Source organism: Panthera tigris, chromosome D1 (genome assembly GCF_018350195.1).
Source record: "Panthera tigris isolate Pti1 chromosome D1, P.tigris_Pti1_mat1.1, whole genome shotgun sequence".
NCBI classification, from domain to species: domain Eukaryota; kingdom Metazoa; phylum Chordata; class Mammalia; order Carnivora; family Felidae; genus Panthera; species Panthera tigris.
In genome coordinates, this window is record NC_056669.1 from 9601155 (window position 1) to 9745029 (window position 143875).

The following is a 143875-nucleotide window of genomic DNA, read 5'->3' on the forward strand; positions in this document are numbered from 1 at the left end:
ACCGTTACCCAGATGGAAGGGGAGGAAATTGAAGGAATGGAGTTCTTCGTGTACACCTCCTCACCTTTCTCCGGTCTCTCATCATCATCATCGGTGATTACTCTAAAGGAAGATCTCCCCCAAACCAGCCCTCAGCATTTCTTCACACCCCACCATGTGGTTCCTGAAGCCTTCCCTTGCATCCCTGTCCCGTGAGCCTACACCGCCTCTGCCAACCTACAGAATGTTCCAGAGCCTCCGACCGGAGGTCCAGCTCCTCTCCCCAGAAGGAGCTGGGGACTGCACGCTTGGGCTCCACAGTCACCACACGGAGGGCAACAGACCAGAGAGGAGACCTGGGGAGAGTAGTCGGGCAAAATTAACCTTCGGTTCAGGGGCCCAGAGCCCTGGGACACAAAGTCTAATGTTACCTCCTTGCTTTGCGGCGGTTGCGGCCTCTTCGGCTACTCCTAGCCCCCCGCCATCAGCTGTCTGGAGAGATTCGGGAGAAGCAGGAGTGCAGGCATTCACTCCACTGCCTGAGAAGCCAGTGAGAGAGAGCCAGCCCGAGACACAGACAGCTCCGAGGCGGCTAGACTCTGACACCCAAGAAGAGGGTGCCAGGGTCCAAGGAAGAGTAGGTCCGGCGACAGACCGCTAAACAACTAAGCAAAACTAGTCACTGTACCAGACCAGTCACCACGTTCCAAGGACTGTTCTCAACCCTTCCTACCACAGATTTGTCCTGTCTTCACAGAGACCTACTTATTTTTATTGAGGTGAAAGTCACACAACATAAAACCCGCCATTTTAACCACGTTCAAGTGTGCGATTATGGGACTGCCAGTGCATCCACATCTCGCTGTTTAATCCGGAACATGTTTATCACCCCAAAAGAAACCCGGGACCCTTCAAGCCATCACTCACGAGACCATACTTCTGAGGTAGCACCCTCTAACATCGTGCTCTCAGGAGCGAGACCTGCTTACAGTCCGGCCAGCATTGCAGAGCAGGTACCAGAAGGGGAACTGGTTGCTAAGAGGCACATTACTCCAAGTTTACACGTGAGGAAATAGAGCACGGGAGGTTGAGTAACTTGCTCCGGGCCACGCAGTAGCCCGTGAAGTCCAGCTCTGTGACTCCAAAACGAGGCAGACGCTCTTGTCTGGAGGGTAAAGCCTGGGAAGAAAGGTGCTTCATAGCTTCTCGATGATAAATAGTACAGATAAGTTTCCTCGGAATTTGCCGAACAAGACCTGAATAGGAAAAAGGGACGTTTATGGGGCTTTGAACCAGGAAATGGAATGGAAGCACTCAAGAAGGTAATCAGCCTATGAAGTGCATTAGGCAGAAGAGACACACGCCCACCTACTTAGACCAAGAATTTCAGTAGCAAATAATAAGCATTTGCTGAACCGGGTGCCGTGAGAGGCATAATGGAGGGCACAAGGAAGCAACTGTCCAACTCCAACTGTCCTTTGGCTGGTCCCGCTTACTGTGTCATACAGATCACTCTCCTCTGTTCCAATCCTGATGTACATCCCACTGCCCTTAGACATTCCTGAGTCTTTCCTGGCTCTATGCCGTTGTTGTTCTGTGAGTTTTTGTCATTTGTTGTTTGTTTTCCAACTACAGAGCATTCTCCCCTCCCTCTAATTATCTGAGCCTCACCCCTTCTGATTAGCAGAGGCATCGGTGAGCTCTTTTCTCCCAAAGCAGAAAGCACCTACTAACAACAGTAGCACTTAGGGAGCGATGCTGGGCTATGCTGAGCACTCCTCAGTGCATGCCCTCACTTAATCCTCACCAGAGAACCCAGATGAGGAAACTGAGGTCCAGAGAAGTCAAGTAACTGAGTCCCACAAGCACACAAGCACAAAGTGCCACAAGCACAAGTCCCACAAGCAAAAAGTGACAGACTCAAGATTAGAGGGCCGGTCTTTGTGATTCCAGAACCTAATCTCTTAACCACCCTATTAATGGGCCACTCAACTGGGTGTGCCCATCACAATGCAGCCTTTCGTCATAAGAAGCCAACTTCGTCTCCTACTCACTCCACACATCCTGGCCTTTCCTTCCTACCAGACTGCAAGCATCTTGAGGGCAGGCACTGTGACGTAGCTCCGCACAGTGCCTGAACTAAACGTATAGATTAGTTTCCTTCTTCTCTGTGTTTCCATAGTGTCTGTGTCAGCACTGAAATGGTTCCATATTCAGAAGCAGAAATTAATGGACTTGTCTGAAAGGGGAACCCATCCTTGTACCTTCACCCAGAGAACAGAGGATTATGGGTTTCAGTATTGTATTCAGAGGTGAGGAGGGGTTGGAGAAGTACGGGGCAAGAGCTATATACATATTGCTTAGAGGCTGACCTAGAGCCCAAGTTGAGTGTTAATGTCAGCCAACTGGTAATAACAACTTCCATTTTGGGGGCCTCCCAATACTTGTCAGTCCCTGCACTGAACCCTGAATTTACAGTATCTCACGAGTCCACATTCCAAGCCTGCAAGGTAGTTACTGCTAGTATCACTGCCTTATCGATGAAGAAATCAAGACTCAGAGAAGGAACTTTCCTAAAGGTTCATAGATGCTAAATGGTAGACTTGGAATTTGAACCCAGGCCTTTCTTATTCCAAAACCGGAACGGAGGGGAGACGCCCCACACCTAGGGAACAGCACCTCTCACCTAACTTCAAACATTCCAACTTTTCATATTCTCAAATATACACTTTTTATAAACAAATGTCAATTGATTTGCATAAGATACGGCCCCTGCTGTCCAGAAGCTAACAATTTAGACAAGATGACAGATGAAGGGAAAGAAGTGGCATGGGGGACAATCACCAGGGCTGGACGACGACGAAATGGACTGCCTCATGACAGGAGTAGAGAAGAATCATGCGGAGTTAGGTGAGCATGACTGCCAAGGCTCCTTCCAGCACTCATACTCCATGATCCTGTTCATCAGCCCACCCGTCAGCTGGAGATGTAAGAACCTAGCTCCAGCCAAGTTCAGAGCTGAGGACACATACTTGATAGCCATCGGCATGAAAGTACTACATGCTGCCACAAAGAATGCCTGGGATTCCCAATGGAGGACACATAGAGGGATCAGAACAGAAAGCCAGAGAACTGAGCAAAAAGGAACCCAGAGTTAGAGCCAAGGAGACTCTGTCAAAGAGGTACCAAGGAAAACGTACCACCAAGTTAGTAAAAGGGATGCGGCGAGACAAAGGATGGCTCAGGGCGAACCAGTAAGCGCTTACGAGTACCCACTATTCATCTGATGTTCTATTCGTTCAACAAATATTCATTGAGTATGACTGGTGCCAGGCACTGTTCCCAGAGTGAGGGAGTGGGCAGTGATCACACAGGTAAATCCTGGCTCTCGGGGCACTGACGCTCTTGGAGAATGCTCATGAGTAAGACACTTCATTGTGTGGTGGCATGAAAGAATGTAAATCATGGCTTCCCTGCCCAAATCACTCATAGCTGGGCTATGGATACTAAACAAACACATGGCAATCTACCTTGCGATCCAATATTTGAGAGTAAGGAAAATAAAAGACATGAGAGAAACTAGCAAGTCAAGTAAAGTTTCGTTCCACCAGGTAGAAGAGAGATGAACACGTTGGGGGCAGGGGAACGTCTTAGCCAAATTTAATTATATATTGCTTCATGCTGTTTAGAAACTTAAACTGGGAGACTCGGTCGGGTGAGCATCTGACTTCGGCTCAGATCGTGATCTCATGGTTTGTGAGTTAGAGCCCCCACGTCGTGCTCTGTGCTGACAAGCTCAGAGCCTGGAGCCTGCTTCGGATTCTGTGTCTCCCTCTCTCTCTCTGCACCCCCAGCTGCTCGTGCTCTCTCCCTTTCAAAAATAAACATTAAAAAAACTTATAAATAAATAAATAAATAAATAAACAAACAAACAAATAAATAAATAAATACAAATGTAAACTTTCATATTCCTCAGAAATAGAACCTGATTGCTTCTGCTTCTCAAGTAATACGCCTGTCTCTCCCAGAAGTAGTGGTAGAAGCCCTGTCATCGCATCTGGGCCAAACCAGGCAGACTCTGCCCAGGAGGGGAGACAGGAAGGAGATGATACCTAGAATTCATTCATAAACCAGCATTTATTGTTGGCAATGGGCCACAGGATATAAAATGGTCATAAAAATGCACATCAAAGACAGAAGGGATTTTAAAGATCATCCAGTCTGAGTTTCTTACTCTACTAGCGAAAAAATTGAGGCATGAGGACATGAAACGGTTCATCTGTGGTGAAAAGTAGCATTGGCACACTCAAATCCAAGCTCTCTAGATCCCTCTTCCTCCAGATCAAAAAGGACCATGCAATCAGGCGGCATGAGGAGGCAGGGAATCTCCGAGGCCCTCCTCAGCCCAAGCCCTGCACACTATCTGTATCCAACCCCCCTCACCTGTCGCTCTCCCTGCCTCGCATTCCAGGGAGAATTCCCTGGAAAGCATTCCATCAGGCATTCCAGCTCTGGCTGCAAAATGAGAGAACCTCACCTGGCAGAGCTGTACAGTTCAGACCTCACCTGCTCCTGGGACTCTCCAGGGAGATGCAACTCAGAAAGACTGGTGCACATTTGCCCAGGACTGTCTGGTTCTGACCAGAGCTCAGGACGATAGCAGCACAAGCCTTGGAGGATCCAAAACCCATCTCAGGTCCTCAAAGCACAGACGAGGACACCAGGACACAGACAATGGCAAAAGACCTCTTTGGTTGTTCTCTTTGCTGGAACGTACCAGCACCAGCACCACCCGGTGCCGCGACAGAAACCCTTCAACCCAGCAGCCCAGCCCCAGCAGCCTTCACTGGGATAAGGAAAGCGTTGAGCCCTACTCTGCTCTCAAGAGCTCAGACCTGGGATGAGAAAAACATTCAAGGGTCATGTTGGAGAACACAGGGCCTCCTTAGGGGTAGGCGGGACAGGGTGATGGGACTGGACCACCACCGGTGGGATGGGGAAGAAGGGCTCTTATTTCCCTGGAGGCTGCACCCTGCCCTGGGGAGGGCAGCTCCCCAGAAATGACACTTGAGGACCTGGCTTGGGGCCACAAGGGTATACAGCTTGGGGTTTTATTTCCCCTTTATAATGGAGGCAGGCAAGGAAAGGATTTCTTTGGCTGAGTAACATAATACTTCTGGGTCCAGCCCACCAGGCTTGGCCCTGGGAAGAACAAACAAGCTGCCCGCCCTGTCCCAACAGGTTTGTGGACACCGGCCTCAGCTGCCACTCACTGTGCTGAGGTGTGGATGCCGGGGAAAGGGAGGGAACCGATGCCCAGGATAGCAAGGATGTTGGGGAAGCTCTGTAGTCCGGTCTCAACCCCTGGCAAGGCCAGGGCCCAACGCTTAATGCCACCAAGCCATCAGATGTGACTCTGTACCCCACCCCCAGCTCACTTCCCACTTTCCTCACTGACCCAGGTCCCCGAACCCAGCCAGTCCACGGCTTCTTCCCCGTGAGCAGAGGGACATCCCAAATACCACCTGCCCCGGGCTAGAGGTCTCCCCCACCGATGTGCATGTGTGCTGTGTGTCACGAGCCAGCAGCCATCACCTGTGGTGCAAATGGTCAGCCAAAGAGGTAACATATGAATAACAATCCATATTCCTTCATATTCAGTACTTTATAAAGTTGCTTTTCACAGATATGATGCCCATTCTCCCAGCAACTTGCTAAGTTAGGTATTTTTATCATCTCCCCATTTTACAGGTAGGAAAGCAAGAGGCTCAGAGACGTATTCATTCAGCAGAGGCAAAGTCGGGCCATGAACCCCCAGGTACTTAATTCTGCATCTCCTGCTGCGAACCTCCAGCCCCCTTCCCCACCCCCACCCCCCTCCACCGGGGCAGGTTATATCTAACTCTAGCTTTGCAACACCGCTCTTCGAACCCTGAATGAAGGAGAGAGGCTCTCACCTGGCTGCCTGCTGCCTGCACCGCTGGGCAGAGTCCCCGGCCCGCCCCCCTGCAGGTGCCCTCTCGCCTCTCCCGCCCGCCCTCCCTGCCACCCTCCAGGCAGGCGCCCTCCTCGCGCTGTTTGTTTTGCTGAGCATTTCCGTTGGCGCGAATGTGGGTGTTTGTTGTATTTCTCCCGCAGATGGCAGACAGCGCGCCCTCCCCACCGTCACCCCACCCCAAGGGCTGTGTGGACAGCAGTCCCAGCAGAGCAGAACAAAAGCCTAGCAGGTGAACAGCCCCGTCTGCCGGTGTCTTTTATCCAACCCAAGTCCAGACAATATCTTTACAAAATTCTTTTCAACTCCTCCTTCATCTGGGGGCTCTTCCTGCCTGGCTTCCTGCCTGGCTCCTGCCTGGAGCCCCCCAGTAGTTCCCCCACCCTCGCAGAAACATCTGCTCCTCTGATGGGGCAGAGGACGCACAGTTCCAAAGAGCAATTTGGTTTGAGTTTGGTTCTTTTTGGTGGGGGGGCAAAAGGACAGGGGTCTTACATCCTTTACAATCCCTCAGAACCCAAGAACCCCATGCTCTCAGAAACCTCCAACAAAAGGAGAAGACTGTACTTTGTGGAAGGTAGAAGATAATTCTCATCCTCCAGAGCTCAGATCTCCTCTCAGCAGAAGGGCCCAGTGACTCTCAGCTTCTGACTGCTCCTGAGAGGTCCCCCGAGAGGCCGGTGCTCGGATGGGACTGGAGTGGAGGGTGCTGGAAAGGGTTGGGCATCTCTCTTCCCAAAGCTAATATTTCTCATTCCCAAATCTCAGTGCTCCCATCTGGCCCCAAAAGTTGTGCTCCACTGAGGACTGGTTCCTGTCCCTCCAGAAATACCGTAGAGAGAGGCCGGCAAGCCTCTGAATGTCCTCGCTGCCCATAACGAGATTACAGCTCCAATGGTGTGTGCCTGCGGCCATGCCTTGCACCCCTATCCCCACTCAGCAATTCAGAAAAGCAGGCTAGGGGGCACCTGGGTGGCTCAGTCAATGAAGCATCCCACTTCAGCCCAGATCATGATCTCATGGTTAATGACTTCAGGTCCTGCATCGGACTCTCTGCTGTGAGCACAGAGCCCACTTCAGATCCTCTGTCTCCCCTCTCTCTCTCTCCCCCTCCCCTGCTGTCTGTCTCTCTAAAACAAATAAACATTTAAAAAGAGAAAGACAAGAAAAGCAGGCTAGGTGCCCCAGCTTTCATCCTGTGGTCTCCTACCTGCTTCTACCATGCTATTCAGTTTCTCGATTGACGGCTTGACCACCCAGGCTTCCGGGGTTTGCTTTTCAGCCTCGGTCTTGTTCCTGGGTGACCTCTATCAGCAATGCATCTTGCACGATAAGCCAAGAGCTTACCTCGCTATATCCTCATGCTCAGCTCAGACCTGCAGGACCCCAGCCAGGCCCACAGCCTCTCAGGAGGAGGGTACTGATGACTGTCACCCCTGGCCTCTGCTGGGCAGCATTGTATGCCCACCTGGAATAGACCCTTGGAGACTCCAAGCTGACTGTGCTCTCACGGACCCAGAAGCAGCTGAAGACTTTGCTCAGGAAAAAAGTTAAGGGGGTGCTGCTGTGCCCACAGAGCCATCAGCAGGTAGGGCTCAGAAGTCTCTGGGGCCACCCCCTGGTGGTTCCGCAGTTCCACAGATGCTGGCCCAGGGTCCCAGGCTCCCTAGATCTGTCTGTGGGTTAGACTGCTGACTCCAATTTGTGCAGGCCAAATTTTAACACAAAAAGGAACTTGGGCCCAGTGTGCAGAAGCTGGTTTGGCCAGTTCCTAGGGACAAAATGTGACCCCGTGCACATCGCCACGCTGTACCCTATGCTTTCCTACGTGGATCCCTTGGCCCGCACAGCCCCCTGCCCCTTGCCTGCCTGGCCTCCAGACCTTCAAGGGCTGGCTCGTGGAATCCCTCCCTGATTCCTTCCTAATTGAGGCCTTTTTTTTTCCAGCACTTTCCAAATTCCCGCAGGTATTTTAGTTATCTGGGTACACATCTTATCTGTAAACTCCTGAACAACACAGCTATCTTACTCATCTCTGTTCTCACCAACCACTACCCTCTCCCCAACCCCAGCACCCAGTCTTGTAACTGGCACAGAGCAAACACGAAACATTTTCTGGATCAATGAATCCAGGATAATCCCAAGTTCTTCCAATTGACCACTAGGGATCCTGGCTAGTGGTTGACACAGGAACACAACGATAGAAGAAAGAAAGAAAGAAAGAAAGAAAGAAAGAAAGAAAGAAAGAAAGAAAGAAAGAAAGAAAGAAAGAAAGAAAGAAAGAAAGAAAAAAAAGAAACCCAAAATATTTCCCCATCTTCTTGGTAATCATATATATATATATATATATATATATATATATATATATATTACTCTGAGTTTCAAAAGAGAAAATACCCAGGTATTATGGTCAGAGGGACCCTGGATATAAGGACATCCCTCATCCAAGGTGCACCTGGTTGGCTCAGTTGGTTGAGCATTTGACTCCTGCTCAGGTCACAATCTCATGGCTCATGAGTTCGAGCCCCATGTCAGACTCTGTGCTGACAGCTCAGAGCCTGGAGTCTGCTTTGGATTCTGTGTCTCCCTCTCTCTGCCCCTCCTCCACTCACTCTCTGTCTGTCTCTGTCTCTCAAAAAAAAAAAAACCATACCCCATTCTCACTGGATATTGCCCTGAATTTCTAGCATACTTTCCTAGTAGCACTTGTGTTCCTACATGTCTATCCAACCATCAGAAACCCCCGAATGACATAGCAAACACTTGTTCAAAACCCCAAGTTCCTGAACTTGAGGGAGAATGGGCTTCCCCTGCCTGCAGTGCTGGCTGGGCGCTGTCTGGTCAGCACGTGTGATCGCCCCCTCTCCCACCCGCTCCTGCCCTGGGAGGGCAGCTAAGCCTCTGTGGTCAGGACCCCAGTGAGGCCTCCGGTGATTTGCATAGAATCACACACAATGCCGGGCACAACAAAGCCACTCCACACAGCAGAGCCCGCTCAGCTGAGTTTAAGGTTTAATCTCCTTAATACAAAAGTTTCTGCTTTGCTTCGGACCAGTTCTGGGATTCTTGCTCATGATGCTAAACAAATAATCACCCTTTATGCCCCTCTGGAGGCTCTGCCCTGTGCATTGTGGCCGCACAGACCCCGGTTGTTGTGGTTTACGGGCTAGGCCTGCACCTGCACTGTTGGTGTGAGATCACCAGGCTCCTAGTGGTGCTCTTTAAAGGGAGCCGAGCACAACAGCAGGAGGCAGAGCCAGGGAGAGGGCACCAGCCCGGGGGCTGCTTGAACCCCTGGGCCAGACACCGGCTCTAGGCTTCCCATACTGCATGGTCCCCTTTTCTTCCCCTCCCAAGCCAGTTTTCCAACCTACTTCAACACTTCAGCACTAGGGGTATCATACGGCTAGCCCAAGCAGAGAGCCTCCAGGATACCATTTTTCGAAAAGATGCTCAGGACCTTTAGTCTCGGCCATGTCATTTTGAGAATGAACCATGACCCCTGTCTCTTATATTGATGCAGGATTTGGAAGCTGATCATCAGAGAGGTGGCCTAGATGGGGGCACCCTTGGCTGTCTCGGTTCCCTGTTGCTGTGTAACAACCCCAAAGCTGGAAGCATAAAACAACGATCATTTTTATTACGTCTCACAGCGCTGGAGTCTAGAAATTTGCTTCGGGCTCAACTAGGTGATTCTTCTGCCCTATGTGGCATCGGTGGGGGTTATTCTGCAGTATTCAGCTGGAGAATAGGCTGATGGGAGTCAAATGATTCTTCATGTTCAGGTCTTAAGCCTTAGTAGGTGCAGCTGGAAGGCTTGGCTTGGCTGGGACTGGTGACCAAAGGGCCTACTCGTGGCCTCTCCAGCATGGCTGTCTCAACATAGTAAGACTCCTTACATAGCAGAACAAGCCTCCCAGATAGAATGTTCCAAAAGAACTACATGGGAGCTGCAAGGCTTCAAAGGGCTTGGGCTCAGAAATCCCAGCATCTCATTCCTGCCACATCTTATTGGTCGAGCAAATTCAAGAGGAGGGATGATGCAGACATCTTTAACGTCTCCTTGTCAGGAGCTGCCAACCCCACCAGGAACACTGTCCCGGGCACGAAGGCTGCACAGCTTCACCTTGCAAATAGAACTTTACAGTTACCAGGCTGCGCACCCCAGCTGCTGGCATCATTCTCACTCTTTCTCCCAGAGACTCAGACAAACATCCCACCCCTGGCCCCAGTACAGCGTCCCCAGCTGCCCCGCTGCTTAGTCTGTCCTCCACCTGTCTTTTTTTATTTTTAATTTTTTTTAACGTTTATTTATTTTTGAGATGGAGAGAGACAGAGCATGAACAGGGGAGGGGCAGAGAGAGAGGGAGACACAGAATCTGAAACAGGCTCCAGGCTCTGAGCTGTCAGCACAGAGCCTGACGCGGGGCTCGAACTCACGGAGTGTGAGATCATGACCTGAGCTGAAGTCAGACGCTTAACCGACCAAGCCACCCAGGCGCCCCTGTCCTCAACCTGTCTTGGCTGCTGGTGGGACCTCTGGGGTTTTTTGGCTGCTGCCAGACTTGGAGCTTTTTCCGGTTTTTGTTCGCAGACGGCTTCAGATGGGAGATACGGAAGTGTGAGTCCATGTTTGCTGAGGCAAACATGCTACCACAAGATGGGATGGCAGGGAGGGGGGGTAATGCTCCAGACCTGAAGTCCTGCCTGGCCCTTGAAGAATAGCTCCAGCAGCAAGTCCCTGCTGAGGGAACAGCTTGTCTCTGTGTCACTGCTCTAAGGCTCTCTGGGAGTCGGAGGCGGGCCCCAGGGGTGTGGGGGGCAAGGAGAATGGGGGAAGGGGCAATTTTCTATCTGCCGCACCACCTAGGCACTGAGTCACATCAACACCAAGCAACACCTGGTCAGACAGGCTCCAGCAGACCCATCTGGCCGGAACCAGATGCCCTTTACCCGGCTCCCGGCTGGGAACGGCAGGTGTCTCTGGCAGGTCAGTCTTTGCTCCAGGAGCAAGGGTGTAGGTCACTTAGACTAACACCACACACAGGTCTTTTTCATTTTCCTCATTAATGTGTTGCAAATGCAATTTTGAAACACTGAAGCCACACAAAAAAGAACAAGGAATGCAAAAACAGTCGCGCAAGTGCCCCCAACTTAAGAAATAAAATGTTACCAACACTGTTGAAGTTCTCCACGCCACAGATATTTTCAGGGGGAGAGGAGGGTCCGTGGGCTTAGGGAAACAACCATGGGCACCGCCCACCCCCCCATCCCCCACTCCTGACAGAGTTTATTAAAACATCTGGATGGGTTTTAAAGAGAATGAGTGTGTAACAGTGGACCAACATATTCTTCCTTCTTTGAAACCTGGCAATAAAGAAAAAAAAAACAAAAATAACTTCCCCCACCCCCAAAAAAGGGAAGGGGGAGAAGCATTGATGGAGAAGAAGGAAGGTTGGCATCAGCAATCGCTGCTCTATCCAAACGAGGACCACTCTTTGGAGCCCCAGTCATGGTAGATTTGATAAGAATCTGCAAATAAATTATAGAGAATGTAGACCCTTCCTTCAACCCTGAGCTCAGAGACTTCCCAGATCCCATAGTCCAAATTAGGAACTAGTTCCTTAGGGGTTCCTCAGAAATTGGCTATATGTCTCTATGTCCATCTAGCTCCCACACTTGACCATAAACTCCATGACTGTACATTAACATTTTTCATCTCCCATGAAGTTCTTGTGCAGAGTCAGGACTCTGTTATTGGCTTGAATGTATAATTAATTCTTAGGAACCCTCTGTGGTTGATGGGCAGGGGAAAGGAGACCTAACAGAAAAGGGAAGGAAAAGTGGCTGAAAAATAAGAGACTAGAGCGCACCAGGCCTTGGTTTCTATTCTCATTCCTTCCTAAAAGGAACCAGGGCTCCTGGGAGAAATGGCTGATTCTGAGACTGGGGAAGGAAATGTACAAGATGAGCCCCAGGCATCTAATAGTGCCGGAAAATAAGGAAATGCTTTAAAAAAACAAAACCCACAATGATGGATTATGTCAAAGGACTCAGGAGCCAGCTGAAAGAACTCCCAATGGCTAACACTGGGTCGTTTGGAGGAAAAAAAAAAAAAGCTTTCAATACCCACGAGTCCATTCTGACCTAAGTGAACAATTGAATAAATAAGTAGGGGAGAATAGGCACATCTCCCAGGAAGAAGAATTCCGTATACTTTGTGTAGATGCTCTACCATCAAGGAAGTGGAACATGGTTCTCCGATCCCCTCCAAGGAACATACTAAGGAAAGAAGAAAAATAAGAACAACTTTCCAGTGGAGAAAACCTGACAAACCTGCCCTCAGCCAGGTGGCCAAGGTCAACATCAACTGTGATACGTCATGGCCATGGTATGCACTCTTGATGTGAAGTGAAGTACACATCACTCCACCCCTGTGAGCGTCCTCCCTCAAATCCATAATTCCAGCCTAATTATTAGAAAAACATCTGACAAATCCCAATGGAGGGACAATCCACAACGTACCTGATGAGTCCTCAAAACCACCAGGGTCATCAAAAAGCAAGAAAAGTCTGAGAAACAGTCACAACCGAGAGGATCCTAAGGAGACCTGACAAATATAATATGGGACGCTGGAACAGAAAGGGACATTTGGCTACAAACAAACAAACAAACAAAGGAAATCTGAACAAAGTATGGACTTTAGTTAACAATAATGTATTGGTGTATTTGTTCCAACAAATACATCATATTAATGCAAGATGTTAATAATAGGGGAGACTAGGTGTGGGGTATATGAGAACTCTCTACATGTCTTTGCCATTTTCCTCTAAGTCTCAAACTGTTCTAAAAATTTCAGGAAAAATCATCATCTTCCAGGAAACAAACAAACAAACTTGAGTAAAACTGTAAAAACAGAGGGGAAAAAAATAAGAGATAGAAAGGACTTCAGAATCATGAAAGTGAAGAAGTCCCCAACCTGTCAGAACCAGTGAGGAATCAGGTAAAATCTAACTCCAGCTAGATCTAGAGAGATCTAGACCAGCTGAGGGACACTGTGGGGGGGCCTCAGAGAAGGTAGCTTTAGGAGACAGTGAACAGGGAAGTCGGAGAGTTCAGGGACACAGTACAGGAACCTGAGAGCAACAAATACAGACCAACTATCAAAGAGTGTGGTCTTTAGAGATAGACAAAAACCACAAGATTTGTCATGAGTACCAAGAAGAATGGTGCATATCAAAGCTTCTTACAAACTTTGCTACTTAAAGCGTGGTGACCACCGCCGTATCTTAGCTTATGGGAAATGCAGAATCCTGGGCCACACCCCAGATCACCTATAGTACTGAATCAATCATTCAATACCAAGAAAACACATCACCCAATTTAAGAATGGGCAAAGAACCTGAATGAACATTTCTCAAAAAGAAGACCGGTATGTGAAAGGATGCTCTACATCACTAATCATCAGGGAAATGCAAATCAAAACCACAGTGAGACATCACCTCATACCTGTTACAATGGCTGTCATCAAGAAGACAAAAGATAAGTGTTGGTGAGGATGTGGAGAAAAGCGAACCCTTGTACACTGTTGGTGAAAATGTAAATTGATACGGACATTATGGAAAACAATATGGAGTTTCCTCAAAAAATTAAAAATAGAACTACCATAGGACCCAGCAATCCTACTTCTGGGTATTCACCCAAAGGAAATGAAGTCAGTACGTTGAAGAGACATCTACACTCCCGTGTTCATTGTAGCTTCATTCACAACAGTCAAGACCTGGAAACAACCCAAGCATCCTTCAGTGGATGATGAATGGATAAAGAAGATGTGGTAAGTACGTATGATGGAAGATTATTCAGTCGTGAGAAAGAAGGAAATCCTCACAACTGTAACGACATGGGTGAATCTGGAAGACATTTAGCTAAGTGAAAGGAGCTAGAGAGAGGAAGATAAATAGCGTATTATCCCACTTATATATGGAATCTAAAAAAAAAAAAAAAGTTTAACCCATGGAAGCAGAGAGTAGAAGTGTGGTTACGGGAGCAGGAAGGTGGGGGAAATAGGAGGTTTGGGCAAAATGGTAGAAAGTTGCAGTTACATAAGACGAATGAGTCTACAGAGCTAACATACAACATGACGACTATAGCTAACAATACTGTATTAACTACTGCGCATATGCTGAGAGAGTTGACTCCAGGTGCTCTCCTCACACACACAAAAAGGAAATTATAACTATGTGAGAAGTGATATGTTAGTTAGCTTGACGGTAGTAATCATGTCACAATACATATGTATATCAAATCGTCATGTTTTACGCTGTGAATATATACAATTTCCATGTTTTAAATGCATATATAAAAGAGAAAACATGAATGCAAATTAAATTAAAATTAAAAGAATTCCAAGCGACTGGCAGAAACAGCAAAATGTTAGGAGAATGATAACATTACACAGATGTTAATATTAATTTCCGCCAGAATACCTAAGGTACCGATGCTAATTTACACACACGTACACACACGTACACACACACATCCTCCATCGCAGCTACGTTTCCTCTTCTCGCTCCGTTCAACCCACCACTGCCAACACCACCATTTCCTGCAAGGTCAGAGTGCCACCTTCTGGAAAGACTAGAGAGGGATGACGGAGCCGCTCAGGAGAACAGGAGCCGATGACAGAGGTGATGTGCAGGGCAGGGGGTTCTCGAGGACCTCGAGGACCTCGCAGGGAAGGGGCTTCGCCACAAGATGCCACCCCGGGCCGTCCACCATGGCAATCACTGGCCGCGTAGGGCCACTGAGCACTTGAAATGGGGCTAGTCCTAGCTGAGATATGCTGTAAGTATAAAGTGGTTCCAAAGACTTACTATTGAAAAAAAGAATGTAAAATTTCATATTAGGAATTTTTATACTGATTCGGTGTTGAGGTTATATTTTAATACGTTAGGTTAAATAAAATGCGTTATTAAAACTAACTTCACTTGTTTCTTCTCAGTTTTATAATGTGGCTACTGGAAAACTTGAGATGACATATGTGACTTGCTTTCTATCTTTATTGGACAGTACGGCTGTAAGCTGTGTTTTACAGAATATAGATTCCCAGGGATCTTCATGTCCTCTGCCTCAGGTACGTCTCTGAGGAGCCTCTGACCCTGCAGCTCGGTAATTCTTCGGACCTCAGCTCCGCAAACGGCATCCGGTTCATGTAGGTATCAGCAGCCCCAGGAAAGAGCCTGGTACAGAGTAAGCGCGCACGAAATCCCTGCAGAACGAGCGAATAAATGCAGAAGTGAGTGAAGTGCCGTCGAGGAGAGGGACAGCTTGTCTTGAATGGGTGCATCTCTTTTTAGAGGCAACCAAGTCACAAAGTCATTCAGAGTAAAATTTGGTGAATTAGGTGCAACAAATCAAACCAGATACATATGTATTATTTTCAAAGCCAAAGCCTGATTACAAAGTCATGCGACAAATTTTCTTAAGGCTCTCCCAACCCAGTACTCCTCAAACTTGGAGGCAGAGGTCTTACTTACGAGCTGGGTGGCCTAGGAAGTTCCAGAGTCCCAGGTCCCTTTCTTTTGCAGCCACACCTTAGCCATTAGAATGTGCTTCTGTTACACTTTATAGCTCTCCAAGCACTTCCTCACCTGTTAGCTTGATCGATTTTCAAAGCCAAGCAGTATTATTTATTATCACTTTTTTCCAAGTGATAAGTTAACTGACTATCTAATTTCCGAAGGTAATTAACAACGAGGCCAGGCCTACACCTGGTTCACGGTTGTTCTCAGGGCTCGCTGCCTGTTTTACACTTTCCAGGTATTTTGCATTTGCATATTCTTTTCTTTTAAGTTGATTTAAGTTTATTTATTTATTTTGAGAGAGACAGAGAGAGCATGAGTGGGGGAGGGGTACAGAGAGAGGGGAGAGGGAGCACAGTTAGTGCGTAGAGCCCGTTGCAGGGCTCGAACCCTCAAAACCGTGAGATCATGACCTGAGCCGAAATCAAGTCAGATGTTTAACCAACTGAGCCGCCCAGGCTCCCCACTGGATGCATATTCTTTAAGAGCTTTTGATGGGATGTGTGAATCTGTTAAAACTTTGCATCTTATTGGCCCCAGTCTTCTTATCTGTAAAGTGAGAGGATAAAATTAAATAATCTCTAAGGTCCTTTCTAACACTAAAATCATGTGGATCTCTGAAACTTGGCTGTACGTGCACCAAAGACAGAAGCCCGTGTCTCATTCGTCTTGCATTTTTCCTGCAGGATTTTACACAGGGAGAGTGCTTAAGTGAGGCTGACTGGCTTTGCCTTGCCCAAGGAGGAAGCTGGAACATCCTTTGCTCTCACTGAGCCCACTTCTTTTTTTCTTAATTTTTTTCACATTCATTTATTTAAAGAGACAGAGACAGAGCATGAGCAGGGGTGGAGCATAGAGAGAAGGAGAGAGAATCCCAGCAGGCTCCGTGCTGTCAGCGCAGAGCCCAACACTGGGCTTGATCTCACAAACTGTGAGATGATGACCTGAGCCAAAATCAAGAGCTGGATGCTTCAACGACTGAGCTACCCATGTGCCCCTGAGCCCCGTTCTACGCGCGCGCGCGCACACACACACACATACACACACACACACACACACACACACACACACACACACCACCAGTTGCCCTAGGAAGGAAAAGGCCTATGGAGAAACAGATAAGAGGATATCTTATATCTGAGCTGTCTGGGCCAAAGGCGCCCAGAGGATCCGTATCTCAGATTTCATCTTCATGAAGTATTTAGCGAGTGCTCCCTGGAGCCTCTGTGAGCGGGGTTTCTCTCTGCAGGCAGATCCCTGTGCCCAGATCTCTCTGTACCTCTCCCATCCCTATCTCGTCCTCTCCCAGTGTTGCTGTCACTGGGTCTTTGCTGTGTCCCACCCAGCACTGGGTCTTCGTCGGTGTCTTTCTCTGTGTGCATCTTCCTCCAACCTGCATGTCTGCCTCTCTCCCTGCCACCATCGCCCCTGCCCAGGAGGTGGGGGTCCTACCCTTTGGCATCCCAGGGACATGGGCCCACGTGGCTCTCTTCTGCTTTACCTTCCAGAGCGCCATGTGCCTCGGCAGGGACAATCCTCAGGATTGTGGGAACCAGACGTCCAGTGCAGAAGAGGCGCACCAACCAGGGTGCCCAGAGGGTAGGGTGTGGGGCTGAATTTGCACCGAAAGACTTGGGGATATAGTTAAGGAGTGGGGAAAGAAAAACAGCTATGAGGGGAGATGTTGGCTTACAAAACACCTGGGCGGGGGGGGGGGGGCAGAAGCCCCGAGTGGGGAAAGAGAATAGTCGGGTGTTTACCTGGAGCCTCTGGGGGGAGTCACCTGAGGACGGGCAGCACCTGGAAGGTAAGTCTTAGCGCTGACTGCCGTGCACCCATCCCCCTACAGGTAGGCTCTGCCCTGGCCCACCACCTGCCCCCTGTCCCCCTGGAACTTTCCTCTCCAGAGAAGGTCCCCACAACACCCCCCTCTGCCACCTCTGCCCTCGAGGATTCTTCAACCCCTGGCCCAGCCAAGATGCCTGTTTTCCCTGTGGTTCGGAGGCCACCCAGCCAGAGGAGGGCAAGGATACGTGTGTCTGCCTGGGGCCTGGCCGAGTGTTCCAGGTATGTTTTCTGGTGGTGGGACCCAAGGACGAGCTGCATTTCCAGGACTGTTTTGGTCAAGTTCAGCTCCGGTGTAACCTGACCAGGGTTAGCTCACATTTCCAAGTGACGTGGGGTAAGATGTTCAGGCAAAATACAGGCTGCCCACTTACACCTGAATTTCAGATAAATTAGATAATTGCTTAGCATAACGTGTCTCAAAAATTGAATGACACATATTTATACTAAAAATGTATTTCTTGTTTATTCGAAATTCAAATTCAATGGGGTGTGCTATATTTTTACTCACTAAATCTGGTAACCCTACTTGGAGGAAAGGGTAGAGTTGTCCTCCATCATGACCACTCCCAAATTACACACCCTGACCCAGATCATTCCCCTCGAACTCTCCCTGTAAGCCAACAAATAACACACGTGAATCCTTCCTTTCCTGAAATTCCCAAATCTTTTTGACCGAAGTGTTAGCACCATCTGGACCCTAACCAGCATGAGCCGGTAGCCTTCCCTGTCACCTGACGCCTCTCCAGCCCTGGTGAACCTTTAATTCCCCTCCCCCGCCTTTATCTTCTGGCCCATCTCAGGCAGTGTCATGGCCAAAGGGGTGGTTCACCACAACCAGGTAGCAACCAGCCATCCCTCCCTCCGCAACCCACAGCCCAGCGATGGGCAGTGCCCCTGCCCTCCAGGCTACCAAGATGTTGGAGAGCCAAGGGGCTGTGTCCAGCAGGAGCATAAGAACTGCAAAGATGGGGCTACCTGGAACCAGGAGGGGTTGTGTTTGACCAAGGACCAGTGGAGCCACCACTGTGCCCACGAGGTAGGAGGGGTCTATATATAGCACACCCCCAGCTCTCCTGGCCCTTCAGCCAACAGTTCACATGCCCAGTCCCCTAGCTTCTGGGCTCATTCCACTCCCCCATCTATGGAAACATGGACACCTGTGCTCTATGCTCTAAAGCTGGAGAGTTGGGGGGACCCTCCCCCAGAGAGGTGTCCCTAAGAAGGTTGAGTCTCTGTGCAGGTGTGTGCCACACCAGGAGATGCCCACGGCTATGACGCAGGCCTGGGGCTCTGTCGGTGCTGGGGACAACGCTCAAGTGGAATGTGTGGTGCCCTGTGCCTAGAGGGACAGAAACACGCCCTGCAGCTCAGTTGCTCTGATGGCATCCCGCAGGTCTCCATCACTGAAGGCGCCGGGAGCCAGGTACAGTGCCCGAGGCCCAGCCCCACGCTGAGCAGAGACTCAAGGAGCCAGCGCTCGTGGCCTCTGCTTCCTAAGAAGGGGCGTGTGTGACACGCCTGTGCACGGGGTCCTGGCACCTACTCACTGAACCCCATCATAGGCACAATGTCTAGTGCCAGAGCAAAGGCCCCAGCGTTGATTTAATTTCATCCTGCAAAGCTCCTTGAAAAAGTGATTTGTTCATGAAGGAGGGGGAAACTATCTTGGGAATCTTCCCACGTGGGTGAAGGATAGCATCCAGATGAGACCTTCTCAGATCACTGGCACCGCGTCCTCCCTCCATCCCTATCGGGACGCGGACAGGGCTCTGGGAAGGCCCTGTGCTTGCCCCACCTCCCCGTGGGGCTGCTGTGTCACTCACCAGGTCTTACGGGAAGACCTGACATTAGGTCTCCTCATTCCCAGGAAGTTTACCTCCTGGACAGGCCTTCCCCACCTCGTGCTGTGGGCCATCCCTGCAACTTGGACGAAAGGCAGAAGCCCGTCCCTCTGTATGTGGTCAGGATGGACGGTAAGACCACTGCACAGGGGAGGCCACAGGCTCAGGACCGCACATGGGCAATCCTCGCCCTTTTCCGTGGCTCCCCCTGGCAGAAGCTGGAGGGTGACACCCCCCAAGGTGATCCCTCGACTTTTAGAAAGTTGAACCCAACCACATTCGAAGCAGGAATGGACAGTTTCTGTTGTATCCATGTGCTAGGCCCTGCGCGTTGAGGGAGATCCCTGCCTTGTTCTAGGGACTGGGTTCCTGGGCCTGATCAGACCAGGTCATGCGCTCCTGCGTTCCCTCGGCCTGCTCGTCAGGGATCCCAGGCCCCCAGGACACGATGCAGGTGAGCAGCACACCTGACACTTATTGCGTCTCCTCTCCCGTCTCCACTGGCAAGAATCTGCCTAAACCTGACTGTTATTCTTCACGTTCTGTACCTTGCTTGCCCAGGAAATTCTAGGGAAGGACATCTGACCTCCTCTTGGTCAATGAGCCTCAACTCCACACGCCGTGGGGATCTGCCGCCCCCAGAGCCAGGCATCCGAAACCCCACCGTCTGCCTCCAGATCAATGATACGCTTGCCTTCCTGGTGACCCGTGAGCATTACCCTGAGTATGACCTGTGAGTGTCCAGAGGACACAGCCCTGCCACCATCGGAGTATTGGAGATGAGACGCTCCTATGCCCGTAGCCGCCTCCAAGAGACAACATACCGCCTCCTTTCTCTGTCCCCAGGGGCCACTTCTACAACACACTGGGGGGATTTGACTGGGGGCGCCTCCGGGCCCTCGCTGAGGAGTCCCAGCTCCAAGATCAAGAACCCTACCTCTTTCTACAGCAGTTCCAGGAGCCTGGGGTCTATGTCTTTCGTCTGAGCAGCAACAGGCATCGGAAGATGGTTTGTCTGTGATGGTTTGCCTCATTTAAGACCCTAGCCCATCATTTCCCCCTTGCCTTAAAAAATACTGCTTCATAACCATCGCAGACAGATCCCCAAGGAAGGAGATGCCCAGGTTGTCCCTATCAAAGCTTCAGGCTCCCACAGTGCTAACAGATAATTCTGGGGGTACCAAGCGTTCACTCCAACATGTGACATATAAGGAGGGGAAGATCGTGAGGATGAAAATAGCCCAGGTGTCCAGACATCTCTCCCAGCCCCCTGCTTCATTTCCCCTCCTCCACTACTCGCTCTTTCATCCTGAAGGCACATACCCCGAGCCCATCTACATAAGCTTGTACCCGTGTGACCTGCATATGAGGCCACCACTGATCCAGGTGCACTGACTTGGTCACACACAGAATTTAGCATCTCATCCTGTCTGCGCAGCTCCTAAGAGGCTGTGCTGACCTTGCCCCAGGACGTGCAGACAGCTGCTCAGTTGCTTCCTGTGGATTCGTGTCCTGGGAAAAACTCAGATTCTGCTCCCCTGAGGTATGCACAAAGATCTGGACTATTTGGTTCGTGCTGACAGGCCCGGGGTCCCACTCCGTCCCCTTGCCAGTCTCTGGCAGACAGTAGGACAAAGGCTGAACAGATTTCTTTCTGCCCAGTACGTCCGCACCCTCCCGCCAGGGGGCCGGTGCTTTGGAGAAGGGCCCTTCGCCTCCACGACTCCTGGGTATCTCATCCAAACTGGCATTGCCAAGATCCCCAGGCCCCCAAAGAGGTCTGACTGGCCGGAAGTCCTGGGGGAGATTGTCCTGCTCCTCGGGTTCTGCCTGCTTCTGTCGGTGAGTAAAATGGACAAGTGAGCTCTGAGCCAGTGGGCAAGACTGCCTCTCCAATTCCACAGAAGTGGGTCTTCAGGTGCCCCTTTTGCGGTAGGCATTATAATAGTTGCTAAGATGCAGAAGTGACAAAGGCACAGCCTCAGGCCTCTAGTGATCAAAGTTCCATCAGGAGAACATAGACAAGGAAACAAGTGAATGTCAGGAAACATTAGGGCACTATAATGAAAGCGTGTCCAGGGTGCCCGGCTGCACGAAGGAAGGAGGTGACTGTCCTCCCGTGGGTCAGGATAGACTTGTCAAGAGGTGATTCCTGAAAGAGGCTTGAAACATGAGACGTGGAAGAATGCGGTCCCTGTAGGAGAAAAGGGGTTGGTGAGCTGAGGGCTGGGAGAGTAATGGGCTAGGGAGGAGGGGTAGGGATGAGGGCGGGAGTATTATGTGTGAAGGCGCAGGGGCATGAAACAACATCCACCTGCTCAGGGAGCCAAACACGGGGGTGCAAGCACAGAGATGAGGCTGAAGCTGGGAGAGACCAGAGAGACCGCATGGTCCCATGGGCCCTGCTGGGCAGTGGGGACTCATTAAACCTTTTGAGCAAGAGAAAAACTCTGGCAAGACTTTTATTTTTAGTCTAGCGATGGGGTGAAAGATAGAGATGGATTAGGGAGGAAAACCACAAAGAGAGAGACTGTTGGAACAGTCCAAACAAGAGAAGATGAGGCACTCCCTAAGTGTGGCTGAGCAGGGACCTCGCTCCTCCCAGTCGTCAAAGAACATGCTTCCCCCCTTCCTTCGCATGACCACATTATATACCGTGTAGATTCAGTGTCACCGCCTGAGCTGGGCCAGGAAGGCCACTCCCAGCCCCACCTTCAGGAAGCATCAGCAAGGATACAACCTGGATGCCTACGTTTCCCCAAGACCTGGGATGACATTGGTGAGGAGGGGCCCATCACACCAAGACTCTGATACCCCCAGGGTTGGCGGAGATCACGGTGAGTGACGGAAGTGCCAGAATCCCAGAAGTGTCCCCAAACCCAATTGGCCAGATCCTGCTTCCTTTTTTCATGTTCCTAGGTTACTCAGTGTTCCCTTCTCCTCCATTCATTTATTCATTTGCTCCGTAAATATCTATCGAACACCTATCGTATGCCAGACACCGCCTGATTCTAGAAGTGCACAGTGTGAAGGGGGGGTAAGGACATCCAAATAAAAGCTTTCCAAAAGAAAAGTAACATAACCACGTACAAAGTGCCCAAGTTAGAAAATTCTACCTAGAGGAGCAAGTTTCTACCTAGAGGCATGGATGCGTCACGCTGAGGTGGTTCACCTTCTACCCTTGCTACTCAAAGTATGGTCCTCAGATAGCAGCCCTGGAATTTGTTCCTCTCCAACTTAAATGTGGTTATGAATTACCTGGGGATCTTCTCCTGCAACGGGTCAGAGATGGAACCTACAATTCTGCTTTGCAGTGTTTTAATTTATTTTGAGAGAGACCGAGAGAGCGCTAGTGGGGGTGGGGCAGAGAGAGAGGGAGAATCTCAAGCCTGCTCCGCGCTGACGCTGTGGGGCTCGAACTCAGCAAACTGTGAGATCATGACCTGAGCCAAAATCAAGAGTCGAATGCTTAACCAACGGAGCCACCCAGGCACCCCTAGAATTCTGCATATTTAACAGGGTCCTCAGTAGAGCTGGAGCTACTGGTACAAGGACCACACTTTTAGCGGCAAGACTATGTCTAGACCATTGACGGTCGGTCGGCAGGAAGAAGACACAGTGGAGATCTGCAGGGAGCCTCATCTTTGCCTTTCAGGATAATCTTGTTTCCCTTCCCCTGACAGGGGGGCGCTGGGAGGCTGAGGAGCAGGTAGACCTGGAGTGGTTTGACCCAGAACGTTTCTTTGCGATCCTGCTCAGGCAGTCTGTGTCCGTGACAACCAAACTGGGCCAGACCAAGGAAGAGGTAAGTGGGAGCAGCTGGAGAAGTGAGTGGGGATGGAAACACATCTCAGAAGGGAGCTAGTTGCAGGGTGTAGAACCTGAAGAAATCCTCCATCTACCCATAAGGAATCAGGAAAAAGAGGAAAGTATAAGGGAAGGGAGGCAGAAGACTTCAGATTGAATTTAGGGCTGATTTTACGAGATCTGGGGGGCCTCAGATCAGTGATAGGGAATCTATCAGGGCCACTTCTGGAGCCTCTCCGATCCCCATCCCAGGTCCTCGGTTGCCCAACTGGCATGAACAAATTCAGGCCGGTGGGTGACGGGCGTTGGGAGCAAAACAGAGCACACTGGTAGTCCAAGCGTCTTAACTGGGCCAGCGGTCTGTGCGTGCCCGGACCTGCCTGGGCCGGTCTTCACCATTCCTTCTGAGGGTCTCCGGGCCGTGGCGCCCCTCCACCAACGGGCAGCAGAGGGCGCTGTGATCAAAGCAATGAAAGCGATCGCGTGGCTTCTGGAGCAAGTTCACAGGTGAACTCCGCCCTCTCGCACAGCTCAAACTCCTGTGCCTCAGACTCCTGAGTGAAGCCCGTTCTCTCCGGCAGCTGTGGGGTGCTGAGCGTCGCATCCCAGCCTCTACTGGCCGGCTTCTGGGGAGCCCCTCGAGCGAGCTGCAGCAGGTTGGGATGCGTTCACACCTTCCCGTCCGGTCCCTGTGCCCAAATGTGACTCCTGGGTCTGCCTGAGCCCCGATCCCCCCTCCCCCCCACACCGCCCCCCCACGCCCCCTCCAGCCTACCTTCTCCCCGCCCCGTGACCCCTCTCCAACTGCCCCAGGGCTCTCAGCCCCACCCCACCCCCCACCCCTGGGGCTTTGTCACCCCTTTGCCACTGCTGCAGGGCCTGCCCAGAATGTTCTGGAGCAAGCTGGGTGTCCGACCCCTGGGCTGCTGTCCCTGGCGTCTGCAGCCCTGCGGGCAAGCAGGCAGTGTTGTCTCTGACCCCAGGCTGCTGAGGCTGCCGCCAGGGCCGCGGAGGAGGAGGCGGGGCGCAGGGGGCGCCTAGCGGGCCCGTACGCAGCAAGCCTTAGTCACCAGCTGAGGCTCCTCCGCCAAGACCTCCGTGCCAGGCGGGAGCAGTGGGCCTCCTTCTGCTCGGCGCTGATGGCAGCTCGGCGACTGCTGAAGGCACAGGCGGGCTCCAGGCCCGCCAAGTCCTCCCAGGCTGGGCCCAACCCCGAAGGGTGTGTATCCACTGAGGCTGAGGCAGGCGTGATGAGATCTGGCTTAGGGGAGAAGCGAGGATGGCTTCGCGGTGCCTCGAGCCGGCCACGCCGCCGACGTGTCCTTTCTCCATCCCAAACTGCGCTTCCCCTGATAGGCCTCCCCCTGTGCCCCTGCAGGGAAACCCCCCAGCTGGATGCCGTGCTGAGCCGCCTGTCCCAGGCTGTGCTGCAGGAGAGCCACCGCCTGAAGGCCTGGGGCGTCCTGGGCACCGGCACTGGGGCAGAGCTGCTGCGGCCAGGTACGTCCCGCTCGGCCTCTGGCAGGGCCCCCCAGGAAACGTGGCGCTGCGTTCAGGGCGGCAGGCCCTGCAGAAACGTGGTCCCTCCCCTAAGACACCCGGCAAGGGAGGAGGGGAGGAGAAGGGCATAGCAAAGTGGAAACCCCCAAAGTTGGGAGGGACTTCCTGTGCGGTGCCCCGGGCAAACGGCTGTGCTGCAGAAAGAGCCTCAGAAATGGGAAGGACAGAGGAGGAAAACAGCAAAACTACCACAAAGCGTAGCTTTACATCTAAGGGAGCACTTCTTGAGAGCACAAGCCTGACACATGGGTGCAAGAGGCCACATTTGGAAAATGCTGGACTTCTGGAAGTGAAGGGTGGGAAAAGGATCCTCTTGGGCTCTCTGTGGGCACTCCGAGTTCAGGGAGTCCCCAGCCCCATCAGGTCACCCCACAGGCTGTCAAGACCATTTTCCCAGGGTCCTCCCGGGCACTGCCAGCCTGCAACACGATGCTATCACAATGTCACGTCTTCAGTGGGAGAGCATGCCCCGCACTCAGCAAAAGACAAGATCCCCTGCCCTCTGGGAGCACTTGCTGTTGGGCTGTGCATGGGGTTCTTACCAACTCCTTCCAGGCACCAGCCCAGGGAGCCCCCGACCCGCCCCCTTGGCCTCACACCCAGGGCTGAGCGGTTGTTTGACTTCCCGCAGCCTCAGCAGGCCCTCAAGGGGGCGCCGATGACATCCGTGTGAATCCTGTCACCAAGCTGATGGTCCCCAGCCCCAACTGTGCAATGCTTCCGGCCAGTGGCCATGCAGGGTCCATACCTCCTGGCTACTTCGTCCACCCTGACACCGGGAGGGTGCTGCCTGAAGCTGGAAACCTGGGGTACGATCTGCAGGGAGCTACCCTGGTGCCCACCACTGACTTCGGTTCTGGTGAGACCCTGACCATTAAGTAGCACCCGCCCGCCCAGCCCAGGTCTGCTGGTGCCCTCTGGAATGAACCCCCAGGGGGCACGGGGCAGGGAGCAGGGCTCTGTCCTTGCACGGTGGGGTGTGATGACGAGCAGAGCAGTAAACGCCTCCTCCCCCTCCTCATTTGAGCATTGTGGCTGCAGAGGGTGCCGGTTGGAGAGGGCAGCTCGGTGAAAGAAGGCTCTGCAGGGCTGGGGCAGGGAGGCCGACATGTCAAGAGGACCAACACCTCCCTGTCTCCCTGTCCAGGTGGCGTCCGAACATCAGAAGCTGCCATCCTCCCCTATGTGCCCTACCCGACCTGCCCCGCCACAGGCTCCCCTCCAACCGCCTGCCTGCCTGTCCTGCAGCCACGAAGGACGTCACAGATGGGGGCTGTCATGACAGACCCTGCAACTGGCATCGAGGTGCCCGTGCTGGCTGTGACCCTGCACCCTCAGACGAGGCAGTGGCTCGCTCTTGGGGGCACATACTGCAACCCTCTCACCAAGACCTTGGCCCCTCTAGAGCTGGGGGGCCCCATGGAGGATCCAGTCACTGGAGGCATCTCGCCAATCCTGGGAGTCGGGTTGGATGAAGACACAGGTGTCCTGTCAGCCTCAGTGCTGTGCTCCCAGCCTCTCCTGTCCGCCCTTGGCCTCCCGTTCCCCCTGCACCCTCCGTGCTCCGGTCCAGGCTGCAAACTCCACCCCAAACCCCTCTTTCCACCCTTCCTCCTCACTCTGCTCTTACCCCACCTTCGTTCTGCATCCCGGCTTCGCTGGCCCTTCCCCATCTCCAGCACGGTGTCCAGGGGGGAAAGAGAACCGAGCTGGCTCTACAGTGAAAGTAAGGGGAGGTTTTCAACCAAGAAGGGGCATTTGCTCCTCCCACCACCCCTCTACCCCTCGGCCCTCTCCCCTTCCCCCATCGTCTAGTCCCCCACGCCTGTCGCTTACTGTGTGCAGGCCCTAGCTCTCCTTCATTCCTCATATCCCTGCATCTCTGCTCAGACCCCCTTCTACCTCACCCTCTGGGGTTCCAGGTCAAGTGCTTGCCCTGGGCGGGCTGCGAGACGCCTCGGGGAACCTTATGCTGCCTGGCGACAGCTTCGAGGAGCCACTGAGCAGGAAGACAGTCCGTCTCCAGGGAGCTGCACGACAGGAGGGCCGGACAGTGCCCCACACGGGAGGATCACAGGCCCTGCTGGATGCCAATGTGCTGGTGGCCCAGAGGCGAGTGCTTGCTGTGCTGCGCAGCTACCAGGAGAGGCCAGGGTCGAGGATGCAGGGGCTTCTAGAGGCTGCCATCAAGGACATGAGACAGGCACTGGCCTTGAGTCTGCACCATGTCCTGCAGCAGGCTCGGAGACTGGAGCGGCAGCTGGAGACAGCAGGTGGCATCGCAGCCAGCGGAGGAAGGCTAGGTACCTGTTCACCTAGACCTAGCTCTCAGGCCCTGAAATCCCAGGCCCAGGCTGACCGGGTGCTTGGATACTCTCATCTCATTAGCTCAGGGACAGGACTGCAGCCTCACAGGTCAGGTACACACGGGACCAAGGGAAGAGAGAAGGGATGTGATGACTTCATGTCTGACCCCATGAGCGCTCGGCTTGAAATCTGCCCTCTCTCGCCAACCCTGCTGGGTCTTACGTTATGTTTGTAAAGTGTATATTCTCTTGTTATTTCACAGGGCTCCCAACACCATAATGTGTTATAACACGCACTTTGCACTGAGGAGTCTGGACGGTTCAGGGAGTTTAGTGACTTGACCAACCAGGGTCCTACAGCTAGTGAGCTTCACAGCCAGGCCTGGGTCCTTGCCTCCCCTCTCTCCCTTATTCAACCATAACCTCCAGCTTCCCATTCATCAACTCAGGAAAGGAGTCACCCCTGCCTCCACCTCCCCTCTACCTCTCCTAATACGAGGACGAGGATGGGCAAGGAAAGGAAGTAGGAGGAACATCTTCCTGGAAATTATCTCACTCATTCTTTCTAGAAGCTTCTGCCCATGATGTGACAAAAAAGAACCAGGGTGTGGGGACAGAACTGACTTGAGTTTGAAGCTCTGCCCCACCATTTATTAACTCTCTGATTTAGTTTGGGCAAGTTACTAAACCTCACTCTGCTTCTGTTTTAACATCTTTAAAATGAAAATAAAAATAGTATATACTTCAGAGTTAGTTGTACACCCAAACAAAATGTAATATATGTGGACTTCCTAGCTCAGATTTCTGGTATATAGAGAGTGCTCACGAATATTTGTTTTCTTCTTTTATCTTTTTAGTGTGGCCTGGAAATTGTTCTCAGCTTCTCAAAAGTCCTGTCGTCACTCACTTTCTTCATTCTAAATTCAAAATGCTAAGCTGGGCCCCAAAGGAATGCAGTCTTTGTAGGGAAGCCTCTATGGTCAGCGTCAGGGATATAGCTCTTTGAGCCTGGAACTTGACCCTCCACTCCCCTTCTCTGCCCCCTCCCCTTGTCTTAGGAATGATGTGCTATCCAGGGACAGAGCTGTGGGTCCCAGCCCTCTATGGGATGGAGATCCCAGACCCTGAGGGCTCGGGGCTCATGGTGCCCATCCTGGGCATGGAGACTGATAGGAATTCTGGTGACCCCACACCCCTGGCGGGTTCTATGGAAGATGCGGATGGCAAAGGTAGGGGGGAACTGGGGAGGCTGCGAAAGCCCCAGGGGGATCTGGAATGTGACTTAGCCCCGGGAAAGAAAACCCTGGAAAGCTCGGGAGGGGTACCCCCAACCCACTTGCTCAGGAACCACAGAATAGGGCCATTCCAATGCCTCCACTAGGGCTACTGGGACCCAAAATAAAGTGCTCAGAGATTCCAGAACCCCAGGACCACAGGTCATTTATCCCCCACTGAGAAAACTGGGTCCTTTCCAAAACCAGCACTTCAAAAACCTCACCCTCAGGGTCTGTGGTCTCCAGGAAGCTCTCCAGTCCAGATCAGAACCTCTCAAAGGGCAAAAAGGGTTCTAAGGGCTCCTTTGGCTCCATTCCAGCCTTGTCTACCTCTTTCAATGACCACCCCTCCCTTCTTTCCCTCTTTCCCACAGGTCTTGTCCCAATCTCGATTGGGGCTCAAGCCATAGACCCCTTGACTGGGGAACCTGGTCCTGTCATTGGTGCTCAGACAGATCCCTGTTCCGGAGTGGTGGTGCCAATTGTCCAGATGCTGGAGGCCCTACCTCGGGGAGTGAGTGACCCCAGGCTGGTATGTAGGAGCAGTTTATGCTGTAATATGCAGCTGCGTATTAAATACCCTCTATGTTCCAGGCACAGTGTTGGGTGTTGAGATACAAAAATACTAGACAGGGCTCCTACCCTCAGGAAACTGGCCGGCCATGGCTTCCGACCATGATCATGGTTTGTAAGGGTGTTAAGGGAGCATTTAGTAGGGGGCATCTAAATCACATGGAGGGGAGCTCAAGGAAAGCTTCCCTAAAAGGCAACACTTGGGCTGAAACCATGAGTCAGAAATGGCCCCAGCGGCCGGCAAGCCCAAGGGTGGCCAGTGTGAGACCACGACATTTCCAGGAGAGTAAGGGAGGTGTTGGGGCCAAGGCAGCAGGGGAGGCCAGTGAGGAAGGGAGGAAACAAATCACAAATAACCCTGGGTGCCTGGCTGAGGCCCAGAGATACGACTTTATCGTGAAAGCCATGGGGAGCCACTGAAGGATTCTAAGTAGACATGTGATATGATCAGATACGAATATTCTTAAGACTCTTAAATTTGGAAAACTTGGCACGACACAAAAAGAAAATAAATTACTCGTAATCCTACATTTTTTAATGTATGTAAATGAAGAAGCACGAGATCCCTCTTCCTCATTCCTGTTATCCCATCTGCCATCAGTAGCCCCCCACCCAGACACTACTCCCCTCACCCCCGTCTCCCACAAAATGCAGCCACTATTAACAGGTTGGCATACCTCCTTCCAGACATCTTTATGTGTGAGTGTGTGTACATATAGTCAGCATTCTAGAAAGTTCCCTCTGGCAGCAGTGCAGAGGATGGATGGGAACAGGGCCAGGCTAGGGCAGGAACCCCACCGGGAGGTTATTGCAATAATTCAGCCCTTGGCAGGCCTCCACGAAAATGGAAATAACTTAGGGTCCTCCTGTTATGTTCTCAGCCTAGTGCATTTAAGGAACAGAGATGGATATGCTGTAAAAGATTCTCGCTAGAAGCCAAGACATTTTAATTGTAGCCCCGACTCACAGTTTCCCAGATGAGTATGAAGGGGTGATAGGAGGGGATGAGAATTTCCTGCTGTCATGCACCCACCTGCCCTGGCCTCCCAAGAGGAAGGTGGGAACAGGGGACCAGGTGGCTCCAGAGAATCCAGGCATTAGAAGGAGCGAGAAGGAGACTGGGAACTTGAAGAAGGCACTTGGTTATGATTTTTCCATCCACAACCAAGTCGACCGCCTCGCTAAGCTCAGTCATGGACACCCAGGGGTGAGGGAGGCCCGTGTCTGGAGAAGCTCGGGATCATCAGCCAGACCCCAGGCCACGAGGAGAAAACATGTGCGAACCTAAAACAAGCTGGATGTTGCAGCTGGACGCCCTGGAGAAGGAGCTGAGAGCCCGGGAGCAGTACTGGCACCGCCGGGAGCAAGAAGAGGTGCGTCTAGCGGACCACCTGGGGCTCCTGAGCCAGGAGCTCCTCTCCGTTCCGGGCAAAGATGCCCAGCGACAGGTGAGGCCCAGAGGTGCCACTTCATGGTCCCCACACAGACCTTTACCCAGACGACACAGGTTTCTTTTGTAAGTGTGGAGCCTTTGTCACGCCTGCTGACGGAAAACATGGAACCCATCGCAGGGCAGACAGAGTCCTGGGATCCTTGGCTCCAGGCCCTAGACTCTGGTCACCCCCAAGTGTCTCAGGACAGAGGAGGAGGAGGAGAAGGAAGAAGAAGAGGAGGAGGAAGGGCCAGCATGAGGGGGCCCAGCCCAGAGCTCCTGCCTTCCTCTCCGAGGCCCCTTTCTTTGTGCTTCCTGCCCTGTGTAGCTGAGGGCTGCCGAGGAGGCCTGTGCTGCGCTGGAGTCCTGCCACCTGCAGGAGACTCAGAGGAGAGCCAGAGCCCTGAGCATGCAGAGTGGCCCAGAGAGGGGCCTGCTCTCTCGAGGTGGGACAGCATCCCCTGGGCCCAGATCCCCAGAGCAGAAATCTCGGGAGTGGGGAGCTCCTCCTGCCCTCTGAATGTGCTCACCTCCCAGGCTCCCAGCCAGGCCCTGGCTCGGACCTGGCAGGTGCAGTAAACCACTGTGTCTTTTCTTCTCCCTGTCCCCAGACATGGCTGCCGTTACATGGCTCTTCTCTCTGCCCCTTGCAGCAGACAGAGAGGAGGGGGAGCAGGAGGCACAGGTGGCGCTAGGCATGCAGAGAGTCCTGCAGAGTTTAGGACATGCAGCAGAGAAGCTGGGACAAACGGTGGGCCGGCTGCGGGGCCAGGAGGAGGAGACGTGGCTACAGCAGAGTAGGGGTCAGAGCCCCCAGATCTGGAACCGTCTCAGGAAGGTGAGGCTCGGAGGCTGATGAGGGGACCCATGTACAATGCGCGCATCCTCCTATGTCGTGAGATGTGTTCTTCAGGGTGATGTAATACTCAGGGATGGGGGTGCCCTGAGGAGAAGTGGACGGGCTGGGAGGGGAACAAGAAGAGAGAGAAAAGCTCTATTTTCATTCGGGCATTTCATTTCCTGTGCTCTAGGTGGTTCAGCATCTCTCTGATGAGTTTCAGGAGGTGGTAAGGGAGAGACAGAGCTTTCTCGATCGAGCCCTCGGTCACTTACAGTACCAACGGGAGCTTAGCCGCCTCCACCTCTTGCACACCCAGGTACGGACTCTGGACTCGGCCAAGGAGATCTGCATGTCCAATTTGGTGGGGGCTTCAGCGAGAAGCTCCCAAAGCAGCCACATGGGACAGGTGGGAACCATGCATGGAACCAGGTGCTGACTATTTTGTCCTAGATTGTTGCCTCAGGAGCCCCTGCGTGTTTGGAGAATTACCCTGGAGACAGATTCTATGGAACAGTCACAGCTTCTCTAAGGGACCAGGCTGCTGCCTGCCCACTCTTGATCCCCTTCCTGAAGAGCCTCACTGCAGTGCTAGTGGGAGCTCAAGGTTATGGTCCAGGACCAGAGGATCAGGGGCCAGGAACAGGTAAGGCTGGTCACTGGCCCAGCATTCATTTCTGCTGCCAATGTTGGCCATGTTTTGATAAGTTCTAATGAACCATTAGGGCTTCTGGCACTGTAAGGGTGTGGTCACAGTACCTTCTTCGGGAGGAATATAGAGAAACCCAATGTATTAGTTATATATTGCTGTTACCACAGACTCCCAGAAAATTCTGTGGCTCAAAACCACAAACATTTTTTATTTCACAGTTACTGTGGGTCACGAATCTGGGTGCAGTTTAGCTGGGGGCCAGTGCCTCAGGGTCTCATACAGGCTACATCAAGGTGTTGGGCCAGAGATGCGGTCATCTCAAGGTTCACCTGGGGAATCAATTCCCTGCCACCTGGACTTCACAGGACAGCTCACAACATGGCAGCTGGCCTCCTTCAGAGCAAGCAAGTGGGAAGGGGCAAAAAAAAAAAAAAAAAAAAAAAAAAAAAAAAAAAATGGAAGCCACAGCCTTTCTGTGTCCTGATCTCATTACTTGAGCCATATTCCATTCATTAGAAATGAATCACTAGGTCCAACCCACACTCAACCAGAGGGGATAACACAAGGGCATGGATACACATAGGGGAATCGTGGGGGCCATCTTACAGGCCACCTGTCACTTGTAACACTACATCTGGCTCTTTCTTATTTAGCCCCAATCCTGTGCTCTTACTGCAACAACTACCCCCCGTCTCTGTGCAGATACAGATAAAGTTGACATCGCGTGGACCTCACCAGTCTTTTCTACCCTGAAGAAAGTAGACATCTGGTCCCAAGCCCGCAAGGAGGAAGCTGAACTACAAGCACAACTGCATCACCAACAAGGTAACCTCCTTTCCCGGTAGCCCCTGCTTGGAACTTTCATGGTGCACTGAATGTGTTCGATGGTGTGACCCCAGGGACTGGGAATGTCAGAATCTTGCGTCACCAATTATCCCTTTCCCCTCACCCCCAACCTAAGATTCCTAAGAGATTTTTCTGTATAAGGAATAACAAATAGGAGTCAAAGTTCCACTGTAATACTAATATGGTCAGTTTCAAAAGGGAATTCCTAAAGGCCTTCTATCTTTCCACTAAACACTGAATCTAAATCTTGGGATTTTACCCCATACTGGCCAGCCACATGTTACAAGGAGTTAATGGAAAGTGTGAGACGCAGGGAGATAGGCAGAAGACAAAGAAAAGGAAGACCTTGCACCAAAAAGGGACTCCAGATCACTTTACCAATACCACCCCTTGACATTCGCAGTGAAAAGACAATGGCTGGCCTTGCCCTGAAGAATTAGATCTGTTTCAATCCACTCAGTGCCCAAGTGGAAGAGGATTAAGAGGAGATACCGTATGCCTTTCAGTTGACCACAATGCAAGCCATTAGTCAACGCAGTTCCATAAACATCCTTGAATTTGACCAGGGATCTGCAAACTATGGCCGGCAGGCCAATTCCAGCCAGCTCTCTGTTTTTGTGTGACCCACAAGCTAAAAATAATTTTACATTTGCGAATGATTGGGGTGGGGGAAGTCAAAAGAAGAATAACATGTGTACGGAGGGCTTTGCAATTTGTCGTGCGCTCTCCTCACTCTTTGGATACGTTAGCTCCTTTAATCTCTACACCAACCCAGTAAAGTAGGTACTTTTACTCATTTCATAGAGAGGGAAGCTGAGGCATCCCAATAGGTCCAGTGAGTTGTCAAAACTCAAGGAGTTCAGCTGGAATTCAGTCCCGCAGCCTGTGCTCTTAACCTCCCTACCCATGTGGACAATTATCCAACGCTACAAAGGCACTGCCAAAAGGGGGTGCAGGCGGTATATGGTGGTGAGCTCCCAGGAGGACACATCACTGCGTTTCAGAGAAGGAAGGGAAAGCGCCGTGGGAGAGGGAGGCCACACTTCCAGCACAACGATGGGAACGCTGAATTTGAACCCCAGGTTTGCCTCTTGGCCAGCAATGCCTAAAATACTTATTTTTTGGACCCTTTACAGAAAATGTTTGCTGACCCAGAGCTCAACTAATTAATTAATTCCCCCTCCTTTGGGGGGAAAACTAAGAAGAGTGTGAACAGAGAAGTGGCTTCTCACCCACACTTCAACCTCCATTGTCTTACGATGGTATTGACTTTACGATGTTGAAAGCAATTTTTCATGCATTGTCTTATTTACACCTGGTAACCCAAACTCTAATTCTGTAAGATGGCGAAAGATTATTAACGTACGTTTTATAGATGAAAGAGCTGATGTTCAAAGAAGTTTAGTGTCTTTCCCAGGGTCTTCCAAAACCTGGACCAGAACTCAGGTCTTCTAGCTACTAGCCCAGGATTCTTTGCTATGCCATGCTACCCAAGCTTTTTTCATTGTCTTCTCAAAAATAAAAAGATCATACAAAATGCTTAAATACCCGGGGCCCATTAGAGACAATCTGTGAGGAAGTAAGATTATTTTGTTAATAGAGCTAGCATTTACTGAGTGCTTACTATGTACCAGTCCCAGTTCTGAGTACATTACATTTAGTGCTCCAAACAACCCTATGAAACACGTAGTAGAAAATTGGTTGCCATCCTCTCCAGACCCTCATCTTTTTGTTGTTGTTCTGGGCACCTCTGTTCCTATTGACTGAGGCTCACTTGCTTTTCCATGAAAATGGGCAGGAGGATCCAAGGCACAGTGTACATATCTGGCATGGGTGGATGGACCGATCGATGCAAATACACCTTTTCCTAAGCTGAATTGTGTTGCTGTTGCCCTTACTAAAATCATCACTGTACAGAAAAATCAGTGGAATCGTTACTGTGTTCTCTTTATCTCTGTAGCCCCAGAAAACTGTTTGCAGGATGTCCCGAAACCTCAGATAATGCTGAAGGAAGAGCTTATCGCTGTGCAAGCCACAGACCTTTCTGCCAGGGAGTTTGTGGTTTACCAGTATGGCCTCTCCATCCTGGACCTCCTCACCCCCCAGCTTCAGGTAAATCTGGTTTCCTGCCTGTCTATGGAGCAATCATCATGCAGCCAAGAAGGTCAAGGTGACCAGGAAGGAGGCTTTCAGGTGGTAGATATACCTTAGGATTAAGCAGCTGGAATAGATTACTTAGTAATCTCTCTTTTAAGGGGACTGATAGAAGTCATTTTACCAATCTACAGTCTAATGTCTCAAATGATGGTGAGTAGAATCAATTAAGTACTTTGTACATGCCAGAAAATGTTCTAATAACTTGCGTGAAATAACTCATTCAATCACGAAAACCCTATGCCATACTATTATTTTTTTCTCATGTTTTTGTTCAAGTATAATTAACATACAGTGTTATATTAGTTTCAGGTACACAATGTAGTGATTCAACAATTCTCTACATGACTCAGTGCTCATCATGCTAAGTGTACTCTTAATCCCCTTCACCAATTTTCCCCATCCCCACCACCACCTCCCCTCTGGCAACTACCAGTTTGTTCACTATATTTAAGAATTTGGTTTCTGGGGCGTCTGGGTGGCTCAGTCGGTTAAGCTTCTGACTTCAGGTGATGTCATGATCTCGCAGTTGGATTCAAGCTCAGAGCCTGGAGCCTGCTTCAGATTCTGTGTCTCCCTCTCTCTCTGCCCTCCCCTGCTTGCACTTTGTCTCTCTCTCAAAAATAAATAAACATTAGAAAAGTTTAAAAAAAAGAATTTGGTTTTTTTGTCTCCTCATTGTTCATTGTTTTGTTTCTTAAATTCCACATATGAGTTAAATCATATGGTGTTTGTCTGCCTGACTTACTTCACTTAGCATAATGCTCTCTAGGTCCTTCTATGTTGTCACAGCAAGATTTCATTCTTTTTTATGGCTAAGTAATATTCCATGATATAGATATATAGATATAGATATAGATATAGATATAGATATAGATATAGATATAGATATAAATAGATACAGACATAAATATAGGCATCTATCTATATCTATGTCTATATCTACCACATCTCTTTTATCTAGTCATCTATTGATGGACACTTGGGTTGCTTCAGTATCTTGGCTTATTATAAATAATGTTGCAATAAACATAGGGGTGCGTATATTTTCTCAAATCACTGTTTTCATTTTCTTTGTGTAAAAATCCAGCAGTGGAATTACTGGGTCATATGGTAATTGTATTTTTTTAATGTTTGTTTATTTATTTTGAGAGAGAGCAAGAGAGTGTGTGATCAGGGGAGGGACAGAGAGAGAGGGAGAGGCAGAGAGAATCCCAAGCAGGCACCACACTCAGTGCAGAGCCTGATGCAGAACCCGATCCCACGCCGCTGTGATCATGACCTGAGCTAAAAGCAAAAGTCAGACGCTTAACCAACTGAGCCACACGGGCACCCTGGTAATTGTATTTTTAATTTTTTGAGGAACCTCCATATTGTTTTCCACAGTGGATGCACCTGTTTGCATTCCCACCAGTGGTGCACAAGGATTCTTTTCTCTGTGTCCTTGTCAACATTTGTTATTTATGTTTTTTTTTATTTTAGCCATTCTTACAGGTATGAGGTGGTATCTCATTGTGGTTTTGATTTGCATTTTCTGGAGGATGAATGATGTTGAGCATCTTTTCATGTGCCTCTTTGGCATCTGTATGTCTTCCTTGGAGAAAATGTCTATTCATGTCCTCTACCCATTTTTAATCAGATTGTGTGTGTGTGTGTGTGTGTGTGTGTGTGTGTGTGTGTGTGTGTTTGGTGTTGAGTTGTAATGAGTTCTTTATATATTTTGGATATTAACCCCTTATCAGATATATCATTTGCAAATATCTTGTCCCATTCAGTAGGTTGCCTTTTTGTTTTGTTGATGGCTTCCTTCACTGTGCAAAAGCTTTTTATTTTGGTGTAATCCCAATAGTTTCATTTTACTTTTGTTTCCCTTGCCCTAGGAGACATATGTAGAAAAAGGTTTCTATGGCCAACATCAAGGAAATTACTGCCTATGTTTTCTTCTAGGAGTTTTGTGGTTTCAGGTCTCACATTTCGATCTTTAGCCCATTTTGAGTTTATTTTTGTGTATGGTATAAGAAAGTGGTCCATTTTCATTCTTCAACATAAGTTGTCCAGTTTTCCAAACACCATTTGTTAAAGAAGCTTTTTCCAATTTTATATTCTTACCTCCTTTGTCATAGATTAATTGACCATAAAAGTATGGGTTTATTTCTGGACTCTCTATTCCATTCCATTGATCTATGTGTCTCTTTTTGTGCCAGTACTGTACTGTTTTGATTACTACAGTTTTGTAGTACGCCTTGAAATCTGGAACTGTGATACTTCCAGCAATGTTTTTCTTTTTCAAAATTGCTTTGGCTATTTGAGGTCTCTTGTGGCTCCATAGACATTTTAGGATTATTCATGCTAGCTCTGTGAAAAATACTATTGGCATTTTGATAGGGGTTGCATTAAGTCTGTAGATTGCTTTGGGTAATATGGACATTATAGCAATATTAGTTCTTCTAATCCATAAGCATGGAATATCTTTCCATTTGTTTGTGTCATCTCCAATTTCCTTCATCAGTGTTCTATAGTTATCAGAGTACAGATCTTTCACCTCCTTGGTTAAGTTCATTCCTAAGTATTTTACTGTTTTCAGTGTAATTGTAAATGGGATTGTTTTCTTAATTTCTCTTTACACTACTTCATTATTAGTTATAGAAATGGAACACATTTCTGTATATTAATTTTGTATCCTGTGACTTTACTGAATTCATGCATCAGTTTTAATGGTTTTTTGGTGGAGTGTTTCGGGTTTTCCATATATAGTATCATGTCACCTGCAAATAGTGAAAGTTTTCCTTCTTCCTTGCCAATTGGGATACATTTATTGCTTTTTCTGGTCTGATTGCTGTGGCTAGGATTTTCAGTGCTATGTGGAATAAAAGTGGTGGGAGTGTATATCCTTGTCTTGTTCCTGATCGTAGAGGAAAAGCTCCCAGTTTTTCACCACTGAGTATGCCATTCGCTGTGAGCTTTTTATATACAGCCTTTATTAAGTTGAGGTATGTTTCCTCTAACCTACTTTGTTGAGGATTTTTATCATGAATGGATGTTGTACTTTGCCAAATGCTTTTTCTGCATCTATTGAGATGATCATATGGTTTTTATCCTTTTTTTGTTCATGTGATATATCACGTTGATTGATTTGTGAATATTGAACCACACTTGGCACCCCTGGAATAAATCTCACTTGGTTGTAGTGAGTGATTTTTTTTTTAATGTATTGTTGGATTCAGTTTGATAATATTTTCATGAGGATTTTTGCATCTATGTTCATCAGAGATATTGGCATATAGTTTTTTGGGGGGAAGGGTTGTAGAAATTTTTTCTGATATTGGTATCAGGATAAGGCTGGCCTCATAGAATGAATTTGGAAGTTTTCCTTCCTCTTATATCTTTTGGAATAGTATGAGAATAGGTATTTCCTCTTCTTTAAATGGTAGAATCCATGTGTGAAGCCATCTGGTCTTGGACTTTTGTTTGTTGGAAGTTTGGTTTTTGTTTTTTTTTTTCATTATTACTGATTCAATTTGATTGCTAGTAATCAGTCTGTTAAAATTTTCTATTTTTCCTGTTGAAGTTTTGGAAGGTTATATGTTTTTAGGAATTTATCCATTTCTTCTAGGTTGTCCAATTTGTGGGCATGTAATTTTTCATAATATTCTCTTATAATCATTTGTATTTCTGTGGTGTAGGTTGTTGTTTCTCCTCCTTTATTTATTTGAGTCATTTCTCCCTCCTTCCCTCCCTCTCCATCTCTGTATATTTTTATGAGCCTGGCTAAAGGTTTATCAATTTTATTGATCTTTTCAAAGAACCAGATCCTTGGTTCATTGATCTGTTCTAATTTTTTAGTCTCTGTTTCATTTATTTCTACTCTAACATTTATTATTTCCTTACTTCCACTGGCTTTGGGCTTTGTTTGTTCTTCTTTATAAAGCTCCTTTATTTGTACGGTTAGGTTGTTTGAGATTTTTCTTGGTTCTTGAGTGAGGCCTGTATTTCTATAGTCCTTCCTTTTACAACAGCTTTTGCTGCATTCCAAAGATTTGGGACCATTGTGTTTTCATTTTCATTTGTCTCCGTATTTTTTTAAATTTCTTCTTTTATGTGCTGGTTGACTCATTTATTGTTTAGCAGCATGTTATTTCGCCTCCATATAGTTGTGTTCTTTCTAGATTTTTTCTTGTGATTGACTTCTAGTTTCATACCATCGTGGTCAGAAAATATTCATGCTATGATTTCAGTCTTTTTTAATTTTTTGAGACTTGTTTTGTGGCTTTAACATGTGATCTGTTGGGAAAAATGTTCCATTTGCTCTTGAAAAGAATATTGTGTTGGGATGAAATATTCTGAATGTGTCTGTTAGATCCATCTGGTCCAATGTGTCATGCAAAGCCACTGTATCCTTGTTGATTCTCTGTTTAGGTGATCTATCCATTGATGTGAGTGGGGTAGTAAAGTCCTCTACTACTATTGTATTACTTACTACTGATTTTTTTCCTTTATGTCTGTTAATAGTTGCTTTATGTATTTTGGTGCTTTCATATTGGGTGCATAAATATTTACAGTTGTTATATATCCTTGTTGGATTATTCCTTTTATCATTAGGTAGTATTCTTCTTTGTCTCATGTTTTAGTTTTTGTTTTAACATCTATTGTGTCCAATAGAAGTATTACTACCTTAGTTTTCTTTTTGCTTCCATTTGCATGATAAATGTTTTTCCATACCTTCACTTTCAATCTATGTCTTTAGGTCAAAGTGAGTCTCTTGTAAGCAGCATATAGATGGGTCTTGCTTTTTATCCATTCAGTCACCCCATGTCTTTTGATTGGTGCAGTTGGTCCATTTACATTCAAACTAATTATTGAGGGTATACAAGTAGCTGTGTTCCCTGCCAGAACGTCCAAAGTAATTATTGATAAGTAGGTACTTTTGCCATTTTGTTACTTGTTTCATGATTGTTGTGTAGTTCTTCTCTGTTCCTTTCTTCTCTTACTCTCTTCCTTTGTGCTTTGATGGCTTTCTTTAGTGATGTGCTTAGACTCCTTCCTCTTCATTTTTTGCCTATCTATTATAAGTTTTTGATTTGTGAATACTATTAGGTTGATATATAGCATCCTATGTATATAGAAGTCCATATTACGTTGATGATCACTTAAGTTTGAACCTATTCTAAAGGCACTAACATTTTACCTCCCTCCTTTACATCTTATCTATATGATGCCATACTTTACATCCTTTTACTTTGTGAATACTGTGACTGATTTTTATAGATATAATTGATTTTACTGCTCTTGTGCTTTAACCTCCATACCAGTTTTATAAGTGATTAGCCTATTTTTATTATGTTTGTATTTACCTGTGTCATGTTTTCTTTGCTAATTTTTTTACTCCTGATTGTGGCCTTTTCTTTCCACTCAAAGAATTCCTTTTAATGTTTGTTGTAAGGCTCATTTAGTGGTGATGAACTCCCTTTACTTTTGTCTTTCTGGGAAACTGTTTATCTGTCCTTCTTTATGAATTATAGCATAGCTGGATAGAATATTCTTTGTTGCAGGCTTTTCCTTTTTAGCCCTTTGAATATATCCTGCCACTCCCTTCTGGCCTGCAAAGCTTCTGCTGAAAGATCCACTCATAGCCTTATGGGGTTACCCTTGCTAGGTAATGGTTTTATTTTCTCTTGCTGCTTTTATTTTCTCTTGCTGTTTTCCATCTTAATTAGGATGTGTCTTGGTGTAGACTTCCTTGGACTGATTTCACTGGGGGCTTTCTTTGCCCCCTGGATCTGGATATCTGTGTCCTTTCCCATCTCAGGGACATTTTCAGCTATTATTTCTTCTAATAAGTTTTCTGTCCTCTGCTCTCTGTCTAGTCCTGCATCCTCTGATCTGTTCTTGATTTCTTCTGGTGTATTATTAATTTCAGTTATTGAGTTATTTTTCTATTATTGGTTCTTTTTTTAATTATCTATTTGTTGAAGGTCTCACTGAGATCCTCCACTGTTTTCTCATGTCCAGTAAGTAAGTATCTTTACGACCATTCCTTTGAATTCTCTATCAGGCACATTGCTTATTTTCATTTCATTGGGCTCTTTGCTGTGGTTTTTGTCCTGTTCTTTCATTTGGAATATACTCCTCTGTCTCTTCATTTCGTCTAACTTTGTGTTTTGTTCCTATGTATTAGGAAAGTCAGCTAAGTCTCCTGCTCTTAAAAGTAGGGGCCACATGAAGAAGAGGTCCTCTAGTGCCCTAAAATAAAATGCCCCCTGTTTAGCAGACCAGATGCTTCAGCGGTATCTCCTGTGTATGCGGTGTGCACCCTACTCTTGTGACTGAGATGTGTTTGCCTTCAGTCCATTCAGCTGCAATGACCCACTTTGCCTGTTGTGGACAGGGTTTGGTCCCTGTACTCTTAAGGGGCTAGTCTGGGGCCGCTTTGGGCTTATAGTTGCATCAGACCAGATGCCTGCCCTCAGCTCATTTGCCAAGGCTTTAGTCACACTTAACTGTAGGGTGCGTTCCCTGTGTCGTCCTTGAGAGGCTTTTGTTGGTGAGGCCTGCAGTCAGACCAGGTGTCTGCCCCCCGTCCCTCTGTTAGGGTTGCAGTGACTCTGAACTACAGGGCTCTCTCCTCGTACTGCCCACTGTGAGATTTTTGTTGGTAGGTGGGATTAGCAGTCATTTGAGACGTCTGCTCCCAACCCTTGCTGGGGCTGCAGTTGAACTGGTGTGTGGTTTTCTCCCCGTTTCACTGGGGGTTTCGTTCCCAACCATGTCCCCACCCCTCCTACCGTTTTTGATGTGGCCTCCTCTCTATGACTAACTGTGAAGAGTCTGTTCTACCAGTCTTCATGTCATTTCCTGGGTCAGTTGCATTGATATGGCTATTATCTAAGTGTATCAGTGGGATGAGGTAAGCTTAGGATCCTCCTACTCTGTCATCTTCCCAGGCTCCTATATCTATTTTTTTTTTTTCTCATTTTAAAAATAAGGTGGGAAAATACAAAGTGGTTGAGTTAACTTACCCAACATCACACAACCAAAAGGGTAGAGCCAGGTGAGGACTCAAGCATCATGCTTCACAGCCCCGATGCCTGACTGCCACCCTCGAGTTAGAAAAGTAGTAAGTTAATGCTTATAATTAGCATAAATATCGAACACAGAAATACTCTTTCCACTTTCCTTTAGTGTATACTGAAGCTCCTTATCCTGTTACACTTTAAATTGATGTTCCAATGCATTTACTTCCCATTAATTTGGTTGGTGCTACGGAGCTGAGCTACATGAGAATTTCTTAGCAAGAGGATGGGTTTGGGTTTGGGTTTTATTTGTTTCTTATTCTTTTCAGGCTCCTGAAATCACCCTGCAGATTGCTTCTCATCTGCCTGCCATGGAAGCCTCAGACAATGCCTTCGAAGGCTCCTTCTTCTTTCAGGTGCTGCAAATTCAGCCCCAGAGGCGGGTTTGTAAAATTCCAGGGTCTAAAGAGATAGACAGAAGCAAAAAGAACAAACACTATAAAACATTTTTCTCTCTCGAGTCCTGACATACTTTATCCCTCTTGGTAATAAGTCATTTAGTAAGACATAATAAATGTCACCATGTAAAAGCTTTCTCTTAATTAGTGAAATGAGTATGTCCCGGCTTGTGTCCAGAGAGAGAATCATAATGGCTTTGTGCCTGTTGATGAATCTCTGTCATCAAAGTCGGTGGTTCCAGACTGGTGTTTCCCGTCAGGGTCATGGTTCCAGCCTCTGCAAATCCTGCACAATCAGCATCTTTCCGCAGAAAGGGATCGAAATTGTTCTTGTGCTTGCAGTTCCTCGAATATGTAGGATTGGCAGTGCCTTGGTGGTAGCCCTAAGCCAGTATACACAGACCTGAAACACTGATAACGGTTCATTGGTAAACAGTGATTGTGAGAGGGGGCACTGCTAACCAATGCTAGAGGACTAGGATGCGGTTCACACTTGACCACTCGGTTGTTGGGAAAGTTAATTAAGACCAAAAATAACTCCCACACTGCACCCTCCAGGCATCATTTCACTTGATCCTCAAAGCTATCTATGAAGTAGGCAAGAATTTAATCCCATTTTACTGATGGGGAAACAAACTCGGGATTCACCGACTACTGGAGTACTGTGTGTCCAGCATTTGGCCACGTGCCTTACGTGCATTATCTCATTTACAGCTTACAACAGCCCAACCCTATTGGGCGACTAGTCTTGTGACCTCCATTTTATGAGTTAAGATATTGAGACCCATTGAGGCCAAGTGATTTTCCCAAGCTCACAGTGTTATCAAGAGTTTAAACTCGAGTCCACGTGTATTAGAACACCAAACTCGTTGTTTAACCACTATTCTGAGCTGTCCCCAGAGCTCATTCCAGAACCAGATCTCAAGACTATCTGACTCCAAATTACTTAATGCTTTTTCCAAGCCAACCTATTGCCTGAACAAGGGAGTTATTTCAAGTCAATTAGACAAGAGAGGATATTTGAGAACCTGATTACAATAAAGGCATGAAAGACAAAGTCAGAGAGCCCTGTCAGGCACTGATTCTCAGACTGAGGTCCTTGGACCTCGTGCATCAACCACCTGGGGAGCTGGGTAAAAATGGAGATGCCAAGGTTTTTCCTAAACCAACCAATAGAACCAGACATTCTGGGGTGGGCCCCCAGAATAGTATCACTCCCTTGCGATTCGAACATGATTTATTCCGGGAGTTGAACTAAAGCAATAGTTTTTACCTCATCATCAGTAAATTTCCATTAAGCCTGGGGAGTCTCTGACTTTATGATTCCAGAAGTGAATTTAGACCACATGAAAGTAGGAAAAGAAAGAGGTAGTGGAGATGTTCCCTGAGGTTGATATCTCCGTATTTGGGTATCTCCTCTACTAAGAGCGCTGAAAACATACTGTTTGTTGGGAGAGAGTCTTTGGCATCTGTGGGAAGCTTCATTCTGCTGCTGATCCACTGCCTGGCCCACATCGCTGCCAAGGACTTCCGCCAGGACTCAGACCCTGCCTTTCTGAGGTCATTTTACAAGGTATTTCTAAAATGCACAGGATTCTTTGCTTCTCTCCCAGAATGACGGATTTGTTAAGCTGTGCGACATTTCAAAGCTACTTAGGTCCCATTGTTGGCCTCTGGTTCCTACTGCCTGGCCAGGAGGAAGGTTTTCCTGATCTAATTTCCTGTGGCAGCCTATAACAAAATGCATGTACCACTCTGTAAAAACTCAAAAAGAAGTGGCCTCCCTATGAGAATGGCATCACAGCTTTCTTGGCTATTTCCTTGCCAACACATAAGCCGCACCAGAATTGCAAATGACAATAATAACCCGCGGTAAGGGCAAGTGAAGATGATGGATATCAAACCCCATCTTTCTTTCAGCTATTATTTTGAAGCTGTATAATAGCAATTATCTAGAATGGAACTGATTTGGCCCCCCTCACCTTTTCCTTGACCAGGGCTTGCAGGCTTATTTCAGGGAAGCATTCTCTATGGCGCTGCAAATGTCAGCGGTTTCCTGGGACGGTAAGCTTGACCGAAGCGTGAGTGCTCTTCTGCTGGAAGAGCAGCCCGTCTCTGCGAGAGGAAGAGGTCTTCTCTCGAAACTCATTGAAAGGAAGTGTGAGTCTCACTTGGAGCCAGAGTCATCAGAAGAGGTAACTAACTTCAACTGGTGTAGCACATGTTGGTTGAAGATTGACTTCTTCATGGACTAAAGGCCTCGGTGTCCGACGTGTTCAGATATTTCTGGCCTCCCCTGGTGGTACACTGCCTTGACACCCAGGCCGCTCCTCAAACCACATACCACAATATATTTTTTAATCCTGTGCCCTGCCAGGCGGACAGTAGGTATCTGGCTGTTTGAGTTCGGGGATTGCCAATGTGGCCCCATAGTTACTTAACCCATATCCCACTAACCTATTTATCAATTTGCAGGATTCCATCTTTAAAACTACGGTGACTCAGTGACTAAATTTAGATGCCCAGGTGATAGCTTTTTTACCCAACTTGCAGTGTGCTCTTTTCTATGCAAGCCTGATAATGGTATTCTTAATACTGTGTTATTTAAAGTGCTTTTATGAGAATACCATCATATTTAACTATTAAAAATATCACAAAGTTTAAATCTGGGATCTTGAAATTGTTATCCTTCATGAAAGATCAGTTCACTCTTGAGTTGCATCTTTTTTCACATTATTTATATAAACCTTTAGAAATTCCGAAGAATTTTTATGTATATGTTCTCTCATATATTCTCTCTCAGCCAGCAATCCTGCAGAATAGGGAGCAGACATATTTTTAGTCACATTTTGAATTTAGGGAGAGATTAAGCAATTTGCCCCAAATCATGAAGCTGTTAGTAGTGGCAGATCTGAGATCAGATGCTAGATCTCCTGACTCCTAGTAAATGTTCCATATACACCTATCTATGATCAGATCCCCATTAGTTACCAATCAGAGATTTATTTTGTGCTCGTTGATGGTGATGGTGACAGTGGTCATCCAGACTCCAGAATCAATCACATCCTAGCCCCCAGAGACCCCAGAGAATGCTCAGTTCTCTCTCTGCATTCAGCAGCAGCAGCATCTGACCCATCTGATTACTTCCTTGTCCCCAGTACAATCTTGGCTTGGCTCCAAGGACCCCAGAGTCCTCTGGTTTGCCCCTACCTGTGTGGCTGCTCCTTCTCAGTCTCCTTTGCTCGTCCTGCCTCTTCTCCCTAGGCTGTTCATGTTGGAGGGCCAGGATTTATTCCTGTCCTCTTCTCTTCTCTGTCTATATTTGCTCCCCTTAGGGATCTCAGCCCATCTTCAAGCTTCAAATCCCAACCATATGTCAAGGAATCTCAAATTTTTATCTCCAGCCCCGCCCAACTCACTAACTCAACTCAACTGCTTATGGGCCGTCTCCACTTCCGGGTCTAAGAAACATCTCAAATTCATTATGCCCCCAATCTGTCTTCTGTCCAAACCTCCCCTACTAGAAACCTTCCCGATCGCAGTTGGTGGCAACTGTATTCTTCTGGTTTCTTAGGCCAAAGTCTTCCTTGAAACCTCTCTGTTACAAACACCCTGTAACTAATCCATCAGGAAATCCTGTCACTCTACCTTCAGAGTATATTCATAATAAGACCACATCTCATTGCCTACAGTGCTACCAGCGTGGTGCAAGCCCACGTCATCTCACCTGGATTACTGTAGTACTTACTAACTGGTCCCCCGATTCGGGCCTTGCCTCTCCTCAGTCTACTCTCAGCACATTGGTCAGAGTGATCCTTTTCAAATGAAAATGGATCTGTCTAAAATCCTGCTGTGGCTCCCCATCTCACTTAGAGTCAAAGCCAAGGAAACCAAGTCCCCTTCTCTCTCACGGCCTCACCTGCTACTCTTCCCCTTGGTCACTCACCTCCAAACTACACTTTCCTCCTTGCTGTTCTTTACTCACACCAGGTGCACTGCCCTCTGCCTGCAGCGGCACTGGTTCTCAACCAGGAGCGGTTTTATACCCCACAGGACATTTGGCAACGTCTGGAGACATTTCTGATTATCATGCTCCAGGAAGGGGGCTACTGCAGTTAACTAGTGGAGAGAGGCCAGGGATGCCACTGAACAGCCTACAATACATAGGACAGTCCCCACCACAAAGTATTATCCATCCCCAAATGTCAGTAGTGCTGAGGTTGAGAGACACTGGTCTAAGGAGTTAGAGCATGCCCAACTCCCTCACCTCTTCCAGGACTTTGTTCAAATGTCACCTTCTCAATGAGTCCCGCTCTGACCAGCCCATCTTCATTTGCAACCCTCTTTTCTCCTGTTCATCACTTTCTCCCTACTCGGCTCTAATTTCCTTTCTCCTGTATCACTTCCTAAACCTACTGTGTAATTTACGTACTTAACCTTGTTTAATACATTTCTTCCCCTAATAGAACATAAGCTCCATGAGGGCAGAGATGTTTGTCTGTTTTGTTTCCTGATATAGCCCACATTCCAGGCTTAGAAGTAGGCTTTTAATATATTTACTATATTAATGAAGGGGTTTGTGTAACCCCTGATGCTGTCTACTGAAACATTCCAGTCTCACCAACCTCACCCTGGTAACTCCAGGGCAGGGAATAGCAGACGTTTATTACATACTTGTCACGTGCCAGCTGTTCTGCTGAGAGTTTTACACGCATCTCATCTATGCCCTTATAAGGTAGATGCTACTTTTGTTCCTAACTTACAGGTGAGAAAACTGAGGGTTAGGAGTGGTAAAAACTTGCCCACAACAGAGGTCATTGTGGAGCTGGAATGCTAGTCTTCTGTCAGCCACCATTTAGGGAGAGGTCTTGCTTTTATTTTAAAAGCAGAATTGTATGTACTATGCTCAGATCCAGAGTCTGGCTAAGAATATCCACGAGTACATGGGGCGCCTGGGTGGCGCAGTCGGTCAAGCGTCCGACTTCAGCCAGGTCACAATCTCGTGGTCCGTGAGTTCGAGCCCCGCGTCAGGCTCTGGGCTGATGGCTCGGAGCCTGGAGCCTGTTTCCGATTCTGTGTCTCCCTCTCTCTCTGCCCCTCCCCCGTTCATGCTCTGTCTCTCTCTGTCCCAAAAATATATTAAAAAAAAAAAAAAAAGAATATCCACGAGTACTTAAAGGAAATGGGTGCAAAGGCATTAACTCTCTCCTCCACACTCTCCACAGTATATTAAGAAAAACAAGGATCTTCTCCTCTTCACCAATATGGAACATCTTCTAAAAAGCGTCATTGCTGCTGAAAAACAGATACCAAGAAAACGGAGAGATCAGAGTGAGGAAGAAGATGAGGTGAGATGGCCTTATGATCTACAGCATTAAGACTGCTTTGCTCTACATCTTGAAACACTTCATCATGTGTTTGGAGCCATATTTGTAAGTGAAAAAGTCAGCAGAATGAAGGATTGGAAATTAATGGTGGTATGAAAGGCTACCTGATCAATCACCCTATTTAAGAGTTTTCCCAGTACCGGGAGATGGTGGATCTTAGATCTCAGTTAGAAAGGAGCCAAAAGATTTCACCCTTTGCCTTCAGGTGGGTAAAGCCCTAAAGTGGGAACCGAGACGCAGACTTGCCCTGTTCACCCAGCTGGACGAGAGCAGGAAGTAACTAGAACTGGGTCCATTACCCTCCCATTCAGGGGTTCTCTTGTTATACCTTATGACACCTGCTGCTCTTGTATAAAAGGTGTTTGATCATAAGCATGTAAAATCTTATATCTTTAAAAACCAACAAATATTTTGGTTCCAAATGACCAACACCAATACTTCACTAATACTTCACTAATACAACATTAATATCCATAAGGCATATGGATAATTAGCAAAGAGAAAAGCCCCAAACATCTTCATTTTTTCATGCAGCGTGGTGACCTTATGTGTCAAGATTGAGATCAGAAACTAGCAAGCTGGAAAAATAACTGAACACTGACTCCGGTCCTGGGCCCCAGTCTACTTTATTTAAAGTTATCACCCATGTCTTGGGTAAAAACTACCTTTAAAACTATATTAAAATATAACACAGCTTTTAAAAGTGCATATATCATAAACCCACTCCTCATGAATTGTCCAAAGTGAACATTTCTGTATAAGCAGCATCTACATCAAGAAAGAGAACATCACTAGTTTCTCAGAAGTGTCCCCCATGTCCCTTCCGTCCAGTCATCTGCCCCCCAGGAATTACCACTATCCTGACTTCAGACACCATAAACTGTTTTTTGCTTATTCATGAACGTCACATAAATAGAATCATAAAATATGGATTACTTTTGCTCAACATCATGTTTGTGAGGTTTATCCATATTGTTGCATGTAGCTGTAGTTTGTTGATTCTCTTTGCTATAAGACCCCCATTGTATGGATTTGTCAAAATTTACTCTTTCCGATACTCATGTGCCTGTAGGTATCTTCCAGTTTGGGGTTATTACAAATAGTCTTGTGTACCTTTTGGTGACTATATGTGACTATACTGAGTCAGGTATTACTTAGAACTAGAAATTCTAGGTCTTAGGGTGTGGATATGTTTGACTTTAGTAGAAACTTACAACTGGATGTCCAAAGTGATTGTCTAAATATATACTGCCAGCAGAAGATTATCAGCACTTAGTTTTTTCCATCTTTTTTATTTTATGCATTCTTGCATCCTTCTGGGTATGTGGTATTTTTGTTTTTGTTTTGTTTTTAGAGAGAAAGAGACTGCACAAGCGGGGGAGAGGAACAGAGGGGGAAAGAGAGAGAATCCTAAGCAAGCTCCACACTCAGTATGGAGCCCAGCATGGGGCTAGATCCCATGACCCCAGGATCATGACCTGAGCTGAAATCAAGAGTCAGAGGCTCAAATGACTTAGCCACCCAGGCATGTGGTATATGATTTTAATTTGCATTTTTCCGGTAGCCATTAAAACTGAGCACCATTCCTGTATTTATACATCATTTGAATATCTTCTCTTGAGCAGTGCCTATTCAAGTATTTTGCCCATTTTTCACTGGATTTCCCGTTTAATTTATTTGTAGGAATTCCTTATTCTGCAACTATTTTTCCTCATTCTGTGGATTGCGTCTTTAGAGAAATAACTACATGTTTCTTTTTCTGTTGTATTTTTAGATCTAGAAAGAGAATGGTGATATCATTTCAGTGTGCATGTTTAAAACATGTTAAATATGTAAATATATCTGATAAAGTTATTAAGAGGATTTTTAAAAATACTTATTCATGTGTAAATCACATAATCTTGGGTGGATATATAACATAATAGATGGTAATATCTGGCACAGGTGATAACATGCTGACACTTTCAATGTGACTAAAAAACCATTAGACCACATATCTTATTAAAATGTTCATTATTTAAAAATACTGAACCTCTTTCTAGAAATGTCAATTTGTGTATCTGTATATATAAGGCTGACTAACTTATGTAAAATTGTCTGTTACTGAGTCACACAAAGTAGTCAGGTATATTTGTACAATATCGGGGGATTCGGAATGAGAATTTGGAGATCTGGCGATAAGATACAGGCCATGTGGCCCACACAGAAGTCACTTTGGAGACTCTGGCTGGAACACCTCAGAGAGATGAGGAGTCATCTGAAACTGAAGTTCAAGTGCTAATCAGGAGGGACACAACTGTCCCATGAATTCAATGTAAGCCAGAAAATTCTTTCGCAAACACAAACTTCGTATCAAAAGCCAGCTCGGAAGACAAATCCAATGACAGCAGTTCAGGCTGCTCCTCACATGGATAATTCTCTTTATTGTACTCCCAGATGAGTAGCAAGCGAGGTTTATTTTATGTAACAATTGTTATTGAGTCTTTCAAGCAAAGTGACAAAGGAGCAGGCTAGTCAAGAAAATTTAACAGGGGGCACCTGGGTGGCTCAGTTGGTTAAGTGTCCAACTCTTGATTTCAGCTCAGGCCATGAACTCAGGGTTCATGAGATCGAGTCCCACGTTGAGCTCTGCACTGACAGCACAGAGCCTGCTTGGGATTCTCTCCCTCTCTTTCTGCCCCTCCCCCACTCTCTCCCAAAAATAAATGAACATTTAAAAATGAAAAATAAAAAAGGTTTAACAAATTTTAAAAAAGATTTATAATTAAGGTTTAACAGAGAGTTTTCAGTCCAGCCACAAGGAGAGCATCTCCGAGTCAATTCACTGCACACAGATCTTCAATCTCTGCCGTCTTACACGGACAGTGAGTCCTTATTTCTTTGCTGCTAGCGGCTGGTCACTCAGTCATCTCAAAGACTCATTCAGTTTAAAACATTAGCCATCAGGCAAAGGAAGTACCACATTTGTCAGCCTTAAAACTGTTTCCTTAGTTATTAGCTCAATTAAAAGTATCTACTGCCCTCGTAGCACAGATACCAGTAACATGTAGTTGCCCTAAGATTGGCCTGTGAGGGAACCATTCTCCTGTCTCTTTGATGAACTGGCAATTCATAAACAAAGCCCCCCCCCCTCCGCCTCAAGTCAAAGCATAGTAATTTCATAGGGTTAAAGACTCCTCCAATACTTTGAGAAGGTAAATCTTACTTTGATAATGTAAATAATGGGTGCATATCCTCGAGAACTTTATTTAACTATTTGCATAAGTTACAAAATGCATTTCCCAAAAAAAGCAGAGTGAAGATGAATTAAACCAGACGCATAAGACTATATAAAGTAGTTAGGCCAAGGGTCCAGGGCCTCTGAGACAGGTGACAAGGAAAAAGTCATGCAGGAATTAAAGAGCTTTCCTCTATATTCCTCATTCTTGGCTGAGTGGGGCACAAGCCAAAACATGATCCTCTTAACTTCCTGGCTGACTTCTCGGGCCTTCCATCTGATTCCACTAATACGCTAACAGCTGCCAGCTTTTTGGTAAGCACCCGATTTTTAATGGAAATGCCACAGATTACAAGACGGGGATCATGATCTCTTTTCTGCCGCATTATGTGCACTTACTGCTGTCTCTTTTTAAAAGTTTTCAGTTAGGGGCGCCTGGGTAGCTCAGTCGGTTGGCGTCCGACTTCACCTCAGGTCACGATCTCACACTCCGTGAGTTCAAGCCCCGCGTCGGGCTCTGGGCTGATGGCTCAGAGCCTGGAGCCTGCTTCAGATTCTGTGTCTCCCTCTCTCTCTGCCCCTCCCTCGTTCATGCTCTGTCTCTGTCTCAAAAATAAATAAACGTTAAAAAAAAATTTTTTTTAAATAAAAGTTTTCAGTTATCTTCAAGGTATAATTTGTGTACACACGCATATACACAGACATACACAGTCTATGTCTGTGTGCTGACAGCTCCGAGCCTGGAGCCTGCGTGGGATTCTGTGTCTCCCTCTTTCTGCCCCTCACCTGCTCATGCTCTCACTTGCTCTTTCTCAAAAATAAGTAAACATTAAAAAACAAAACAAAACAACCTCACACACTTCAAGAGACACTTTGTTAACAAAATCCTTGTGTAAAGGTTCTTAAAAACCCATTCTTCCTAAGTATTAGGTTGTTTTACATATAGTAACTATCTTATACAGTTTTCTTTCATTTTCTGGTCAAACTATACATGTGAATAACTCCTACAGAGAAAGTCACTGATTGAAATCTAAAATATCATTATGGAACTAAGAAATAGAAACAAGAAAGACCAGACAGGAGTAAGAATCAAACTGGCACAAGGAAGACTTAAGACAATTGTGGTTTTAAAAAAAGGAAATAAAGATATTAAAGCAATCAGATAGACAAAAAGTAATGATCCAGCATCAGGAGAGTCGGTATCCCTGAAATGGATGGACAAATAAAGTATTAATATTGTAGAAGATTGGTCTAGAAAAATTACATCTTCAGATGAGAAAGGGACACAGTATTCTGGGAAAAACTGATGTAAAATGACTGACAGAGACATGGACATAGATATCTAATATAGAGGAAAAGTTCTCAGACTGGCAGGCAAAGGAAGCCACCGAAAATGTTGATATGAGTGGTGGGGAGTTGGGGAAATCAAACTGGTCTCAGCTTTCTCCACGGTATAGTGCCAAAAACAGTTTCCTGTAAGGTTTATGAAATTTTAAGAGAAAGAAAGCATAACCCAAGATTTTAATATCTCACAACTTGTCCTTCAGGAAAAAAATTAAGAATGCTTTCTGCAGCTTGATAGCAACAATTAATACTGTATAAAATTGTCAAAGTTTTAAAGATGATTCCAACCTCCTGGTATTTTCTTTTTTTTTTTCCCCATTTTTTTCTGTTTTTTTTTTTCTGTTTTTTTTTTTTGTTTGTTTGTTTGTTTTGTCTTTTTTAACTTCGGAGAAAACTTTTGGAAAATAAAATATATTGTGGTAGAAACTTCCATGAATATTTCACTCTCAGTTTCTCCATTTTGCTGAGATAACTAAAATGAAAAATTAAAATAGGTCCTAAAAATTTAGTAACTCCTATAGCATGGTTTTATTAAATTAATTGTGTATCAGTTCTTATATATGTAGGATGACTGGGAAGATGGTCACCATTTGATGTTAATAATGGTAGTTTCTGGCTGGATGGTAGGGATTTTTTTTCTTGGTGAATCTTGTTTTGTTTTTGTGCTTAGCTTGAATTTTTTTATCAAGTTTTTTTATTTTAAATTAGCTTGGATCCTTATAATGAGCAGGTGTCACTGTTATGAAAGTCATAATTAAGTCTATTAAGAGTTTTAGAAATGGATGAAAATTTTTGAAAGACACGCAAGCAAGGGAATTTTGTATCTTAAAGAGTAATCTTAAAACAAGCTCCCAATGGCCTTGTGAAATAGAGCAGTGATGGCAGGTAACAAAATGGAACCAGGAGACTGTATCATGAGGCTCACACTTTGCCAAGTGAAGTTCTATTTGTTTTAATGGCTAATGAAGAAACACAAACTTTCGAAGCTTTCTTGCAAAAAAAACCCCAAAAACAAAAAGAAAAAGAAAAAAAAAATCAAAAACCAAAAACAAAAAACTGAACTAGCAAGTTATTAAAAACATAGTATGTTTATTTAAACCGTTACTTTTCATAATTCATTGAATCTCATCACAGGTCACTATCTTCATTCCATTACCTTACTGAGTACATTCATTAGTGTTACATAAAACTTCACATAAAATTAAGAGTTAAAAGTATAGCTAAGAACACTGTTATGATCTGCACTAGAGGATTTGCCATGACACCACTCTAGTCCCTGAGATGGTTATTTTTTCTGTTTCATGGGCCTCTCAATTTTAGACTCCCTTTTGTTATAGAGAAAATGAAGCCGCTTCTCTGAGCTCTATCCCACGAGTACCCGACCACTGCATTATCGGTTAGTGTTGACCCAGTGGTACCTGTCTACCCGGTAGATAGCAGCAGGCCTCTGACGCTTATGATTTTTATGCAATGCATAAGCATTTCCTAGGAGGCCCATACGGCCATCTGCCATATTCTTTTTGCGGGAGACATGGAACCAAGATTGAAAGGACTGTTTAAAGTTTTCAACCTGAAAAAAAAAAAAAAAAGTATCAAAGTAGGCATGAAGATCTGTAAATTAAGAAGCTAGACTTAAGTACTAAACACAAACCCATGACTCACAAGGTAAGCCTTTACAAAGCAGAGTACCAACGAATAGAAAACACAGATAATAGCCAGTGGGAGGGGTGGTTATAAAGTCCTATCTTTTAAGAAAATTAAATCTTTAATACAACTAAAATACTTAAAAACACATCTTTAAATTTGTGTATATTCTTGGGTTCTCCTCTACCCCACCCTCCCTCTCTGGCTTAACACCGAACTGTCTAATCATGACCTTTTGGGCTAAGGTCTAGATATATCCATTTTCAACATCCCAAATAACCAATACAGATGTTTTACAGATCACACTCCTAAAGTACGTTGCTCTACAAAGTATATAGCTGACTACAGATCTGATCCCTAGGTGGAAGGAAATCTTTCTAAGCATAAGAATAGAATTACGGGCATCTATTTCAATATATGATTTTAAACTTTTACACATATAGAACTATACAATAAACTATAGTTTATAAACTACACAAGCTATAGAAAAATTATTTGCCAGTATATATGAAAAGGGGTTAAAATATTTCTAACCTTTGAAGAGCCTATAATAATACATTAAGACCTCAAATAATTCGTGAGGAGAAGATTTGTATGCTAATAAGTACCCAAAACATTTGGGCACATGGAGATTTGTTTTTTAATGTTACTTCAAGTAACCCTGTCTAGAACAGGTAGCATCTTTAGTAAATTATTTTTAAGTAAGAATAACCAATTTTAGGAAAAATGATACAAGAGACACTTTCATTACATAGAGCTAGTTAGACTACAAATAAACAAAACCTTTAGATGCTACTTTGGCATATATTCCCAACAGGGAAATGTCCGTATGACCCAGTAACTCCATGTCTGAGAATCAAATCTCCACACTAACTTAAAATACAGTTATCTCTACAAGTTATCAACTTTTTTTTGCATCATAAAAATGTGGAAATAATCCAGATGAGTGCCAGTAATTGATTGGTTAAATTACAAGGGAAAAAAATGCCAAGATGTTACTTCAATTGTTCTAATGTTACAACAGAAGTGATTAATTTCAGCAAACGTACAAACAAGTATATACATACAGTGTCAGTCAAGATTCTGTCTAGAGTAATGTTTTTCAAATTGTGGGTTGCAACCATTTTTGAGTCATGAAATCAATTTAGTAGAAAATATTGGGGGCATTATGCTAAGTAAGGGTAAGTATTATTTCTTTAAACCTATTTCCAACATATAAGTATGCTTACCTTTCTGTGGGTTGTGGTTATATATATATATATATATATATATGTATGTAGTATGTATATATAATATATAATATGAATTTATTTATGTTTAATATATATTTAATTTATTAATCTAATATGTATTTAAATTATGTATTTTTTTTTAGAACATCTGTTCTCATGGTGAGATTACAGACCTTTGACCATTTCTTAATATTCCAAATTTTCTACAAGTGGTAGGTTATTTTCTACTAGCAAGAAAGTCTGCTAATTTTAATATTTAATTATGAAGGAATTTGGATTAAAGGAAACTTCTGTTCAAATAATATGGAGAAACAGTCCTATGTAACTCCTGAGGACTCCACCAAGTAAAGAAACTACACCAAGAAGAAAAAAATTTTCCTAGAATGTTAATAACGTGATTTTAATCTTTACGGTTTTGTTTCTGTTTTCCATTTGTTTCTTTTACAGTGAACAAATTCTTTTCAGAATTAGGACAGAAAAAAAAAAAAAGCATTGAGAACTGGACCACACTTCACCTGATAAATACTCTTTGGATTGCTGACTTTAGGAATGATCTGCGGTTCTTTGTTACAACTTTCTTCATCAGAGGAAATGCCAGAGGCGTAGTCTAATGTAGCTCGATTAACAGCACAGCTGACCTGTTGGGAAAGCTCCCATTCGTCCCATCTGCCTTTAAAAGAAGCAATTGTAAATGGATGATTTTTCTCACCATACCTAAGTAGGAAAAGAAAATTTCTTTATTAAGGATTCAAAAATCCAAGTTTTTTTTTCATTTCTAACCTTTTCTACAGACCGCTCAACCAATCTGCAGAAAGTTATTTTAAGAAACAAATTGAAATGGCTTGACAGCAAAGCAAATTGCAAGACACTGTGACCTTCAGCTTCCACGGGGTAGCAATTAGTGAGGGTATTCTGTAAGGGCTAGCTTGGTGAATTTCTCTGACAAAGATAAAAACTAGTCTCTTTTGATTCAACTAATGAACTGAGTTCCAATTCCTCTGCCCCCTTGATATTGCCTGTAACACTTAGGCCTTACAATCTATAGTTGGCAATACAGTGCAGTGATTGAAGTCAAATTTCAAATACAGGAAAACCTTAGTTTGCGAGCATAATTCGTTCCGGAAACACACTTGTAATCCAAAGCACTTGTATAGCAAAGAGAATTTCAAGAACCATTGGCTCAGTTATGATCATGTGACATTAGGCATCACATACTACTCGTATTGCAAGATATCACTCATATCAAGTTAAAATTTATTAGAAATGTTTGCTGGTCTTGGACAACACTCGCAAAACAAGTTACTCGCAATCCAAGGTTTGACTGTACTGTGTAAATTCTCTGTGCTTCCACTGTGTCCACTCCTACTGGAAGTCTGTGCTAAGAAAGTTTGCATCTGAAACCTTAACCAGCCAGTGCCCTCACCACTAATGCAGGGCTTTCGTGGATCATCTCTCACAAAGGTGTACAGAACTGACTCCATAACCCATGATTCCAGGGATCACAGAGCACACCACCTCCAGTGAGATTACTCACCTACAGCACACTTCAAAGGGATCTACCCATATGGTCATCTCCTTTGGAAGTCCCAGGTGAGAAAAATCCACGTTACTTTCAGCACAAGCCCTTTCTAGAATGGGATCTTTATCCTGACTATTATTTATTCTGATACACCTTTAGAAAACAAGGAAAGGGAAACAAACACTTGGTGACAGGCGCCTTAGTAGACGGGAATCATGTGGTGGGCCAACTGCTCTCATACCGCGGACCCCCACCCTGTCCCTCCACGGCTTTCCGAGTAGAACCATCAACATCAGCTACTCACAACATTACATCACTAAGTCACGCAATTGGTTTTGCCGAATGTCCTCTGCCCATCTTTCACGGTAAACACAAGTCAGAGATAGTTTAAACCACCCCACGTAAGGGGGGTTGCACTACAGTTTTCAACGATGTTGAAATTGTATAGTTTTCTCTATGCACTACCACCTGCTGCATTTCTTCCAAGCCCAAGTTCAAATAAATTTGAGGCCGTAAACCTTTTGTTACTCGTAGACTGCCAACAGAATCACTGCCAATGGTTATTGCTTGCTCATTAGTTCCCCTTGTCATCCTATATGCCAGCTCTCACCTGAACGCTTGCCCTTTAGAAGGGCAGTCGGCATGCCAGTGACTTCTGTAGGTTTCAAACAAGATTGTCGTCAGCTTTTCTGCAAAGTCTTCTATTTTCTGTTTACTCAGTTTATCATGTTTTTTCACCAATCTTGTGACAAAGAAAACGGCTGTTGCAATTTCATCTCTCATGATTCAAGAGAAAGGAGGAGGACTGCAACCATTCAAAGGAAGTGAGAATAAATGAACTAGAAACAGGATCAAGCTTACAATCAACATGTAATTGCCATTTGGAAGTTTTATATACCTGAAACATAGAAATCATTTGCTGGTCCTTCGTCAACTAAATAAGCGTGTCAGTAGGGTCCACTACCAAAACAGCCGTAAACACCAATTCCTCAATTAGCCAGTTTTTAATGTTTTCAAAGAAAAAAAACCCACTTTTTAAAACTTTAATATACTTAAGAAACAAATAAAACACCAGTATGCAACTTAAGCTAAAAAAAAAAAAAAAAAAAAGTCTGGATACGGGACAGTAAATTACACCCGAGCACCACTATTTTAAAAAGGTATTTACAGAAAGCAAAACATTTCAGGGTATAGTAGTTCTAAAATGTGACTCTCAGGTTGCATGCTTTAAGTAAAAGTTAAGGTTAATCAAACATACACTGTATTTGCCAGAAAAAGTGCTTTAGCCCCCACAACAACAACAACAAAAATAAAAGTGGGCCAGAGTTAGAAAACACTCTCGCCCACACCTGTTTTGTTAGTTTTAGGCTGAAGTTTATATAAGCCTGGGTCAAAAGCCTGACAGGTGTTTAACCTTACACAGGTGCTTTCTTTTAGGTTAATTAGATAGCTTCTTCCAGGTCCTCCTCAGATTGCTCCCTGGTATATGTAGAATGAGTTCTTTAAAATGGTCAAAGATTTCCACCTGGAGTTGTCTCTTCTGTTCTGCTATTAAAATCTTATCTCTTATGACACAGATTGAGAATCAAGCTTTCCCCTTCCATATCCTAACATCCTACATCCCAATACTTTTGTCTCTAATTGTAACTGTCAACATATTAAAGAATTTCGCCTTGGATCTTTTCTGAAATGTAAGACAACTTTCTCTGAACAATCACTTTGTTGACTATGCTCATTTTTTTACTAAAATGTTTATTTGTCAAATAAGTGGAAGAGATCTTGGAGTTTATCCAGTCTCCCTGGTTCTCCAAGTGTACTTCACTGACCACCTCATTTGGAGCCACTGGGTTGCTTGTTAAAAATGCAGATTTGTGGACCTTTCCCCAGATCTACTGAATTGATACTTCTGTAGGTGAGGTCTGAGAATCTGTAATTCACAAACTCTTTCAGGTGATTCTTATACCCGCTAAAATTTAAGGACCGCCGCACCTGACATACAGGTCATTCAGGCTCTTCATCAATGACAAAGAATTCGTTCTCTTACAAGGAAGCCCTTTTCATTTCTAGAAACCTGCAAATACCAGGCAGTACCTCCTCCCTTCTAAGGGAAGCCTTAGCTCTTCCCTCTGGAACCACTGACTGTATCTAACTTTCCATCACATGCAGACGCTTCAAACCTTAGCTATTCCATCCCTCCTGAGTCTTCTCTCTTGCACAGCCAACCTCAACTTTTTAACAGTTCTTCCCATAGACACGTTACTCAGACACTTCATGCTCGGCCCTCCCCTGTGGATGAATGAATTTCAGGCATGTCAGTAATGCTCGTTTAGAGTGTGGAGCCTGGAATGACACACAACGGCCCAGGTAAGCTCTGCCATCACAGATTATAGTGGGACTGTCTCCACCCTTACTACAAATACTGTATTTCTAGAACACAGCCTCGGGTGGCATTCACCTTGTTGGCAGCGTTATCCCACCACTGCCTCACGCTGAACTTGCAAGTAGTCTTTTTCACTAGTGCTGTTGGTTTTTTTGTTTGTTTGTTTGTTTGTTTGTTTACATCTTTCCCTTTCTGCATAGCATAATGTTTAAGAATATGGGCTTTGGAGTTGGACCTGGGTGTGAGTTGCAACTTACGACTCACAGTCTGGGTAACCTGGAGGAGCTTGCTTACCTCCTGAACAGTTTCTGATCTACGAAATGGGAGGGATAAGAGTGACCCCCCGCCCCAGGGTTGTTAACAAGATTACAATCAATAACACGTCAAAGCACCCAGTCCAGAGCCTGCCTAGCACTTGTTACAGGAAGGCAGAGCAGTTAAGAAACTAGGGGGACCTGGGTGGCTCAGTGAGTTACGTGTCTGACTTGGGCTCAGGTAATGGTCTCTGGTTCATGGGTTAGAGCCCTGCAGGGGACTCTCTGCCGTGAGCACAGAGCTGGCTTCAGATCCTCTGTCCCCTCTCTCTCTCTCTCCCCCTCTCTCCCTCCCTCCCTCAAAAATAAACATTAAAAAAAAAAAAAGAAAGAAAGAAAGAAATCAGCTGTAAAATCAAGCTTTGGGATTGAATCCCAGCCCATCTTTAACCAGAAGTTTAGGGAAGTTTCTCAATCTTTCTCCTCTTCAAAATCTCATCTGTGAAAAAGGGGGTAAAAAGTGGACCTAAGGCTTTGGAATCAGGCTTCCAGATCTAGAACACTTTGTAGCGTTGTTATGAGAATTAAGTATAAGATGCCTCAAAGAGCACCAAGTTCTCAGTAAATGGTCTGTAAACGATAGATATTACTACTATTGCCTTATGAGTTCTTGTCAAGATTAAATTATAAAATTATATGAAGTATCCAGCAGAACGCCAGGCTTATAGTAAGTGCTCAAAAAGTGGTAGCCTTTCTTATTAATAAATAATAACTTTATATTTATTAGAAGCCTTTCCTGGGGCACCTGGGTGGCTCAGTTAAGCGTCCGACTCCAGCTCAGGTCATGATCTCACAATTCATGAGTTCAAGCCCCGACTCGGGCTCTATGCTGACAACTGAGAGTCTGCAGCCTGCTTTGGATTCTGTGTTTCCCTCTCTCTCTGTCCCTCCCCTACTCGTGCTCTTATCTCTGTTTCTCAAAAGTAAATGAACAATAAAAAAAATTTTTTTAAGTCTTTCCTGATGCTTTACGGATTAAATGACAACTGCATATTGCAGTTTTACCTATCATATTTCATTGTGTTAAATCTAGAACATCACTATAAGGAATCGAGATTATTTGTGACCCTAATTTTGTCATTCAGTGAATTCTCTCATCATTTTGACTACCTGCTATTTGTCAATTTGACAAGAATGTGTCTTGCTACTAACAAGTTGAATGGAATAAAGATCAAGCAAAGTGCTTTGACAAAATCCAAGGGACTCTAGAACACATTGGAATATATTCTAGAGAGAGCTGGATGGATACACATTTTTTATAGTATTTTTTTAATGTTTATTTATTTTGGAAAGAGAGACAGAGACAGAGTGTGAGAGGGGGAGGTGCAGAGAGAGAGGGAGACACAGAATCCAAAGCAGGCTCCAGGCTCTGAGCTGTCAGCACAGAGCCCGACACGGGGCTCAAACCCACGGACCACGAGATCATGACCTGAGCCAAAGTCGGAGGCCCAACTGACTGAGCCACCCAGGCGCCCCAGGATATACATTTTTAAATGTCATTCTGTAGCCTGTTTACGGTAATATTAGTATTACTTTTTTGAAATTTTACATAGAAAAAGAATAGAATAGAGACATATAAACATTTACTATTGTTATGAACTAAGATTTTTAACGTAAGGAAAAAGGATAAAAGTGTAAAATCAAGGGAATTAAGAAAAATCCTATGTTACATTTGAAATGGTAATATTAATATAAACTTGAGGGCTTTTCCCCCCCCAAAATTTGTATGTTAATTCTGTCCTACTGAAAGGCCTAGAGTCAACAAACAATCCCATGGCTCATTTTGTGGTCTCTAAATACCATTTCTCACTTAAAAAAACAAACGAACAAACCCTTAGCACACCAGCTGATTCCAGTTCGAGTTCAGGAAATCTATGAGATGAGCCTAGAAAGTATTTTACCAGAAAGTAAGAAAGCTACACAAAACTAGTGGGTCATGTCAACAGATACAAGGGCCTACATGAAGGGCTCCCAGTGGCCAAAGAGAAGTCATTCTGGACACCGTAACAGATACCGAGGCCCTTCAACCAGTTCCCCTCTTCAGCGTCAACACCATCCTCTCCCAACTGCTGGAACTATCAGATGCTCAAGGCTCATAGCTGTGTCTCTCACTGGAATTTACTCTTGGAAACTACCTCACAGAAAAGATATCCTCCCCTCCTCTGCAAGGGGCCACCTGCAGCCATTGACGGACTAATGTGGGGATACGAAAACCTGGCCCCCTTGCAATTCTGAAGAGCCGTCCCATCTCTAGAGCTCCCCATAAAATAGGCTGAGTCCTCAGCTGCAAGTGTATCACTGGTCCGCCTCTCCCTCTCTCCGTCCTATGTTTCCAACTCCCCTGCGGGTGTATCTCTCAAGAGAACTCCCTAAGAAACCTTCTGCATGTAGTCCCCCCATCTCAGAGTCTGTTTCTAATAGAGGAAGCCAATCTGAGACAGATGTTTTAAGGAAATAGACTCTACAGTAGAATTTTGGAAATGAATTACTCCCCTGTTGGCTGGGGTAAAAACTTCATTGTTAGTGGTAGTGGGCACGCTGGAGAGGTATAACTTAAAACGTTCACCAGTGACGAACTGAGATGAAATATCGATACTATTATTGGAAACACAGATAGCATTGCACTGGCTAGGGTAATATCTTTGATGCTTAGGAGGCATGAGAAATGATAATATAAGGACAATGGAAATGGTCCCTGAGCACCTGCAAGTAATGATGTGATTCAGTAAGGCTAGTTCAACTAGCATTTAATTATCTACTCTATGCCCAGAACATGTAAAAATAAAATTAAGTTGCAACCAGGACCTTAATGATCTTTCTTTTTCATAGCATCTTATTGATTTCGGCTTCCCATGGCATATTTCTTATTCCCCTTACTCAGTTGCAGGGTTGGCAAACTGTTGCACTTTGGAATCACCTGAATATCTTTTAAAAATACTGATGCCCTACTCCTCCCCCCAGAGATTCTGATTTAAGGGGGATAGAGAACAACCAGGACATCAGGACTTTTAAAAGCTTCCGCAAATGATTCTTATATGCAGCACAGGTAGAAGCGCATTAAGAGAGAGAGCTCCTAGCTATTAAGATTTCCCATTTATTTTATACTCTTGATTGCTTCACAATGCCTTAAGGTTAACACAGATTATTATCACAGTTTTGCATCATTTCTTCTCATCTTTTCTAGGCTTTGCTGGGATTTGCAAAGGTTAATTTTTTTTTAATTTATGTTAGAAGTAAAAAAAATTGAAAACGAGGACAACTAATATTGCTGAAATAAAATTTACGTTAAAACTAAAGGCACAATATGCATTAAGATATCCTCCATTTTTTCCTTTTCAAATGGTTTAGTGTTTGCATTTATAATACTAAAATGGTGCCAGGTGTTTAATCTTTCTTTGATTATTTCACCTTCCCGGATGCCACACTGCTGTACTGCATTTTGAGCTGGTGAAACACATTAGCTGATGAGGCTTTGAACCCTCCCTAGCATTATTTTCTGAAACAGGCCCAGGCAGGCCTTAATGTTATGAATAGAACAGCAGAATAACAATGTACTTAGAGTTCAGAAAAAACAAATAGAAACTAAACATCATGCAACACTTCCTTCAGTTACTTGTTTATGATGATTTTAAACACCTTATTTAAATCGCCTCCTATACATAATGACATCTATATCTTCTGTTATAATTCATATTCAATCCATGACTATTTACTGACCATCTACTACATATTAGATGCTGCTAAGTGCCATGGGGGTAAAAAAAAAATTCAACGGGGGCGTCTGAGTGACTCAGTCGGTTGAGCATCTGACTTGGGCTCAGGTCATGATGTCACAGTTGGTGGGTTCGAGCCCCGCGTCAGGCTCCGTGCTGACAGCTCAGAGCCTGGAGCCTGCTTCGGATTCAGTGTCTCCCACTCTCTGCCCCTCCCCCACTCACACTCTGTCTCTCAAAAATGAATAAATGTTAAAACAAATTTTTTTAATTCAATTTTCTTTTCAAGAGGCTTATAATCTGGAGAAGGAAATCAGATATGTACACAAGTGACTATTTGGATGCAACCTTTTGAGAAATGGGATAGTCAAAAAATCACTCCAAGTTTCCAGCATTAGTAACCAAGACAATAATGTTATCACTGCAATAACTGAGTTCAGCAGAAGAGCTGGGATCAGAGGAACAGTGCTCGGTTCAGATTGAGTACTCTGTTTTCCATGGCAATTAAACACCCAGGTAGTAATAATGCTCAATGGCAGGATATTAGAATTTTGCAGAAGGTTGAGACTGGGCCAGCCTAAACCAACCTCATATATTTTTTTAATGTTTATTTATTTTTGAGAGAGAGAGAGAAACAGCTTGAGTGGGCAAGGGGCGGAGAGAGAGGGAGACACAGAATCTAAAGAAGGCTCCAGGCTCTGAGTCGTCAGCACAATGTCTGACGCAGGGCTCGAACTCACAAACTGAGAGATGGTGCCCTGAGCCAAAGTCGGAGACTTAACTGACTGAGCCACCCAGCCACCCCTAAACCAACCTCATATTTAAGTAGAATAGAAAATGGATGTGGAGGGGCTCAAGTCATGATGTCATGGTTTGGGAGTTCAAGCCCCATGTCAGGTTTTGTGCTGACAGCACAGAGCCTGCTCGGGACTCTCAATCTCCTTCTCTCTCTCAAATTAAATAAACAGACCTAAAAAAAAATTTTTTTTAAGAAAATGGATGCAGAAATTTAAGGACAAAAAATAAAAATAAAACAGCTCTTGTACTGCTTTTATGCCATGTCTACAATTTCCATTATGAAGGGCTCCTAGGTGGCTCAGTCAGTTAACCGTGAGACTCTTGGTTTCAACTCAGGTCACGATCTAATGGTTTCCTGAGTTCAGGCACCGGTTGGGCTCTGGGTTGGCAGCACAGAGCCTGCTTAGGATTCTCTGTCTCCTCTCTCTGCCCCTCCCCACTCATGCTATCTCTGTCTCTCTCAAAATAAATAAAACCTTAAGCAAATTAAAAATAAATAAAAATAAAATAGAATTCCCATTATGAGGCATTTAGTCCCTTGACTAGACGTTGTCTTTCAGGATTTCCTTCTCAAAATGTCAAACGAGTTATCCTCGGTACAAGGAAAGAATCCTGTTCTGTCTGGAGATGTTTTGGAAATAGGGGAGGGAGCCTGAGGGGAAGCACCATGGAAACATGGAAACGGGGCAAACATGAGGTTTCTGACCATGAGGTTTCGAATGTAGATGAAGAACAGAAATAAGGGGAAGTATATCAAAGACCTATTTTACCTTCTGATTAAGACTGTAACAGAGAGTCAAATGGTAGAAAACAGGAAAATGACCAAAATGACCTTGCACAAGTTAGCAGTTTCCGGAACTGCATTTCCTCATTTTAGCATGAGGGAATTTCAGCTGGATCGCTAAGGTACCTTCAAGCCCAAGGTTCATCGATAACAGTAAACCTTGAAAATCTGATTCTGCATTTGTCTTCTTGATCTTAGCTAAACTTCGGTATAAGATGAAAATACTTATGCATTTAATAATTTAAAAATAGGCAAAATAATTTTACAATGTCATCTATGTTGAACATAACACTCACTACATTTTTTGATGTTGTAGCCAGTCTTATCATCAGACCGATGTGATTTCATTAGCTTCCCTTACTTAAGTTGCAGATGATGTCCATATGCAAATGCACATCATTGCTAATGAAGAAAAAAATACAGATGTTTTAGCAGAAATCCCACTTCTGACAGAAAGTGTATTTTTTTTTAATTTTTTTATTCTTTATTTTTGAGAGAGAAACAGAGAGACAGAGTACGAGCAGGGGAGGAACAGAGAGAGGGAGACACAGAATCTGAAGCGGCTCCAGGCTCTGAGCTGTCAGCATAGAGCCCGACGCGGGGCTCAAACCTACAGACCATGAGTTCATGACCTGAGCAGAAGTCTGACACTTAACCAAATGAGCCACCCAGGAGCCCCAGAAAGTGTATTTTTTAAATAACCTAAGTAAGTAGCACTGTTTTATAAAGTCGTTTTATAAAGCCTCCAGCAGATGCTGGAGGGTCAGTGAAAAATAAGACGTCATACCTGTCTTAGAGATCTCATTTATCCTGGGCACTTTATTGCACCTTTAGAATAACTAAATCTCTCCTTTCCAGAGTTGCAGCCCCAAATATCCACTTTTACCAAGGTCCTTTCATCGCCTAAACGTGCCTGGCCGTAAATGCATCCTGATTAGCCTCTGACTACTTTTGCCTCCCAGCGTCTTCATTTGTCATTGGAAACTGGAGGTTCATCTTGGTCTCTCTCCACTTTAGTCACCAGGTCCTGTGCACTTTCCTTCCCCAAGCCCCTCCCATTCATACCAGATTTTCTACATCACTGCATGCCAAGGCCATTAAAATAATTGCCTAAATGGACGTTGAGGCTCCTCAGTCTCTTCCTCTTCTAATCTATGCCACTTTATTAATCTCCATAGAACAACACATCATGTAAGTCATAGCCCCATCAGAAGAATGAGATTAAAACTCTCTGGCCTGACACCTAAAGTCCCCCACGATCTATTTCTTACTTACCCACCTCTCTGATCTTATTTCCCCAAGTGCGGACACACTCATTGCTCTCCCAACTGACCGTGTATGTTACGGTCTCCATGAATTCGATCATTATGTTTCCTTCATGAGGTGTTCCTGCTACCAGGAACATCCACCTCTGTCTTCTCCCCTTATCTGAGTCCGACTTTTTCTTCTAGACCCAGATTGATCCCTTATTTTCCATATAGCCTTCTCCATGTCCCCACCTTTGGTGATTTGCTTTTTCTTTTTTCCTAAATACTGGCAATAATGACACTTATGTAAATTGTGCAGCCACTATAAAAAACACTATGCTCAAACAAAATAAAATATCATATGATTCAGTAATTCCAATTCTGGGTATTTATCCGAAGAAAACAATTAACACTGATCTGAAGAGATAAGTGCACCCCTATGTTTATGGCAGCATTATTTACAACAGCCAAGATATGGAAGAACCCAAGTGTTTATTAATAGATGACTGAATAAAAAAGATGTGGTGCATCTATAGATATGCCATGAATATTACTCAGCCATATAAAAAAAGAATGAAATCTTGTCATTTGTGACAATGTGGATGGACCTAGAGGGCATTATACTAAGTGAAATAAGTCAGACCGAAATACAAATACCGTACGATTTCAGTTGTGTGTCAAGATAATTATCTATTATTAATTAAACATTAAAAAATTAAAAATTAATTTTAAAAGAACAATGAAGCTTACATTAGTATTAAGAAGTCTTGAAGCATCTATTAATCTAACCATCTTGGTACTTAAGTAATTATATACAATATAAACATATAAATAATATATGAATAGTATATTGTATATATTAATATTAATATAATTACTAAACCCTTTCTTAATTAGCTGTGTATACAACCTGTCTATCTCTCCAACTAAACCATAAATCGCTGGACTGTGTTCTTTCAAGATGGTTAATAAGAAAAATGTTTGTTTGTACTGTTAAAGCCTTAACAAAGAGCTCAAGCAATTTTAATTACGAAGTCTATTTTTTAGATTGTTTCTGATTTACTAAAAGATAAATTAATTGAACATTTTCATATTGAAAGCAACAGTATTGATTAATCAATAAATATAAATAAGAAGCTAATGAATCTGGGGCACTCTTACTAATGAGAGCACAAGGAAATGGAATCCCAAGTATGAAATTATAAAAACTCCTGACAGCTCATTTTAGCTGGAAAGAAAATCTCCTGTCATAATTAAACAGATTCATTAATTTTTAGCTCTTCAAAGGCACTAGGTTGACTTCAATCTAGTCTTGCATCAACATACACACTACTTCTTAATATAGTAGCGTGAATGGTAATAAGGTAGTCTGACATTTATTGGTCTATATAAAAATCAAAACATGGTGTTATATTTCCTAAGAGAAAATATGCATTTAGAAAGTGGGTTTAGGAGTGCCTGGGTGGGTCAGTCAGTTAAGCATCTGACTTCGGCTCCGGTCCTGATCTCGCGGTTGGTGAGTTCGAGCCCCACATCGGACTTGCTACTCTTAGCACAGAGCCTGCTTTGCATCTTCTGTCCCCCTCTCTCTATCTACCCCTCTCCTGCTCATACACTCTCTCTCTCTCTCTCTCTCTCTCAAAAATAAATAAACAATTAAAAAATAGGTTTAAAAATAAGCTGCTAAGCAGAGCCTAGGTGGCTCAGCTAGTTAAGCATCCAACTCTTGATTTGGGCTCAGGTCAAGAGCTCATGGTTTGTGGGTTAGAACCTCTGCTGTCAGCACAGAGCCCGCTTCAGATCCTGTCTCTCTCTCTGCTGTTCCCCTGCTTGCCCATAGTCTCTCTCTCTCTCTCTCAAACAAATGAACATTTGAAAAAAATGAAAAAATTAAAAAAAAATCTTTCTAAAATAAGCTGCTAAACTCCAATAAATTTCTAATCAGTCTGATTTTTCACTTCTTCCTCTCTAACGGCATCCTTCAAAAGCTATGGAACAGAGAATATGTTCAGATGGTGTCTGTGTGTGTGTTAAAAGAAGAAAGTAAGTTTGTCTCCACCTTTTGTAATTCCCAATCCCCATCACTCTAGTCTTTCATCTAGGAGTGGTAAATTTAACCAATGCAAATTCTCCAAAGCTAAAGCAGAAGGTGTATGTTTTCTATACTCTTCTGGGTTTCCTCCTGATCATTAACTCTCATTGCCTCCCCTTAGCACTCCTTCCCCATCATCCTAATCACCAAAAGCTCAGAAATTCAATAAAACAGTAAACACTCTCCCTGAAAGGTACCTTCCTGGTTTTGTCTAAAACAAATGCAATCTTCTGTTTGGTATTTTAAAACACCACAAGCATTCTTACTTAGATTAAATCATGGGTCTCCCTGGTCTCCAGGCATGCCTAGACATGAACCATAAAGGGAATGAGATCCTTGGAGTTTCTCTAGTAACTACAGGCCAAGTCAACAGCAACCCTAAGAACAAGCATTCTTTAAAAAAAAAAAAAAAAAAAAAAAGACACATTTTTTTCTTGTTATTTTACTTTTTTTAGTTGCACTACCTGCAAAATGAACTGCGTTTAAAAAAAAAATCTATTTCTGGAGACAATGCATCTTGATGACTTTTACATATGTTTTCTTTATTTTTTTTATCATCCTTGAAGAACAGCTCTAAAAATATAAGTTTCAAGGCATCTACTGCAACCAGTGCTTTGGAGGGCAGCAATCCAACTCAGGTAAGACATGTTAGATGCAACTAATGATCCTAAAACATCAACCAGGAAGAGGTATTTAATATTGTATTGGGTAAATTGACTCGCAATTTGAAAAAACAGAACTGCTTTTATAATTACGTCCTAACCAAAACTTGTAAGTCTGCATGTTGTTAATGGAATGAAAGCTATTTCGCTCCTGCACTTATTTATGCGTGTATATTTAACTACAAAATACAAAATTGGCTCTATAGTTACCTTTAGAAAGCTCACAGGTTAATAAGCTCTGATTCCAGCCTATTGCCCAGTATGGCTTGGTTTACTGTACGTGTTAAAGAAGCGTGAGGGATTTGTGTAATATGTTCCACAACATTGTGCCTCTCCCAACCGTAAGATGAATGCAAATTATTGTTAGTTATAAATGACCTGTTTTTTGCAATTTAACTTTATAAGTTGATCTTGACAATTAATGTTTTCTGTACCATACATTTGATACAGTAAAGTTGGTTTCTTACTCTTCACTTTGGTGTTGCCAGAACAAATGATGCGTGTGGCAAAAAATGTGTGTTCATATTGAAAGATAATGCTATAATACTGAAAACTCATCATTGGAAAGTTCTTCTGGTGGCTTAATAGTATGAGTTTAGAATTTGTTTTGAATGATCTAGATGAGTCGCTCCTAATTCACGCTATTAGAGGCATCTATGAAACCATTTGCTGGGTTTAGGGAATCAATCTATAGCTGGGAAGTTTTCCTCTGTGGGAAATAATTTAGAACCAAGCATTTGGGGTCAACAGTGAGTGTTCTATACCAGATGCGTGAAGACCATACTGGGGGTGGGGAGTGGGGGGCTACTCCCAACTGAGTTTCACTAAACTGAGGTTATCCTCTCCTGACTTATTCATTGAAGGAAAAGAGGGCATGGAGTAAGTAAGACAAGAAGTATTCCTACAGGTCCCCCAGAAATCCTCTCGAACTGTCCTTTTTGTCCAGTCTACTCCAAATACACACATAAATACATCTACATTATCACATGTGGAGTTGTGAGAATAAGAAAAATGTAACTGGTCACAAGACATTGTTTCTCCCTGAATATCCAGATTTAGTCTTGCTTGGGGGACCTACTCAAGCCTCAGCTCCTCCATGAACCTTCCCTGACAATTACAGTTCTCACTGATACCCAACCTACCCTCTTCTATTTCTGCCCAGTTTAGTAATTTATTATATACTGCCTTGAGGGATAAACAATGTGTTCACTTTGTGTTACCACCTAGATTATACACATGGAGGGTAGAGTAAGTGACCTTAGGTGCTGAATATATACCAGGAAATTAAATGAATATGTGAGGCCCAAGCTGTGATCTAACTAACGAGTTGGCTGACTGGCTATTTGACTAGAAGATCCAACCCTCCACCTCATTGCATGGCCCTCCAAGACTGTAAAAGGAGCCCAAGGAGAAGGCAAGGGTGCGGGCGGGATTCTCAAAGGCAGTCGTCCCACAAGCCAGAGGCCACCCAGGCCTATCTCCATCTGGAAAATTAGAGCCTACAATTTGGTACCAGGCCAAGTTGTTTTCTCTGACGGAGATGGGCATGAAAACTGGGTGGGCGTGTGGGGCTTCTTGGGGAGGGGTAGGGGAAAAGGAGCTCTTTGTCCCTCCTGCCCTATCAGGAAGAGAAACTTCTCAGGAATCTGTGCCTCGGTCTCCAGGGCTTCTTCCCCGCAAGGACCCGCCCTCGGCCCCTTCTGGCAGCTTCCGCCCCTCCCCCAACCCACCCCCACCTCGCGCGCGCCCCGCCCCCTCCGCCTCGGGGTTCCAAGGGCGGTTGGCCCGCCACGGCCACGGTCACTCGGCCGTTCGGAGCTGCGGGGCGCACGGGGTTGAGAGAGCCGGCTCTAGGGTTCGGGCTGGGGCCTGAAGAAACGTTTTCTGGGGCGCACCGGACCCGGGAGTGAGGGAGGTGGGAGCCGGCCCCAGAAAGCGTACAGAGAAGGAAGGGAACCTGAGGGGGAGGGCCCCGGGAGGCACGGAGGACCGGCGCGGGGCCTCGGCGGAGGCTGGGATGAAGCCACCTAGGGTTGGGGGTGGGGGGAGGGAGGGCGCGGCCCGCAGGTGCAGGTCCTCTCGGAGCGCTGCCCGCTGGCCCTGCCACGCCAAGTGTGCGCGGGGGCCCGGGCAGGGGCCAGCGCATCCCGCGGGCCGGGCGAGGGTACCCGGGGAGTCCGGGACCCCGCGCCCTGGTCCTCGCGTCCGGGCACCGTCGGGCGTCGCCAGAGGGGAAACGAGGCCCGGCCCCCTCTCGGGGCCAAGGCGTGGGCACCGCCGACCTTCCCGGGAGCTGCAGCCCGCGGGCGCCCGGTGCTCGGTTTGTAGGCAGTGTAATTAGCTGATTGTACTCTGGTGCTCACAATCACTAACTCCACTGCCATCAAAACAAGGCACAGCATCACCCGCCGCCCCGCGGGCCGGAGGACGCCAGCCACCCTCGGCGGCAAGCGGCGGATCCCGAGCGTTGGGAGAAAGCTGCGCTTCGAGACTCGATGCGTCAGCATTTGCGGGACACAGCGCTGCTCGCGGAGCACATGGTCGGCTCTCGGGGGAAATGCCTGCACCCCAGGGGGTCGGCCGCTGCTCCGTGCAGTTAAACTGTGAGCTACTCCGGGGCGTCACTGCGAGAGTGGGCAATCTCCTGCAAGCAGGGCGACATCTGGACAGTTGAATGGCATTAATGTAAGCTATAATGACTTCTAGACTCAGGGGACGAGCCCCGAACTTGACGTTTAATGCTGTATGATGTGATCCCTTGTGCCTTTTTTTTTTTTTTTTTTTTTTTTTTTTTCATGAGTAAGGTCATTTTCACCAACCCACCAACTCAAGGGAGCTACAACTGACACCATGATTTGCCTATCACCACGTTTGGGGCACCAACTTGGTCTGCAGTGTGTGATGGAAGTGAACTTTTTTTTACCCCCTCTGTGAGTCTAGTTACTAGGCAGTGTAGTTAGCTGATTGCTAATAGTACCAATCACTAACGACACGGCCAGGTAAAAAGATTTGTTAATCGTCCAAATGAGCTGCCTATGCACATCAGTGTGTTTGGGGTGGGGGAGGGGGATTGGAATACGCAGATACTCCCCATTGCCTATGAATAGCTTAGCCAAGAGAGAAATCAGTATTTTAGCTGCTAAATATACAATGTATTATATATATATATATATATATATATATATATATATATATATATATGTTTTTATAATTTTTCAACTTCCTTGAGGTGCTTAACCCCCCCAAATTTTAGACATATTGGGGAATATAATTTTTTGCTTAGTTGATCTATTGCCATTCTGTAGACTTGTGATTATCAACTTTTGAAACTATCTTTTTGTGAGGCTGTATGAAAATTTTTGAAAGATTAAAAAGTGCCATCAAGTTGTAAGTTGTGGTTATTACCAGGTGTCCCCTTTCCTTTCCTGAGTTGGCTGTAGGCCATCCGTGTCAATTCCTGCCATGGTAATCACAACTTTGCTGTTGGCTGAAATAGTGAGATTGTTCCTAGATTAACGAAATCTCCCAGGAAAGTGATTCGCTCACACTTCATAATGGTTTTTTTATAAGAATACATGAACATTTTTCACAGTTTATTTGGACCGAGTCCACACGTGAGCCATAGCCCCTTCTTTTAAGTAATCACTTAAGACTCTTGCAGAGCACATAGCTTTTAGCCGGACTGATGAGTAAATGCACTTAGGATCTAAATTCAGCTTCTTCCATTAGATTTCCCTGAAAGGATAGGGCGGAGGGAACTCTTTAACAAAAATTTTACACCTAGGTGCTTATCGCCCCGTTTGGACCTCTGGGCTCCCCTAGGGCTAGGAGGTTGGCCTCCCTGTTGGATTCTCCAACCAATATCCACATAGGGCATGCTGAGCTGTGGCAATCTGGTGTGGAAGGAGGGGGTGGGTTCAGGTGGCAGAGCAAAGAAATTGAAAGCTTTATTTAGATATCTAGATATATTTGGGGGATAGGGAGCTGGGTGGGAGGTGGGTCGAAGTCTGGGGATGTGAGAGCGTTGAAGTGTTGCCCCACTGACTCCCAACAGGACAAGAAACGCCCCCAACTTGATGTTTTGACTCTGCTATCTGGACTCGCAAGGCTTGGACCGACCCTAAAGCCTGTGGCCCGGAAGACGTGGGCTTTCGGATAGCCCATGTGCAGGCGCTGCACCCCAACACCTATCCAGGAAAACTAAGGACTTCTGGCGTGGTTGTTGCCAATCTGACCGTTCTCTACAAGGCGGGGCTGGGAAAGAAGCCGAGGGAGCTTGGAGAAGCGTCCTGAGTTGCCATGGAAACAAAGCCCGGCGGCAGAGGTCGCCCTGGCCTAAAGGAGTCCGTTGAAATTTGCCCTCAGGGATTACTGGTGTTCACGGGATCTTCAGAACAGGACTCCAACTTGGCCAAGCAGTTCTGGGTGGCCGCGTCGATGTATCCCACCAACGAATCTCAGTTGGTGCTGTCCAGAGGTAGCAGTCAGCGTCTGCCGGTGGCTAGGGCCTCCAGGGGCGGTGCAACTGGTGAGTGGATGCCTCCTGTCATCATCACCAACCTGGAGGATTGCAGAGCTCCTCCCAGAAGTAACTGCAGAACCGAATTCTAAAATAAGAATCTTTCGTTTCACATGTCTAAAACCCTATACCCACAGCTTCTCAAACTTCTCAGCACTCCTTCCCCAAAAGCACCACTGGTGTATTTATTACACCTAACATCACATCTGAAAGTATCTCTTGAGTTATGGCAGCTCTTTGGCTAAACGGTAGAGAATAATCTGGGGGGACGTTACATGTTGACTGAATGGGGTGTTTACGTAATCAAGTTCACACAGGAAAGCCTCCGAGAAAGTTGAAAGCAGAATCAATATTGGGAGCCAAGTTCCCAGACGTGTAAGACATTAGTAAGCAGATGTGCAAACTGCTATTATGCAATTTTTATAGGTCTAGAGAGCTTAAATACCTTTCATGCCGTCGTCTTTCCAATAATTGCTTTACTTCCCCTTCGTATTTTTTAGAGAAAATTTACTTCCAGCCTTTTTTCGCTGGAAAAAACATTAAGTACCAAGTTTTATGCATTTCAACATCCTGATTCCTAGATTCTTCAGAAACTATGTACTAGGTATAAGGAGATGACTTTACACTTTGGCATAACTTTCTGAATTGCATACCAAAGCTCTGTCTCAGAGACCACCCTATCTACCCAGAGGAGAATGTCTAAATTCCCTACCACATTGAATAGGAATATAGAAATTGGAAGCTCTGATACTGCAAATATGTTCTCTTCGGAGACCTTCTCTTGTCTCTGGACTCTTGTCTTACCTTCTAAAGACATTAGAGGTTCCCTTTGGCCATAGCCAATTATTCAGTCTCCGATTATTTATGAATCTGGTTTATAAAGTTTCAAGACAGTACATATTTGTGTCTACCTTCCCGCTCTATTACCTTTTAATATTTATCCAGTTTCATATCAACCTTATTATAAAATCAGGATAAAATTATTTCAGGTTGAATTTGACTTTGTTTCTTTTAGAGAGTCCAGACATCACTGCTGACACCCTAAAGACTCAGCAATCTGAGGAGAAAGAAAAGTATCTCCAAAAGGTAGGCCAATATTTCAAGGTCATCTGATTTTCATTAGAAATTCATTATTATTTTCTAAATAAGCCTAGTCATTTGATTCTCCTGGGTGGCTCAGTCGGTTAAGTGCCCAACTTCAGCTCAGGTCATGATCTCACAGTTTGTGAGTTCGAGCCCCACGTCAGGCTCTGTGCTGACAGCTCAGAGCCTAGAGCTTGCTCTGGATTCTGTGTCTTCCTCTGTCTCTGCTCTTCCCCTGCTCATGCTCTGTCTCTCAAAAATAAATTAAAAAACGTTTAAAAAGTATATATATATATATATATATATATATATATATATAGTTATTCTTTTCTAAACACAAGTATGTAAAAATTTTCTACTTCTTGTATGCCAGCTTGAGCAATTAGAGAACCTTTGTTAGAATTATAATTAAAGATTAAAAACTTCTATTAAGTTTTGGCTATTCTCAGTCTCTGCAAAAGCCCACAGAATCAGAGGGAAATGGGGGAAAATGGCTTCACACGTTTGCCATCCAATAAATCCCCAAACCATATACAGTGTTCTAAGAACGTTGTAAGAACTGGAAAAATCTAATAGAAATGGCTATCTTAATAGGTCAGAATTAAATGATCAGAGGGATGAGTCTGTCATCTAGAATCACAGCGACTAAAGGGTGAAATTGAACACATTAGCACCGTCAAATCCACTGAGCATATCTCTTTTTGGCAACATCCCTCCTTTGCTTAAATGGCACAGGCACAGACTTTAACTCCTCAATTAATATGGTGATTTATAGGAACATTTTGTTTGGTTAATGGATAAATTCCATTCCTGTAACTGCTGCTGCACTATAAAAGCAAAGATAGAAGATTGGTTTGGGCCTAATATCTTTAATCATTGGTGTACTGGCAAACTCTGAAAGACTTATCGGGAATTCTACATAGATTACAGAATAATGCATTTCAGTTTGCTGATTACATTAATTCACTGTATAGATTTTTGGTGATTCTTCCAAACAAATGAGGTGATTATAAATAGTCAGCATTTTCTTCTTTCTTGAGGCTATTAGGTACTGTGTATTTATACCAGGACTTAATGGGTGGGATGGAACCTAATTTTTAGTGAGGTAAAAATCATTCAAGTCAACTTCCTCAATACTTTTTAATTTCATTTTTGGAAGATACTAAAAATAAAAGATTAAAGACAAGCTATTGTCAATTTTTATCACCTTTTGCCAAACAATTAAGATGATGTGAGTTACAGTTGCATGTTCTGCTAATGAATTATTTTTTTTAATGTTTATTCATTTTCAAGAGACGGAGACAGAGAGCACAAGGGGGGGTGGGACAGAGGGAGAGGGCGGCACAGAATCCAAAGCAGGATCCAGACTCTGAGCTGTCAGGACAGAGCCTGATGTGGGGCTTGAACCCACGAACCACAAGGTGATGACCTGAACTGAAGTCAGACGCTTAACTGACTGAGCCACCCAGGCACCCCTGCTAATGGACTATTATATCAGTAGTCTTAGAACTGGTTTCCTTGCCTCGGGTTCTTCTACATTAATTACTTAATGCTACAGATATTTATTGAGAAGTACCAAGCGCCAAGTACCATACCAGATGCTGGGAATACAGAGAAAGCTGTGGTCTGTGATCTAAAGGAGCATACAGTCTGGTGGTAGAGACAGCCAACTAAAGACAAGAATTATGACACATCATCATGATAGTTGTATGCACATAACACTGTGGGAACACATTGAAAGGCATCAAAATGAAGCTTAAGGAATCAAGAAATCTCCCCAAAGGAGCTGAGTTTCAAAGAATGTATCAATTTGACCAAAGAATATGCAGAGTAGTCCTCCACAGTGCACCGGTTGTCTTCCTAAAACCCAAATCCAGTTACGCTTCTCTCCTTCTGTATCAGCATGCTAGGGTAACAAAATAGCACAGACTAGGTGGCTTAAGCAACAGAATTTTATCTTCTCAAAGTTCTGAAGGCTCAAAGTCTGAGATGAAGGTGCCATCAGAGTTGGCTTCTGATGAAACCTCTCCTCCTGGCCTGTAGATGGCCAGCTTCTCACCGGGTCCTTACATGGCACAGGGAGAGAACCCTGGTGTCTCTTCCTCTTCTTATAAGGACGCCAGTCCGATCATATTAGGGCCCCACCTTTATGACCTCATCTAACCTTAATTACCCCCCCCAAAGGCCCTCTCTCAGAATACAGTTACACATGGGGTTAAGGCTTCAACATAGGAGTGGGGGCGGGGAGTGGGGAGATGAACGACTCAGTCCATCCACCTACTTCCTTTTTTTCCTTGGCTCTCCATTTCTGCAGGATGAAGACCAAATCCTTCAGTATGTTAAGTTCCTTTTCGATCTGACCATAACCTGACCGACTTGTACCACTCTCCTCCTCCTTCCTGAGCCTTCCCCCACCCCCAGTGTAGCCCGCACTGCACAACTGGTTCGCAACCACTAGGCTAGGGCACACTCCATAGCCTCCCCGTAGGTGCTAGCGAAGTGGGGAATGGGTAAAATAATTTTTGTGGAGCCTAAATAGACAGATTATTCTGTGATATCTGCCAAATTGGACATCAGCTCAAGTAGGTCTGCAATGCAGTAAAGAAGATTCTATTTGTTGAGAGCAGAAGAGGCCCAACAAAACAGCAAGCCCGCAGGAAAGAAATAGAATGTCACTGAAGCTATGCCTTGTGAGTACATTGAAGAGCTTAGTCAGTGCAGCAGAGTAGAATGCTGTTCAGACAGTGCCCTGGTACAAAAGGCAAAGGAATCCTGCGGTATATTTCAGATACTACTGTGATGTAGTGTCCATAACGGCCAATTTAGTGAGTAGATACCATGTGCTAGAAACTAAGCTGAGCAGTTCCCTTGTATCAGCTCCTATTGGCCTTACAATAGTCTCATGACGATGATTCCCATTTAATCCAACAAGGCTTAAGTGATCTTCTGGTTCCCACAAGTGGTAAGTGGCAGAGCCTAGATTCAAAGCCTGTATCCTCACTTCAAAGCCCATGAGACTCATTTGTGTGATAATGATTTTGGCCATGGCACCGTTCGGCTCTGCTCCCAAATAAGTTAGAATTCAAAACTGTAGTGTAAATAAAACGTGTGTGAGACACACTGTTTCCAGCCCCGTGAGACTGTAAGCTGTTTCTTCAACCTGCAATGCGCTTTGGTGTCTCTACCTGAAATGCTCTTCCCCATTTACCTCCAAGAACCTAGCTCAAGTGCCGGCTTCTCTGTGCCGGGAGAGGCGACCTAGACGCTAGAAGAATGAACGGCTTCCCCCCGCATGCTCCTATGGCAAGTCACGTACATCTTTCTCACGGCGTTTATCACAGTCTCTGATCCGTGCTATGGGCCTTTGTGTGTGTTCCCGTCTTCCCTGCCAGATTACAGGCACCATGGTGTAGTGGACTTCAGAAACAAAGCCAGTTTGGAAGTCCAACTTTGCCACTTACTATTTGCATGACCTAGAACAACCTATTTAACTGTGAGGCTCAGCTTCCTCAGATAGAAAAAGAGGAATGATAAAGATGGCCACTTCATACACTGATACAAGTCATGTGACACACCTGGCCGTAGTTTGCCTTCGACAAATGTGAATTCACCTCTCCTCTGTGAGAATAGAGGTCATTTCATAGTGCCTAAGCCCGATGCCTTTCTGGTTATTGAAACACGATACATATTTGTTGATTGAATAAATAAATGCATAAGTGAACGAATTAATGAGTGAACATATGGTCTATACAATGATGGTTCCAGTTTGTTTAGCCTTTTCTGCGTATATCCATCTGGCAAATTTTTCTAGGCTGATAATTTTTGCAAGAATACTCCCCAAAGCTAATCTGTTTGCAAGTTGGCTTTAAGAGTATGTTAGCACATCACTTCTATTCTCAGTTTTGCTTTTATCTCATGGGTCTCTATGTGGTGGGAGAGAATGTGACTCCGTGTAATTATGAAAACATAGAGTCAGTTTTTGGATTCTACCATTTTTCTAAGTCTATTGTGCCCCATTCGTGTTGCTGCCATCACCATTCTAGAAATTTTAGCTGGATGACAGAAAAAAAAGTGGCAGTGGGTGGTTCTTTTTAGCTAATAAAAATTTTACAATGATCTGTTTAATTTCAGAGCATCTTCTACATATCTTGAACATATACATTGATAAGTAAATACCTAGTGTGATTTTCATGTTAAAATAGGGGGAAAGTATTTCCCATCAATTCTCTGAAAGGTTTTTTCTTCTGCTGTTCCTTAAAATTAATGAAAAATCTAAAAATTTCATTTCCATATATCTTAAAAGTACCTTTATAAAAGCTTTTTCTCCCGACTGATATTGATTTTTTTGGTTGTCGAACTTTTTAAAAACTGTAACGTTATCCTCCATTTTGGAATATTCTCCAGGTATGCATTATAAATGCTTTTGGTTAGTGGTCAAAATGCTATTAATCACAACTACTGTTTCTTTGATGGATATCCATGGCAGAAAATCAAAAACAGTTGAGTCTGTCAAGATTAAATGGCTTACTCTGTCCATAAAGGAAACCTTATAGCACTATACTGGACCATTATTCTTCCTTTGAGAGTTCTAAAGTAGTCTGCAAACATTATAATAAATGAATAGTCAGCTAATTTTTTGAAGTCATAAAACTAATTTGCTTTTTAGTTTTGCCACCTTTAGGAAAGCTCTTTAGCTGATTATCTCTTTATGAAAAGAATTATAAATAATTCATTTGCTGGGAGAAGGAAGAAGAGATCAGAACAGTATTTTAAGTCATATAAATAGATGACTTATTGGAAATGTCCATCTGAAATCAGAGTTCTGACATGAGTATGTATAAACTGAAGATTTCTACAAGGAAATTGTTCATCTACAGAACAACATCCCAGATATACTCTTTATAGGGAATGGGGTTTTAGTCCATCCTATCACATAACCTATGCAGCCAAGACTGACCATAGTGTAAGTCTTCCTCAAAAGTGAGCTTGCATATATATGGCATTTCCATGAACCGGAAGCAAATCATGCCATGAGAACATTCTTAGGAGAAGAATCTAAGAAGCTTCACAATACTTTTATTCACTGAATTATGAAACAGCATGAAAGTGGAAAACCTTAACGGCATTCTCCATTATCCTATATCCTGTATATATATATCCTATATACTATCCTATACTTCAAAGTAATAAAAGGGATGCTTATCAGTTTCATAGATCCAAACCAAAGATGTAGGAAATTTTCTCAGTGTCCTTACCATGATGCTCACATAAAAAAAAAATCCTCTTTGCTGTCAAATTGATCAGAATTGGCTACCCAGACAAACCTAAATTTTCTCAGTAACAGTGTTATCGAGTACTTTTTTAGTTTTGCTATCCTGCTCTAATGTAATATTAACGAAGTTCCTTTTCCTCCATAGAACCTTAGGAAATGGTAGGTTTCTCCTTCACCAACAAAAGATACTTAGTCATTTAAATTCCTGTTGTTCCTGATTTGTCAAAGAATTCAAGTGAAAGAATCATAAAAATAGACTGTGCATTCACAGTAACAAGCAAATATTTTGGTAGCAAATGATAATGAAAAGATTACATAAATATGTATGAATTACTCTTTTATATCATCTATAGAAACACTTTGTTTTCAAACATTATTCAGACTTGGGAAACATTTTCAGCTGACAGATGAGGTTCCCCTGTTCATCTTCTTTGCAACTTCTACAGTCCGTGAAAACATACTTGGAGGAAAAGGGATCAGATAGACGAGATTTGCAATCATTTACACGAATTCATTGCCTGATACAGACACAGCCCCAGAGTTCAACAGGGACATGTCCCAAATGCATGTCCCAAATCTTTTCTTCTTTCTTCCCTAAGATTTACGTACTTTGTCTTCTATATACATTCACCTTAGGAACAGAATAAAAACATTTTAACCCCTAAGATACACCTGGTCAAGAACCCATACTAATTATCTGCTTGTGAAACATGACTAAATGAAACTATTGAGTGTAGGATGAAACACAATGGGATTATGTAGGTTTTAAGATAATTGACAAGGCAATAGTGGAAATACAGTTGATAGGACAAAGTCACAGTAGATGAGCATTGTATGTTTTCCAAAGGAAGTGATACCAGGAAAAGGCAACAGATGGAAATGGAATTAGAATTCGGGGTCAAGAGTAGAAAATAAGGCAGCACCACTGTCCTGGAGTATCTGGGGTACTAGACAAGGAAACAAGAAAGAAATTGAACACAGAGAGAAGGCAATATTCATGTACTAGAACTCTGATACAAGAGAAAGCCTTGGCTATAAACAAGAAAGCAGAGTTCTAGAAGCATAAACCCTTCTCCCCAACAATCAACAACGTTAAACATTTGTGTTATTCCCCGCTGCCATACCCAGAAAACTACTTTAAAGCCATCAGTATACAAGATAAACAAATTGACATATGGCATTTTTCTAAGTTTATTTATTAGCATGTGTGTGCACTGCGTGAGAGTAGGGAAGGGGCAAAGAGAGATGGAGGGAGAATCCCAAGCAGAATCCCACACTGACATGTGGAGCCTGACTTGGGGTTTGATCCCACAAACTGTGAGATCAAGAACCTGAGCTGAAACCAAGTTTGACACTCAACCGCTGAGCCACCCAGGTGCCCTAACCAATGGTAATTTTTTTTAGCCAAGTCAAAAAATGTTCAGAAATCAATTTACAGGGGTGCCTGGGTGGCTCAGTTTGTTAAGTGTCTGACTCTTGATTTCCACTCAGGTCATGATCTCATGGTTTGTTAGATTGAACCCCACGTTGGGCTCTGCACTGGCAATGTGGAGTCTGCTTAGGATTCTCTCTCTCTCCCTCTCTCCCTCTCTCTCTCTCTCTCTCTGCTCCTCCCCTCCCCCCACCTTTCTCTCAAAATAAATAAAAACGATTTTAAAAAATCAACCTACAAACAGTTGTTCTATTATAGAGATAAACACTTAAATAACCTTTTGAGGAAAAAAGACAGATTTTCATAGTTACCTTAATTCAGTAACTTATTAGAGAAAACTTAGCTATTATTTAGGACAGTATATCTAAGTCTTGAAACTTTTATTACAAAGGATACATTTTTAGAGCACTGAATAACTAAAAACAGAAAGAAAAAAGATAGTTTTTAATGATGCTTATCATGTTTTATGTATTATCTTTGCATTCTCTGGAGTTTATGACCATAATGCTTCCAGCAGACATAATGTAAATGTTGGTATGGGTACAGACACTCGCCTGTAACGCGAGGTTGAATTCAACATTGTGTAGGGCCCACCCCATACAGGTAAGGCTCTATACTGAAATGTAGAGTCAGGTGGGGCCAAGCTGAACTTTACGTAATGTTCGCCCAAAGCTGCCGAAAACTTGGTAGCCTTAAAAAAAGATGTAAGCAAGTCAACAGTCATAGCTGAAGAGGCAAGGCCAAGCTCAGGGAAGAAGAGGCAAGCAGAGCCATACAGTACAATGAATCATGAGGACAAAACTTAGGAGAATATGTTTTGGAAGAACTGGCCAAGATTCACTCAACAAATATTTTTTGAGTACCTCTGTGTTCCTGGCACCGTGCTGGGCACTGGAGTCCAGTGGTGGAGTCACCAACATGTTGTAAAGATACAAATTCTATCCTTATATGAAAGTTGCAGTCTAATCAGGGAGAGAGATATTTGTGAAAGAGTTCTACGTGATGTTGGGCCGACACTGAATAGGGCAGAGTTGACCCAATCAAGGGAACAGGAAGGATTTCTGCAAAGACTAACCGGAGATTTGAAGGAAGAGTGGGCATTCATTAGGCCAGAAGCAGGGGTGTTGGGAGCTTTGGGGGAGAGCATTGCAGACAGCAGAAGCAGCTTTGCAAAGACCCTGTGCTTCGAAAGGCACAGGGCATTTCAGAAGCTGAATGGCCAGCAATGCAAAGCTTAGGCCACCGTAAGAACAATAAGAAGCCACTGAAGGGTTTTACATCGGGGGGGATGATAATATCGGATTTGTTTGGAAAAGTCAGGAGACTGACTATAATACAGAGAATGGTTTCCATTAAAATACATTTGACAGAACTGAGAATGGATTGGAAGTGGCCAGAGCAGAAGGGGGTGAACCAGAGTGGAAGCCATTGCTATCATCCAGCTGGGAGGTGATGGTAAGCTTGGATTAGGAAAAGTAGGTTTGGAAGAGATTTAGGAAGCAAAATAACCAAGACTTAAGTCCTATACTGGATAGGAAATGTGAGACTGAACAAGTTATCGAAGATAACTCCGAGTTCTCTGGATTGCACAAAAGGTGCCGTTCTCTGAAACAAGGAGTGTCGGATAGATGAAGTTCAGGTGTTGCGTTGGTGTTTTGTTGGAGTGGGGAGGGGTTGAGAATTCAGCTTAGACTGTACAAGTGTGGGGTGCATTTGAGAGAAGCAGGTGGAGTTGCCAGGCCCGAAACTCAGGGAAGTTAAGGGCCAGGGATGAGATTGGAGAGCCATCCAGTGGGAAGTCCCCCACCCCCTCCTTCTTGCAGCCTAATGGGCAGGACAGGAAAGACACTTCTGAAAGAGGAGGCCAGCACTATGAACACACTCACCTTATCTATACGCATCAATATGATGAAAACCTTAGAGACTCAGTAGTTACTTGTTTGCTGAAGACAAGCCTTAATAATTATCGCAGACTGAGCCATCAATAGTCTATAATTCAATCTCATGTAGAAGTACCCTTAATACATCTATGCTGTAGTGAGTTTTAAAATGCAATGTTCACTTTGTGCTCCTATTTTCCCCAACATTAAAATTCAAATCTCACTTATTGCTTTTTTTAAAAAATAAGTGCCTTTGAAAGCAACATTAAGCAGTTTTAAAAATCACTTGTACTTTCGTGCGTTTGTTTTGCGTGAATGTTTTAAAACAAGAGCTATGCTCTGCAGATAATTAGTACTGATTTCCATTAAAATATGTGTAACAGAACCAAGAAAATATATTTCTTTTTATTCTTCACAATAGATAAGTTAATATTTTATTGGAATCTACATTTAAGAAAAACTGTGTATTGACTGTCTCTTATGTAATGACTGATATGTTTTTCTCATTTTAGTAAGCTGTCATTTTTTAAATGAAAATTATATATGTCAGAGCTTGGAACTGAGCCAGGATCAAGCAATTTCCAGGAGGTATGGAAAGGTGCTTAGATATGCATCTTTTTCCTGCCAGTCAGCGTTCTTCCTCCAGTTAATAGCCCTCTGACATCCTCCATCCACTCTCGTGGATTACTGCTGGTGGGTTTGCCTCCTAAAATTCAGACTGGAGAAAGCCTTTTCCTTGATTATTCACGCTGTCTTTGAAAGTACATAGTAGATCATTTAAGGTCCAACAGTTCAGTATCTTACTACATAGCAGGTATAAATTTACTACACAGAAATTATAGAATCTACAGAGCAGAGTTCAATTCATAGGCACAGGGGATGGTAGTAAATTTATAGAGTAAATTCATAGTTGAAGCATTCTGTTATCAAAATCAACATGCTAGCAGTTACATACCGCCTTTTGGAATCAAGCCGAGATGTGAGACTTTTTACCCATACCTAGTTGTACCTAAAGCCGCTGGTAACTTGCACCTTCCTCAAGTTGGCATGGCACGTGGAAGAGACATGGAACCTACTGAGGATTGCATCTGTAGAGCAAGAACTAGAATTCCCTAGTGCTCCTGTTGGACTCCCAATCATAGGCATAGAATTAAAAGTTAAATTTAGGAGTCTCAAGAAAAAAGATCAGCTAATGTCCTTAACTTGTGGTTAAACTATAGAGCCTTGGCTGAATATTATAAATTTGGAGTGTGATTCCCATTTAATAGTTAATTTTTAATCAAAAATCCTATCATGAATTTATATTATTTTTATAATATATTAGAAAAATATATTTATATTTATATTAAATAGGATCTTAGCTCATCAGTTTAAAAGTACTACTGTAATTCAACCATTCGTTGCCCTTCAACCACTTTTTGCAAAGTGCTACATGGTAGCATAAAATAAATAACTTTGATCAAAGCTGACCTCAAGCTGGGTTAGCTCCCCACTCTGTGTGTTCCCATTTTCTACTAGAATATAAAGTTTTTCTGAGAGCAGACTACATTTGTCTTATTCACCATGGTTAATCCGAATTAATTCTTCATTTTCAAAATGAAGACTGAATGAAGAAGCCATCTGTCACGGTGTGTGTGTGTGTGTGTGTGTGTGTGTGTGTGTGTGTGTGTAAGTGTTCCAAAATCTCCAGGATGTGTTCGAAGTACTGTAGCAAAAGAAACAGAGGATATGGAGTCAAACAAACAGTGTTGGGAATGAGTTTGAATCCTTGGTCCTGCCAGTTACTAGTTAGTTACGTGACCCCAAGAAAAGTGGTTAATTTTTATGTGGTTGAGTTCTTTCTAGCTGTAAAGCAGTAATAATAATAATACCCATTTCACTGTGTTATGAGGGTTTAATGAGTAATCCCTTGCACAAGGCCTGTCATCCAGCAGTGACTCAGTGAAAGTCTGTTTTATCTTCTCTGCTCTCCCTTTCTATTTTCTTTTAACCCATAATTGAAAGGTTAGAGTACAGCCAGGTATAAACCAAGCTTTAGGATTAAATGAGATGCTTTGACTAACAGGGTAAAAGGGTGATGGTATAGATTATCAAATGATGTAGATTGTCATCCAGACATGATGAGTAGATGACGAAAGGCGCCGTCCCCCAGGTACCCATGTCCCGATTAAAAGACACAATCAAGATTGGCTTGCCCATACTGTTAAGGAGACTCTCATAATGTTTCCCCATAATCCTATTTTATGTACCACCTGAAAAAAAAATTGTCACTGAAAATAAATTTGGAAATATCAACTATGGAAAGTTCAACAAAAACGTGTGGCCAAAGTTAGTTAACCCTTGCAGGTAAATACCGCCTCTCTATGCAAGTATAGATTAAGAGGTGAACATCATGGTGAAGGTCTGGATCAATGGTTCTCGACCAGAACCCTATCAAAAATCCACTGGGACAGGAATATTTTCAGCTATACAGACCCTTTGCAATAGTTCTTGGAAACCTAGAAAAAGACTCCAGTATAGAAGCTAACTAAGTGAGGCCAACACGCTATTAAAGGTGGTAAATAGCAACAACAATTAGACCCAACTCAAGCCAAGGCAAACCCGACTGATGAGCTAAATGGTGACCAACGTTACAGTCATCATTAAAATTTAAATTACAAATATGACCCTAAACTGAGTGAGTAGTATAGGTTTGGTTTGCTTGTTTATTTTGTTTTTGTGTTCTAGATGGATGAGACTGTTTGTTATTTCTTGGATCTGTTTGCTAAGTTTTTTTTTTTTTTTTCCCTAGGAAATTGTCCATTTCGTCTACATTTGCAAATTTCTTGGTGTAAAGGATTCATAGTGTTTTTTCATCATTTTTAAAAATTTGTTTATGCTTATTTATTTTTGAGAGCAAGAGAGACAGAGTGGGAGCAGGGGAGGGGCAGAGAGTGGGGGAGACACAGAATCCGAAGCGGGCTCCAGGCTCTGAGCTGTCAGCACAGAGACCGATGCGGGGCTCGAACTCACGAGCTGTGAGATCATGACCTGAGCTGAAGTTGGACACTCAACTGACTGAGCCACCCAGGCGCCCCTTTAGTCATCTTTTTAATCTCTGCTGTAGATCTAGTTATTGCTTCTATTCATTTGTAATCATTTGTATATTTTTCTCAGTGGTTTTTCCAAAAGATTATCTATTTTAATAGTCTTTTTCCAAAAACCAACATTTGGCTTTACTATTCTCCATCATATTTTTGGCTTCTACCTTACTATTGATTTGTGTCACTTCTGCCTTCAATTTTGGGTTTGTTCTTATTTTCTTTCTACCTTCCTTCTCTTTTCAGTTTGTTTCTTAATTGTCCATTTTATGTCTTTTCTAACATAAGCACAACTATAAATATCCCTCAAAATACTATTTTTGCTTCACCTCACAAGCTGGATAGTATTTTCATTATTATTCCATTTTAAGTATTTCTAAATTTCTATTTTGATTTCTAATTTGTCCCAAGAATTATTTAGAAATATGCTTTTTTAAAAAAATTATGTATTTAAATTCAAGTTAATTAACATACAGTATAATATTGGTTTCAGGAGGAGAACCCAGTGATTCATCACGTACATACAACACCCAGTGCTCATCCCAACAAGTGGCCTCCTCAATGCCCATCCCCCACTTAGCCCATTCCCCCCACCCACCTCCTCTCCAGCAACCCTCAGTTTGTTCTCTGTATTTAAGAGTCTCTTATGGTTTGCGGGGCACCTGGGTGGCTCAGTAGGTTAAGTGTCCTACTCTTGATCTCAGCACAGGTCATGATCTCACAGTTCGTGGGTTTGAGCCCCATGGTGGGCTCTGCACTGACAGCGCACAGCCTGCTCAGGATTCTCTCTCTCCCTCTTTCTCGGCCTCTCTTTCTCTCTGTGTCTCAAATAAACTAAAAAAAAAAAAAAAAAATACAAAACTGTTTTTATTTTTCCTTCCTTTCCCATATGTTCATCTGTTTTGTTTCTTAAATTCTACATATGAGTGAAATCATATGATCTGCGTCTTTCTCTGACTGACTTATTTCGCTTAGCATAATATACTCTAGTTCCATCCATGTTGTTGCGAATGGCAAGATTTCATTCTTTTTGATCACTGAGTAATATTCCAGTGTGTGTGTGTGTGTGTGTGTGTGTGTGTGTGTGTATCACATCTAGAAGTATACTTTTTAATTTCCAAATGTTTGAAATATTCTTGAGATATCTCTTTTTATTTTCTAAATTATATTGTAGTCAGAAACATAGTTCCCGTTTTCTACTAAACCAAGCTTAACCAGAGCTGTCTTTATGTCAAGTTCCTCAATATGATGCCATTCAACTATCCTACGCTTTATACTCTTCTTCTCCCAAAACACACATCTTGCCCCAGGAAAGACAGGCTTATCATCATCTTTAAGCATCTTTCAGCTCATTCCTATTTCCACATCTCCATTTATTTTTACTTGGCCTGTTATACCTTCGTGCCATTGCTGAGCATGCTTTTTCTACTGTGGTCATTAACTTACCCCAGTGCTCCTCTGGCTGCCTTTCTCCCTTTGATGCATAATTTTTTAAATCCTTAGATTGCTTATTTTGGAGCTCCTTTAAAGTTCTCATGAAACTTTCTACATGTTTTAAAATTCTAAACTTATATTAAGATTTTAGATCCAGCAATGGATATGTTCAAATATTATTTTTTATGTACTTTTTTTCATTTTCTGATGTTTGGACCATGAGTATATATTGCATTTATATTCAATGGAAAGAATTTGTAAAAAATTTAAATTTCCATGCAAATTAATATATTTACTCCAGTATTTTTTAGTCTATTGTCTTCTTGTTTTTTTTTTTTTTTTTCCTTTCAGAAGGAAAGGAAAATCATTGTATAATATAATACTTTGGGAACTAAAAAAAAGCACATATGCTGTAAATCCTTTATTCACCTCCTTATGTAATCCTCAGAACAACTCCGAGAATTACCACAATTACCCCTATTTTATAGATGAAGAAGCTTAGGCTGAAACATGTAAGTGACTCTTTCAAAGTCACACAGCTAAAATCTAGCAAAGGCAGTTGGAACCCAGGTCTATCTGTCAATGGAACCAAGGTGCTTAACTACTATACCCTACTGGTTCCAAGAGTTTCTAGATTCTCTAAGTATTGGGATGGTTGCCAGGCAACTAGGCAAAGAATTGGTTTTAAAATCAATTCAGTACTCTTCTAAGATCATCTTAAGATTAAATTCAGTAGTTCAGCTTATGCTGTGGTCATCTATATTCTTTTGGTAATATAGATAAGTAATCAGAGAATTACACACGTATGCTATTTCTGATGAATGTTTCAGTCAAAAAATTTCAATCATAATCCAAAGAAGAAATGGATTTTTCCTATGAGAACCAGGTCTTGAGAAGAAAGGACCTTTCTTTCAAAGACTAGTATTTATTAAGAGTTTCTTGTATAACCGAAGATTAACTAGGGAGAAAGTTTATAATGCACTGGAAATTTTGTGGGCAGAGGAATTTGCACTGCATAATTAAGGGCAAATAATCTCTTCATTGACCCTCCTCATCTTCCCTTTCTTCCATCCAACTCTATCCAGCAGCTCACCCATAGGCCAGAGATGGAATCATCAGTATCCTCCTGTCCACAGAGGATGGGCAATCCATCCTCTTTTTCCCACTTTTCCACATTTTGAAAGCATTGGAAGAAAATATTTCTCTTATAAGAGTAATAACGATAATAATGACTACCGCTTATTAAATGTTTACCATATGCCATGCATTCGGTAAAGCAATTTGTATGATCTCCAGTTTTCACAACAACCTTGCTTGGAAATGAGAAATCCGAGACTCAGAAAGTGGCTCTTGGTTTTGCCCAGGATCGCAAACCTCTAACCTGTGGGTTAGTGATTACTGTCAGAGGGAAGAAAGGAGGAACAGGGAGGGCTATTTAAGGTACTACTTGCCATTAATCATACAGCAAAACTGAGATTCCAACCCAAGTGTTTGACTCCATAGTCTGTGGAGCCGCCCATGTTGTTTGGCTCTGAAAAGCCAAAAAGAGAAAACTAAGCCCTTTAATTCTTGAAGTGACACCAAAATGTATTAACCATCTATGAGATATTAACTATCCTAGTTTCCTGGAACCAAGTTTTAGTCCATACTTTATTTTCTTAAGAATAGTATATAAATTAAATGTATAAATATAGAAGAAAATACTATGTTAAAATATTTAAATTTAAATTCTGATCTCCCTATATTATTATTTGAAGAACTAATAAATCATATGGCAAAAATTTCTTATCCCATTAATGAATACGACCAGAACACTGTGAGTAGAAATGATTAGTCTTTTGTTGTTATGAAATTAACAAGTAAATTATTTATCCCTACTAGTAGGTTAAATTGTAGAGATTTTCTCTTACCACTGAATTTGTTTAATTATCAAGGCAGAGATTTATTAGAATAGTTGGCACTGTTTTTGTTCTGATGACACGGTTGCCTGCGGTAGTTTTTTCTTATTCATTCCCAGGAAGCACATCCAGAAAGCAGAAATCAAATCATATCTGAAAGCTTTGTTTCTGGTGCATTATATTATAAAACTGATCAGGCACTAAAATCCATTATAGTAAAAAAAGGACCTGAAATAAAAGGACAAATCAATTTCTTTTTTAACATAAAATCTATTTGAGTTTTTGTTTTTCTTTTTACCAAGGAAGGCAGGGCCAGGGGATGAGGTGAGCAGGGATTCAAGGAAGGGGGTGCTGGGAGCCACCATATGAGTGAGGTAGAGGCCCCCCTAGCAGGTGCCCAGCTGACCAGCCCAGCCAACTTGCTCCGTCCCTCACTTAAAAAAAAAGTTCTATGATTAGAGCCCTGGGTGATGTTGCACATGCCATGAGAGCACACTCTACACCATGGTGCTGGTGCCTCAGTGCTGGCCAAACTCCAGAGCCAGTGACTCTCCTACCATGAATATGCACTTGGTCTGGACTGATCATAGAATAAACGCATCTCTCTTTTTAAGACAGGTGAATTTTTAATTTTACTATTATTTTAGATCTTGTGACTAAATATGTGTCTGTACGTGAGAAGCATTATGTCAATACAACTTGCCTATGGCTACCCCATAGTTACACACAAAATAATCATGTAGTTTTGTCTATAAAGAATCTTCAGAACTATCCATTGTTTAATTTCACTTTCTAAAACATTTTTCTTTTTCTTCCTCTTCTTTTTTTTTTTTAATTTCCCCCTTAGGCCAATAATTGTGTATTAGAGCAATAGTTTCATTCACATGTTGTGACTCAATCAATTCAGCGTAACAAAACTTCATGGAGAATCATCTGCAAGGCACCGCTAGGCTCTAAAGAAGGATAAAAAGAAGGATAATACCCTGAAAGAGTCATGGTAGCAACTATGAGATAAAACAAGGAAAGTAAGATCCATACCTTAATAAAGGTACAAAGTGCTATGTAATCACAGTACGGGAGCCATTAATTCCTAATGGAAAAGTTGGAAAAGAAACCAACACTGAACAGCTACATTAAAAACATCCCCAGTCCTTATCTACAGACATTATTTTATCCAGTCCCTAGCAAGTTTGACAGGTGTTATGAAATTCAGCTTCGTTTTTGCAAGTATCCTGAATTAGTTTTCTTTCAATAACCGTGATGTTATGTGAGACCTAAAATTCAAGTGAAAGGTAGAAATCCTGTCCCCAAATAAAAACTTCATAGGCTTATAAGAGGCAAGATTCACATGACAGGAGCAAAACGAGGCAAAGCCAAGCCAGAGGTGGACCTGGCCCAGCTGCTGATTTCTCCTGCCCCCTGGGCTCCTTTCCTCTAGCGTCTCTGTGGAGCTCACCCCGCGGTTGTAGCTTCGCCTGCCAGCGGCGTCCGGGCTGAAGACTCGTCCTGAAGAACTGCTGCTTAGCAATGCAGCAGCCTCCAGGGCTTGGCACACCCTGCTTCCTCCGCCTCAAAAGCTTTTATCCCCATCCTGTGTCTGTTGCTTTCTGGTGACCACCGCTTGGAGGAACAAGCTTGTCGCCTCTGGGACGTCTTTGAGTCTCCCCTAGAGACACACACCCCCCGAGTCTGAATTAAGGGTCCCTTGTCAGGTCTCTTGATTGCAGCCTATACAAACGCCTTCATGGCACAGTTGAAAGTATCGTCTGCAATTACCTTGCAAGCAGGAATTGTGCTGTTCAGCCCCTAGCGCAGTGATGTTACATCACAGGTGCTCGTCATGGATGGAAACGCGTCTCCCCTGAAAAAAAGATATGTTCGAGTCCTAACCCCCAGTATTCTTCAGAATGTGAAATTATTTGGAAATAGAGTCGCTGTAGATGAAATTACTTAAGGTAAGTTATTACCGGAGTAAAGTGGGCCTTATAAGTGTCCTTCTAAGACGTGAAGACAGAGATACACAGCGAGAAAGCAACATGCCTACGAAGGCAGAGATTGGAGGTCTAGAACTGCAAGCAAGGAGCGCCACAGATGGCCAGCAGCTACCAGAGGCTGGGCAGAGGCCGGGGGGATCCCCTACACGTCTCAGAGGGAGCTTGGCCCCACCAGCCCCTTGATTTTTGACAGAATTGTGAGACAGCCTCCAGAACTGTGAGACGATAAATATCTGTTGTTCTAAGTCAGCCGGTTCATGGTGCTTCGTTACCCCAGCCCTAGGAAAAGAGTGCAGTGTTCAGTCAATTCGGATGGATGGGTGACTTCCGAGTTTTTACCTGGCTATGACAAATCTGTGTCTGTTCCCAGTTATTTCCTGGTTGTAGCCTTGATCTAAACAGAGCTGCTTTCATTTTATTTGGCCACTCAAAGCTACAAATTTTATTTGTCTGATTTTCAGGTTCTTCTTTCGTTCTCAAATACTCTAGATGCAATGTTCTCCCTGGCTGTCTCCAAAACTGAACATAACTGGATTTTATGAAAGAAATTTTGTACCCATACTTGCCCCTTTTTATATAGTCTATATCTTGATAAATCTTCATGCCTACACTAAAGTAGTGTTTTAAGACATAGGAAAACTTACCTGAGGGTGTCCTTGTCTCAGTATCTAAGGCAGAGGAGAGATGAGAGAATGAGGTTCCATTCCATATGCATACTGCTGAGAGCCGTCTTGTCACAGACTTAGGTTGTGGCCTGCTGTCTGAGTTTGCTGATCTTGCGGCTTTCTACCATCTGATGGCAATTTAGTGGGGTGGATGATAGCTTGGGCTTTGTTGTCAAATAGAGCTGGGACTGACTCCAGATCTGCCATTTCATGGCTTGGGTACGTTATTGAACCTTACTAAATCTTGTTACCTCCTTTATCAAGTGGGGTAACAGTAGTGACGAACTTCTGGGTTATTATAAGAAAATAATGGCATAATGTGCATGAAGTTCTCAGCATAGTTTGTGTAGTAAAGTCTTAATAAAGGTTATTATTAGATTATTAGATGGGCACAAAAAAAACCCTTCCATTTAGTGTGAAAATCATATTATTTTGTAAAGTAGCATCTTCTGGAATAAACTGTGTTACACATGAGAATCTATCATGGAAATTAAATACTTTTAAATTCTTCCAAAGAACACCGGAAGGCAAATGCAATGATATCTACCCTTCACAGACAAAACCTTTATTATTGAGTCAAAGACTCACTCACTTTTTTTTTTTCCTTTAAACAGGCTAAAAGGAGAGATGAGATTCTCCAACTCTTAAGAAAACAAAGAGAAGAAAGGATCTCGGTGAGATCGATAGGCTTTCAGATACATTGATCTGGAGGGGCGAGTTATGGCACATTCCCAGAGGTTTATAGATTGTCCCCAGATATGTGGATACTCATGGCCCAGAGCCTTCTATCTACTGGAGTGAGGGCAGGATATAGACATCAGGTAGTTTTGCCATCTCCAGAGAACGCAGGTCTGCTGGCATAGAAGCAAGGTGATATGGTCAGTGGGTCTGCCATCACACGATATAAGGCTATAGGATATTCCCATGGGCCCCCGCAGTGCTGATCTTTGTTTTCCAGTGATCGGTCTTGCTTAGATCATACCAAAACAAATGCTAAATGAAGAGAAACATAATAAAAATAGGAAAACAATAATAGCACCCCCTAAACTTACAGATGTACAAACACCTGCTCTCGTGAATGAACCCTAACTCTCTTAATCTGGAACATTTCTAACCCCACAGTCTCCAGATTTAAGAAACTAGTCTGTGTAAACTCCATGGTAATTCTCCCTCAGATTTTTTTTTCAAGTAAGGAAATTTCAGTCAGCGCAAGAATTAAAAATTTTCCTTTCTGAGTTCTGTTTTGTTTTTGTTTTCAGAAAGAGCTGGTTTCCCTTCCTTACAAGCCAAAGGCCAAAGGACACAAAGCAAAGTAAGTTTACTTCTGTCAAAAGTATTCTTACCTTTCTAGATTCCCCCCGTAGAGAAGCACTTCTTTTTTCATACTCCCTTTGCCCCCTGCCCTCAAATCTTCTAAAAACCCACCCACTGTATTTACAGGGCCTTGAATAAACCTTCTCCCCCTCCACTTTAAAGCCTGTGTGCCCACTTGCGTATCTGGGCAATATGCCAGCATGAAGTGGTGCAAACAGGACAACAAATGAAGCCTGAATCTCTGTACACATTCCCTTCCCCTCCTTTCTCATTCCGGGCTACAGTACCCACCTGCCACCATGCCCTCTCAGCTCCCCACTCCCTTCCCCACGTCCAGCCCTGTCGTCTTTAACAACTCAGCAGGTCTTTTCGATTACCAGCTCCGATCCCACCAAAGCCACATCTAAGGATGCGAAACCTAGGTTCATGTAATGGGGGCTTTAGCCTCATGGTGAGGGGTTAATAGCCTTATCCCTGCAATCATGTTAGAGCAGGAGGAGACACTTGGTCCCGAAGAGTTTAAAGGAAACACCCTATTTAAAAAAAGAAGCCCTATTTTAAAAAAAACTCTACATTTTTTGTTATTATGACTGAAAACTAATGTGGCTAACTCAACATTAATTTTATAAATATTTATTTGCATACTGTATTCAGGGAAGAACAGAGAGTAATAGAATTTTGGTTCTTATCCTACTGGTATTGAGGCTAACTCCCTTTAATATTAGCAGAGGAATTCTCTTTTAAAAATAAATATGTCTAGGGGCTCCTGGATGGCTCAGTCAGTTAAGTGTCCAACTTCAGCTCAGGTCATGATCTCATAGTCCATGAGTTCGAGCCCCACGTCAGGCTCTGCGCTGACAGCTCAGAGCCTGGAGCCTGCTTCAGATTCTGTGTCTCCCTCTCTCTCTGCCCCTCCCCTGCTCATCCTGTGTCTCAAAAATAAATAAAAACATTAAAAAAAATTTTTAATAAATAAATAAATAAATAAATAAATAAAAATATGTCCACACTAGTTTTTTTTTTTTTTTTTTTAAGTTCTGAAAGAAATGAAAAGATCATTTAACCACCTGGCTTTGTTGTCCACATAATACTCAGCAACTTAATTTCTTACTTTTTAGCCAGATGATTTGAATTAGCTTGTAAGGGTGAAGCAAAACTAGTCCAAGGGGAAGATTCATTTATCTGATTCAACTAATGGGTGAAGACTGGTACTTAACTAAGCATCGGCTCATGGGTCTGGGCGCTTCAGGTTTCTGTGCATATTTTTACAGGAATGCTCAGAACATTCCTGCTACCACCCATGTTGATTCACCTACAACATCATTTCAGGCTTGAGCAGATAATGCTTTACATGCCTGCCTAACTCCTTTTGTATATGAGCTTACCCATTTTCCCTCCTCAGCCCTGGAGCCTTAAATGTCATTCTGTTCACGGGGATCTTCCTTTCCTGAGCTTCTTCTGCAGTCACTGTCTGTACCATTCTTTTGGCAAATAACCACACGCTACTTTGCACCCGTGTTTTATAATCAACTCAACTCATTAACTCCTAAATTATTTAACTTTTCACGTACTGTGGGCTTGTCTGCCACTGCATTGTAAGCTCAGTGAGAAATTGGGCCACCAATTTCTGACACACTGGCTGCATGTAGGAATTCAGAAAATATTTGTAACAAAAAATTTTAGCTCAAAAAGAGCATGTAGTTCAGTATTAGCTAATTTAGAAGGTGATGCTTTTATAGTGCACATTGTAAACATTTTTAAATTTTTGAAGTATTTTAGATACAATCGTAAAGTACTTAAATTTGCCCTCTTCCTCCTCCCTCCATCCTTTCATGTCCGCCCAGCCTGCCCCCCCCCTGCACACACAGATACACCTTCACCATGCTCCTGCAACAGATCTGATGATAATCTAGGTCCTCTTCGGTCAGAAAGAACTAGAAAGTGTGTTCCTGCTAAGGTTTTAGTATCAGTATGTTTATTGCCCACCCCAGAAATATTTGCATCTCAAAAGAGGTCTGACTAGAAGAAGCAATGGGTAATCCAAAGAAATCAATAATCAATGATGAAATCTCAGAAGTGTCACTCTCAGGTGAGCAAAATATATTTAGGGTGGGCAGTCTTCTCCCAAGCCCTTCAAATTCCACGTGACTGCGTAAGGACCCCTCCTCCCACTTGCACGTTGATACTTGGTTGCAAAATCTAATGCATCTCCAGAATCCAAGACAGTTACTGGGGAATCTTTGAAAAGCTGTTTCCATGCTACATTGTGTTTACAACTACAGAGTTCTGTGTATTAAAACTGATTCATGTTACTGCCGACAGGAAAGTGATACCAGAGTCAGACAAGGAAGACCAACAGGAGGTCAAAGCCTTGGACTAACTTGATGGACAAATGGGAGAGGATGGCTCACATAGATCTTTACTTTTGAAACAACCTTCTCTTAAGTCAGGATCATTCGGATCACCTTGTTAAGATAGACAAAGAAATAAAAGTTAAATACGCAGGCTTCTAGGGATTTTACCAGTTATTGAAAGCTTGCGTCTGTTTTACTTGGTGGCTCCTACTGTGTTTGGCATTACACGATCATCTCTCCCATCTTACACTTCTCTAACTCCCATGTATCTTGTTCTCATCTGAAGGGTATATCCGGAACTGCCAGATTCGATTCTGTATTATGAATATCAGATAAACAAGAAACAGGGGCTTCACATGCCCCAACTTGAGACCATTAGTAAAAACCATAAGGACATGGGGATGAAAGGGCCTTCCTGAAAACCTTAAAGTGTTCTTGCTGTAAAAAATACATATAAATAAAAAGTCTTCTTGCTGTAAAAAATACATATAAATAAAAATAAAATCCATTTTCAAAAATTTAGTTTACTCAGTTTCTGGAACATGTCCGAAGTCAGAAATTAATTATGTCTAGTTCTGTAAATAGCTGGCTTAACATTGAGCGATTTAATACACATGCACGTAATCCCATTGCCAACCTCCCTCACTTTCAAAGGCACGTACTGGAAAAGAGAGGGTTAGGTATTTGATTCGTCCCTTCTGTGGTGCCTAACTGGCAGTCTTAACTCAGGGTTGTACGCTGTGCTCCGTGCTCAGCCGAAGCTCCCTGCTCTATTAAGGACCACCACTCACTTCGCTCTTGGCCCCCACCTGCCACTGATGGACATGACCCCCATCAGAGGCGACTCCCACCCAACAGCACCCACAGAAGAGTGGCTGACCCACTGGTCAGAACTCAATCACAGGGACACGCCAAACTGCAAGGGAGACTGGGAAATGGTCTTTAAGTGGGGGACCATCTGCCTCGTTAATATTTAGGACTCTCACTAAAAGAAGTGGACAATGGATACTGGTGGACAACTAGTTGTTTCTGCCACAACACTCTTTGGAGAAAAATGTTTTGAACCAAGGAAGGTAGTCAGGCCTAGAAAAGGGAAATTTAGAAAATGACCAATTGGCAATCCCATCTCAGCACTATCAAGAATAAAAGGTACCCCATCAGGGTGATTGATAGATTTGTCTGCCAGATAGATATATATCTCTTGTAAAGTTGGACATTGCAAGCTGTCAAAGCCTAAACTTTCAAATCATATAACTAACTCCCTTTGTTGTGATTCCTTGCTCGCTGAGAAATCTCTTGCCTGGAGGTAGAGTATGTTCTCAACACACTAATGCCAAGATCGGTTTGCTTGACGATAATATTTCTCAATGTGTGTGTGTGTGTGTATGTATGTATATATATATGGCTAATATATATATATGTATATGTATATAAGTGTGTATATATATCCATCTGTTAGATTGTGTTTGGGCTTGTCAATCTAAGGATGGGACCCTGGACCAAGATAATTTCACCAAGAAAAATTCTTGCAAGTGAGCCAGCCAGCCTTCCCCAGTTGGCAGGGCTCTGCATTACCTGGTGTAATGGTTGGTATTTGCTGCAACAATATAGCAAAGTGATCTGCAACATTTATTACTGCTCACACATCAGCAGGGTAGCTGTGGGGGGGGGGGTGCTAACTGATCTAGGCTTGGCTCTGGCAGCTCTACCGGGGAGGTCTGCTTCTCAGGTCTGTTGATTGACTGATGCAGCTTTGTTTGATGGGTCATCTTCTTTGGGATGTACATGGACCAGTGGGATATCTGAGCCAGGTTCCTCTCAGACCATGGCAGAGAAGCAAAAGAACAAACAAAAACATGCGAGGCCTTTTCCAGTCTAGGCCCAGAAACCTCTGACTTATTCCTTTGGCCAGAGAAGTCACATGTCAAACACAAAGACAAGGGGTAGGGAAATCCACTCAGCCCCTTCAGTAAGAGAAGTGCAAAGTCACACGGTGAAGGGTGTGGACACAGGACCTGTGGAGAATTGGAGTTGCTGTTGTAATCTATCACATTAGGCTGACCACGTGCCTTAACAAAAGCAATGTGAACCAAGGGCCAGAGCATCAAAGGGAGAAGTCAGGGCACAATTTAATTATTTGAGCCAACATAACAGCTCCCCTATGTTGTAACAGATGCTGTAATACTGGAAAGAAATCCTTTTCAATGGACATTTAAAAACCTGGTATCTGCACACTTACATGTCTGTTTGCCCCGTCAGACCTTCTCAGAACTTAACGTAACCTTTAGTGACACCAGGAGTTCACTGATACTTAGACAAAGGAATTGCCAAAGGCCACACAGACTTTGAGGAAAAGCAGAATATCAGATGCCACGTCGAGCGCTTCTGTTCACGGTAGCAGTCCCCTCCTCATTTTGAGAACCAGGAATTTCTAGAAAGGATGAAGGTTGGATATGAGATCTAATTCAGACATAAAGACTGCTGTAAGTAAGCTTGCCATGAAAGGCCAGTCCTCCTCCTGCTGACCCTTTTTTCTACAGTGGTAGAGCTTCCTTACATTAGCAGCTGAGACTGAAATAGATTCCCTCCCACCCACACCCACACCCACGCCCACCCACCCAGGGGCTATATTCAGTCCTTTTCCTCCAGAATTGCGGTGGCTCCAGCTGAGACCAAAACCCCAAGTCCGCGGCGGACACAGGGCTTCTGCATGGCTCCACAGCTGCACGGGGGAGAAGGCAAAGAAATCCGAAGCACCTTCGGCCACTTAGTAGCACTTTAGTTTCGGTACAGGAGGCTCGCCTCGTTACTGGAGTACGTTTGGAAACACTGTTTACTCTAAGCAGCAAATGTGAAACACGACTACTGCGCAGTTTAGAAGAGGGAGCACACGCATCGAGGGCGGAGTTGGTGAGGAAATCTTCACAGAGGGATCGCTGTCCTAGGGAGGCTCCTCCCTCTCCTACAATCCGCCCCCACCCTCAACAGGTGCTCTGCAAAGAGCGGTATTTTTTCCAGGCTGGGTTCAGGGACACTCACTGGCTTCAGGTGCAGCGACACTCTTCTCAGCCAGAACTCCAACTTAGCCACCGCCTCTGGACATTATCCACTCTGCCCCGTAACTTGTCCGGCCACTGGCACACTGCCCACTTGAGCATCTGTTCTCTGCACCCACCCTTCCTCTCTCGGGGGTAGCCCTGAGCACCCGGACTGCAGCCTACGCAGCCCCAGGGAGGTTTTCGGTGCCTCGCCTGTCCCACTGGGCCACACTGCAGAGCCCAGGGCGCTGGGTGAATCTGGCCAAGTCTCCCGGGCGTGGGGTTGAGATGCGGTCGTGATCTTAGCCACAGTGCTCTCTTCATCAGATTTCCGATAAACCAGACTGGGACGGTCCTCGGCCCTGCGCCCTGGGCAAACGCAGGATCTCCGTGGGCAGCTCGGGGCGGGGCCGGCGGGGAGGTGGGGGTGGGAGCGGGGAGCGGTCTCCGCTCCCCGGCTCGCTCCTCTCCGGCCAGCCGGGTCTTTGGCGCTGAGCTCGCCGGGGGAGGCCGTCGGGGGGCGGGCTCGGTGACGTCCCAAGGGGCGGGGGGCGGCGCGCTGGCTCCGCGCCCTCCCCGCCTCCTTCGGGTGCCGGCTCCGTGGGTCCTCGGGAGATGCTGCCGCCGCCGCCGCCTTTGCGGTTGCCGTGCACGCAGCTGCGGGTCCCTCCGCTCCACCGCCGAGGCGCCGCGGCGTCCGAGGGCTCACCCGAGCCGAGCCATGCAGCCGGGAGCCGCGCTGCAAGCCATGCTGTTGGCCGCGCTGCTGGCGGGGCCCCGGGGCGCCACCGGTCGCCTGCTAAGCGGTGAGTGAGCGCGCTGGGGCGGGGGCTGGTTCCAGGTCGGGTTCCGCAGAGGCACCGCCTGCACCCCACCTGCTGCTGGCCGTCTTCGAGGCCGCGGCGCCTCTCCTCCGGCCCTCTGCAGGGGCTGGGGGCGTCCCCGCCCCGCTGGTGGACCCAGCCCTCCTGCGCGCCCAGCTTGCTTAGCCCAGCGGCTAAGACCAGCGCGAGTCCCTGGGTATCCTGGAACCCTCAAAGGCCCTTCCCCGCCCTGAGTTCCGGGCGGTGGGGGACATAGGCGGGGGGGGGGGGGGCGCAAATCTGCCCCAGGAGGTGCCTCCTCGGCCCCCGCTCTGAGTGCAGCGCGATAGTTGCCAGGACCCCGGCCCTGGCCGGGCTCACCAACTCTCCTCCAGCGCACTGGGGAGATCTCTTGCTCCTGGAGACGGCGGGTACAGTGGGGATTCTGGATCGGCTGTGCGCGGGGCACCCAGCCTGGTACCTCTAGTCTCTTCTCGGAGTGATGGGGGGCGCAGTGGGGGGGAGGATGGCCAGATCCAGCTCTGGAACCAGAGCGCTTAGAGATCGGGAAAGAACCCTAGTTAGCGCGGGACAAGCCCCGCCTGACTCAGGGGAATGACTGTCTGCTTCCTTCCTCCTGTCGTGCCACTGCAGCCTCGGACTTGGACCTCAGAGGAGGTACAGTGCTCTGGCTTCTAGCCTCTTGCGTTTGTTCTGCATGTCGGGGGGGGGGGGCGGAGAGAATGTCCGTGCCCCTTTCTCAGGTCTCCGGGGCGCCGACAGATTGGCCGTAGAGGATGGCGGAGAATAGCAGCCGCCACTGCGTTATCCCTGCTTGCGGAGCTGATGGAAAGGACCCGCAGTTGGTTTCAGGATGGGGGTGGACTGCCTGGTGGCAGAAGGTGGGGGGGTGGGAGTGCATCTGAATAAAGCTGCCTGGGTCAGGGCTGCATAGGCTTTGTCCTAGGTCGTGGGGAACAGAAGCCCTCGCCCTTCCCCTTCCTGCAAAAGAGAAGAGAGAGACACTTCCTGAAGGCAGGGGAACCAGATGCGCCTCAGGCATCCTTCCAGCTCTGGCTCTCTGTCTGGCACTCACCCGCTGACTTGTGCTGAGGAGCCAGGCTGGACCATACAGGAAATTCGTTTAAGGTGTTATTTTTTCCCTTGGTAAACCAAGGGCAGAAAAGTGGGGACTGCCAGTAAATTCAACTCCAGTTTCTGTCATGCTGTGGCCAGGTTGTAGGTCCCTGGGGCTCATTTTCCGTCCCCCCCCCCCCCACCTCATTTGGAGCCACCTTTAAAGAATCACAAGAGCTGGGCTGGGCCAATATCCTCTCCAGGCAGCATTCCAGCCACAGCCTCTCTGCCCTCACCCTCCCTGGAACACCTTCTTAGTGCGAAATGTCTTGCTTTTGAGGCCTCCTAATTTGCTAATGTGCCAGTCCTGTTAGAGTTCTAGCAATAACAGAAGAATAACAAAGAAAAGGGAGGAGATGCAAAACTCTTATAACTTGTTGCTTATTGAGGATGTCCTTACAAAAGCCGTAAAAGAAGCAATAGAAACAAGAATTCACAGGAGTCTTCTGGGTTATCTGTATGTGCTGCCTTCCCATTTAGCACTGGAAATGCCGTCAAGCGTAGCCTTTGCCCCACATTCTGGACACTATTGGGAATAACGAAAGCTCTCTGTTCGCTGCACGGCTGCAAAACAAATTAGGAAAATGAGAACGTTCCTTGAGGGCTGGGAAGAGGTTCCCAAACCAGAATCCTTCATCCTTCTGTCTGTGGTAGAAATTCACACCCACGGCCCACAGTCTGGCTCTGACATTGCGAGGGACTCCCCTTGTTGAAATGTGGTTTTCACTTGTACGCTTGGGTCCAGAAACATACGCTGTGTGCTTCTGCAGGCTAGGAGCTCGTATTTGTATCTGTATTCCCGGGACCTAGCACAGTGCCAGGCACAGAGTGGACACTCAGTACATGCTGGTCGAACAAAGTTCCAGTGCAGCAAGGCTTCAGGCACCCAGATGCAAGCTAGGGTGGGGTGTTGTTCCTCCTCAGTAGAATCCCACACATTTGTCTGAGGTGGTGCTCAGTCCTTCTGGTGTCGGTCAGATACCACACGTCACATAGGCTCCCAGTGCAGCCTGAAACTGCGGTGGCGTGGGAACTGGGCAGCATAGTTCAATGGTTATGGGCTTGACTCCGTAATCAGAATGGCCTTCCGACTCCAGTGAAGATACTGATAGCTATGTGACTGTAGCCAAATTATTTAATGTCTCTGAGCCTCAGTTTTCCCATCTGTAAAATGGGGCATAAACAAATCTACAGCACAGGATGATCAGGAGAGTTCAGTGAGATAACATATGTAAATGCAAAAGCCCTTAGCGTAGTTCATGCCACATGGTAGGAATTCAGTACAACTTAGCTGTGTCTTGAGGCAAGTTCAACACCAGACAACCCGCACCGACCTGATGCTCTTAGCTTCCGCTTACACCACAGACTGGGTGACATCTCAGTCCTACGACCTAGGCAGAGGGTTCCAGGATAGAGGAGCCCACACCCAACTTCAGAATACCTCTCTTACCTGAAGGAAGCACCAAACAGAGGTAGCTCACGCTGAACCACACTATCCCCTGAGACTTCCCGATGATGTGCCAGCGTTAGATGTGTGGCTTGGGGTGAAACCATAAATCTTCATCTACCTGTGTTCTAAAGGATAGTCAACAATGTCTGCTTTTCAAGAATCTGTAATGGAACGAACGAAACGTGGAGTTCTTACGCAATTTAAGCGTCAGGGTTTAACATTGCATCTCCATGCCGGAAGGGGTGTTAATTTGCTCTGAGAGGCTAAATGACATTACACAGTCCACCGATGAGTAATCAGAATCCCTGCCCAGGGATAGCTCCATTCCCATGCCCTGGTATACTTCGGGGAGTCCTGAAATAGGTTGCCTTCTATTTTCTCTAGGGCAGCCAGTCTGCCGGGGAGGGACACAGAAGCCTTGCTATAAAGTCATTTACTTCCACGACGCTTCTCGAAGACTGAACTTTGAGGAAGCCAAGGCAGCCTGCAGGAGGGATGGAGGCCAGCTGGTGAGCATCGAGTCCGAGGATGAGCAGAGACTGATAGAAAAGTTCATTGAAAACCTCCTGGCGTCTGACGGCGATTTCTGGATCGGGCTCAGGAGGCGTGAGGAGAAACAGAGCAATGGCACAGCCTGCCAGGACCTTTATGCTTGGACCGATGGCAGCACGTCAACATTCAGGTAAGTGTGTGGAATCCACGGCAGCCAACTCACTTGACGTAACTCAGAAAGGAGTTGGGCTGAATCCATGGTGCCAGGTCAGTGGGGAAGAGGAGAGGACCCAGCCAGGCAGAACCCTGAGGGGACAGCACCAGAACAGCCACTGACCAAAGCGGTGTGGTGAAGGTGGTGGGATCCGTGCCCAACTCATGTCCCAAGAGCTCTGTCCAGGTGGCCGTGGCCCGGAAGCGTTGCTTTAATAGCAGGTGATGCTTGAAGTGAAATGGTTCTGGCTGTCCAGCCTTTTGGATTAGAACCCCAATGAGAAATTGAAGGTCTGTGGAGCTAAGACTCAATATAGGTCTCCCGACCACAGGGCCCGGATGGACCAAGAGGGGACTTGAGGGATCCTGCATTTTGGAGGGCCCTTGTAAACCCACAGCACCAGGACTTAGTGATTTCACACCGCACCCTGGCACCATGGCTTTGCCACGGTCCCTCCCTAAGAAATGCAGTGACATGGATAAACATCAAAAGATAGCAAAGTCAAGAGGCATAGACTGGAAAAGTGTAACAAACTACAGTGTTACTAGATAAAGAGTTTATAGAAGTCATTAACACACTAAGAGTTTCTGTAAGTCAGTAAAACCCCAAAATATAAAGAGGCCAAAGACCTGAGCAGACTGTAGGAAAATAGAAAATCTAACTGGTGAACAGTCACATGGGGGAAAAAAGTTTGAACTCATGATCAGTCAAAAGAATGCAGATTAGGGGAGCCTGGGTGGCTCAGTCGGTTAAGCGTTCGACTCTTGATTTCAGCTCAGGTCATTCATGATCTCATGGAATCGAGCCCCGAGCTGGGCATGGAGCCTGCTTAAGATTATCTCTCTCCATCTCCCTCTGCCCCCTACCCCCCCACCAAAACAAAGAATGCAGGTTAAAATACATGATTTTACCTGTTACACTTAAGACAGCTGATCATCCTCTGTCGAAGTCTACCCATTGTGCTGACCACATCCATACCTTCCAGGAGTAGGAGTAGCCCCTGCAGGGTTCTGGGCCTCTCTTCCTGGGAGAAACTTGAAAAAGGAAAGTTCTTAGGATGAAATGTACTTCCCATCACTGTCGCTAGTCCCAGGGCCACAGCTGATACTCAGTGACCTCCCTCCTCTACTGCAGCCCAGATTCCCCTCTCTCTCTGCTCAGGGAACCTCCATGGCTTACCTCGTGGCAGGGACCCAGACCCTCAGCCCTGAGGAATGTGAAGCCCCAGTCAATGTGCACTTCTCAGGCTGGAGTGACTGCACTTTTCCATCTGCCATCCAAATTGGGTGTGTGAATACCCACAGGAACCCAAGGAGACAACCTGGATGCCAAACATTTCTCCCTGCCCAAGGATAGGTGATAGCATAGCTACATCCTCCTGCAATGGGGGCCCATTTCCTCCTACAAAGGTAATCACTGCTCCTCTTGCCCACGTGGCAGCCATCACTCCTAGTTTAATAAGACTTTTCCATGGGTGCCTGGGTGTCTCAGTCGGTTGAGCGTCCACCTTCGGCTCAGGTCATGATCTCACAATTTGTAAGTTCGAGGTCCACATCAGGCTCGCTGCTGTTAGCCTGTCAGCGCAGAGCCTGCTTTAGAGCCTCTGGCCCCTCTCTTTGCCTGTCCCCCCATTGCAGTCTCCCAAAAATAAATAAATATTAAAAAAAAAAAAAAGACTTTTCCTAGATCTCCTGGGGGAGGTATTTCCCCCTTTGGGTCCTGGGACATCTAAAACCCACAGAGCACAGCATTGCAGAGACAAGAAGCACGGATTCCCCAGTGGGTCACTACCAGTGATGGTAAGCAAGCCTCCTCCTGTTTCCACCCCCTGGCTCCCAGATCCATGTGTTCTTGCTCTTGGGGACACGGGATGATACTTGAGCCTTGGAGGATGTTTTGGAGGATGATCCTGCCTCCCTGCAAAAGTATTGCCTCTAAGCTAGTGCTTCAGCTGTGTCGTCCATCATTCTGTCAGGCTGGCAACTTCCAGATGCTGCAACATGTCATATGACTAGTAAATGCCCCAGCAACGAGCCCCTGCCACACCTCCTTTGCTATAAAGTAGGTCCCATGGTCCAATGAGGTGTCATTTGGGATTGTGTCCTGGTAGATCTAATACTACGTAAGCTCTGGATAGCGGTGCTGACTGAGGCCCTGTGGCAGGAAAGGCAAACCCGTACCCAGGTTGTACGTCTATCCCTGTCAAAGTGAATCCTTGCCCCTTTCAGGATGGAAGGAGTCCAGTGCAGTCAACTTGCCACCGAACGCCAGGCCGGTGTTCTAGGATTGGTGTTCCTTTAGGGACTTAGCTTTGGTCTCCGTTGCTGGAAGGGTCAATGTTTGGCAGTAGCTAGATCAGCCTTGGTGAGTGGGAGTGGGTACTGTTGAACCCATGCGTAGCCTCCATCCCTGCCACCACGGCTACTGTAGTGAGTGTCTGTTGTGCCGGCCCCAAGGCAGCTGATACCAGGCTAGCTGACATCAACGGGCCGAGTCGTTTGTCTCCCTGGTCATTTAGTGCCTCTTCAGTGCTAGAGGCTTTCTGCCGGGTTTTAACGTGTGATAGATCCTCATACTTCATGCCTCTTCCCGTATGTCTATTCACATCTCCCTAGCCGAGAGTTCCCTATCCCCAAACTTCCCCTCTTTCTCCTTTTAGACTCCTGATCAGCTGGCCAAGTTCTGTGCCTTACCCCTGAGTCCCTATAGATTCTGACTTCCAGTAACTTCTCTTTCTGTGCCAGGTAGTTGACTAAGTATACCATCTAAGCTCTGGCCGATGGGAGGACGTCCCATTACCACTCGGTCTTTCAAGGCCAGCTCTGAGTGGGGTTGTAGTGCAGCAGCCGTCCATTTGGAATTGTACTCACATTCTTGGCTGATCTATCCATGGACCGAACTCAGGCACCTCTATCAACTAGTCATAAGGGGTTCCCTTATGCAGCTATCGGTGTAAGCTGATGGAGAGTCTTTGGAATGACAGTGCTAGAGGCTATGGCAGCCCGCTCTACCTGCTCATACGGTGCCCTTTGGTCCTGAATATATATTGATTCTGGCCTTCCCATCCCAGGACTGGGTGTGTCCGATAGTACCTCACTCACAATGGGTAAGTTGAATTGCACGGTCTCTTGGTGCTCCCTGCCTAGTAGCAAGCCAGGAGCTGCTTTGCAAAAGGTGATTATCTCTCCGTTTCAGAAGACATGACCTTGCTATAGAATCCTAGGGGTTTACATTGTGATTCTCGCATTGGGGCTTGTTACAAATTCTGTGTGGCATTATTTTTCCCATCCGGATACCTCTGCTAATAGGATCTGCTAGATAATAAGTCTGCTTGCACTACAGCCTAGACCTGCTTCAGGGTCCTTTTTCTGCTCTTGACCTCACTCAAAGCTGGCCGTCTTTCATGTCAGCTGATACATGGGCCAGAGCTGTATGTCCAAGTGTGAAATATGCTGTCTCCAGCACCCAAAGGTGTTACGCTTCCTACTTCACATTATTCTAAGATGCTTCAAGATGCAATATTTGTCCTTTAATATGAAAGGGATGATCTGGAATTCCCTAGATCACTAGAAACCTACACATTTTCATGAAGTGGCAAGCTCTTGAATCTTCATAGTGTTGACATGTAATCCTCTGGAGCACATGAGTCTTCCTAAGCTCTTCTGGTTCAATTAGCATGATGTCAGAAATATAGCAGACCAGTGTGATTTTCTGCAAAATGTGTAGGTAGTCCAAATCTCTTCATACCACATTATGACGGAGGGTTGGAAAATTAATATAGTTCTCAGGCAAGATGATAAATGTGTATTGTTGTCCATTCCAAATGAATGCAAATGGTTTTTTATTCTCTTTCTGATGGAAAATATTGTGTTTACCAGATCTGTAATGTGGGTACCCAAGGGCAAGTTAACCTGCTCTAGCAAAGACACCGTAGATGGCACAGAAGCTGTAATTGAGGCTTCTACTTAGTTGTATTTATGCTGTTCTAGTGTCATCCTTCAGGATGCATCTGGTTTTTGTAGGAGCCGGACTAGTGAATTAAATAAAGGTACGATGGCGAATAACACCCTTGCATTGTCTAGAATGGTGGTACCATTTTCTGTGATCTTCCCCTCGGTAAGATACTGGTTTTTTTATTTACTGCTTTGGAGATGTTGGGGAAGAGCAAAGTCTCAGAAGCTTCTACTTGACCTTGTCCACTATTACAGCTCTTACCTCACAGGCTAAGGAACCAACGTGGGACTATACCAACTACCAACTATGGCAGTTCAAGTCATATATCTGCAGACTGGTAAATGACTGCTGGGTGGGTCCCACTGTGAGCTGGTTCTGGGCCAGAGCTCTACTCAATACCTGGGCTCAATATGCTCCCACTCTAATGGGTAGTCTTGATGATGTTTCAAGTCTTTGGATATCAATGTCACCTTGCATCCTGTGCCCAACAGTCCTTATGATATTTGGGTATCTCCTTTCCCCCAGTGTATGGTTACTCTACTAAATGGCCATAGGCACCTTTGGGAGAACAGGAAAATTATCCCCATGCGTACCAACCATGGCGTTGCAGGGTCCTTCCTCCTGACGACCTGGCCTCTTCTTCTATCAGTGAATTCCAAGCCTGAGACCTGGCTCAAGTCCAGTGCCGGGCATAAAATTCCACCCATTCCATCATCAGTGAAATGAAATACATAAAGCCATAAGGCCAGTGGGGAAGAGAACAAGGCAAGTCAAGTTAGGAGGTCCACCAACTGGGTTGGAAAATGGCCTGGAGGTAACTAATGGGGTAGAGCCCAGCCCAAGTCAGGGCCCCCAACTGCCCAGGCACAATGTCCAAATAGTGCTGCAAGTTCAGTTATCGTCCAGGCAAATTCAACCCCGCAGGCATAGCAAAGGACCTTCCCTTTGGTGGAGGGCAACACAGCCCTCAAGCAGAGCCCTACTGAGGTGCTGCAAGGAGACCTGTCTCTCAGCTGCCTCTTAAGGAGGGGCTCTGACAAGATCCAGGCAAAGCAGCAGGGCCCAGCTAAATAATCTGAGCATGAGGGTGAGATCGGGGCCTCAGAAGGAAGCAGCTCAGGTGGGTAACCACGCAGACTATAAAACCCAGCCCTGAATCACTGCATGCATGCAGTGCTCGCAGCGTTCAGACTCTCTGTGGAATCCAAGGCCCTAAAATGGGACCCATATACTCAACTGGGTGGCAGCACCATTTAATTCCAAATACCACCGGATAGTGGAGCTCAGGCTGCTAACGGAGCTAGGAAGACAAAGGCAAGAAATGTGGCAGCAGAGGCTGAAGGAGGGGCTCATCCGCCTGATGAAGTGAAAACAAGGTAAAAGCTGAAATTAGACTAGGTGGGCCCTCTGCTCTGTCCCTACCCCCTCACCTGCCTTGACAGCCTCTCCATTTTGGAAAGTCTTGCTCAGATGCTTGAATTTTCCCTCTACTTCCTAGGGCTAGAAAGGCAGTTATGATGGTTGAAAAGCATAAAGAGATATGAGCGAGGCAAGCTCTGGCTGAAATGAGCCATGCCTCTTGTCAGTGCGTCTGATTTCTACAACAAAGAGAAACAAAAGCAGGTTCGCAAAAAGCAAGCAGTAAGATCATCCCAGACTGCTTCTTCTCATAATTGCTTTGCAGACATCATATGGTAATATATTCCTCCCCGCAGAGAGCCTGTGGCAAATGTCAGATGATTGGTTGTGATGTCCATCTTAGAAAACATGTGGTTCTACATACTGGCAACGCTTCAATTCCTCCCTGTGTTACTGTCTCCTGACGCAGAATCCTACGTTCGTGGTTCACTGGAACCCGATGGGAAAAGTCTGGGGCTTCCTTCTCCAATTGTCTCCATTGTTGACCCCTTTCCTGCAGGAACTGGTACGTGGATGAGCCTTCTTGCGGCAGCGAGGTCTGCGTGGTCATGTACCATCAGCCATCGGCACCTGCTGGCATCGGGGGCCGCTACATGTTCCAGTGGAATGACGACCAATGCAACATGAAGAACAATTTCATTTGCAAATATTCTGATGGTAATGAATCCTTCCCCAAGTCATGTGGCTGAATCCCCAGCTGCCTCTCTTAACTTCATAAGCAGCTGCTAGTTCCCAGAATTTGTTATGTGGTCTCTGAGAAAGCTTGTTGGGAATGCCAGCGGTGTTGAACACTGGGGAATGCAGTGACAGTTCCTCGTGGAGGAGTACTTCTAGCAAAGGAGAGGAGTGTCTGATGCTAGGAGAAGGGATGAAGAAAAGAAAGGGTCTAATTTATGTCTGACAAAGCGAGAATCATGACAAGTTCAGGAAACAAAAAGCCCTCTAAGTGGACAAATTCTTATTCTTTCCACATGTGAGGTTGGCTGTAGGAACTTGGAAAAAAAGAAATATGAAAGGAAGCTGGCCATTGTTCCTGCAAGTCTTCTAACAGCCATGTGACATTATTTTCTGGGGCTTTAAGGAAACAGAATAATGACCCGAGGAGGTAGATAATGGAGTACACCGATTTCACTGGCCTTGGATAGATAGCGGTCACCTTGAGGAGCAGGCTTAAACCACCTTGCAGATTCACCTGGCGTTGGCTTCTAGGTCTGTTAAGGTTTTCAAATTGGCTACAAGCCTGCAGTCTCACTCTCCTGGGGTTTCCCAAACTCCCCCATCGTAACTGGCTTAGATCTAAACTTACGTGATTTTTTTTATCTGTCCCTGAAGTTTCTCAGATCCCTAAAGCCAACTGCTGGGTCCCAGTCCTCACCTTTCCTGGTGAGAATAATCCTGTCATTCTAAACTCTTTGAATTGGACTATGCTCTTGCTCTGGTTTTTGCTGCTTAAGGTGTTTTTCCTCTCTCTCCCCCACCTCCACCCCACCCCAGGTGAACTCCTCCCCACAGAGACCTAGCCCTTCCTGCCACACAGAGCTGACTCAGGCAGGGAGGTGGCTGAGACGGGGCTGGCTTAGCAAGTTGCCTCTTTAGAGCAGTAAAAGCAAAACTTCCCATCACTCTGTTAATTATGTCCTATCCAGCTCTGTGGTTTAAAATGTTGTAATTTTTAAACATTTTTTGAAGGAAATGTGCGATTTTAAAAGTTCTTTTCATACCTTTTAATTTTTGGACTTTGAACCTAGCGTGTATATATGTGTATATGCGTATATATACATATACATACATATATACATATATGTGCATATGCGTATATATACATATACATATATACATAGATGTGCATATATGTACATGTGTGTACATATATGAAATATTCATAATATAATATTCATATATATACACACACTATTCTTTGTTGCTTTTGCTATTACTTGAATGACACCGAGTCCTGACAGGAAAAAGATTAAAAAAAAAGATGTACAGGATTAATGAGGAGAGTGTAATAAAAGGATATTTACAGAAGTGTGGCAAAGAGAAAGAGACGGTGAGGTGCCCAGGGACTAGCCACAGTAGGATGCTGTTACTACCCCTGAGCCCAAAGGAGCAAGTGGAGAGAATGGTTTTAGCAGAACCCCGAGCTCCCATGAGCTTGGAGTCATGGAATAGGAGCCACCCACCAGAAGCCATAACCATAAAATGCAGCGACTGTCAAACCACGGTGGTGATGCAGGAAGGGAGCCTGGGGAGTAAAGCCTGGGACCTCTCTCTGCTCTCCTGCCTCTGCCTCCCATCAGCTAAGCCCAGTCAGAAGTGAAAAGGCAAGGGAGTCCCAATAACACAGTGCATAGACGTCAGCCTCCTGGGACACAGAGGAGGGCAGACTGGATCTGGCAGAGGGAGGTGAGCACGTGGAGAAAAACTAACACATTGTCTTTATGTGGCCACCCATCTCCAGGATGAGTTCACGCACCTTAGCCATACAAGAAGCTGCACGAGCAGCTCTCTTCACCTCCACTCCCCCATTCCCCTGTGCACGTTGTGAAGCTGTCCACCCACCCCCCCCATTCCCCTCTGCACTCTATGAAGTTGCCCAAGAGCTCTTGACTGCTGTTCCCTGTGCTCGAAACGCTCCTCCCCTTTCCCAGACAACTCATCCTCACCTTTGGGGTTCACGTTGAACATCACCTCTCAGAACGACTAAGTGCAACAGGTGATCGTGAATTGGATCCTGGAGGATGATGATGGTTTTGTATAAAGCGCAGCTTTAGGACAATTGGCAGAATTTGCATAAGGTGCATAGATTAGGTAATAGACTATCAATGACAATATCTTGGTTCTGATCACTGTTACTGTGGTTATGTAAGAGAACCCCCCCACACATATGCATATGTCCTGTATGTGTTCTTTGTACATATGTGGGTGTATATGTAGGTATAAGTAAGAATACAGATAGACATAGAGAGATACAGAGAGACAGAATAATTAAATAAATGATATGATAAAATTGTAACTTATGGGTGAGGGCTATATGGGTATTCCTTGTAGTATCCTAGCAAATTTTCATAAATCTGCATTTTTTCAAAATAAGAAGTTAAAAAAAATCTCCTCTGGGAAACCTCCCAAGGGCCCCTCAAAACCAAGTTAGGTGTTCCTCCTGGGAGGATCAGAGCACCTCACACACACAGTATTTTAACTGCCTATTTATAAGTTTCTGCCTTTCACTGCCTGGTTGACATGAGGTCTGGAAACATGCACTTCGGAGCAATGAATCCCTGCACCTGATGGGCTAGGGGAAGGTCATCCAGGGCGGTCCCAACAGGAAGGCACACCATCTATTATGCCAGAGTAGCAAGAGACTGGTTGAATGACATCTAAAACTAGACAGCATGACCACGTAGAGCAGGTGGCCCGCTAGCCAGGGCTGAACTCTGGCTCACGTCTGAGGTGTGCGAAAGGCGTAGGTGTATCCAGTGAAAATGAGAGACAAATCATCTGAGGCGGTGCATTGCAGATACATCGTAGGGAGTGATGGAATGCTGCATTCGTGTTGTGCCATGTTTAATGCAGTTCTGCACCATGGATGGGACCATGGAGGGACAAGAAAATGAATACATCATGTGATGTTCTTGAATACACTGTATTATAATGTAATGTCACAAATTAGTGTTTGTTAATATCATCCTGTGTTTCCATATGCTATGGCCATCCCAGAGAGCGTAAGGACTCTTCTCGTTTGCTGTTGCGTCTCCAGTACCTAGCTGAGTTTGTCTCCTTGCAATTTTAATTTTCACTTGAGTCGTTTGGGTCAAATCCCAGTTCAGCTACTCAATAGCTATGAGATTCGGACAAGTTATTTACTCTCCCTGTACCTCAGGCACCTCATGTACAAAATCACCGTAGTAAGAGCAACCACCTCATTAGGCTGTTATCAGGGTGAATCATGTTTGTTTTTATAAAACACTTAGAACATGATGATGTTTCTATCATATAGCAGGAACTATATATAAGTGGGTTTTTTTTTTTAAATAAATGAATGGATTTGCATTGCACACACACTTACTTACAGGAAGATGATTAAAAGTTTCCTATCTGAATGAAACTTCAGAATGGCCTTGGCATCCTGGGCTTAGGACTGTGAATTCCAAAATCACACCCTTAAGGGCCCCATCCCTATGAATGCCAGAGCATCTGATTAGCATAAGAGATTTACTACCAGTACCTGAGGGTCACACACTCTCAGCCAAAGGTAAAAGTATTCAGTGTAGATGTTCTGTGCAACCTGATTGTCCTGAGGCTCTTTGCAACATTTTGAATGACTCAGGTTCTGGATCACCAGTGTCTGCCTTGGGGCTGGCAGTGGTCTGCTTACCTACCCCCCTACAACCGCTTCCACTGCTTGGACATCATGTTTGTTACCCTCTAAAACATCCCTAGTGAGAGTTGTTAAAATGTCTTGGATTGCTTTTTCTTTGCTTTGCTTTTCTTCTTCTTTTTTTTAGATTGTTTTAAAATTGAGGCCTGAGTGTAGCTGGGGAGGGATAGGGATTACTGTTGAAACTGGATTAGCCGTATGTTGGGTGATGGTACATAGAAGTTCATTATACCAGCCTTTCTATTCTTGTTTATTTTTGAAAATTCCCATATTTAAAATTTTAAAATACTTTGGGGCTGGGTAGCTCAGTCAGTTAAGCGTCTGACTCTCGATTTCAGCCCAGGTCATAATCTTACGGTCGTGACTGCCTGCATCAGGCTCTGTGCTGACAGCAAAGAGGCTGCTTGGGACTCTCTCTTTCTCTCTTTCTCTCTCTCTCTCTGTCCCTCCTCCCCTCCTCTTCCTCTCTCAAAAATAAACTTAATGAAATAAATAAAATTTTAAAATACTTTTTTAAAAATACCCAAGTAAAGCTGGGGGAAGGCTAGTCTTGGTGAAAAAGTGATTCTTTTGGCCTGCTAACCCAGTTCCTAGCATTGAGTAACACAAAATAAAGTTTATCGGAAGACTGAGTAAATAAGTGGATGCCATGAGTTGGCCAGTTTCATTCAGATGGCATGGAAATTTACTTATTATTTTCATATTTGTTTCTTTCTGCCACAGAAAAGCCAACAGCTCCTTCTACAAAGCCTGGAGGTAAGCTATCATTTGAGTTGGGTTCATTTGGACTGTTTCACAGGCCCCCTTTACGGGTTTAGAACCACAGGTTCTTTAGACCAGATTTTCCAACAGAAAGAGCACGGGTGTTAAGTCATGCCTTTCGGAGAAGTAGATGCCGCGTGCAGCCCTGTCGAGTAGTTCATTAATCTCTCCCTGGCGTTGCCGATTTCTCCCAAAGCTGAAAAGCAACAACCACAAATTCAGTTTGGGATGTGACTTGTCATTACTGACAATCTGAGAGGAATAATTCCATCTAATGAGAAAAGAAGTGAGCCAAACGGATAATTTATGCTCCTAGAAGTGAGTCATTGGCCCTTCCCTTTGGCACCTCTGTATCTTATGTGCCTTGATGCCAGCTGCCTGCTGTCCGTTTCAGTACATGATTCTTGGCAGCAAAGATCTCCCCAGGAAGATGAAGGCAGTTGAACCTGTAGGCCGGCAAACTCAACCCTTAACTTTTCTATGCTTTTAAATGGCCCGAGTCAAACTGCTCCTCTTTTTTGGGGATCCCACCCACAACCTGGCCACCCTCAGAGACTATCTGGATTATGAGGCCTTTTCTCTGGGGTCTCAAGTCAGTGTGTCTGTCTCCAGGTGAAGGAACAGAGCCAGCAACACCCATGCTTCCAGAAGACACAAGGAAAGAAGATTCCAGAGAGACTTTTAAAGGAAACAAAGGTATGGACCCAACTCTCCTGGGGGAAATAGATGACGGGACTCTCCTGATCACAGATGACCAAGGTTACACTTTCTACTTTGTTCTTTCCTGTAACCACTTGAAAAATGAACTAGACAGGGCATCTGTGACTTTGCAGAAAGTGCACGAAGTTTTGGGGTTTGTAGTGAAACCACAAGGGGAGAGTAGTCGGCCAGGATGTGAAATGCCTGCCTGAGGATGAGGATAGGGCTGGGGGACGCCCAGCAGTTGTGGGTGGGTCGGGGTACCGAGAGAATGGCTGTAGAGGAACAAAGGGGAAAAACCCAGGCCGTGAAGCCAACAGGTCCGACCTTGACATTCACCTGTGAAACAAATAGAGGAAATGGACACAAACATTTCACAACTGGAATCAAGAAGGATCAGAGAAAAGGGGGGTGATAACTGGGAGCGCTGATGGAATTTCCACCTGGAATCTCACCTGGAGTCTCAAAGAGGGAGATCTGGGTTTATGTGGCTGGGCAACTTTTAAAAACCACTTCATTTCTCTGTGCTTTAGTTTTCATGTTCTGCGTGACGGAAGTAACGCCATGTGTCTCACGTATCCGAGAGCCTCACTGTGGCCGTCAAATGAAATCGGATATTGTAATACTGCAGTTCAGTTCTGGCATTAGCCACACCAAGCTAGGACAGAGCCCACAGGTTAAGGGCACAGTCTGCAGCAAGTCACTTCAGACATCAGTCACAAGTTCAGGGGTCCCCAGGCCACCCCCACTTCTGGTCAGTTGGCTACAAATCCAGAGGATGCCCACAACCCCCTCAGGTTTGATAGCTCACTAGAACAACTCACAGAATTCAGGAAAAATACCATACGTAGGACTGCATTTTATTGTAAAGGATACAGATCACCACCAGCCAGCTGAAGAAACAGGTAGGGTAAGGTCCAGGAGGGTCCTATGTGGGGAGTTTCTGTGTCGTCTCCCTGGGGAATCAGGATGCATAATCACCCTCCTGGCACATCAATGTGTTCATTACATAGGCATGATTGATTTGGTCATTGGCCGTGAAATTGAACTCACTCTTCACGCCCCCTCCTGTCCTGAGACCCCCAAGGAGCCCCCTTCCTGAGACATCTTACCAGCATAAACTCTGATATGGTCGGAGGGGCTCCTGAATAATAAAGTTACCCCTATTACCTGCAAAATTCCAAAGATTTAGGGCCTCTCTTCCAGAAGCAAGGTCAAATTTTATTATACAACCGATAAAATGTGTTAAAATGCTTTGAAAAAAGTACAAAGGACTCTACAGAGGTGGGTGGCATTTTCAGTGCTCATCGGTTTTATGGCGGCATTTAAAGTGGGTTTTGCTTTGGGCTCTTTGTGTGGTTGTTAGGTTTGCAGCCTCACAGGAAAACAAAGCAACAGCTTCCAGAAGGTTGGGAACCTTGGACCAGTGGGAGTAAAATAGGGGTCAGGCCCCAGTCCTTGATTCCTCCTCAAGCCCCATGACGGAAAATTCTTTGGTTCTAAGTCTTAAAGGATAGGTCGGGATAACAGACCTCTGAATGTCCTCCACAGTCACTGCTCTTGGTCCCAACTGGATCCAATTAGTCTTAGTCAGATTTGTTGGAAGGTTACAGTCTGATTCATGGGCTTCATGTGACCTTCTCTTTCCTGGTAACAGCGCTGAGACTCAATTCTTCTTCCCTCCCTCTTCCCCACCCCACCTTGGGAACTACCATTTCTGTCCCGAGAGCCAAAGACATCAACACTGCCCAAGCAGCTCCTGCTTTGCTAAGGGACAGGAAGGACAAGAAAAGAGAGTATCTCTTTCCTCTGGGGAAAAAAAAAAACAAATTTAATTCAAAAAATGCCTCTCTGATATTTTGCAAGAGACTCCAACACTTAAACTTCTTTTCTCTATTACTTAGGATAACAAGATAGGTAGAAAATGCTCACTTATTGAAACTAGAAGACTTTGCCAACTGGGTAACTGTATACCTATTTCCTTCCAGGAATGCGCTCTTTGAAATACTCTATGTTGATTATGCTTTTTTAAGCCTGTTTTGAAGCACGTAAAGACCACTGATGCTGATAATATGCAATTTTCTTTTCAGAAGCTGCCTTAAATCTTGCTTACATTCTAATCCCCAGCATCGTCCTTCTCCTTGTGGTCATCACAGTTATGTGTTGGGTTTGGATCTATAGAAGGAGGCAAGTAAAACTGTCGTTGTGTGAGTCTTTGTGTCTTCTGGACTCTTTGAGATTTGGACATTGCTCTGTTTACTTCATTAAAAAGCCATAGCAGCTCCAAGAGAATCACCATTGCAGATTTGAGAGTATATTCTCCGATGGGCTCAGGACATTCAGAAGTACTAAGCATTTGTGCTTAGTTGTGACTAAGAGAGTGATCTTATATTCTTTCATTTTTGTGTAAGGAAGATTTTACATAACTTGAGGGGTGAAACTGTGTTATTTGCCTACTTTGTATACACACATCACTCAGCACAGTACTTCCATGAATGAATACTCTCACTCCAAAAATGTTTGTTAGTTGGGGGAAGGAATAAATAGTGACCCATTGAAATATGACTGTTCCAGAACCTTCTGGCAAACATCTGCAATGAAATCACTTTATTAAAAATGAAATAGCTCAGTCTCTTAAATGGACTTTCTTTTAATTCAATATACAATTATAAATTGCTACCAAATAGCTCTACTAAGTAGCCTAGAGGACCTCTATTTATGAATCATGGGCCACCATTTTTGAGGGACCCACAGCTATTCTCAGTTGCTTTTTTATTCCCCATCATCATGCCATACATAGAAGAAGGCCAGTATGCCCATTTTACAACAGAAAAACTAAGGTCCGGTTTAAGATTTGGCTCCCTTTGATGACCATTTTAAGATGAATTAGTAAAATACCAATGCTTAAGATTTGACTTGTGCAAACCTTTGTATTTGCTTTAAGTTTTGACTTGTTTAAGATTTGACTTTTTAAGTTTATAGTCTTGATTGGACTTTAAGATTTGACTCCCTTTGATGACTGTTTTAAGGTGAATGAGTAAGATATTAATGCAGAGTTGACCCTACAACAACAAGGGTCTGAACTGTGTGGGTCCACTTATACATGTTGTGGGGTTTTTTCCAGTAAATACAGTATAGTACTGTAAATGTTTTTTTTTCTTCTTTATCACTTTCTTTTTATTAATGTTTATTTATTTTTGAGAGAGAGAGAGAGATCACAAGCACAAGCAGGGGAGGAGCACGAAGAGAGGGAGAGAGAGAATCCCAAGTGGGCTCCATGCTGTCATCACAGAGCCCAACATGGGGCTTGAACCCACAAACTATGAGATCATGACCTGAGCTGAAGTTGGACGCTTAATCGACTGAGCCACCCAGGCGCCGTGATTTTCTTAATAACATTTTCTTTTCTCTCCCTTACTTTATTGTAAGGAAACAATATATAATACATATAACATGCAAAATATGTGTTAATCAACTATTTACAGTATCATTAAGGCTTCAGGTCGGCAGTAGGCTATTAGTGGTTCAGTTTGCCGGGAGTCAAAAGTTACATGAAGATTTTCAACTGTGTGGGGGGTTGGCACCCCTAACCCCTTCATCATTCAAGGGTCAGAAGTAGAACCTGCTTCATTTAATAATAACTTCCTTATAGGATCATTAGAAGGATTAATTCATGCAGAATGGGCTTATAGTAAACAGTCAAAAATATTAGCTCTTACTATGATTATTTTTTATTAATTAATTCTCTTTGATCTAAAAAGAGAATTCAGTTAAAAGTTACAAAAAGATTTTCCAACTGCTTACTCTGCAGTTGTTTTTGTTTGTTTTGTTTTGGTTGGTTGGTTGGTTGGTTGGTTTTAATTTCCCTTCCTTACTCTATTTAACACCTCGCCAGGATTTGGGAATTGTGACTTTGAAGCTGGAGTCTATCTCAGGGGGTTTTACCTTTTTTTTGTGCCACAGACATCTGTAACAGTCAAATGAAGCCTATGGACTCCTTCCCAGAACAATATCTTTAAATATATTACAATAAAATATTAAAATATATTGGATTACAAGGGAAGCCATTATACTGATACCACAGTTTAGCAAAATATTTCCAAAAATGATTGTGATTTGGTAATACATGCATTTCTTTATTAATGCTTCCTTATCTAGTAGTGGATATGATCACCGTAATTTTGAAACAGAGATGAGCGTAAAATACTTTAAGGCCTCTATGGCAACTGTGATGTGATATGAAAATAACCTGTGATTTCTGTTGGTGATCGAGTCAAAGGTATTACTAATTCTACTCTAGTTTGTTGCCTACATTCAGAATTGAAGGACAGGCTCACTTTCACTTGGAGATGGGTTTTTTTTAATGTGATATTTTTCCCCATCCAATTCTATCCATGGACCCTCTGGGAGCTCTGAGGATCCCAGGATAACCACCTCTGTTCTATGCTCTTGCAGCAGTGAAAGACAGCTACGCAATCACTTTGAATACAACACTTCCCCGTTTTGTTACGCCACCTCACCCCACCCCAAAGCCCTGACCTGTAAGTTTCGGTAGGTGAGAAGGACAGTGTAGTGATTGCCCAGGCTGGCCTCCTCCTGCCTGAACAGGAGACACGGGGATATTCTCAGTCCCCTTGTCTAAAATACTTGGCCCTGCTTTTCTCTCCTCCTAGGAAAGGGGAGCAGCCAGGCCCCAGCACGAAGGAGCAGCACACCATCTGGCCCTCTCCTCATGCAGGGAACAGCCCAGACCTAGAGGTTTACAACATCATTCGAAAACAAAGTGAAGCCGATTTGGCTGAGACCCGGCCAGACCTGAAGAACATTTCATTCCGAGTGTGTTCGGGAGAAGCCACTCCCGATGACCTGTCTTGTGACTATGACAACATGGCCGTGAACCCATCCGAAAGTGGATTCGTGACTCTGGCGAGCGTGGAGAGTGGCTTTGTGACCAATGACATTTACGAGTTCTCCTCAGACCGAACGGGGAGGAGCAAGGAGTCTGGATGGGTGGAAAATGAAATATATGGTTATTAGGGCACATGAAAAACACTTGAACAAATGGAAATGGGAACAAAAAGAGGAGCAAAACTCTCCTATTTTCTGTGAGGAAAAGAGAATGTGTATGAAAATGCTCAGTTCAGGTCTTGGGGGTAAGCATGTCACCCCCATTAGCCCCTGTTGGATCCCCAAGTTTGGCCAAATCCCCAACCCCAGCTTCTCACCCAGATCAGCCTTATGAGAAAGCACCTTGCCCACGGTCAGGCACATAGAAAATAAATGTCAATCGATTGGTTCTAACTGACTTTCAAGGGAGAGTGACTTCCCTGGCAGGGATAAGTTTGAGGCTGTGGGACTTGGGAAAGCCATCTCTGGGTTCTGGTTGTCTCGCTCTGCTCTGTTTCATATATATATATATATATATATATATATATTATATCTGGGCAGCAGATATAATCACCACGAGACAGAAATTACAGAATCTTTTCAAAGCCCACGTACCGTGGCATCGGGCTGGCCAGTGTACGGACGAATCTTAGATCTGTTTTGTTTTGGTTTTTTTTTTCAAAGAATCAAATCAAATCAAAAGCAGGAAGCAGAATGTTAGTCTGTCTGTGTCTACAGCCCTTCCTCTGCATGTAACCTCAGGGGACCTCTTTTTCTTTCTCCTCGCATCCAAACTTGGACATATCCAACTTGGAAATACGTTGCAAACTAAAACTGGAATGTGAGTCTCGGCTTCTAGGCTTCTTTTTGTGCTCAGCCCCGGTAGTGCTCTTGTTCTCCTCGTGTGTTTGTTTTACGGCAGCAGCAACATGGTTTGGCTGATGATGATAATGATTCTTCCTTTGTGTTATGGGACTTATCTCAAATAGTTTTGGACTCAAATCCACAGAAAAGTTTCTTGGCCCAACATCAGCTGTTTGCACTTTGAAGGTCTGCAGGCTCTTATCTAATATCATCAGCAAACCCCTTCTAACTTATTATGTTAAATTTTCCAATGCTTATTTATTTTTGAGGGAGAGAGACAGAGTGTGAGTGGGGGAGGGGCAGAGAGAGAGGGAGACACAGACTCCGAAGCAGGCTCCAGGCTCCGAGCTGTCAGCACAGAGCCCGATGCGGGGCTCAAACCCATGAACTGGGAGATCATGACCTGAGCTGAAGTCGGACGGTCAACCGACTGAGCCACCCATGCGCCCCGTAACCTTTGATCATATATCTTACTTTTTTCATAGTTTGTCACTTTGTCTCACACACGGAGCCCCGAACTAGACGGAGTTAGCTGGTCTGGGTCCGAGCAGTATCACGTGCAGTCAGTTGTAATCACTGCCCAATGGCCAGCTACACGGGGGCAGGGAGTAGGGTGGACAACAGAATCATCACTTATGCCTGCTCCCAGGAAGTGTATTTTGTGGACTCACAACATATAAGCAAAATGAGTGACCCCGTGGTCTGAAGGACCGATTCGTTGCTCCAAAACATCAAAGATCCCATTTTGCTTCAGATGTCCTGGGTCTATAATCTATCCCTTTATCCTCCCCTGTGTCACCTACTGGGGCCCCTGTTAGGCTGCACCCCCATCAGGGTGGGGATCCAATCCGCCCTGTCAGCATTGTAACTCCCACACTCCAGACAGCGCCTTGCACAGAGTAGACCATCAATATTTGTTGAATGGATGAGCAATTCATTTTTCAGGCTGATATAGCATAGTCTATGTAGGTCAGCTGAAAAGTTTGTAGAACTTAAAAGTTCATACTCCAACTGGGTGGGGGAGGTAACAGTTATTTTAGTTTAAAAAGCATTCCTATTGCCTAGGAAGAAGGCAGTATGGCAACAACAAACAGAAGTTGGTGAATTGTGTCAACAACTTGCTTTAAGTCGCTGAAGCTGGTAACTAAAGGTTCACGGGACTCAAGTGCAGCTGCAGCTTTTTACCCAGGCCCTTTATATTTGCCTTTACATTTCCCTGACTCTCCTTGAAGGAGGTAGATCTGAGGCTTGCCCTCTGGTCTCCTGGTTTGGTCACCTCTCAGATAAGTCCTTTCGGTGTCGCGTACTCGCTGTCTCAGCGATTATCCTTAGCTGTGCCTCAGGCGGACGAACTTGGGTTCAGTTACAAATTTGGCAAGCCGTCCAGGAGCTCCTTGCTCACCGTTCATCTGCTCCCAGCCAACAAGGGAAGTCCAGTGAGTCCAAGCAGCTGCTTAGGCTTTTGATCCCAGGGGACTCACCCCAACTGGCGCACCAGACTTCAGCACCAAATTTAGCTCCTGCGGCAAGGAAATCGTTTTGAGTTTGGGTTGGACGGATGGCTCTTGGTGAGTACTTTGTGTGCAATGGCATGTGAGCTTATGTCTTCCTCCCTTTTGGTTCAATCGGTGAAGCTCTGGAGGAACCAGTGCTCACAGAGGAACTCTGGGCTTCATTGGGCTTGTGTGTCATTGCAACTTTTGGTATCTTTGAATAACGCTAGCCATGTTCTAACTGGGAAATGAGAAATGACCGTTTGATCCCCACATGCTGCCCTTTCGGCTGTATTCTCCAAATTTGGGCAATCTTTTTTTATTTTTTATTTATTTATTTATTTTGCAACACTACTTGGCCACATCATCCGTTAGACTCCTGAGAAAAATGACCAAGTGGTGTGTCTGTAAATTAAAACCCCATCTTGCAATTAGGTTTGGTTTATAAAAGATGATATCTGGAAATTGAGCCTTTAAGATTTTGTTAGCATCTTGTCTGTGTATTTGTATGGGTGTCCGTGTATATTGTAAATGTGAAATGCTTTCTCTACCTCTGGATGGTATTCCTAAATTTAATTTGTAAGAGAGCTCTAGTTGGCTTAAAAGCAAGTGCTTGTAAGAATTGGGCATTCTAAAACTCAGAAAAATGGGAACTGACCCAAACATTTTTCAAGTTTACGTGCTCTGGGAAAATACTTGGTATTAAAGCTAATTTCAGGTTGTTAGTTCTATTAAAATGGACCTGTCTTTAGAGTTGTCAGCATTGTATGTAGAACTTCTGTTCTGCCTGTGTTTACTGAAAGCCAAGGAGGTTCATGTTCTTTCTATTACAAAATTTGTTAGAAAAGAAAAAGTGTATGGTATTGGTCTATCACCATTTTTGTTGTTGTTGTTTTAGTTTTTTTGTTATTTTAGTTTCTATTTTGTTCATTTGGGTTTGTTTGGGGTTTTTTTAGAGAAAAACCTTATTACTTTGTCTAATGCCTAATGAGGTTTTATGGGTAATCTAAGAACAAATAAACAACCAAATAACTTCAATAAATGTCATTCAGACTACCAGAAATAATAAGGGAAATAACTCTGCAAGCAAAGTGAGACTGGTTGTTTAAAGAGGGAAAACTTAGGACAAATTCTGATGTAAAAAGGAAAGTTGAGAAGATTTGTGAGAAGGGAATCTTTGGAAAGGAATTTTTTGCATGGTTGAGGCTAAGATTATGGAGGCTAATATGTAAAAAAAAAAAATTGATTTTGGAGTGATCAACACCTGGGGAAGAGAAGGGAGAGTAAGAGATATCCAGCTGTGATACAAGATCAACAGAAGTCTTAACTGATTCTCTGGGGAGTTCTAAAGTAGGCTCACCCTTAGGAACCATCCTAAGTTAGAGCAAAAGTCATGCACTTTTATAATAGTCATGGTATGTGACCAGCTGAGAAGAGGGCATGACCTTGGCAAGGCAGCTGTCTTCAGTCAAGGCAATCCTTGATGATCTCTGAGCGTTGAGGACTGTTGGCTGCCTTTCTCCAGCTGAAAGCCCTACATTCCTGATGGAGATTCTGATCAGAACATCCTATATCAACACAGAAGATGACAGGCAGGGAAACAGAGACCACATAAGTTTGCTTAATTCATCTTGTTGGAATGCATGAGTTTTAATGTCAGAAGTATACTGGTATAAGATGGTGTTGTAGACTCTGAATCTAAAATTCTCTCTTGTCTAGCAAAACAGTGAGACGCAGGATTGAAAGTGAGAGATGGCTAATGTCCAGGAAGACAAGAGCCCCGAATAAGGGCTCTTGCCCCGCTTTTATTAGGATCAGAAGGCTTACAAACATGGTGATGGACGTGCATAAAGGGACAATGAATCTGTGAATATTAACTTGTGGACGTGAGGGAAAGGGGGTCTTGAAGATACTCGTGGATTGGATTGATATAAAACAAAATCCAGGTGCTGGGTAGTCAGGAGGAGGGTTGTTTCCAGCCGACAGGAGGCAGCACCTCTATTTACCTTAGCCAGCCTCGGGGATGAAACAGGGAGAAATAACCTCAGGGTTGACAAGGAACCTTTTCTTTTTTTTAACCATCTCGACTCTGGGCTGCTTTGCCTGCAGCGCCAAGGTCCATAGTCCAATTCACCAATTTACCTAACCTGGCCCTGTCCTCCTGTGAAAGCAGCTTTCTGCCGTAGTACTAAATTGGGGGTGCTTCCACCCTGAACATCTAATCTTGTTTATTTCATATACCTACGTATTGGGCACCTTTGCACTGTACCTATTTTAGGCCTTTGCCTCTCCCTCTCTATTCTGGGGGCTCTGCACCCCCTATTTCTGGCACCTTTGCACCTCCCTATTCTAGGGGTGCCTTTGAACCCCCCTATTCTTGGGGTGCCAATCTGGTTTACCCAGACTCAGGTGTGAGCATTTTATGGCTTTGTATTTCTTAATGCCTTGTTAACCCATTGGTGTAAGCCCAGGGGATTGCTAAACTTATCCCCCACAAGATGGGAGTTTGACTTTTCTCCCTGTTAAAATGAGTTTTCTTGGATTACTGGTTTAAGTTATAAACAAAGGTTTTTCTTTATCTTTAATCTGCCTAGAAAAACAAAGTTTCTATTAAAGCTGAATCTTCTCAACATTAAAAGAGCCTAGTTTTGTTGAAAATTATACAACTCTCTGCATTTGCCTCTAGAATCTTATTGCCACCTTGGATAAATAGATAACTACATTTTGTAATGATCTAAATCTTATTTAGGCATGTGCTTTAAAATCTTGTGGATATTTCAGAAATACTTCCCAAATTCAACTTTGTGATCACTCTAGTTACTTCCAGATGAAGATTGGGGTTAAAGGAAGGGAATATTTCTGCACTCATTGAGAAATATTCCTTAGTTCCAGGTTGAAACCCAGCATTCTTCAGTTCCAGGATTTGTGAGTTCTTGTACTGGATTTTATCCAAGGCCTTAGAGGGGATTGGTTGTACCCAAGTAGTACTTACCGATTTCTTGAGATGATCTCTCCCCCACTGAATAGTACTTTCAGGTCTGTCAGAAGCTTGTTGGTCCAAGCAGTGCTCTTTTTGATGTTCTCCTTGCTAACAGCATGTAGGGAACCTGTGGTTTGTGGTGGGACCACCGAACAGCAGTATGTCACCCATAATGGTGCATTGATGAATATGGTTAATCATTTCTTCCATAAGATACTCTGAGATAAGGGTTTGTTAGATTTCCAGCTGGCTTTAGAGGCAGCGTGGTGTCCATATCCCCATTCTTTAGCTCTTCTGAGGTCCTCTCATCCTCCTTGGAATATTGGGGTTAACATTTAGTTAAAGAGTTTGGGAGTCTTTGTACAGGCTGCCAACTTGGCTTGATCTGCCCAATTGTTCCCTTGGGCAATCATATAGCAGCGGATAATAAATAGCTGCTGGGTCACCACTGCATCTAGCTCTTCATTGTCCTTGATCTGTAAAGCTCTCATCTGTAAACATCTTAAGATCTGGATTTCTGGGTATTAATTTTGTATCCTTTTCTGAATTCATTCATTACTTCTAGTAGTTTTTTGGTGGATTCTTTAGGATTGTTTTATGTACAGTATCGTGTTGTTTGCAAATAGTGACAATTTTACTTCTTCTTTACCAATATGGACATCTCTTACTTCTTGTCTTCTTGCTATGTCTAGGACTTCAAGTACTATGTTGAATAAAAGAGGCAAGAGAGGAGGCTCCTGGGTGGCTCAGTCAGTTAAGCATCTGACTCTTGATTGTGGCTCAGGTCATGGTCTCACGGTTTATGTGATCGAGCACCACATCAGGCTTTGCATGGGTGGTGCAGAGCCCGCTTGGCATTCTCTCTCTCTGCCTCTCACTGCCCCTTCCCCACTAATGTGCACATTATCCTCTCTCTGCCGGTCGGTGTCTCTCTGTGTCTCTGCCGGTCGGTGTCTCTCTGTGTCTCTGCCGGTCGGTGTCTCTCTGTGTCTCTGCCGGTCGGTGTCTCTCTGTGTCTCTGCCGGTCGGTGTCTCTCTGTCTCAGTCTCTCTCAAAACAAATAAATTTAAAAAAAAGTGGCAAGAGTGGATATCCTTGTGATGTTCCAGACCTTAGAGGGAATCTACCACATCTTACCTGTGAGATTTTTATATATGGCCTTTATTATGTTGAGGTACATTACCTTTTTCCCCATTATGTTGAGAGTTGTTTTTACCATGAATGAATATTAAATCCTGTCAAATGGCTTTTTTTTTTTTGCATATATTGAGATGATCACGATTTTTATCCTTCATTTTGTTGATGCAATGCCAGATGTTGATTGATTTACGAATACAGAAACATACTTGTATCCCAGGAATAAATTCCACCTGATTGAGGTGAATGATCTTTTTTTAATGTATTGTTGTAGAGAGTTTAATTTTTGTTGAGGACTTGTACATCTATGTTCATCAGGGATGTTTGGCCTGTTTTCTTTTTTGGGGGTGTTTTTGTCTGGTTTTGGCATCAGGCTAATGCTGGCCTCCTAGAATATATTTGGAAATTTCTCTTCATCTTCTGTTTTTTTGGAATAGTTTGAGGAGAATGGAATGTTTGATGGAATTCACCTGTGAGTCTGTCTGGTCCCAGACTTTTATTTCTGTGTAGTTGCTGTATTACCAATTGAATTTCTTTTCATATAAATTGTTCAGATTTTCTATTTTTCCCTGGTTCACTTTTGGAAGGTTGCATGTTTCTAGGAATTTATGCACTTATTCTGGATTGTCCAGTTTATTGACATACAATTTTTCATATATTCTTATAAAATCTTTTGTATTTCTGTGGTCTCAGTTGCTCCTTCTTTCTCATTTCTGATTCTATTGATTTGGGTCCTTCCTTGTTTTTTCTTGATGATTCTAGATAAACATGTCAATTTTGTTTGTCTTTTCAAAGAACCAGCTCTTGGTTTCATTGATTTCTTTTTCCTATTACTTTTTTAGTCTCTTATTTCTGCTTTGATCTTTACTTCCTTTCCTCTACTTACCTTGGGCTTTGTTCTTCTTTTGCTAGTTCCTTTAGGTGTATAAGGGTAGATTTTTTTTCTTGTTTCTTGATGTAGGCCAATATTGCTATATAATTCACTCTTAAGATTATTTTCTCTGTGTCCCAGAGATTGCGGGCCATTATGTTTTCATTTTCATTTGTTTCCATGTATTTTTTTGATTTCCTCCTTGATTACTTCATTTACCTATTGGTTGTGTGTTTGGTCTCCACATGTTCGTGGGTTTTTTTCGTTTTTTTTTTTTCTTGTGATTGGTTTCTAGTTTAATACTATAGTGGTTGGAAAAGATGCACAGAATGATTTCAATCTTAAATTTATTGAAGCTTGTTCTATGGCCTAATGTGTGATCTATTCTGGAAAATGTTCCATTTGCACTTGTAAAGGTGTATTCTGCTGTTTTGGGATGCAATGTTCTAGATATATGTTGTGTCCATCTGGTCCAATGTGTCATTCAGAGGCATTATTTGCTTACTCTTGATCCTTTTGGGTGCTCTATCTGTTGATGTAAGTGGAGTATTAAAGACCCCTGCTATTATTGTATTACCATCAGTTTCTCCTTTTATGTCTGTTACCATTTGCTTTATGTGTTTAGGTGCTCTAGTGTTAAGTGTGTAGATCTTTATAATAATGTTATCTTAGTGTTGGGTTTATACTTTTTTGTCTGTTAGTCTTGGTTTTAAAGTCCATTTTGTCTGATAAAAGCATTGCTACATGAACTTTTTTTTTTTTTCTTCATTTGTGTGGTGAATGTTTTTCTATCTTCCCACTTTCAGTCTGTAAGTGTCTTTAGGTCTTGGGTAGATAGCATATAGAAGAGTCTTGCTTTTTTATCCATTCCACCACTGTCTTTTGATTGGAGCATTTAGGTCATTACATTCAAGGCAATTACTGATAGATAGGTCCTTATTGCCATTTTAAATTGGTTTTCTGGTTGTTTTTGTAGTGCTTCTTTGTTTCTTTTGCTCTCTGTGTGATAGATGAGTATCTACAGTGTTTTGTTTGGCTTTCTCTTTATTTTTTGTATATCATAAGGTTTGGCTTTGTGGTTACCATGAGGCTCATATATAACATCCAAAGTAAATATCAGTCCATACTAATTAGGTTATTTAAGTTCAAACACATTCTAAATAAAGAAAAAGAAAATACCCTTTTTTCCTCTCTCTTTTCTACTCCCTCCTCTACGTTTATGTATAGGTTGTCATATTTTACATCTTTTTATTCATAACTGTCTTATGTCTAATTGTGGCCATTTATTTTCCACTTTTTTAAACATTTCTTACAAGGCTTATTGGTGATAAACTGCTTTATCTTTGTTTTGTTTTGGTTTTGGTCTGGGAAATTCCTGATCGCTGTTTCAAGTCTGAATAAGAACCTTGCCAGGTAGAGCGTTCTTGGTTGTAGGGTTTTCCTTTCAGCATTTTGACTACACTCCCTTGTGACCTGTAAAGTTTCTGTTGAAAAATCAGCTGATAGCTTTGAGGTTTTCCCTTGTATGTTTTGTTTCTCTTTGGCCATTTTTTAAGATTCTCTCTTTATCTTTAGTCTTTGACGTGTTTTTAATTATGTGCCATGGTGTGGACCTCCTTGGGCTTGTCTTGTTTGGAACTCTGCTTCTTGGACTTTGATGTCTATTTCTCTTCCTAGGTTAGAGAAGGTCTCAGTTATTTCTTCAAATAAGTTTTCCACACATTGGTCTCTTCTTCTTTTTCTGGGACCCCTATAATGTGAATGTTTTGTTCACTTGATGGTATCCAAGAGATCTCTTAATCCTCATTTTTAAGTCTTTTCTCTTTTTTGCTATTCAGTTATGTGCTTTCCATTACCTTGTCTTGTAAATTACTGGTAGGTTTTTCTGCATCCACTAGTGTACTGTTGATTGCCTGTAGTGTGTTGATTTCAGTTACTGTATTCTTGAACTCTGGTTGGTTCTTTTTTAATATTTTCTGTCTTTATTGATGGTCTCATTGAGTTCTTCCACTCTTTTTCTAACCGAGTGAGTATCTCTAGGATCATTACTTAAAATTTTTTTATCAGGCATATTGCTTATCTTTGTTTCACTTTTTCTGAGATTTTTTTTCTTGTTCATTGTTTTGAAGCATACTCATATGTCTCCTCATTTTGCTTGACTTTCTGTGTTTGTTTCTATGGATTAGATGAACTGACTACTTCCTCAAAACTTGAAGTAGCAATTCTGTGTGTGGTGTCCCCTATGCAGATTCTTTGTGCTTGGCAGCCCAGTACACTTTTGACCTTATTATACTGAGGCAACAAGACCATTTCTACTGAAAGTTAAAGTGCATTTCTGATCTATCATAGATTTAGATCTCCGACCCCTCAACAAATTGTGATATTCTGTGGAGCAACAGCAAACCTCCCAAAAGAGGGAGAGAGATTTCACTGAAATGCAGGAAGACATCTGCTGACCATGAGCATTATAAGGTCTTCATTCTTTCAAGAGGCTCACAAAAAGGCCACATGACCCCTAGAGGGGGTAGGATTTGGAGTCCCCAGGTGTGATTTTTGAGTCACTAAACCACTTGCTTATAAAGGTGTTAGTTCTTATTACCATAGGTGGCACCCTGCTGGTTGGAAGTTTGGATTTAATAAGCTGTAACCTCCCTTTTCATCCCAGTGCATGAATTTCAGCCATTGCCATTTGACCCCAAAGAAGCTGAAAACGGAAACGGGGCAAAGATGCTTGGTGGTAATTTATTTTTCTTCTAGAATCTCTAACAGCTAATCTTATGAGAGACTGAGTTAATTAGATAGGATTGAAGCTGAGGAACCCCACCCTATGCCACAGATCCTCACAATTTCACCCCCAGGCCTACCTGCGAGACAATGAACAAGAATCTTCAATAAACAGTTGGAGTAGGCAGCAATGCATAGTGTGCTACTTGGCAGATAACTCACCTCAAATCACCTCTTGGTAGATTCAAAGAAAAGACTCTGCCCCATTAAGTAGGCTGGAGAGCTATCAGCAGTTTGGGAGATTTAGAGCACCTCTTTTGTGTGGATGATAAAGAGAATATAGGAGGGAATTTTACCTGTGAGGGTGGTCCCCAAATGCCCACACCCAGGTCATGGCCACAACTTGCTTCCAGGGCAGATACCACTCAGGTTGGATTGAAATTTAAAAGGAATTATAGATGTAGGGATCTTGTTTGGTTGCTGGTATGGACAAACCAGACACCTTGAGACAAATTTGGAAAAATTTGAACATGGACTGAACATGAGATAAAATTAAAGATTTACCTTTGTTTTATTAGAAGGGAAAATCGCCAGTGGTTTGGTAAAAGATAAGAGTCCTTATTGGTTAAAGAGGTTTATACTAAAATGACCTGATTTCTGAGATTTGTTTCAAAATGTGTTAGCTAGGTAAAAGGTAGAGAGGATGAATGAAAACAAGATAAGCAAGCTGTTGACAATTTCTTAGAGTGAATGAGAGACATAGGGAGGCTCATTGCATTCTCTATTTTTTTATTCTAATGTTAGATATTAAAATAAAAACCATTCAATTCTTTCTTTAAAACTAAAAAAATGTTTTTCATGTTTGTTTATTTTTGAGACCGAGAGAGACAGAGTATGAACGGGGGACAGGGAGAGGGAGACACAGAATCCGAAGCAGGCTTCGGCTCTGAGCTGTCAGCACAGAGCCTCAAGCGGGGCTCGAACTCATGGACCATGAGATCACGACCTGAGCTGAAGTCGGTCGCTCAACCGACTGAGCCACAAAGGCGCCCCATCTTTTTAAAAAATTAAATCCAAGTTATGTAACATAGAGTGCAATAATGATTTCAGGAATAGAATTCAGTGATGCATCTCTTAAATACAACACCCAGTGCTCATCCCCACAGTGCCCTCCTTAATGCCCATCCCTCACCCAATACCCTGCCAGCAACCCTCGGTTTGTTGTCTGTATTTAAGAGTTTCTTATGGTTTGTCTCCTTGTGTTTTTATCACATTTTTGCTTCCCTTCCCCTATGTTCATCTGTTTTTGTTTCTTAAATTCCACATAGGCGTGAAATCATATATTTGTCTTTCTCTGACCCTTCAGCATTCTGTTTTTATATATGATTGAGAGTTTCGAGTGAAAAAATTTTTTATTAAAAAGAAGGGAAAAGGAGGAAGAATCACAGGTCTCCAGTCCCGAATAGGAAGGAAACTCTTTTTGTGATAGAGGGTAAAGGAGAGTGGTGTAGAAACTCCAGAATTTCTCCTTACAGGACCTAATAATCAAATGGCATGAAGAGAACAATGGAACTAGCTTAACATTTAGCTAGCATCTACTATGCACCAATGGCTGGTTTCCTGTTTATCATAATAATCAAGATGTTAACTCAGTACTGAGTGAAAAGTACTTGCCTTAACATGTTCTTTAGTCTTCATAATAATATTGTTAGGCTAGATATTAGGAATCCCCATGCTCACTATTCATGGCTTGTTGTATCTCACCCTCACTGCTGCACAGATGTATTTTCTACCCTGCTCTGCCCTGCTCTGTACCCTACCAAGCTGACCCCTGCTGCAGATTGCATCATCCTACTCCCTCGCCAGCTGATTCCCCATACAATTTGGATAATGGGAAGCTCCAGCTTATCTGTGGGCAGGAGGAAGGAAAGGTCATAGTATGTCTTCCCCACCCGCTTCCGCTTTGATGTCTTATCTATAGCAGTAGTTGTGCCCTGTGCAATTAAAACTCCAGAGCAAAGCTGTGAGACAGTAAATCCACTCCTTTTCCTTGTCCCTTCAGCCCTAGGTGGTAACAGCCTCCCCCTGTGGCCAGACTCTTGGTAGATTCCCATACCTTGTTAGCTTCTTGAACCCTATCTGTATATCTGCAAGTACCACTCTGCTTGAAATCTCCTCCACTGACCCAATCTAACATAAATTGTTTCCTAACAAGACTCTTAATGATACAGTCCCAAAGGCTATGGAGAGACAGTTAAGGGCTGTAACGGTGGCATCACGTGATCAGACTTGTATGTTAGAAAGTCCATCATGTCCATCATGTGAAGAAGAAATTAGAAGGGGACAAAACCAGGGGAGAGTATGACCACATAGGAGATTATGTCAATAATACAGACAAGAGATAATGAAGAGAATAGGGATTAAAACAAGTATATAAATTCAAAGGACATTAATTAATACTTGGCAGTTGACTGGACCTATAAAAATAAGAATGACCATTACAGTCATTCTGTGCTGGATAGTCAACACAGAAAAGCAGGAAAAAAAGGAGTTACAGAAAAAATACAGTGATTGTGTAACATCTAACACTACTCAAAGAGATGAGGCCCTCAAATTACGCTAGTCCATTTCTGATGGTGGTTCTATCCATTTTGCAGACATGCATGCATCAGCAATCATAGCCTGGGACCAGTGAATCATGCAACTAACCCCCAGTTCTGATGGCAGGACTGCAACGCAATCTTAGTAAACATAAACTGCTCACCTAGATCTACTGGCAGGAAAAGAAATACTCAGGTTATGGACATTCTGGTCTGTATTCTATGTATTTCCTTAAAATGACCGGGTTAGTCTGGTTTATACGTAAGGCCACCATTGTTGCATTCCTGTGGCTCTATCTCCAGACTGAGTCCAGTCTACTCTGAGACCTGAAGGATCAGGTTGCTAGATAAGCAAATAAAGGACCCTTAGCTTTTTTCTATCCCACTCCACTTTGTCTGGCTAACTCGAATCTGTCCTTTTTTATAACTTCTGCTTCCAGGATATTTTCTACACAAGGCCTTGTGTAATCTCTATTTATCAGCAACTAGTTGAATGCCTGGCCCATCACTTGTCCTCATTGTTGGGCCTGAAGTACCTTGAGATCATAATATTTGTCAGATTCGTTCTTAAGTCTTTTCAGAGTGCCAAGAACAACGCCTTGGACACAGACCAATAAATACTTGTTAAATACATTAATGACAAAATGTAACAAGTTGATTATTTCTTTCTGTATTTCAAGTGAAAATACAATAAATAATCATGATACCAAAGCCAAATAAATCCAAAGGAACCTCCAGGAAACAAAAATATGCTAATGCGCCAAGAGGTTTTACAGAATAAGTCCATATGGGATTTTAAAAAACAACACAAGTGTTGTAGGACTTGATTGTGAATGGGATCTGCCAATATCAATGCTGAAGAAGCCAATCCTGAAGCCAAATACCAGCTTTTGTTTCCCAAACACTGATTTACTGGGGACCGCACTCAGAATCAACACCTGTGGGTAGGCGAGTAGGGGTGACAGAAGTAGAACTGGGCAGAGGAAGGAATTGAACTACAGTGTACCTACGCCCAATATCCCACAGAATTCTGGGGATGGTTTTGCCTTTCACGTTGTCCTGTTTGAGGCAAGAGAGTCTAATCTCGATAACTTCCATTCACCAGGCATTGGATGTGGGCTGCCCCACTGAGTAACCTTGAATAAAGTGTGTCTGTTAATTTTAAGGCAGTGGTTCTTTACCACAGCAACTTTATACACCACCCTCTACTAGGGAACATTTGCCAGGATCTGGAGATATTTTAGGTTGTCAAAACCAGGAGTGGGTGCTATTGGTATCTAGTGGGTAGAAGCTGGGGATTGTGCTAAACATTTTCTGATACTTAGGGTAGCCCCCAACAAATGTTTATTCAGTCCAAAATATCAATAGTACTACGGTTGAGAAACCTTGGTTTAGGGCAATGCTTCGTTATTGACTCAGCTGCGAGCCAACAGCTACCGATGTCCTTATATCAGGAGGAATGACGCCTTTCCCCTTTAAAGGGAGGGCATGGGTGACATACACAGCATCCACTATGTGCCTTCATTACTTTTAAAGAAAACTAATATAGAGAGACCTTACTCTGGGTGCTAAGAGTGCTCACTGCTCCTGGGTTCATCTCTATTTCTAGGTCCTTTTAGGGGACAGAGAGACCGAGACAGCATGAGTGAGGGAGGGACAGAGAATTCCAAGCAGGCTCTGCACTGGCAGCGCAGAGCCAGATGTGGGGCTCAAACCCATGAAACCATGAGATCATGACCTGAGCTAAAACCAAGAGTCAGATGCTTAACTGACTGAGCCACCGTGGCACCCCAGAAAGATGATTTTAATACACATCATTCATTCCTCCTGAGAGTTACAATTGAAAATCAGAACTATGGGTATAAATCTTAGATTTTGAGAAGCTTGGAAATGCCTTAATCCTACCAAAGTTCCTAAAAGGTATCTGATTAAGTCTTTTTTGAATCTCATTAAGTTTACTCTTTGAGGGGGTCACGTGAAAGAGAACTTGACAAGAAAGCATTCAAACATAACTTCTGAAGTTCTTTGTAATTCGGATGTTTTGGGTTATCTGGTGACCAAAACTCTGATTTGAAAATGAGGAAAAAGGAGTCTAGCAAAGTTGAGTGAACTTCCTCCAAATTTCATAACTACTTGGTGCCCTGGGCAGAACTCGGACGGGGCCACCTGTGCCCTGACATTGTTTCTTGTTTTCTGACTCTTCTCCCTACTGTCAACACTCTCCTACTGAAGAAATCAGGAAATAGAGCAGAGGGGAGCAAAAAGGAGGATGGCACTCACTTGGGATTTCATGGTGCCTCAGTGGAACGAGAACTCAGAGGGCAGATCTCCATGACCGAAGCACTCCTCACCCACGAAAAACATGCGTTCGGTTGTTTTCCTAAAACACTGTCGGGTTGGGCCGTGTCTTCCCATTCTCTGCCTCACTTTTGCTAGTGGCCAAAAAGTGATACACCAGCCTGGCCAATGTTGGGCTATATTAGCAAAGTTACAGAATGCAATTAACCAGCCTGCTCAGAAGCAGAATTAATGATGGAGTCTCATTAGTGCCACACACACAAATGAGTTGGCCACAGGGTAGAATGTCTCACTCCTGTTCAAATGAAGGATTTTTAAAGGGTTCTGTCAATCCCTCCTTAGGCCCACTAATCTTTTCCAAGTCAGTTTATTATTTCCGTCAGTGCTTCTGAAATTTTTCCATCGAAGTACTAAGAGAGGAGTGCCGGCTACCTATGTGCACACACACACACACAGTCACCTATGTGTGTAAATGCACAGTCCTGGGATAGTGACCCAACATACTCTAGGTAATAAACATGTCTCTCAGGTCCTGTTTATTTAAAATATTTGTTTAAATCTCATGCTGACTCTGTTGTTCATATATAAATGAAAGCTTAAAAGAGAAAGTTTGTATTTCAGGAGATGCAGTATGTTTAATGAAGACTTGGAGAAATCCCCACCCCCGCCAAGTCATGGCACATCTTCTATTCCCCCTTGAGAAACCCAACTTGAGAAACTGATGTTTTACAATTGATTTTTCTGGTTCTGGGGCAGAGTTCGTGCTCTTAAAGGTAGTTTAATATTTTTGTAATTTGCATTTTATCTATTCAACTAATGTTTATAGAGAATCTACTATATTTGCTTTTATTTTAGCAAAATCACTAGCTAAGCTGTGATGATGAAGATGTTTCACATAATTTTTATTTTACCAACAAGGAAGAAAACTAAGTGTATTCAAACTGTATAAAATGTTACTATATTGTCATCAAACATGAAAACTAAAGTAAAACTTAAAGATGTCGATTTTTCACATACAGTCAAACGTCTCTTCTAAAATAATCACCAAGCATCGATTAAAGTTAAAAGGAAAGATAATATAGATATTAAAATAACAGTAAGGGCACCTGGGTGGCTCAGTCCATTGAGCATCCGGCTTAGGCTCAGGTGGTGATCTCACAGTCCATGAGTTCAAGCCCCACATCGGGCTCTGTGAGGACAGCTCAGAGCCTTGAGCCTGCTTCAGATTCTGTGTATGTGTGTGTGTGTGTCTCTTCCTGCCCCTCCCCTGCTCTCCCTCTCTCTGTGTCTCAAAAGTAAATAAACATCTAAAAAAAAATTTTAAATAAGATAACAGATCAGAAAGATAATGTCAACATTTTAAACTTTTTAAATCTAATTCTTGAAAATTTAATGTCATTAAATGGCTTATAAAAATAAGATGATTCCTCATTCGAAATTGATTGTCCTTGTAGTTGCCAGTGCAAAGAATTGGTATCATGCTTCATAAATGTTTTAGTTAGACCTTCAAATACACAATATGAGAAGAATATGAATAATTTCGCATTGCAAAGCATGGCTGAGCCACCATATCCAACAGTTGTGAAACCACCCTAAAAGAAGTAAAGCAAATGATACACTCAGCACTATTGAAGAACAATAATTGGATGTAGAAAAGTCTCTTCATTCTTGTTGAAAGAGAAGATTTGAAGAATTGATTAATTTGTCTTGCCTCTTAACTAGGCACTTCCATTATTCAAATGTCCCCAAACAGTGGTTGTTACAAAAGTGGATATATGGGCTTATGACCATACGATGTCCGTGCTGAATGCCCCCATGCGAGGGGGCCCCTGTGCTCTCCAATAGCTGGTGAGTATGAAGGCGGTCAGAAGCACCCAGTGGTGCATGGATGCATCATGGAGTATAAAAAGTGCATGTGACCTGTTCCCTTTATTCTCCAGAGAGAATGCAGAGTAAGAAGAGCATCTAGGAACAAAAAGTTGACTTACAAGGTGCTTTCCCATACGTTACCTACCCACCAGTGAAGTTAGTCTATAGAGCAGTTAAGATTATTACTGCTTTACAAAGGAGGAAACTGAGGCACAAACTCAACTGAAGCAACTCTCCAGTGACTAGCTGGCTACAGTTTGGTGGGGTGAGATCAGAACCTGGGGCTCCTGGCTTCCCGCCTGGAGTCTTGCTGACTCTTGTCCAACTTCTTGATACTCAGAGTTGATCCTATATTTATATTAGGATTTTGTGATAAAATGTTACGTGAGTTGAAAAGAACAGAAGAACCATATTGTTTCGCCCTCTTTAGTGTTTAAGAATTTGGAGGTTCAGGCGTGGAGAAAATGGAAGTCCTTTTAATAGATGTTTTCTGAACTTGACTACTTCAGCCTCTTGGAAACAACATACCTGAAATGTTTCTGATCAAATAGTGATTATGGGCACAACAGTACAATCACTGTACTTAGTCTTCTGGGAAGTGGTCAGCATTTTCTTTCATCCTTTTGATTTAGATTCCCTTGGGCTACTGGATGGGAGGTTTTCTGTTGTTACGTGGCAATTTGAGATGGCTAGCTAAGTAGCATAATTGCTATTTACCATGAGGTATGCACTATTTGGGAGTTGGAGACTGAACCTGACAGAAAATTAAATGTGATTTCTGCCCTCAGAGGTCTTCATTTTACTCTGACGAATAGATTTGACATGTAAACACAGGAAAGAAGAGAAAAACATCAACTTTGGGAGAAATGGGGGAGAGATAAACCCAAAAAGACAAAATTCTGTGAGACTACCTAATAAATTTAACTTGATGAGTTGAAGAAAGTTAAGAGATTGTTTTAGCTATAAGGTGAAGGCTGCTCAGGCTGCCTCTCAAGCTGATCACATTTCTGATACTTTTCCCCCAAAGTATTTGTACAAGTTATTTGGCATCGGCCCCAAAACAAGTTCTTGGTGACGTCTGTTTCCTTCAGAAAAAAAAATATATATTCTCTCCTTTCTCACTGCCAACTCTACCCTCAAAAGAAAAAAAAAATCAGGGCCCTATAAAAGCTATCAAATCTTTTGATAATGATCAAATTTAGTCTTGGAGATTGATGGATGGATGTCTACTTAGGAAGACATTTACAACAAAATGTGACTGACCAGTAGAGGGGGCCTGAGCTTCGCGTTTGGTGTTCTGCAAAGAATTAAGAAACCAAAAAGAAGAATGAGATCATAAAGCAGAATAAATTAGGCCTAGAGCAAATTTACAGCAGCTAAAAACATTTTGCAAACGTTCCTTATCTTTGCATTCTTGCGTGGGCTTATGACGAGGTAACATTACACATGCTAGAGGAATGAACCCAGTGGTGTGTGACATTTCTTACTTGAACTCTTTTGCCTTCAGATTTCTATTGCTCAGTATGTGAGTTCATTTTAACACAGCTTATCCATGAGGACACAGATGTGCAAGTTTCCTCAATTTGCCATGGCAAAATACTTAAAAGTTAGGTGACCTCTTACCCTCACATACCTAGAGAATTGTTATCCTCAGCAGAACAGTTGATCTTGGTTGATACAGTAGTGCATAAACCAGTCTTAGTGATGGGGAGCCTAACCCAGTCACTTGTTCAAGGCTAGGCCCTGGAATCAAAGAGATGACTCTTCAAAATCTGGATTCTACCACGTGCTAGCTTGGTGACCTTGAGCAAATTACGTTAACTCATTATGATTTGGTCCATGTTTAAGAAGATTATAGAAGAAATCAAAACTAGGATTGTCATATGGATTAATTACAACCTAAAAACAAACCAAAACATGGCAGAGGAGTTGATATTACAGCTGTCTTTTCACTGAAGTGCACAGAATTGGATTATGTTTGATTCATGACACACTCTGATCATTGGCCTAAGCATGACACTCTCTTGTTTTTCTTTATGTACACTATGGACTTATTTGTGTATTTGTTCATTATTAATAATAAAAATACTTGTTAACCAGCCACCCAATAAAAGAACATTAACACTCCTTTACATCCACCTCTGGGCTTCTCCTCAAGCCATTCTTCTATTGCCCCTTCCTTGAATCTTACAGTTATTATTATGATTTATTTTTGAAATTACAGCTTCATCACACACTTCTATTTCTAGAGATTGTTCAATTTTCTTTTGTTTTTAACATGACTAAAAGAGTATCAACCTATAAAATCTTTGGGAACTTCCTTTTTTTAAAAAACACATTGCTCAGATTATTCATATTTTTGCTTATAGCTATTTATTTGACTATGTAATATGCCATTGTGTGAAGTCACCACAACTTATTCATTTTCTATCAATAAGTATTTGGTTTCAGGTATTTATCTTACTAAATGTTCCTGCTGCTGTTGGGAATGTTTTTGTTAGTCTCCTATGGCACATAGAATTGTTCTCTGGTGTATACCTAGAAGTAGGATTGCTGAAGTTATAGCATAAGGAAATGTTCAATGTTTAGATAAACCCCAAAGTGGTCATCCCCATTTACAATCCTAAGAGTTGATATAAGACACCCTGTCAATTCACATTTGCTGTGATACTTGGCACTCTCATACTTCTTAATTTTGCCACCGAATGGGTATAAACTGGTATGTCATTGTGGTTTAATTTGCCTTCCCCGGTCAATGAAGTTGACCATCTCATGATTTTACTGATCCTATGTATCCTTGCCTCTGAAATTCCTATTTGTATTCCTTGCCCATTTTCTATTGGTTTGTCATTTCCTTATTAATTTGAAGAAACCTTTATAAATTCTTGCTATCAATTCTTGGTTGGCTAGGTTGTAAATACTTTCTTCCAGTTGGTGCCTTCTCTTTTCCTTTTGTAAGATTCTTTTGCTGTTCAGATCTTAATTTTAATATAGTCAGATTTACTGATCTTCTACAGTTAGAGGCTTACCATGCGTCTTTCATAAATGCTTCCCCACCCCAAAGTCAGAAAGATAGTTATCTATATTTTCTAATAAAATTTGACTTTTAATATTCAAGTCCTTAATTTATCTGGAGTTCATTTTTCACAAATGATATGAGGCATGGATCCATATCAGTTTTTCCATATAGATAGTCTTTTTTTACAAATCCATTTATTAGACATTCTATATTCCATATAGATAGACATTTTTTACAAATCCATTCCCCATTGATCTGCCATACTGCATCTATCATATATCAAAGTTCCATAAATGTATGGCTCTGTTTCTGAGTTTTCCATCTGCCCAAAGGTTTATTTTTCTACTTCTAAGCAAATACCATACTATGTTTATACTGTAGTTTCAAAATAAATCCTGTTATTCTAGTAAAGCAAATCTTTCCTCCCCACTCTTGTTCTTTAGAAATGTCTGGACTTCTTGGCCCTTGAATCTCCCACATAAACTTTAGAATAAATGATCAAGTTCCATTAAAATCATATTGAAATTTGGGGGGATTATATTAAGCCTACAAACCAATGTGAGAATTAAAGTACTTAAAATCTTAAAGTTTTCTCCATTGAAGATACAAGAAATATCCTAGGATTTCTCTTCATTTACTTAGAACTTCTGTAGTAGTCTCAATAGTTTTACATTTTCTTCATGGAGGTCCTGCACATATTCTTAAAAACTTTTATCTAGCATTTTCTTTTTTTTTTTTTAATTTTTTTTTTTAACGTTTATTTTTTGAGACAGAGACAGAGCAGGAATGGGGGAGGGGCAGAGAGAGAGGGAGACACAGAATCGGAAGCAGGCTCCAGGCTCTGAGCCATCAGCCCAGAGCCCAATGCCGGGCTCGAACTCACACACCGCGAGATCGTGACCTGAGCTCAAGTCCCACGCTTAACCGACTGAGCCACCCAGGCACCCCTTATCTGACATTTTCAAATGCGTCATATGTGGTGTCTTTTGTTACATTTTATGGTTATTTTGTCATACAGGAGTTAATTGACTTTTCTAAATGCTCTTCTTCTACTTGCTCCAGGAGTCCTTGATTTTTTTTTATTTTTATTTAAAAAATTTATTTTTAATGTTTATTTACTTTTTGACAGACGGAGTATGAGCGGGGGAGGGGCAGACAGGGAGGGAGACCCAGAATCCCAAGCAGGCTCCAAGTCTGAGCTGTCAGCGCAGAGCCCAATGCAGGGCTCCAACTCAGGAACCATGAAATCATGACCTGAGTGGAAGTCGGATGCTCAACAGACTGAGCCACCCAGGCACCTTGATTGTCTCTGAAGCAATCATGCCATCAGCAAATCATGACAGTCTGTTTTCTTATGAGTGCTTATGCCTCTACCTTCTTTTTCTCGTCTTATTGCACTAGTTAAAACTGATGATACAAGAGTCAAACAGCAGTGTTGATAAACAGCACCCGTCTCATTCCTGATTTTAAATTGAATGCTACGACTGTTCGCCATGAAGTATAATGTGTGCCATAATATAATTATCTCTTCAGGTTAAGCAAATTTCTGATTTGCTAAGAATTTTTATCATGAATTTATGCTCAATTTCTATGAAATATTTCTCCATATCTTTTAAGATGATTGTGTTATTTTTGTGCTTGAAGCTGTTAATGTTGTAAGTTACACTTACAGATTTTCTATAAATTTATTTGTGTACTTAAGAAAACGCTACATGGCATATCTTATTCTATATACTCTGTGGGACTTAGTTTGTAAATGTTTTATTTAGGATTTCTACACTTATATTCCCAAGAAAATAATCTGGAATTTTCCTTTTTCATATTATCCTTGTCTTGCTTGGGGATCAAGACTACATGGCTTCATAAATGAGATAGGGAATATCCCCTCTTTTTCCATTCTCTGTTACACTTTGCAATAAGTTTAGTATGGTATGTCTCATAAAAGTTTAATAGAACTTGCCTATAAAACTACCAGTCTCAATGTTTTGTGATATGATTTTTAAATTGCTTGGGGCACCTGGGCGTCTCAGTTGGTTAGGCATCCACTTCAGCTCAGGTCATGATCTAGCAGCTTGTGAGATCATCTGTGCTGACAGCTCAGAGCCTGGAGCCTGCTTCAGATTCTTTGTCTCCCTCTCTCTGCCCCTCCCCTGCTCACCACACTCCGTGTGTCTCTCTCAAAAATAAATAATAAATAAATAAATAGCCTTAATTTCTTATTAGTTGTAGCACTATTAAGGACTTAATTGGTAGATTACATTTTTCTAGGAATCTGTCCATCTATTTCAAAAGTGTAGTGTGGAGATATTATAAACAATACAATGGATACCTTTGCCCTCAATTTCATTTATACTTCAGACTCTTAAAGTTTTAAAGTTGTGATTTGAAGATAACAAGAGAGGGGCACCTGGGTGACTCAGTTGGTTAAGCATCCAACTCTTGACTTTGGCTCAGGTTGTCTCACGGTTCATGGGATCAAGCCCCGAGCCGGGCTCTGCATTGACAGCAGGGAGCCTGCTTGGGATTCATTCTTTCTCTCTCTCTCTCTCTCTCTCTCTCTGTCTCTGTCTCTGTCTCTGTCTCTCTGCCCCTCCCCCACTTATGCACTTTCAAAATAAATGAATAAAACTTAAAAAAAAAAAAGATGGTAAGAAAATACTAGTCTTTTAATAATTGCTTTTCTTCTTTTTCTTGAGCAGTCTTGCCACAGGCTTGTCTATTTTATTAGTGTTTTTCAAAAAATCAAATTTTGGTTCTGTTGATCTTCTGTATTGTATTTTTACTTTCTAATTCATTCATTTTGGCTATTCTTCTCTATTCCCTACTACTTTCTTTAAATTTATTGTTTTACTCACCCTACCTTAAAGAGGTTTAACGTAGTAGTGCCTGGAAGGCTCAGTCAGTTGAGTGTCCGACTTTGGCTCAGGTCATGATCTCATGGTTCAGTTCATGAGCTCGAGCCCCACGTCAGGCTCTGTGCTGACAGCTCAGAGCCTGGAGGCTGTTTCAGATTCTGTGTCTCCCTCTCTCTCTCTCTCTCTCTCTGCCCCTTCCCCGCTTGTGCTCTGTCTCTCAAAAATAAACAAACATGAAAAAATTTTTAAAAAACGTTTAAAGACACTACTTCTTAATAGTGTGTAGAATTTAAGTCTAGGCTATTGTAGACAAACTTTGTTTCCTATTCCTCAGTCTTGGCTAATTTTTGAAAAACAACACCAAATTGGATTTGGGTATTGGATTATCTTTACTCCATGCATCTCTAGCAGCATCTCTTAAATTTGCTTCCTGGGGCACCTGGGTGGCTCAGTTGGTTAATGTCCAACTTTGGCTCAGGTCATGATCTCATGGTTTGTGAGTTTGAGCCCTGCATCAGGCTCTTTGCTGACAGCTCAGAGCCTGGAACCTGCTTTGGATTTTGTGTCTCCCTCTCTCTTTGCCCCTCCCCCACTCAGTCTCCTCCCTCTCCCACTCCCTCTGTCTCCCCCCGCCCCCTAAAATAAACATTACAATTTTACACAAATTGCTTCCTTATTCCAATAGTGTTTTCAATATGGGTCTTTGTATGACAACCCTCCTGAGGCTTTATATACCTGAAAATAATTTTATTATACCCAAATATTTGAATGACAATTTGGCTGGGTATAAATTTAGGCTCAAAACTCTTTTGTCTTTCCAATACTTTAAAAATATTACCATTGTCTTCTTGTTGCTCTCATAAAGTCTGAGATCCTGATGATTCTTGTTCCATTACAGTTGATCTGCTCTCTCTCTGTCTCTCTAGAAACTTTTAGAATTTTATCTTTGCCTGTAAAAGCTTTGATTTTATTATAATAATACCAGGGTAAGTTTCTCCTTATCACTCTTGTTTGGTACTTCATAAATAGAAGGTCTTGAAACTTTAATTCTGGGAAATTTGTTTTCTTCAAATATTTCTTCTCCACTTTTTCTCTCCTTGAAAGAGGACTTCAAGTACCTCCATTTTGACCTCAAACTTTACAATTCATTAAGTTCTTCTTTTCAGCTTGTCTCTTAACCTAGAAAAAGACCCTGCAGGTAGAGCATCTCCTGACGGGAACCTCAACCAATAAGGCCCTCCCTGAGCCACCAAGCCCTCCCACTCCTGCGATGATTGATCCCAAGACAATGATCCACCTGACTTTGCCCACTGACATATACTCACCAACTTGTGTTTTCCTTATGTAAACCTTGAAGTATCTTCAGCACTTGGGAGACAGTCTTTGAGACTAGTTCACTGTCTTCCTGTTGTTGGCCTCACTGAAATAAAGTCCTTTCTTGTTTCACCGCCTTTGGAGTTTGTCTGTGGAGAATTGTCAAACTTGGTCTGCTTTGTACCCTCAGAATCAGATGTTCTTGCACCCCTATAACCGGCTACAACCTTTTGACACTCCTCTTATCTGTAAGTTTGAAGTTTGCATTGTAATTCAATCTTCTTTATCTCTTGTGTTTTATATGTTCTTCCCTGCTTCCTTCTAGAAGAGCTTCTTAATCTGATCTTCCAGCTCACTAACTTGTTGTTCAGCCATGTGTATTCTATCTGAAAGGTTATGTTATTTCTCCTATTTTTTTCATGCCTGGTATTTCCTCTTGATTTCAATGATTCTCTTACTGATTATTTATTATGTTTGTTTTATATTTGTCAGGCATTGGATTTAACATATTTGCTTCTGGTGGCATCTGTAATGCAGGCTGTTGTTTTCTTTTGAAGTAGTTATGCTCCTAATGTCTCATTACTTTGGCCTGTGAGCATATATTTCTCTGATGGTATCAGCTACTCTGTCTGAGCATTTGGTGTGGGAAAAGACCAAAGGGCAAATCCCAGTCTGTGTCAACATCCAGTGAGATCAAGGAGAGGGGAAGGGATAACCCCAGGGGAGAGAACTCCAAACACCAGAGTACCATCATTAATTGCTGTGTCTGGGTATCATGCCATCAAGCAACTCTTCAGGTCCCGGTCCTATTTTTAGGCCCACTCTACCCTCCAACCCTCAAGGAGAAGCAGCCTTAAGGGGAGGTACTCTTAGGGGTGCCTGGGTGGCTCAGTTAGTTAAGCGTCTGACTCTTGACTTTGGCTCAGGTTATGATCTCACAGTTTGTGAGTTTGAGCCCTGCATTGGGCTCTGTACTGACAGCTCAGAGCCTAGAGACTGCTTCAGATTCTGTGTCTCCCTCTCTCTATCTACCCCTCCCCTGCTCGCTCTCTCTCTCTCTCTCTCTCTGTCAAAAAATAAACATTAAAAACATAAAGGAGAAGGTACCCTTAGATTATAATTTGCCAGCCCTTGGGGACAGAGGAGATTATTCTGGAGTGTTCAGTAAATGCTCAAGGTCAGTCAATCCCCACCAGTTTTCCACAC

General features: G+C 43.9%; 4 protein-coding genes across 6 annotated transcripts; 3 read left to right on the forward strand and 1 right to left on the reverse strand.

Annotated features, from left to right (window-relative positions):
* Nucleotides 1-30466: 30466 nt before the first annotated feature.
* On the forward strand, nt 30467-56012 carry LOC122231146. Its single transcript, XM_042958353.1, has 9 exons — nt 30467-31034; nt 31228-31353; nt 31488-31680; nt 32389-32511; nt 34493-34644; nt 42026-42112; nt 44152-44349; nt 47380-47502; nt 55426-56012. The coding sequence occupies exons 1-9, from the start codon at nt 30717-30719 to the stop codon at nt 55426-55428; spliced, it is 1323 nt and encodes a 440-aa protein (XP_042814287.1). The 5' UTR covers nt 30467-30716; the 3' UTR covers nt 55429-56012.
* On the reverse strand, nt 53485-57280 carry BTG4 (BTG anti-proliferation factor 4). Its single transcript, XM_007074873.2, has 4 exons — nt 57108-57280; nt 56513-56650; nt 55494-55692; nt 53485-53672 (listed from the first exon to the last, which is right to left on the reverse strand). Exons 1-4 carry the CDS (start codon nt 57278-57280, stop codon nt 53493-53495), a joined length of 690 nt encoding a protein of 229 aa, XP_007074935.1. The 3' UTR covers nt 53485-53492.
* Nucleotides 57281-68346: 11066 nt separating this feature from the next.
* On the forward strand, nt 68347-95570 carry HOATZ (HOATZ cilia and flagella associated protein). Of its 3 annotated transcripts, none has more exons than XM_007074866.3 (6): nt 68347-68463; nt 72542-73015; nt 74022-74092; nt 92359-92418; nt 93004-93056; nt 95381-95570. In XM_007074866.3, exons 2-6 carry the CDS (start codon nt 72787-72789, stop codon nt 95436-95438), a joined length of 471 nt encoding a protein of 156 aa, XP_007074928.1. In that variant the 5' UTR covers nt 68347-68463; nt 72542-72786; the 3' UTR covers nt 95439-95570. The 3 variants fall into 3 exon arrangements, with proteins under 3 accessions (XP_007074928.1, XP_042815020.1, XP_042815021.1); XM_042959086.1 differs by lacking the exon at nt 68347-68463 and adding an exon at nt 70275-70402; XM_042959087.1 differs by lacking the exon at nt 68347-68463 and adding an exon at nt 70929-71172.
* Nucleotides 95571-98968: 3398 nt separating this feature from the next.
* On the forward strand, nt 98969-119106 carry LAYN (layilin). Its single transcript, XM_042958551.1, has 7 exons — nt 98969-99256; nt 102225-102522; nt 108419-108576; nt 113021-113053; nt 113672-113755; nt 115849-115945; nt 118432-119106. Exons 1-7 carry the CDS (start codon nt 99172-99174, stop codon nt 118793-118795), a joined length of 1119 nt encoding a protein of 372 aa, XP_042814485.1. The 5' UTR covers nt 98969-99171; the 3' UTR covers nt 118796-119106.
* The last annotated feature ends 24769 nt before the right edge of the window (nt 119107-143875 follow it).

Coding starts and splice junctions, on each gene's coding strand:
- LOC122231146 (XM_042958353.1), top strand. CDS start 30,717: ATGTGCTCACCTCCCAGGCTCCCAGCCAGGCCCTGGCTCGGACCTGGC. Junction 31,035..31,227: donor TCTGGAACCGTCTCAGGAAG/GTGAGGCTCGGA, acceptor CCTGTGCTCTAG/GTGGTTCAGCATCTCTCTGA. Junction 34,645..42,025: donor TCCTCACCCCCCAGCTTCAG/GTAAATCTGGTT, acceptor TATTCTTTTCAG/GCTCCTGAAATCACCCTGCA.
- BTG4 (XM_007074873.2), bottom strand. CDS start 57,280: ATGAGAGATGAAATTGCAACAGCCGTTTTCTTTGTCACAAGATTGGTG. Junction 56,651..57,107: donor TCTAAAGGGCAAGCGTTCAG/GTGAGAGCTGGC, acceptor TGTTTTCTAAAG/GTGTATCAGAATAAATAATA. Junction 53,673..55,493: donor ATCCAAAGAGTATTTATCAG/GTGAAGTGTGGT, acceptor TTTTTTTTTCAG/GTTGAAAACTTTAAACAGTC.
- HOATZ (XM_007074866.3), top strand. CDS start 72,787: ATGGAAACAAAGCCCGGCGGCAGAGGTCGCCCTGGCCTAAAGGAGTCC. Junction 73,016..74,021: donor CTCCAGGGGCGGTGCAACTG/GTGAGTGGATGC, acceptor TGTTTCTTTTAG/AGAGTCCAGACATCACTGCT. Junction 92,419..93,003: donor AAAGAGAAGAAAGGATCTCG/GTGAGATCGATA, acceptor TTTTGTTTTCAG/AAAGAGCTGGTTTCCCTTCC.
- LAYN (XM_042958551.1), top strand. CDS start 99,172: ATGCAGCCGGGAGCCGCGCTGCAAGCCATGCTGTTGGCCGCGCTGCTG. Junction 108,577..113,020: donor CATTTGCAAATATTCTGATG/GTAATGAATCCT, acceptor TTTCTGCCACAG/AAAAGCCAACAGCTCCTTCT. Junction 113,756..115,848: donor GACTTTTAAAGGAAACAAAG/GTATGGACCCAA, acceptor TTTTCTTTTCAG/AAGCTGCCTTAAATCTTGCT.